Consider the following 144,179-nt stretch of genomic DNA (forward strand, 5'->3'; position numbering starts at 1 on the left):
GTATGTCCTGCCATTCCCTTCTGGCCTGAAGGGTTTCTATTGATAGATCAGCTATTATCCTTATGGGAATCCCTTTGTGTGTTATTTGTTGTTTCTCCCTTGCTGCTTTTAATATTTGTTCTTTGTGTTTGATCTTTGTTAATTTGATTAATATGTGTCTTGGGGTGTTTCGCCTTGAGTTTATCCTGTTTGCGATTCTCTGGGTTTCGTGGACTTGTGTTACTGTTTCCTTCCCCATTTTAGGGAAGTTTTCAGCTATTATCTCCTCAAGTATTTTCTCATGGCCTTTCTTTTTGTCTTCTTCTTCTGGGACTCCTATGATTCGAATGTTGGGGTGTTTCACATTGTCCCAGAGGTCCCTGAGGTTGTCCTCATTTCTTTTGATTCTTTTTTGTTTTTTCCTCTCTGCTTCATTTATTTCCACCATTTTATCTTCTACCTCACTTGTCCTATCTTCTGTCTCAGTTATTCTACTGTTGGTTCCCTCCAGAGTGTTTTTGATTTCATTTATTGCATTATTCATTTTTAATTGACTCTTTTTTATTTCTTCTAGGTCTTTATTAAACATTTCTTGCATCTTCTTAATCTTTGTCTCCAGGCTATTTATCTGTAACTCCATTTTGTTTTCATGATTTTGGATATTTTTATTATCATTATTCTAAATTCTTTTTCAGGTAGATTCCCTATCTCCTCCTCTTTTGTTTGACTTGGTGGGCATTTTTCATGTTCCTTTAGCTGTTGGGTATTTCTCTGCCTTTTCATCTTGTTTAGATTGCTGTGTCTGGAGTGGGCTTTCTGTATTCTGGAGGTCTGCGGTTCCTTTTTATTGTGGAGGATTTACCCAGTGGGTGGGGTTAGACGATTGGCTTGTCAAGGTTTCCTGGTTAGGGAAGCTTGTGTCGGTGTTCTGGTGCATGGAACTGGATTTCTTCTCTCTGGAGTGCAATGGAGTGCCCAGTAATGAGTTTTGAGATGGGTCTATGTGTTAGGTGTGACTTTGGGCAGGCTGTATGTTGATGCTAAGGGCTATGTTCCTGCGTTGCTGGAGAATTTGTGTGGTATGTCTTGCTCTGGAACTTACTGGCTCTTGGGTGGTGGTTGGTTTCAGTGTAGGTATGGAGGCTTTTGGATGGTCTCTTATTACTTAATGTTCCGTGTAGTCAGGAGTTTTCTGGTGTTCTCAGGTTTCCGGCTTAAGTCTCCTGCCTCTGGATTTCAGCCTTATTCTTCCAGTAGCCTCAAGACTTCTCCAACTCTACAGCACTGATAATAAAACTTCTAGGTTAATGGTGAAAAGATTCTCCACCGTGAGGGACACCCAGAGAGGTTCACAGAGTTACATGGAAAAGAGGAGAGGGAGGAGGGAGATATAGATGAGCAGGAGGAGAAAAAGGGGGACTCAAGAGGAGAGAGACAGATCTACACAGTTCTCTGTTCCCAAAATGTTCTCCGTAGCCCAGACACCCACAAAGATTCACAGAATTGGATTGGGAAGAGAAGAGAGGGGGAGGAAATAGAGGTGATCTGAGGGAGAAAACGGAGAGTCAAAAGTGGGAGAGAGTAATCAACACACTCCTGAGTAAAAATGGGACCTGAATATTGGCTTCTTAAATGTCCAAAATTTATATCACATATTGAAAAACAAAGATTAAAAATTTAGAGTAGAGGTTAGACTCTTAAAAATACAATATTAAAACAAAAACAAAAAATTTTAGAAATATATATGAAGCTTGGTTTAAAAATAGGGCTTCTCTCTTTTTTTTTTTTGCAAGGTTATAGTGAAATGAAAATGAAAATTAAGGAGTAGTAGAGGAGTAATAGAGGACTTTAAAGGAAAATAAGAGAAAAAGAAAAAAAAACAAGAAAAAAAATTTTTTCCTAATTAAAAAAATCATAAAAATATATGAAAATTAAAGTTAAGGAGTAATGGGGGTGTAATAGGGAATTTTAAAAGAAGATAAATGAGAAAAAATGAAAAAGAAAAGAAAAAAAATTTTTTTAATTAAAAAAAAAAAGGTAAAAATATATCTAGGAATTTCTCTGGAGCTGATGCGGTCAGTGTGGGTTCAGTTCAGTTTCAGATAACTCCTCGTTCCAGCTTTCACTTCTCGATATCTATAGGCCCCTTCCGGTGTAGTCGGTGTTACCTACAGGGATTTTAATCTGTTGCACTGATCCCTTCTGAAGCGGTTCCCTTTGTTTATTTAGCTTCTGTTTGCCAGTCTCTTCAGTGCCTAATTTCCGCCCTGACACAGGCGGGCGGAGGTGGTCTCTTGTTTAGGTTCACTAGTTCAGTCGTGCTGTGGCGAGGGAGGGGCGCTGCTTTCCCCATCTACAGCTGCTCAGGCTCCCGGCTGCTCTATATGGAGCGGGCCCTGTGTTGCGTGCGGTTCCAGTTTTCAGGTACTCCACAACAGCGTAGACTCGGTTGCGCCTGCGTTTTGTGCCTTCCGCAGCCCGAGCATCTCAGGCAGCCAGGAGCTTGATGGGCACACTCTCCCCAGGTGCGGCGCGCCTTCTCCCCTCCGCGGCCCCAGCCTCAGTTTCCGCCAGCGCCTGTCAGGTGCATGCGCCTTGAGTTTAGCCGTGACCCTCCCAGCGGATGTCGGCCATCCAGAATCTCAGGAAGTCTTTGGTTAGAAACTGGAGGCCTGTTTGCAGTGTGGTAGGGAATACCGTCTTTGGGGCCGAGTTTGCCCCTTTCCCCTCCCCCCTGCCTCCTGCCTCCGGCGGGGATGGGCCGTCCGCAGCTGGCTAGCTCTTCTCTGGACTTGCTCAGACCCTTTGTTCTGCGAACGGCCGGCAGTGTGTTCGGGCTGGTTAATTTTCTCTCTCTCTCCTGCTATCCAACAGTTTAAGTTGGAATCTCACAAAATCTCCCTCCGATTGCCCTCAGGGCACTCAGGCCTGGTTCTTACCCTAAGCAATGCCTCCCGCTCCTCTCCGTTCCGCCCCCACTTGCTGGTGGCTGATGTGGTCGTCTGGGGTACTTTTTTGCTGGGAGTTGCTTTTAGGCACGTAATCTGTGGGTTTTATTTATTTTTCCTCCCAGTTAGGTTGCCCTCCGAGATTTGAAAACTTCCCCCAGACCCGCCAGTGCGAGGGTTTCCTGGTGTTTGGAAACTTCCTCTATTACGACTCCCTTCCTGGAACGGGTCTCCGTCCCAGCTCTTTTGTCTCTCTTTTTATCTTTTATATTTTGTCCTACCTCCTTTCGAAGACAATGGGCTGCTTTTTTGGGTGCCTGATGTCCTCAGCTAGCAATCAGAAGTTGTTTTGTGAAGTTTGCTCTGTGGTCAATTGTTCTTTTGGTGAATTTGTAGGGGAGAAAGTGGTCTCCCCGTCCTATTTATCTGCCATTTGGGCTCCTCCCCCAGAACAACTTTATACTAGCAGAGATTTTCAAACTTTAACATGTGAAAGATGACCTGGGGCTCTGATGTAAATGCAACTCTTATTTAGTAGACCGGGGCAACTTCCAGATGTTCAAGCTGGTTTTAGAAAAGGCAGAGGAACCAGAGATCAAATTGCCAACATCCGTTGGATCATCAAAAATGCAAGAGAGTTCCAGAAAAACATCTACTTCTGCTTTATTGACTATGCCAAAGCCTTTGACTATGTGGATCACAACAAACGGTGGAAAATTTTTAAGGAGATGGGAATATCAGAACACCTGACCTGCCTCTTGAGATATCTGTATGTGGTCAAGAAGCAACAGTTAGAACTGGACATGGAACAACAGACTGGTTCCAAATCGGGAAAGGAGTACATCAAGGCTGTATATCGTCACCCTGCTCATTTAAATTATATGGAGAGTATATCATGAGAAATTCTGGACTGGATGAAGCACAGGCTGGAGTCAAGATTGCTGGGAGAGATATCAGTAATCTCAGATATGCAGATGACTCCACAGTAATGGCAGAAAGTGAAGAAGAACTAAAGAGCCTCTTGATGGAAGTGAAAGAGGAGAGTGAAAAAGTTGGCTTAAAGCTCAACATTCAGAAAACTAACATCATGGTATCTGGTCCCATCACTTCATGGCAAATAGATGGGGAAACAATGGAAATAGTGACTGAGTTTATTTTTTGGGGCTCCAAAAATCACTGTAGATGGTGACTGCAGCCATGAAATTAAAAGATGCTTACTCCTTTGAAGAAAAGTTATAACCAACATAGATAGCATATTAAAAAGCAGAGACATTACTTTGCCAACCAATGTCCATCTAGTCAAGGCTATGGTTTTTCCAGTAGTCATGTAGGGATGTGAGAGTTGGACTATAAAGAAAGCTGAGGGCCGAAGAATTGATGCTTTTGAACTGTGGTGTTGGAGAAGACTCTTGAGAGTCCCTTGGACTGCAAGGAGATCCAACCCATGAATCCTAAAGGAAATCAGTCCTGAATATTCATTGGAAGGACTGATGTTGAAGCCTTAGCTCCAATACTTTGTCCATCTGATGTGAAGACTGTCGAAAAGACCCTGATGCTGGGAAAGATTGAAAGCAGGGGGAGAAGGGGACAACAGAGGATGAGATGGTTGGATGGCATCACCAACTCAATGGACATGAGTTTGAGTAACTCTGGGAGTTGGTGATGGACAGGGAGGCCTGGTGTGCTCTAGTCCATGGGGTCACAAAGAGTTGGACAGGACTAGCGACTTAACTGAACTGGGGTGGTGTCGGAAATGGACATGCTGAGATTCTGCATACCTAATCAGCTTTCAAGTGATACTGATGCCATTGGTCTGCAGCACACTTTTGTGTAACAAGTCTTGAAGTTCATGTACTTCCTGAGCTATTTTGATCTTTCACACTGATCTTTTGAGCTAAAAGTTATTAATCCATTTTACTTATTTTAAAAAATCAGATTTATTGTAGTATGTTTCCACAGAGTAAAATTAAACCATTTTAGTACATAGTGCTGTGCATTTTAACAAGCTCATACAGTTGTGTAAACACCACTGTAATCAAAACATAGAACAGTTCCATCACTCCCCCCAGCTCCTCAACACCTGACAACCACTGATCTGCTTTCTGTCACTATAGTTTTCCCTTTTCTAGGATGTCATGTAATGTATGGCTGCATGCATCAGTTCCTTTTTATTGCTGAGTAGTATTCCATTGTATGAATGCAACATAGGTTGCTTATCTAACATTCACCCACTTAAGAACATTTTGCTTATTTATGGGTTTTGGTAATTATGAAGAAAACAGCTATGAATATTCTTGTTCAAGTTTTGTGCAAACATAAGTTTGTCAGTTAAATATTTTAAATTATTTATTTTAATTGGAGGACAATTACTCCAGTACATTGTGATGACCTCTGGTATACCTGAACATGAGTCAGCCATAGGCATCCACGTGTTCCCTCCCTCCTGAACCCCACTCCCTCGTCCCTCCCCACCCCATCCCTCCAGGTTGCCACAGAGCACTGGCTTTGTGTTCCCTGCATCACACATCAAATGCCCGCTGGCTATCTGCTTTACACATAGCAATGTATATGTTTCAATGCTGTTCTCTCCAATCATCCCGCCCTCTCCTTCTCCCACTGTGTCCAAAAGTCTGTTCTTTATGTCTGTGTCTCCTTTGCTGTCCTGCATGTAGGATGATTGGTTCTATCTTTTGAGATTCCATATATATGCATTAATGTATGGTATTTGTTTTTCTCTGTCAGTCAAAATGTTGACAAGTAATTCCTCTATTTACGAAAAAAAGAAAAAAAGAAAGAAAAAGAAGAAGGAAAAGAAAAAAAAATTAGAGTCTGAGATGACCATTTCAAGGAGCTTCTCTTTAAGTACACAGTGTTCATAGTAGGGATTAAAAGAGATTTTACAAGGATGGATAGAAAATTTGATGATGTTTGAGGACTTTTCCAAAGGGAGAGGATAATTCTTAACAAAACTGGAACTTGGGAGGAGAAAAAAAAAAAAGCAAATAAATGGGTTTCAAGATGATTGTAACTAAACAGGCAGCCCTCAGTTTACAAACTCTAGATTTGCATATGTCTTAAATATACAAAATAGTATGAGGGGAAGTAAATTCAAGGCCTGAGTTTCTGGGTTTTGTTTAGTAATTAGTCTGGACTAATTAGCTGGAACTAGTCTTTGTTTAATAATTCAAAAGATGTGGGCAGATCCTTATTTACAAGTACAGATCTGTATCTCCTCAGATAATAGGAACCCAGTGATAGTTTTTATAAGCAGCTGTGGATGAACAGAGCATTACTGCAATTAATATTTCACCTGATTGGTACTTGAGAGTATTAGGATCTTTCACACAGTATACAACCCTGTTAAGAGGCAGATACTCATACTCTCGTTTTACTGATGAGAGGCCACCCAGGGAGGTTATGCCACATCTCCGAGTTTACACAGCTGAAAGATTAGGACCCTGCCTGGTATTTTCTCTGCTAAGTCCACTGTTCCTTCGCTTATCCCATGTTATGCAGTAAGAGTTCTGAATTTCCTGGGCAGTAATCCCAAGCCTTGTAGCAACATCCGTCTTGAGGAGGAGCGGCCTGAAGTTTTTCTGATATGTGCTAAGATTCTAAAACTCCTCGGGCAGATCACACTAAGCTGTAGACTGAAGTAGCCCCATCCACCTGGATGGACGCTGACTTTTTCTGCGAAACGGTCTCCTCCACCCCCACACGCCCACTTTTATTGAGCTACAATTATACAACACTGTATTCATTTTAGGTGTTCCTTTTCAGTTTTTCAATTGCTTTCAGATTTAACTCCTCTGCATTTTAAAGCTTAATTCCCATCCCAGGTGTGCACCCAGCCAACTCTCTCATTTCTGTGAATGGAAAACAGATTCAGAGACTGGATCTGTGGAGTTGCAGGAAAAAAAAAAAAAGAGATGTGTGCGAAACAAAGCCGGAGAAGGTCCAATTTCCCTGCTGAGAGAACTATTTCTGAGCAGTTCACCAGGGCTACAAGCCGAAAGGGAGGGCAGGCTTGAAGTGAAGGAACCTGAGCGACAGCCTGCCGCCCCACCCCGCACCCCGACACACACCCCCCCCCTGCCCCGCCCCTTGTTAACACGCTGACGCAGAATCCCACAGTCTCTGGGGCTCCCCTCTCGCCCCGCGCCTCCGACAGCTCCACTCAGAAGGAGCAGCGCTCACGCCCAGGTCCCAGTGCCCCTCCGGGCCCCACCCCGCAGCCTTTGCACTTCCTGCCCGTCCCGGGCTGCGCCTGGCCCGTCCCCCGCGCTTCTCCAGGAGGCCGGCGCCGGCGAGCTCCTCCCAGAGCAGCAGCGAGAGCGGCCACTCCCTGTGCGCCGCGGCGGCTCGAAGGGGCTCGGCTCGTCGGACTGCAAGTGGCAGTCCCTCAGCCGCCAGGCCTCGGCCCCCCTGAGCTCCCTCGGCTGAACGGGCCAGCGCCTCCGGTATCATGCTGCGCTGGCTGCGGCGCTTCGTGCTGCCCACGGCGGCCTGCCAGGACGCGGAGCCGCCGACGCGCTACGAGACCCTCTTTCAGAAACTGGACCGTAACGGGGACGGCGTGGTGGACATCAGCGAGCTGCAGGAGGGACTCAAAAGCTTGGGCATCCCCCTGGGCCAGGACGCCGAGGAGGTGGGTCGCTGCGGGGCGCGGCCCGAGGGCCGGGAGGGCTGCGGGGACTCTGGGCGCCCCAGGACTAGGGCGGCGGCCCGCGGCTCTGCAGGAAGAGGCCGGACTAGAGGCGGCCAGGTACTCTAGAACGGATGCTCGTCGAGATCTGAAAGGCTACTAGTGTTTTTGCAGAAAAATGAGTGCGGCGGATGCTCTAGCTCGCTCTTAACAGTTCAAAATCGTGTACCCAGTACTTTTGGTACCCCCACCCCCTTTTTGTAGCTCTCAGCCTCTGTAAACATTTAATGAATTTTTTTTGGTGGTTTTTTTTTTTTTTTTAAGCTCTCAAACTTCAGTGGTCCCAAATTGTGTAAAAAGGCTCACATTTTGTATCTTTCTTCGAAGCTGCTTTCTTAAATCAGATAGTTTGCTGTTTTAGAACTGTTTGAAAACCCATCGTATTTACACCCCCCCCCCCCAAAACTTCCCGTTGAGGAGAGGCAACATTCCATTGTTTAAGACATTCTTAATACCCAAAGTCCACAAGTTGACCTAAAGGGTTGGCCCGTCGTCTGAGCAATTTCGGCTTCTCTGAGTCATAATTGTGTCCCCAGAGCAGCTCCTATCAGCAGGGCGGAGATACTTGGAACCGCTCCAGCCCCTCTGAAACATAAGAGGACACCGGCATTCTCTATTGCGAGAGGGAAAGTGAATACGTTCTGAGAGCGAACAACCGTTTTATAGTAGTTGTATTTTAAGCTACTCATTCCATGCCTGTAGTAGTTACAGGCCTCTTCAAGTGGCTATTTCTTCTTGAGTCAGATTTACTAACTACAACTTTTAGGAAACTGCCCATTTTGTCAAGGTTCATAGTACTTATATTTACTTACAGTTTTAAAAAAGTTCTGACTGTATCTGTAGTTGTTTTTTTCTTCCCCCACCTTCAATCTCACCAAATCTTTTTTTCTTGCCAGTCCTTCTCCCTGTCCCCGCCCCCGCCCCAACCCCCGTCTATACTATTCATACACTGAAAGAACCAACTTTGGTATTTTTTGCTGATTGTCTCTGTTTTTAAATTTTCTTCCACTAGCTTTTGTTTCTTCCTTTCTGCTTTCTTTAGGTTTACTCATTTGCCCCTTTTCTGATTTCTTGAGTTGAATGTTTGATTCATTAACTGACTCTTTGCGACCCCATGGACTGTAGCCCCCTAGGCTCCTCTGTCCATGGAATTCTCCAAGCAAGAATACAAGAGTGGGTTGCTATTCCCTTCTCCAGGGAATCTTCCTGACCCAGGGATTGAACCTGGGTCTCCTGCATTGCAGGCAGATTCTTTACCATCTGAGCCACCAGCAAAGCCCATTTTGAGCTACAATATCCCTTTGATCACTTCTTTCGTCTCATCCCGTAAGTTTGTATTTTTGTTGTAACTTAGCTCCCAGTTTCTAACATCCAATATGATTTCATTCCTGACCCATGAATTATTTAAATGTGTGCTTTAAATTTCAAAATATATGCTTTCTTTGTTGGTTCTTTGAAAGTATGAATAAAATACATAAACCTCTGGCAAGACTGATTAAGAAAAAGAGAGAACTCAGGAATAAAAAATGTCTTCAGTTTTCTAAAATTTATATAAGAATATATTATAAAATAAGTTGTATAAAACTATGTGTATGCAAACATATAGAACAGGATGGCATGTATTTGTCACATACCTAAAATATGTATCTTATACATAAATGGCAACCCACTCCAGTATTCTTGCCTGGAAAATCCCGTGGACAGAGGAGCCTGTGTGGGCTATACTCCACAGGGTAGCAAAGAGTCGGACACAACTGAGCGACTTCACTTCAAAATATATTTTACACATATACACATATACATACTATAACTGTCTGTGTTCATGCCAGATATTAACTATTCTCAGTATTCTTTTTTGATTCTTCAATAAAAGTTTAATAATGATTGCTTTTGGATGGTCAGAGTTAAATTACCTTTTTACTTTCTTCTTCATAATTTTTGTATTATTTCAGCTTTTAAAAATGATCATACATTATTATTTTTATGATTAGGAAGAAATAGAGGATTTTTTAAAAAAATTAAATATCATCTCTCTGGGATGAGCTTTTCCAGACCACAAGTTCATTACTGGTCTCTCCAAAAGGTATTTTTATTTATTGACTGTGTCCTCCTCTAATACCAAACATCCTGAAGATGAGGATCGTGTCTCATGATCTAAGCATAGTGATAGAAAGAGATTTAAGGCTTGTGATTTGAAATACCCTAAACAAGGCAGTGGCCCACTTGAAATGATTAAAAGTTGGTTATTAAAAATTAACCAGTTAAAAAAATTAACCAATTAAAAATTCAACTGCAAAGCAGTTGTTAATGGTCTTATTTCCAGCATATGTAGGACAGAAAACCAAAAGTTCTCCTGTTGTAAGATGCCCAGAAATGCTGTATAGGATAAGATAAATATATAAAAGTATTTTTTAGAGCAGTTTTTCGTTTTCAACAAAATTGAGAGGAAGGTACAGAGATTTCCCATACACCCTCTGCCCCTGGACATCACATACATAAGCCTTCCCCACTGACAACACCTTTTAACAGAATGGTACTTTTTTTTTTTTTTTTTTTTACCAAGGATGAACCTACATTGACACATCATTATCACTTTAAGTTCATAGCTTACTTTAGGGTTCACTCTTGGTATTGTATATTCTATGGGTTTGGACAAATGTATAATGACATGTATTCATTATTATAATATCATATAGAGTGCTATTACTGCCCTAAAAGTCCTCTGTGCTCTGCCTATTCATTCCCACCCCAGCCACTGATCTTTTGTTTCCATAGTTTTGCCAGATAAACATCTTTTAACACACATAGATGAACTTGTAAGAAAAGTCTAGCCAACCTATCTGGGTTTAAATTGCGATTGTGCTACTTACTTGATAACTTTGAGGCAAATTTTAAAATCTCTTCTAGCCTCAGTTTCCATATCTTTGACAGAGGTGATATCAGTACTTATTTCATAGAGTTATTGTGAAGTATAAATGAATTAAAATATGTTAAATACTTAGAATAATACCTGGTACCTAATAAACAATCAACTAATTATAGGCTTTAAATTATCTAATACTGTTATTATAGTCACTATTAAAAAGAAGTGTCAGAATCTCTATAATTGTAGCTTTGCCAACTTTATAATTTTGTTAGTTTTCCCCTTTTATATTTTAAAACTAGACTATATAGTGGACTGTACTACTGGTGAATTCAGATTTAGCATTGTTATATCTTCTTGGTGAATTGCTTCTTTTATCTTTATGATTTCTTGCCTATCCTTGTAGCCTGGTTCCCCCTATATTTGGCAAATGCTTGAATCATTGCACTGACCAGGCTGTTTCCCACAAACAGGTTGTTTCCCAGGTCACTGCAGGAAAATCTTCAGTATTTGGGCTCCCACCTTGTACAGGGCATCATCCTTGCCCCACATTCCACTCAGGGCTCTTTGCCTTCTGGGTGGTGAATGAGCCAGTTCCCAAGCCCCATGTTCCCACCTCTTGTCTTGGGCTAACCGTGATGCCAACTGCAACTGCGTCACTTCTGGTCTTCCCTGGAGCGGAAACCAAGATGGGATTGGGTGTGCAGAAGAAGGGTAAGGGAGAGGAGACGGGGTGAGCTGAGGGGAGTCTGCAGACCATGATGCAAGTTTAATCCCTGTTAGAAGAGTGCAAGAAAGGAGGAGGTTTAGGAGGAACTTCAGACCCAAGAATGGTTCTTACAAAGTCTCAGCTAGGCTAAGGAGAATGGCTGAGGAAAGGTAATCTGTTAGGAGAGCCCTGTGCTGGCTGCCCCTTCTGTGCTAGTCATCGGGTGGAACAGCCCAGGGGGCCTTGGCGTGACTCAGTGGGTCCAGAGGTCCACAGGTGTGGCAGGTAGGCTGGCAGTCATCTTTGCTTCTATAGCAGGTTCCCTTGTAGGCATTCTGACATGGTGTCCACAGGCCACTCCTTGGCCCCCACGGAGCTGCTTCTTAGCCTAGGTTTGGGGAGCGCACCTCACTGTTCTTGGCCTCTCTTCCTCGGGGAGGATAGTGGGACAAGATACAGTCCCCATTGCTTCACTTGGTCACAGCTGCCACTCCTGATTTCTCTTCCTGACTGTCTCTTTTAAACACCACTCTCACTCAGCTGGAAACTGCAGATCTTTGTAACTTTGCTGGTGGTATGACTCGAACTTTCCTTCCTGTGGGGCCTGAGCTTCTCAGGCCACTGTGGTTGCCTGTGCCCATTCACAGTCCTAAGTGGGCCAGGGAGTATTCAGTGGCATTCCTGGTGTCCACGTGGGTCATCTGAATTCCATAAATATTCCTCTCTGTCTCTGTGGTGTAGAAGCAGCCCTGCCTCCTGCTGATCAAGGCCAAGTTACACCTATTTCAGAGGCTGACTTCTTTTCATGTCTGTTATCCCTGAACACAAGATCCAAACGTCCAGATGGAAGTTATAGCTTGTAATTCAATGGGATCCTTATTGTGTTCCCTGACAAGAGTATAGCTATCCTGTTTGGGGACCAGAAGCTAACCCAGCAGAGCCCAGAGCTGTGGGGACAGGAAGCAAAAAGTCCCCAGCGAGTCACTGGGAGTGAAAGAAAGTGGAACTGCTGCTGCTTCCCCCTCTTAGTTCCTGGACTCAGGTATTCTTCCTTTAGGGGGCACAGAGCCACGTGGTAGGTCTCCGATTCAGTGTACATACTGCATCTCGTAAGGTGGCAGCCCAGTTTTGCCAAATAATTGTCTCCTAGGGGTTGACTTGACTCTGCTTTCAGTAGGCCATTCCAGCATTCTGTGAAGTTGGCTGCTTCCAGATGGTGTGGATCCCATGGTCTTGGGCCCACTTCTACACCTCTTGCACTGTGAAGGGATCCCCTGGTCAGTTGCTGTGTTAGGTAGCGATTTCATGCTTGTGGATTAGGCATTTCACCAACACCCAGACAGTGGTGCCATCTGAACTGCTGTGGGCAGGAAGGGGAAACCCCTACCTTCCTTCTTCCAGGAAGACACATTGTCCCTTCCATGACAGGTGGCACCCAATATAACTGACTTTCCACTGAGTGACCCATCGGTCTTCTTGAGGAATAGTGTCATATCTGGGCCAGGCAAGCATCAGATCATGAAATGAGGCATTGAGGACCTGCTGGATGGTTTGGATTTTTATCATATGAGTGATGGGGACACTTGGGAGGTTTTAAGCAAGAGGAGACACAAGCAGATTTATGATTTAGGAAGAGCATGCTGGTGGCAGTGTGGAAAGCAGATGGAGGAAGAGAGGGTGTGGAGGCAAACAAGCCTGGGTCACAGCAGCCAATCAAATACTTAGGATTACATGGTCAGTCTTTATGGAGGAGAATTTCAGAGGCATACATCAAGGGTCTGTATAATGTTACAGCCTGGGGAGATAATTCATTTGAGGATCTAGAAATGAGAACTATGGGGTGACTCTTCAAGGGAAACGTTTCAAGATAATTTGCATCTATCGCAAATACTCAATTGAAGTGAAATCTCTATAAATTCCATCTGACTTGATCTCTTCTCCATATTGCCAAGCTTTTGTGATGTAGAAGCATGTAGAAGAGAGCAGATTTCTATTTAAGTTCCTTCAAGCCTAGATGGAAAGATTGTGAAATATAAGAGTGTAGAATGTAGAAAATAGGTATAAGGAATATGATAATTTAGGAATATTTTAAGAAATACAATAATTAATCATTACTATGTGTTCCAAAAGTATCCAGGGAAAGGAAAAGACATCAAGACAAGTCCTGGGACAAAGAATTAACCAGAGGTGAAGTTGGGCTTCCCAAGTGGCACAGTGGTAAAGAACCCATCTGCAATACAGAACACATGAGAGACTCAGGTTTGATCCCTGGTTTTAGGAAGATCTCCTGGAGGAGGAAATGGCAACCCACTCCAGTACTCTTGCCTGGGAAATCCTGTGGATAGAGGAGCTTGGTGGGCTACAGTCCATGGGATCACACCATGGGGTCCCAGAGTCGGACATGACTGAGCATGCTGCAGGCACAGTGCCTGACACATAGGACAGAGGTGAATGCACTACAGTTTCTTCTTCTGAATGACCCTGCTTTTACATGTTTCCAAATTGCCTCATTATGAAATTAGTGTTTTAGAAGAGAGAAAATTCACATTAGGTTCTTCTAGGACTCAGGAATTGTTTGTAGAAGGTAGTATGAGAAACAAAGAAATACAGTAGTTATTATTAATATTCCCATAAGAATCTAGTAATCCTGTCTGCTTTTTCTTTTTTCTTAGAATATCCCTCCTCCCTTTCCCCCTTCCCCTCTCCTCCTCCCTCTCCTCTTCCTCCTCCTGCCCTTCCTCCTCCTCGTTTTTCATCGAAGGCCACATTAGAACATTCTAAAAGGATATTAATATTTGGATATCATCTGAGATACTCTGAGGAAAAAAATTTCAGACCATCAAACAGGAAAAGAAATACTCTGAATTTTAATTTACTGAAATGGAAATCAGAAAAATAAACTGATGAAGAGTCAGCAATTTTAGCTGGAAGTTCTTATTTTGATTCAATTTAGGCTTGGAAGACTTTGTAATAGTATAGGACCAAAAACAAACAAACAAAAAATCTAGATATAGAATGAATAAGGCAATAAAATGAAAAAAGGAAGATCATGACTTTTTTAATACAGATTTTTACAGATTTTTTAATTTTTCCTCAAATCGTGGCACCATTTAGTAGTAATTCTTTTATTCATAGGTGGAGGGAAAACGGGGCAGACTGTGTAGCATATGAAGGTATTCTTGTATCCATGTTCACAGCTAACTGATCTAACAGTTGTGTTCAACTGGCCTCTGAAGTTATGGACAATTTTAAAACTTAAGTTGTCTGCCATGTATTCACAGGCACAAACTCTTACTGTAACTTTCTTGGGAGAGACTTAGAATCATAAGAGGCCTAGGACTCTTACAGCTGAGAGGATTACCAAGAGCTAGAAGGGAAGCAGCTCAAAGAATTTCATGTTTGTTCTGGAGCCACTGCAGAAACCCAGTGAAGATAATGACCTGGCCTAGGGGTGCGGGGGTGATCACAGAAGGAAAGGCCCACACTGGCAGATTTTCATTCAGGCTCCAAGCATCATTACAATGATTCCCAAGTTCATTAACCTTAGAAGAAGTCTTAGAAAGGTGTAACTGAACAACTTAAAAAAAAGAAAAGTTGGACCAACACCGCTAGTCATTACGACTCCACAGTCCATGTCTCAAAATTCCCCTACCCACTTTTCTCTAAAAAGGAGTTCTAGCTTTAGAGACAGACCTGTGCAGAAGTCTTTCAGGAAGCTTCTGGAGAAAAGACTCTTCCTGGAGTGAGGTGGAAACAGGCTTTCTGATTGGATGATCAGGGAGTGAGGCGGGAACTCGGCGACCTGGCCCCCAAGGCCGCGCGCACCGTGTGCCTCTGCTCTGGAGCCGTTGCCTGCACGGTCGCCTTCCTGTTCCGTACCTGGCAGAAGGGCCTTGGCTTTGGTAGCAGAGAGAGAGCTGCTACTTCAGGTCTCTTCCAACTCTGCCTGCGGTGGGCAGAGATCGCCATCTTGCCTTTCACATCCACCTCGAGACGCACAGGGGTCACAGCGTGGATCACTCGAGGCACTTCTCCCGCCAGAGACATCCCAGATGGATGCCTCCTATGAAAAACTGTTTTCTCACCTAGTGAAGACGGGACCCGGGACATCTTTGAGCTTCAGGAAGGCCTCCAGGGTGTAGGGGTCATTCAGGATGGACGGAAGGTGGGCTTCAGAGGGGCTGTGATCAGAGAGATGTTGGGGCTGAGAGTTCTGGAGGAACCTTGGGCAGAGAAGTCTACAGTCAAATTTACAGGTTCCTAAACTTGATCTGCAAGGAGATCCAACCAGTCCATCCTGAAGGAGTTAAGTCCTAGGTGTTCATTGGAAGGACTGATGCTGAAGCTGAAACTCCAATACTTTGGCCATCTCATGCGAAGAGTTGACTCGTTGGAAAAGACCTTGATGCTGGGAGGGATTGGGGGCAGGAGGAGAAGAGGACGACAGAGGATGAGATGGCTGGATGGCATCACCGGCTCGATGGGCATGAGTTTGAGTAAACTCCAGGAGTTTGTGATGGACAGGGAGGCCTGGCGTGCTGCGATTCATGGGGTTGCAATGAGTCAGACACGACTGAGCGACTGAACTGAACTGAACTGAGACTTGATCTGGGTTGCCACTGTAGTTTTCAGGTCAATTACCAACCTTACTGTAGGAAGACTAACAATGTTACTAATAGTCTTCTCTAGCATTTTTCTCAGTTTTCCCCTTGGCTCTAATATGATAATTTAGGAATATAGTGAGGAATACAATAACCAATCATTACTAAGTGTTCCAAAAGTATCCAGGGAAGGAAAAACACATCAAGGCAAGTCCTGAGACAAAATAACTAACTAGAGATGAACTCGGGCTTCTGAATTCAAATTGTTCTCAAGATATTGGATGCAAACTGGTTTTTGGAGTCACCTTGTTCAAGGTACTCACCTGTTATTAGTAGCCTATGAGCATCAATCCCAAGAATGCTCCCTCCCCTCTTTAGAGAACTGGCATAATCACTGTGTGTGTGTTTTGAGAGTTGTGTGGTAGTTGAAACTTCTCTAATATTGGATTTTGAAGGAGGGAAATCAGTCTGAATGGCTTGTAGTCTTGGGGTCTCACCCAAGCTAATATGTCCTTATAATTTGCTTTAATCATCAGACTTTTAAAAATGAGCTTGGGCATTGTTTGCTTTGCAGATCTTTCCCCCAGCAACCTAGGTTAGAGGATCCTTCTCAGTATGTGATGGCTCATGCATTTCTACCAGTGTATTTCCAAGTAATTTCTGTTTGGAAGTTATTATTGAGTATAATTATTGTTTTCCAATTATATTTTCTCTTTGGATGTTTAACTCAGAAGACTGGGAGATCCACAAGAGGTAAAGATTGGCAAATTCATTTGAAAAATAGGCACTTCATGCTCAAAAAATTGTCAGTTGAGTTCTGTTAAGATTTGGTAAAACTCTTCTTCTAATAAGCTGTGTGAACTTTGGAAGTCTATATTTTAGTCACCCATTCAGTCATTGGTCAGTTGTATTTTGAGCATGTTTTATATGCCAGGCACTGTGTCTTGATTTCTTCATTTGTAACATCAGAGGCCTGGACTGGATGTTGTCTATAGACCAAGCCCAGTGCAAAATATTCTCTCTGTAAATTTCACTTGGATTTTTAAGTTGTGTTTTTCTTTTTAAACCTATTCCCCTTCATGCTTTTTTAAAGTTTCTCTTGTACTTAGATTTTCAAGTGTGACTTTTATTTATTTATTAGGAATAAACTAACTTTTCATAAGAAATTCTAGATTATGCCATAAACGAGTTCAGTCTTTGAAACACATTACTTCTTTATCAAAACAAAATTTTTTCCATACTGTTGTTCTTGGTAATAGATGGTGTGAGCCATATAAAAAGGCTTTTTGTGACTGATGAGGGCTTACTTATCAAAACTCCAGCAGACTCTGCAGTATCACATCAGTTCAGTTCAGTTACTCAGTCGTGTCTCACGCTTAGCGACCCTATGGACTACAGCACACCAGGCCTCCCTGTCCATCACTAACTCCGGGAGTTTACTCAAACTCATGTCCATTGAGTCGGTGATGCCATCCAACCATCTCATCCTCTGTTGTCCCCTTCTCCTCTTGCCTTCAGTCTTTCCCAGCATCAGGGTCTTTTCAAATGAGTCAGCTCTTCGCATCAGGTGGCCAAAGTATTGGAGTTTCAGCATCAACATCAGTCCTTCCAATGAACATTTAGGACTGATTTCCTTTAGGATTCACGGGTTGGATCTCCTTGCAGTCCAAGGGACTCTCAAGAGTCTTCTCCAACACCACAGTTCAAAAGCATCAATTCTTCGGCTCTCAGCTTTCTTTATAGTCCAACTCTCACATCCCTACATGACTACTGGAAAAACCATAGCCTTGACTAGATGGACCTTTGTTGGCAAAGTAATGTCTCTGCTTTTTAATGTGCTGTCTAGGTTGGTCATAACTTTTCTTCCAAGGAGTAAGTGTCTTTTAATTTCATGGCTGCAGTCACCATCTGCAGTGATTTTGGAGCCCCCCAAAATAAGGTTTGTCACTGTTTTCACTGTTTCTCCATCTATTTCCCATGAAGTGATGGGACCAGATGCCATGATCTTTGTTTTCTAAATGTTGAGCTTTAAGCCAACTTTTTCACTCTCCTGTTTCACTTCCATCAAGAGGCTCTTTAGTTCTTCTTTGCTTTCTGCCATAAGGGTGGTGTCATCTGCATACCTGAGGTTATGGATATTTCTCCCAACAATCTTGATTCCAGCTTGTGCTTCCTCCAGCCCAGTGTTTCTCATAATGTACTCTGCATATAAGTTAAGTAAGCACGGTGACAATATACAGCCTTGACATACTCCTTTTCCTATTTGGAACCAGTCCTATTTGTTCCATGTCCAGTTCTAACTGTTGCCTCTTTACCTGCATACAGATTTCGCAAGAGGCAGGTCAGGTGGTCTGGTATTCTCATCTCTTTCAGAATTTTCCACAGCCTACTGTGATCCACACAGTGAAAGGCTTTCGGAATTTTCCACAGCTTACCGTGATCCACACAGTGAAAGGCTTTGGCTTAGTCAATAAAGCAGAAATAGATGTTTTTCTGGAACTCTCTTGCTTTTTTGATGATCCAGCGGATGTTGGCAGTTTGATCTCTGGTTTCTCTGTCTTTTCTAAAACCAGCTTTCTGAACATCTGGAAGTTCAGGTTCACATATTGTTGAAGCCTGGCTTGGAGAATTTTGAGCATTATTTTACTAGCGTGTGAGATGAGTGCAAATGTGTGGTAGTTTGAGCATTCTTTGGCATTGCCTTTCTTAGGGATTGGAATGAAAACTGACCTTTTCCAGTCCTGTGGCCACTGCTGAGTTTTCCAAATTTGCTGGCATATTGAGTGCAGCGCTTTCACAGCATCATCTTTTAGGATTTGAAATAGCTCACATGGAATTCCATCACCTCCATTAGCTTTGTTTGTAGTGATGCTTCCTAAGGCCCACTTGACTTCACATTTCAGGATGTCTGGCTCTATGTGAGTGATCACACCATCATGATTCTGGGTCATGAAGATCTTTTTTGTACAGTTCTTCCATGTATTCTTGCCACCTCTTCTTAATGTCTTTAGCTTCTGTTAGGTCCGTACCATTTCTGTCCTTTATTGTCCCTATCTTTGCATGGAATGTTCCCTTGGTATCTCTAATTTTCTTGAAGAGATCTCTAGTTTTTCCCATTCTGTTGTTTTCCTCTATTTCTTTGCACTGATCACTGAGGAAGGCTTTCTTATCTCTCCTTGTTATTCTTTGAAACTCTGCATTCAGATGGGTATATCTTTCCTTTTCTCCTTTGTTTTTGCCTTTCTTTTTTCACAGCTATGTAAGGCCTCCTCAGACAGCCATTTTGCTTTTTTGCATTTCTTTTTCTTGGGGATGGTCTTGCTCTGTCTCCTGTACAATGCCACGAACCTCCATCCATAGTTCATCAGGCACACTGTCAGATCTAGTCCCTTAAATCTATTTCTCACTTCCACTGTGTAACTGTTAGGGATTTGATTTATGTCATACCTGAATGGTCTAATGGTTTTCCCTACTTTCATCAATTTACGCCTGAATTTGGCAATAAGGTGTTCATGATTTGAGCCACAGCCACAGTCAGCTCCTGGTGTTTTTGCTGACTGTATAGAGCTTCTCCATCTTTGGCTGCAATGAATCTATCTATCTGATAGATTTGAAATCTATCTGATTTTGTGTTGACCATCTGGTGATGTGCATGTGTAGAGTCTTCTCTTGTGTTGTTGGCAGAGGGTGTTTGCTATGACCAGTGTGTTCTCTTGGCAGAACTCTATTAGCCTTTGCCCTCCTTCATTCTATACTCCAAGGCCAAATTTGCCTGTTACTCCAGGTGTTTCTTGACTCCTACTTTTGCATTCCAGTCCCCTATAATGAAAAGGACATCTTTTTTGGATCTTAATTCTAGAAGATCTTCTAGGTCTTCATAGAACTGTTCAATGTCAGCTTCTTCAGCATTACTGGTCAGGGCATAGACTTGGATTACTGTGATATTGAATGATTTGCCTTGGAAACGAATAGAGATCATTCTGGCATTTTTGAGATTGCATCCAAGTACTGCCTTTGGACTCTTTTGTTGACTATGATGGTTACTCCATTTCTTCTAAAGGATTCTTGCCCATAGTAGTAGATATAATGGTTATCTGAGTTAAGTTCACCCATTCCAGTCCATTTTAGTTTGCTGATTCCTAAAATGTCAACATTCACTCTTGCCATCTCCTGTTTGACCACTTCCAGTTTGCCTTGATTCATGGACCTAACATTCCAGGTTCCTACGCAATATTGCTCTTTACAGCAATATCGTAACCACATAGAACCTTATATTTCAGGGAAAGTGATGTGGCTTTTCCTCAGTTAAGGTGACATCTCTAGGAAGTTTTGATGTGAGTTTTCTCTCACAAGTCTCCAGCCTCCCTAGTCGAAAGTTTATTTATACAGATTGAGAATTCATTTAATTTTTTACATATAGAAGTGGTACTTATGTGGTGCTAAGGAAGAAAAGATACAACTTTTTATTCTGGTAACTAACAGATTTTTTGAATGATATTTTGTTTTTGTTTTTGTTTTTTTTGCTATGAAAAATGAGAGACTGAACATGCAAATAGTGGTTGGACCATATTTAAAATTGAACTTTGTATTTCATAGTATATGCAAATGTAAAGTCACTATGTTGTAAACTGAAACTAACATAATCCTGTATGTCAACTATATTTCAATTTGAAAAAATCTGAACTTTGACCCATGACCTGCTGAGAAGACGACCCTTTGTTTATGATAAACAGTCCATGAAGCCAACCTGCTATATGTCAGATTTTACTGGAAAACAGGATGCTATCTCTGGTGACAGTCCAAGAAGCTAAACAATAACTTTTGTAACAACCACAAATGGCCAGGAATTGATTAATTACTGACAGTTTCTCCAATTTTTGTCCCTGCTTCCAACTTAGGACCAACCAGAGATAACTGAATATGTCCCCCAACTAATTACACAGGATGACCCGCTTAAGTCCGGACGTTTTCCCAGGCCAGTTGTCTCCAGTCAGGCCACACTGGAAAACTTCTTTTTTCCTACTATAAAGTTTCTCACTCTTCTTCCTGCCTTTAAGTCAAGACACAAGTGACATTCGCTGACTTCCTTGCTATAGTAAGCCCAGAATAAATACTCTTTCCTTTTCTCCTTTGATCAGTCTTTATTTTCACAGAAGAATAGACAAGAAAACTAAGAATTCAGTGTCAGTAGACAGTTGTAACTCTGGGAACCTTTATTTACTGTTCATAAATAATCTGTATTTACTGTGCATGCATCCTTAGTCACTCAGTTTTGTCTGAGTCTTTGCTACCCTTTGGATTGTAGCCTGGCTGTACTGTCCATGGAATTATGCAGGCAAGAATACTGGAGTGGGTTGCCATTTCCCTGCCATTTCCAGGGAATCTTCCTGACCCAGGGATCGAACCTTTGTCTCCTGTGTCTCCTGCATTGCAGGTGGATTCTTTACAGAAAGGTTAATGAAATAGTCAAAGCTACGGTTTTTTCCAGTAGTCATCCACAGTTGTGAGAGTTGGACTATAAAGAAGGCTGAGTGCCAAATAACTGGACATGGAACAACAGACTGGTTCTAAATTGGGAAAGGAGTACATCAAGGCTGTATATTGTCACCCTGCTGATCTAACTTATATTCAAAATATGTCATGAGAAATGCCAGGCTGGATAAAGCTCAAGCTGGAATCAAGATTGCTGGGAGAAATATCAATAACCCCAGCAGGCAGATGACACCACACTTCTGGGAGAAGGCGAAGAAGAACTGAAGAGCCTCTTGATGAAAGTGAAAGAGGAGAGTAAAAAGTTGGCCTGAAACTCAACATTCAGAAAACTAAGATCATGGCATCTGGTCCCATCACTTCATGGCAAATAGACAAGGAAACAATGGGAACAGTGAGAGACTTTATTTTGGGGGTTTCAAAATCACTGCAGATAGTGACTACAGCCATGAAATTAAAAGATGCTCCTTGGAATAAAAGCAGTGATCAACCTAGACAGCGTATTAAAAAGCAGAGACATTACATTGCCAACAAAGGCCTGTCTAGTCAAAGACGGACCAGTAGTCATGTATGGATATGAGAGTTGGACTGTAAAGAAAGCTGAGCTCTGAAGAATTGATGCTTTTGAACTGTGATGTTGGAGAAGACTCTTGAGAATCCCTTGGACTGCAAGGAGATCCAACCCGTGAATCCTAAAGGAAATCAGTCCTGAATATTCATTGGAAGGACTGATGCTGAATCTGAAATTCCAATACTTTGTCCACCTAATGCAAATAACTGGCTCATTTGAAAAGACCCTGATGATGAGAAAGATTGAAGGCAGGAGGAGAAGGGGACGACAGAGGATGAGATGATTGGATGGCATCACCAACTTGATGGACATGAGTTTGAGTAAGCTCTGGGAGTTGTTGATAGACAGGGAGGCTTGGTGTGCTGCAGTCCATGGGGTTGCAAAGAGTCAGACATGACTGAGTGACTGAACTGAACTGAATATTGAAGAACTGATTGTTCTTTCAAATTGTGATGCTGGAGAAGACTGTTGAGCGTCCCTTGGACTACAAGGAGATTAAAACAGTTAACTAAAGGAAATCAACTCTGAATATTCATTGGAAGGACTGATACTGAAGCTCCAATACTTTGGCCACCTGATACGAAGAGCCAACTCTTGGGAAAGACTTTGATGCTGGGAAAGATTGAAGACAGAAGAAGAGAGCAGCAGAGGATGAGATGGTTGGGTAGCATCACTGACTCAATGGACACGAATTTGAGCAAACTCCAGGAGATAATGAAGGGCAAGGAAGCCTGGCATGCTGCAGTATATGGGGTTGCAGAGTCGGACATGACTTAGCGACTGAACAACAACAACAAATGAAATATGGGTAAAAAGAAAAATCAAGCTGTTTAAAGATTGGGTTAGAGATGTCCTTTAATTTGTAATTTCTAAAATGACAGCTCTTCACTGTTACTTTCAATGATCAAAATATAAACTTCATAGTTGAAACTTCAGAACTGAAATGGGGCCCCAGAATGCTGTGACATTTTCTCATGGATTATGCAAATCTCAGTGTCTGCGTTGAGTAATCAGGAAATAATTTCTAGATGAAAATCATCCTCAATCTAATTTTGAAAGTGATTAAAGAGCAGTAATTATTTTTCAGTGACAATAAAATGCATTTGCTTTTAAAATGTTATGATTGGTGGCATTTGAATCAAGACTATTTAGGTTGCAGATAAGAGAATTCTACTGATACTAGTTTAAACCAAAAAGGCCAGAATTCTTTGTAGAGACCCTTTATTAGTTTGAGGAAGCACCACTCAGAGTTTTTGGTTTGCTCAGAATTTTTAGTCATAAAGATGTAGAATCCATAAAAAATTTTTCCACATTTACTAGGGTGATCATGTGACTTTTTTTTCCGTTACTGTGGTAAATTATAAGATTAAAAAAACCATGTTAACCTGACCTGACATTACAGGTATACATTTATCTTTTGTATATATGTGTCCATATATAGTGTTATGTATATACATATTAGGTATGATATAATATATATAGTATTATATGTGAATATATAGTATCCATTTTATGTTGTAATCATATAATTATATACATAGTATATAATTATATTATTTTATCCATGTACATTATATATATATATAATGTGTGTGCATTTATATATTGTTTGTGAAATAATATTTCTCAAAACAAATGATTTTTCTTGATAGAGATAGACAATTTGATATGACAGCTTTTTATAAGGATCATCTTTAGGAAGAGGTTGTGTAATTTTGGAAATTCAAAGGGAAAAAGACATTTTAAACATTTAAATTTAGGTCAAGATTTTGTCTTCTATCTTGGAATTTATAAAATACATTTCTTGATAGGAAAATAGCCAATTTGCTTAAAGTTTTTGTACAAAATATTCAGTATTTTTAACTCATATAAAATATTTCTAATTCTTTTCTTTTTTACAGAAAATTTTCACTACTGGTGATGTCAACAAAGATGGGAAGCTGGATTTTGAAGAATTTATGAAGTACCTTAAAGACCATGAGAAAAAAATGAAATTGGCATTTAAGAGTTTGGACAAAAATAATGATGGTTTGTCTTTCTTTTCTGTTTATCAACAGCTATGAAGAAGCACTTCTTATGCTTCCAAAAGTCTAAAAGAATGTATATTTTAGTCTGTCTTTTTTTGATGATAATTATTACTTGTGCTAATATTTGTTTTTCTTAGTATATGATTTTTTTTTTTTTTTAGTGTATGATTTTTATATAGAACGTTTTTGTGAGGAAAAGTTTTATGTAGCTTTGTGCAATGAATCATAAACTGTGAATAGGCCTTTTGTAAAATATTAATTATGGAACCTTATACTGATTTGGCTTAAAGTTATCAAATAATATTTTATATTATTTATATTTATATATAATAATAAAATATAAATATATTTATATTAATATAAAATAATATATAAAATAATAATTATGTTTTCTTGCTCTTTGAGCAAGAGAGATTTATTTTTATTCATACTAAGCACAAGTGTTTTATATTTTAAACTTGAAACAACTTTCAGATTATCTTATATTTGATAAGTCTTTTGAAAGAATTACCTATGATCAGAGAAGATACTCTCTGATTATGAAAGTTAGAAAAGAAACTAGCAGATAGATAGGTTTAAATATATACCTTCTGATTGCGATTATGGTTTTTCTATTTATTAATAGCTTGGAGTTAGAGTCCCAGTTATGTACAGCAAAAAGCAAGGGCCACAGTAGGAGAAAGGAAGCAGCTATCAAACCCTTATCACCAGAGGCAACCTTTGATAAGAAGAGGGAGTTTATTTTAAAAATGTATAGTGTAGCCTCAGACCCCTCCCCATGCATAAGTGGTCGAGGCCATCCCATTCACAGACTTATTATTCAAGAAACAAGTTAAACAAATAAACAGAAAATATGGTTCATACCAGGATAGGCAAACTTTTTTTTTTTTAATAAAAGGCCAGGTAGGAAATATTTAGTTTAGTGAGCCATGTGATCTCAGTTGCAGGTACTCATCTCTGCTGTCATCCTGCAGAAACAGCCTTAGATAATACGTAAATGAGTGGGCATGGCTGTGTACCAATAAAACTTCATTTGTAAAAGCAGGCAACTGGCCTTATTTGGCCAGAGGGTTATAGTTTGCTGAAAAGTGAAAGTGAAAGTCGCTCAGTTGTGTCTGACTCTTTGCGACCCCATGGACTGTAGCCCACCAGGCTCCTTTGTCCATGGGAGTCTCCAGGCAAGAATAGTGGAGTGCATAGCTGTTCCCTTCTCCAGAGGATCTTCCCAACCCAGGGATTGAACCCAGGTCTCCCACATTGCAGGTGGATTCTTTACCAGCTGAGCCATCAGGGAAGCCCAAAGTGAGTCACTCAGTCATGTCCGATTCTTTGCAACCCCCTGGACTATAGAGTCCATGGAATTCTCCAGGTCAGAATACTGGCATGGGTAGCTGTTCCCTTCTTCAGGGGTCTTTCAAACCCAGGGATTGAACCCAGGGCTCCCACATTGCAGGCAGATTCTTTGCCAGCTGAGCCAAAAGGGAAGCCCAAGAATACTGGAGTGGGTAGTCTATTTCTTCTCCAGCAGATCTTCCCCACCCAGGAATCAAACCAGGGTCTCCTGCATTGCAGGTGGATTCTTTACCAACTGAGGTATCAGTGAAGCCCCGGTTTATACTGAACCTTAACTTTAGTTAGATTCAAGGCAAGTTCTTTAAGCAAACAACTAAATCCTTTGAATGGTTTTGATGATTGTTCAAATCTGTGACTCTCAGCTAGGAAGAGCTAAGTTTGTGGTGGAAAGTAGTACTGTTAGAACATTTATTAGCACCCATGAACTTTACATTGTATGCCCCAAGTCTACCTTAGTCTAATCTTATAGCAAAATTCAATTCTTACAGTCAACTTAGTTTCTTCCCACAAACTTTCATCCCACCCTGAACTCGCTGCATAGAAGGGACTGTCTATATAGTGTTAGGTCAGGCAGTTGCTGGGAGATGGAGCTAACTAAGGATCATCTCCAGGTAAGTAGAGGCTGATCATTCAGTATGTATGGTGTGCACATATCAATAGTTAATTTCAGAAAGTTCTAAATGAGCCAGAAGAAATAAAGGTGAAGTCTTTCTATTTTGTTTTTAATTGAAGTATAGTTGACTTACAATGTGGTATTAAAGGTGAAACTTATGATACATTTGTAGTGGATCAAACAGTTTCCCCTCAACTTATCTTGTTTGTATATTTTAAAACTTTCTCATTATAGGTTCATATTTTTGTTTATTAGACTTTCATAAAGGAAACTGGGACTTCCCTGGTGGCTCAGTGATAAAGAATCTGCCTGCCAATACAGGAGACACGAGTTTGATCCCTGGGTTGGGAAAATTCCCTGGAGAAGGAAGTGGCAACCCACTCCAGTATTCTTGCCTGGGAAATCCCATGGACAGAGGAATCTGGCAGGCTATAGTCCATTGGCTTGCAAAAGAGTTAGACACAACTTAGCGATTAACCAACAACAAAGGAAAGCATGTATAATCTATCCTAATTATTCATGAATTCTGTATTTGAGAATTTGTCTACTTGATAAAATTTAACTCCAGAAGTAACCCCCAAATTGCACTCACAGTACTTTTGCAGTCATTCATGGATTTGCATAGAGAAGCCACAAGCTTCATTTGCTTGGTGAGCACATTTCTAGCTGAGACAGAATAAGGTGATGCTCTGCTTCCCCTTTTGTAGCTTTTGTACTGTAAATAAGTCCTTCTGCAGCCTACTTGGTGCTATGTCTTTTGCAATTTTGTGTGTTTGGTTGATGATTTCACTATTTACAATGGCTTCCAAGAGCAGTGCTGAAATGTTGGTGCGCATTCCTAAATGTGGGAAGACTGTGAAGTGTCTTTGGAGAAAAATATATGTGTCAAAACACTTAACTCAGACAAGAGTTATAGTGCTATTGAATATGAGCTCACTGTTAATGAGTTAACATTAACATATATATATCAGAGAAGGCACTGGCATCCCACTCCAGTACTCTTGCTTGGAAAATCCCATGGATGGGGGAGCCTGGTAGGCTGCAGTCCATGGGGTCGCTAAGAGTCAGACACGACTGAGTGACTTCACTTTCATTTTTCATTTTCATGCATTGGAGAAGGAAATGGCAACCCACTCCAGTGTTCTTGCCTGGAGAATCCCAGGGACGGGGGAGCCTGGTGGGCTGCCGTCTATGGGGTTGCACAGAGTTGGATATGACTGAAGTAACTTAGCAGCAGCAGCAAGGGTGCTTTAAATACAGGGTGTATTTAAACAGAAACACACAGCAAACAAGCTTTTGTATTGATCAGTTGATGAGAAAATTGGTGAGAACACCAGAGGCTTCCAGGAACCTAACCCCTATTTCCCTTAGGAACAATGGTTCTGTTTCCCTCGACTCTGTGTTCACAGTGACCTTATAGAAAGTAAACCAGCGTGAATAATGAAAATCAACTGTATTTCTTTGAGAGGGCAATTACAAAGGTGATTATTCAGAGTGGTGTTTGAAGACTTTCATTGCTGAAAAGTCTGGCTATTTCTGAAAGCCTCTGACTGTTCTTACATTGTCCAGATTCTCATGCTGCTCCTTTCCTCTCCCTAGAAAGTTCTTTCCCAATCCTGTCATCCCTTCAATGTCCTTCTCTTAAATGTAGTCTTTTCCTCTCACCACTAACAGTAGTTTTTGTCTTCCTCTTTTCCTGGAGAACTTTGCTATTAATCCTGGTTTGGCATCAGACCCTCTCTTATTTTATTTTGTTTCATCCTTTTCTATTCAATAGTCTTGGGATCATCATGAGTCTGTGAACTGCTTCAGGGAAATGCAGTCTTAGAATTTATTGCTTGTATTTTCTCTTTCTTCATCTCTGTTTCTTCTCCTTCCCACAGCATGCTCTAATTGCTCTCATCATAATAATTTTCCTTCTCCCATCATCCTGCTATCCCTGCCTTCTTCATTTTTATTGCCAGATCTCTCAAAAGAATAGTCCACACTCTTTGGCTTCATTTAGTCATTTTTCTACTTTCTTTTAACTCAGTGCAGCACATCTTTATGCATAATAAATGCTTCATCATTTAGTAAATGCATACTTTATATTTAAGAGATCCTACCTTAACTGAATTTACTTCAAAATTTGAGTGTCTTGATTTGTACCTCAGCTCTGTTGCTTCTTAGTGTGGTTTCTTTGTAGGGCCATGTAAGCTCAGCCTCTTCTTTCGATGGAATATCATTATTTACCTACAAGGCTGTTATGATTTTTGGATGAAATAATATATGTGTACTTACTTAATATATTTGTTAAAATTTGAGTTGGTGTTGCAGTATGTATTTAAGCAAATCTGTAACTCATCTAAATTCATAATTTTACCTTAATCAGTTCAAGGCTTTTCCTTACAAAGTACGGGATTTGAAAGTTATATTTCTAAGGTCCTTGTCAGTTCTGAGTTTATAATTTTTATTTTTTAAAGGAAAAATTGAGGCTTCTGAAATTGTCCAGTCTCTCCAGATACTAGGTCTAACTATTTCTGAACAACAAGCAGAATTGATTCTTCGAAGGTAAGCTCTTCATCTATTGACAACTGTTTTTTTTTTAATTTTTAATATCCTGTAATAGACATCTGCATTCATAAGCATGGCTTAAAGCAATTCTCTGCACCTTATCATTCCTCACAATATCTTCCCCCACTTTTCTCCCTTTTCATTTTGTGTGTGCTCATGCACCTAAACTGTAGGAATGGGAAAACTCTCTTAAGGCCTCCAGGACTGGGAATGACAGGAAGGTGCTAAATCTCTACAGAAGGAGCCTAAAAGTTTTAGTGCTATCTCTTTTCCTATTTGGTTTTTAATGTGACTGTAGAACTCATTGTTTCAAGATGAGGAGGCAAGCAGATTCATCACTTCTTTATCTTATGCATGACATGACTAGATAAGAGGGAAATCCCAAAGGTCTCCTCATTGACTGACAAAGAAGCACTGATTTAAAAAGAACAAAGAAGTCGAATAAAAAGAAATGGCAGAAAAACCGAACAGACATTTTTCCAAGAAAGATATACAGGTGGCCAACAGGAACATGAAAAAATGCTCAAACGTTGCTAATCATCAAAGAAATGCAAATCAGAACCACAGTGAGGCAGCACCTCACACCTTGAGAATGACCACCATCAAAAAGACCACAAATAAGGAATATTGATGAGGATGTGGAAAAAAGGGAACACTTCTCTTTCGTTGGTGGGAATGTAACTTGATGCAGCCACTGTGGAACATAGTATGCAGGTTCCTCAAAAAACTAAATATAGAACTACCATATGATCCAGTAATTTCACTCCTGGGTATATATCCAAAAAAGAAAAAAAAAATGAAAAAACTATTTCAAAAAGATGCATGCACCCCAGAATTCATAACAGCACTATTTACAATAGTCAAAAAGAAGCAACCTAAGTGTTCATCAACAGATGAATGGATAAAGAAGACATGGTAGATATACATAATGGGATATTACCCAGCCATAAAAAAGGATGAAAATTTTCCATTTGCAGCAACATGGATGGACTTAGAGGGATTATGTTTAGTGAAATAAGTCAGACAAAGATAAATACTGTATATTATCACTTATATGTGGAATCTAAGAAACTAGTGAACAGAAGGGAAGCAGAGTCAGTGAACAAACCAGTGGTTACTAATCAGGGGAGAAAGTGGGGAGGGCAAGACAGGGAGACAAGAGGTACTATGTGTAAAATAAATAGGCTACAAGGATATTTTGTGCAGCACAGGGAATAAAGCCAATATTTTTATAAACACTATAAGTGGAGTATAGTCTATAAAAATTTTGAATCACTATTGTACACCTGGAACTGATATATTATAAATCAGTTGTACCTCAATTTAAAAAAAAAGAAAAAAAGAGAAAATATCCCCCCCACATAAAAAGAAATACCTTTTTCTTTCAGAAAATAGAGATACAGTTTGAATAGTATTGCCCAGGGCAGTCAGATTTAGTGTGTTATTTCACAGGATAGAGTGATAATTTCTGAAGTCTAAGTGTCCTTGAAAGCTTTTTTGTTACAAATACAGTGACCAATTTAAAAAAAAAAGTAACTAAATAGAAAAGGATGGTTACATTTTATTAGTATTCTTGTCAGTGTTTTCAGTCTTCAACATTACCTAAAAAGTTTCTTCCAAATGGCCTTATTGTCTCATTTATCTCCTTTTGTATCTGCACTGGTAGCGGTTTCCTCCCTTTTGTCTTCAGAATTTCTTCTGCAAGCAACTGCTTAATAGGAAGGTGCAAATCTCAGAGCTATGCATTGGCATCACTTTTGTTAACATTCGATCAGAAAGGTTTTCCTGAGGAAATGTAAAGCTAAAACATGAAAAGGAGATAAATAGCGTTTTTAAAATTTTTATTTTTGGCCTCACTGTGTGGTGTGCGGTTTCCCAACCAGGGATCCAACCCATGCCCCTTGCAGTGGAAATATGGAGTCCTAACCATGGGACCACCAGGGAAGGCCCTTCAATAGCATTTTTAAAGTGGAATATGGGGTATGTAATGTTCTGCCCCAAAAGCCACATTTTTTCAGGAAACTGAGAGTATTTCTCTGATTTTTTGGCCAGAAATCCTATTTCTGTATTCCTTTTGATAGCTTTAGGACCAATGCAAATTCCAGCCCAAGCTCCAGAATAAATCACAGGTAATAGAGAGGGTGGATTTTTAAATGATGCTATATAATTGTATATATAAATATTTTATAACAACTTTATTGATAAGTAGTTCACATGCAAAAAATTCACTCTTTTAAAGTGTACAGGTCACTGGTTTTTACTATTTTCAGAGAGTTGTGCAACCATCACCATTATCTAACTTTGGAACATTTTCATCAGCCCCCGGAGTAACTCTGTATCCACTAGCAGTCATTCCTTACTCCTCACCCTGCAAGCTTCCAGCAGCCACTGATCTACTTTGTCTGTTCTGGACATTCATAAAAAAATGGAATCATTCAGCATGTGACATTTGTGTCTGGCTTTTTTCACTTATCATGTTTTCAAGCTTTATCCATGGTGTGGCATGCATCCCTACTTCATTCCTTTTATAGACCAAGTTATATTCCATTTTATGTATATATCGCACTTTATTCATCCTTTCATCAACAGATGGACATTTGGGTTACTTCCACTTCCAATATTTTTTGCTTCCAATATTCAGCCATCATGAATATTGCTGCTATGAATATTTGTGTACACATTTTTATGTGAACTTCTTTATAATTCTCTTGGATATATACCTAGTGAAGAATCGCTGGGTCATATGGTAACTCTATGTTCAACTGGTTAAAGAACTGACAGACTGTTTTCCATAGTAACCGCACCATTTTACAATCCCAGCAGCAGTGTATGGAGGGCCTGAATTTCTCCACATCTTCCCTGACATTATTTTCTTTCTGTCTTTTGATTTTAACCATGGGTGTGTGGTTGTGAAGTGGTATCTCATCATGGTTTTTTTTGTTTCCCCAGTGGCTAATGTATATTATTTTGCACTCTTAAGCTATTACTATTAACATTTATACTTTTTCAGTAAAAAATTTCAAAATATGTTTGGATTAGAGAAGAAGCTTCGTTTTCCATTTTACGAAACTCCTTTGTTACTCGCACAAAACACTTTACTTCCGAAGCTTCTGGTCACCAAATATGTGGGTTTTCCTCCCACAAGAGGCAATTCTCAGTGATGCCAGCTGGATGTCATACAGTGTAATTCAGTTCTAACATTGTCGACCTGGAGGTAGTGTCAGATCCCACACGTTCAGGGCTCAGTTTCACAAGACCGCTCTCCACTTCAGATGCCAGTCACAAGGAGTAGGAGGTGCCTAGGTTACCCACAGATTCTGTCTGACTTGGCTACAGATCAGAGGTTCCCATGACCTTCTCCCCACTGGATTCAGTTACTTGCCAGACAGGTTCACAGAACTTGGGGAAATGTGTACGTGTGTTTATCAGTTTATGAACGGATATTATAAAGGATACAGGTGAACAGCCAATAAAAACATACACACAAGAGGAGGTCTGGGAGGGTCCTGAGCACAGGAGTTGGGATGTGTCACCCTGCTGGTGTGTGGATGTGTTTATTAACCAGAAGGTCCCTGAATCCTATACTGTTTGGATTGTTATGGAGGCTTCTTCATGTAGGCATGAACAGTTATTAACTCCATTTTCAGTCCCTTTCTCCTCTATGGAGAATTGGGGGGTGGGTTGGGAGGGAAGGGGCTGAAAATTCCAAGCTTCTGATCATGGCTTAGTTTTTCTGATGACCATTCCTCATCCAGGTGCCCAGCCAGAGTTGCCTTATTAGAACAAGAGATGCCATACAGCTTTTATCACTTACAAAGTAGAAGGGCTGTAGGAACTCTGAGCCAGGAGCAGGGAACAGAGACCAAATTATACATTTTGTATTATCTCACAATTGTGTTTTCGGTAGTAGAAATCACAGATTTCCCCTTGAAGGCTCAGCCATCAGTGTGACTCATATACCTCCAAATGTCAGTTTCTTTTCTGCCATTTCACTGTCTCTTACTGTTTCCAAGACTGAATTCATGGGAAAGAAATGTGAAAGGTGCTGTTTGAAGCAGCTGTGGCTGAATCATCAGAGTATTAGACAGGAACCATAGCCTATTGAAATATAGCCTCCTGGTTCTCCTTTTTCAGTAGAAAGATATGGTGGGGAGTAACTGAAATAGGTGTCTCTCCCAAATATGTATGCTTCATGTATCTTTATCTTCTGCTCTCAAGTGAAAAAGCCACTTTCCTTTTAGGCTCTCATCTCCATCCATCTTTCCTCTCATATCTTTACCTCTAGTTCCTTCTCTACATCTATCGAGGACATTGGCACTTGTCAAATGGTCATTTTCTCTTTGTCCAAAGTCCTAGGAAACCTCAGTATTCATGCTGGCAGCTCCCCTTACTTTCTAGCATTAATGTTCCTCACTTTCCTCAACACCTGAGCCTTCTATTTCATTTTGCTTCAGTAGCCCACTCTCTCTCCAACTGTATCATAACTTGAAGCTGCTCCTCCTCCAAAGTCTTAAATACCTGTATCCTACCTTATGACCCCTTCTTCCTTTAGAGTCTACACTGTCTTGCTCCTCTGGTACTTGCATTTTGACTTACAGACCTCTGGCCCCTTCATTTCCACCAGTTCATCAATCTTCTCTTGATTCTTTCACCATTCCTACTTGCTTTCTCTCAATCCTGAGAACTACCCTCTCAGTTGTTCTCTTTGCCCCAGCATTTGGACTATGAAGTATTTTCAGAGAAAAATGAAACTGTACAGATCCAGCAATAACCAAGACATTCTTGGAGAACCATGAGGAGCTGGGGACCTGCTCCATCAGATTATTGAAAGTTATTATAAGCTATAATTAAGATATAGTGTGTGGTGTTGCTACACAGATAGACAAGTTGACAAATGGAACTCACCCTCCCGGTGACAGACCCATCCATGTTTGGGATTTGTCACATGAGAGAAGTAACTTTGCAAATCCCTTTGAAAAGAAGAGACTATGCAATAAATGGTACTGGTGCTTCTGGTTATCCATGCAGACAGAAATGCAGTTGGATACCTGCCTTATGCCATGCATAGAAATCACAGACATAGAAGGCAAATTATGGTTACCAAAGGGGAAAGGGTAGGGGGAGGGATAAATTAGGAGTATGGGATTAACAGATACAAACTACTAAACATAGAATAGATAAGCAACAAGGATTTACTGTATAGCACAGGGAACTATATTTAGTATCTTGTAATAACCTGTAACAGAAAATAATCTGAAATATATAAAACTGAGTCAATTTGCTATATACCTGACACTAACACAATATTGTAAATCAACTATATTTCAATTTAAAAAGTGAAACTAAATGTGAAAGTTACACTGTAGTACCTCTAAGGGAAAAAGAAGCAGATGTCTATATCTCAGTATAGGGAAGATTTTATTTTAAAAAATACAGAAGTCAATAACCATAAATTAAAAGATTGATAAATTCAGCTATATTAAAATTAAGAGCATCTGGGAGATCAGACCAGTCAATGCTAAAGGAAATCAACCCTGAATAATCATTGGAAGGACTGATGCTGAAGCTGAAGATGCAATATTTTGGCCACCTGTTGCAAAGAACTGACTTATTTGAAAAGCCCATGATGCTGGGAAAGAGTGAAGTCAAGGGAAAAGGGGGCGGCAGAGGATGAGATGGTTAGATAGCATCACTGACTCAATGGACATTAATTTGAGCAAACTCTGGGAGATAGTGGAGGACAGAGGAGCCTGGTGTGCTGCAGTCCATGGGGTCACAAAGAATTGGAATAATTTAGTGACTGAACAACAGCAATAATTCATGGATACTATAAATAAAGTGAAAAGACAAAGTACTTGCTAATTTATAACTTGAAGGATTAAATCAATTTTATAAAGAACTATACACATTTAAGAAAAGGACACAGCCCATTAGACAAATGGGCAAAAGATATGAACAAGCATTTCACAAGAAGAAAAAAATGAATAGCAGGTAAATAGGATAAGTTGGTCAACTGCATTAGTAATTTGAAGAGAAATGCAGTTTAAACCCACCACGGGACTATCTTAAGAAGTTTGTTGACACTGAGTGTTCTGTGGCTGTAAGCTAGAGTTTGAAATTCATTTATTCACTCAGTTAATAATTTGCTCTGTGCCAGGCACTGTTTTAGACACTTCGGCCATATCAGTCAATAAAATAAAGAAAAACCCTTGCCTTGTAGAAGGACATTTACATGTGGAAGGTTGAGGGGTAGGATCAGACAATAAGCAATTGCATTAAAATAGAAAATAGTACTAAAAATAGAGTAATAAATATAGCAACCCTGAAGAATAATGTTATAAACATCAGTAGTAACTAGGACTCTTAGGCAAATATGAAATGTTAATACCTGTGTGCTAGAACAAATGAAAATTTAAGTGTAATTTCATGTATGCAGATCAAAGTTAAAAGTGGAACCAGAAAACATCAAAAATATCTGAAAATAGCATTTTATTTGTCTGTCATCTTTATGCATCACTTTCGCACAAGTCATAGAATAAATAAAAAATCTGGAGGAGATGCTTAAGCTTTTTTTTAGACATAGTCATTAATTAAACAAATAATTGAGCACTTTATTTTTGCTGACCACTTTATGTACTGGGTCTCACAGTAGTGAACAAAACAGTCAAAATCCTGGGCAGTTTAGAGTCACTTTTAGGGAAGAAATAGGTACAAATGACATTATTGCTAAGAAACTTCTAAAACAAGCAAAAAGTTAGTGAAAAATATTCAAGGCTACAATATATTAACTGGAAATATTGAAGATAGGTACTAGGATTTCTGCTTATTTTTAATTGATTGATGATTGCTTTATATAGATTTTTTTTAATATATATAATCACTGCTGGTTTTCCTAACATAGAGAAAACTGGAGAAGAAAATTGATAGCGTATTTTGAGTATATTCCAAAGTTACACCCAAATGTTAAAATAAAACGTTAAGAACTATCTTCCTGAGCCAGTGTAAGAAAAATAAATCATTAGTTTATTCATTACTACCCACCCCCAATTTAAAAAAATTTTTTTTAAATTTATTTTAATTGGAGGCTAATTACTTTACAATATTGTGGTGGTTTTTGCCATACATTCACATGAATCAGTCATGGACTATCCCCCAATTTTATCTTTGTTAGTTCATTGACTTGGAGTTTGATGCAGCACCAAAAATAGCTTTTAGTGAGATCTATAAACTTGGAGTCCATTTTTATTTAAAATGGTTAAAACTAACAGATCATCAAATGCTTGTTGCCATTTGCCATTTCCAAAAACCTTAGAAGAATATTAAGTTGGAAGAACAATTGTAATTCTGCAACATGGCCAATAATGTTATTTTTATTAAAAATTGTATTTTATTCTTTAATCAGCTTCTTTTTATTTTCAGCATTGATGCCGATGGGACAATGACAGTTGACTGGAATGAATGGCGAGACTACTTCTTATTTAACCCCGTTACAGACATTGAGGAAATCATCCGTTTCTGGAAACATTCTACTGTGAGTCCACTTTATGTATTAGTTTACACTTATTTGGAGCTGTAAGCCATTGGTATAGTTATCATTCAGGAGTACTCTGCAGCACTTGTGGATCAGGGCGCCTAAGTCTCTGTAGCTAGCTCATTGACGTGTAAGAATTCTACATACTCTTGTTAGTTGCGGGGACTTCCCTGGTAGCTCAGACGGTAAATCATCTGCCTACAATGTGGGAGACCTGGGTTCGATCCCTGGGTCGGGAAGATCCCCTGGAGAAGGAAATGGCAACCCACTCCAGTATTCTTGCCTGGAAAATCCCATGGACAGAGGAGCCTGGTAGGCTATAGTCCATGGGTCCAGAGAGTCAGACACAACTGAATATCTTAAAAAAAAACAAACAAACCCAAGACTTCATAAAGATTGCAGATGTAGTTCCTATGTTTACTATTCACAAAACTTGGAAGAGCTACTGCCTTCCAGAAATCTTGTGAAGATAAGCTGCTCAGCTTTTATAGGCATTTAAGGATTCTGACTGGAGACAGAAGCAAGGTCTGATGCTGTAAAGAGCAATATTGCATAGGAACCTGGAATGTTAGGTCCATGAGTCAAGGCAAATTGGAAGTGGTCAAACAGGAGACGGCAAGAGTGAATGTTGACATTCTAGGAATCAGTGAACTAAAATGGACTGGAATGGGTGAATTTAACTCAGATGACCATTATATCTACTACAGTGGGCAGGAACCCCTTAGAAGAAATAGAGTAGCCATCATAGTCAACAAAAGAGTCCGAAATGCAGTACTTGGATGCAATCTCAAAAACGCCAGAATGATCTCTGTTTGTTTCTAAGGCAAACCATTCAATATCAAGGTAATCCAAGCTTATGCCCCAACCAGTAATGCTGAAAAAGCTGAAGTTGAACGGTTCTATGAAGACCTACAAGACCTTTTAGAACTAACACCCAAAAAAGGTGTCCTTTTCATTATAGGGGACTGGAATGCAAAAGTAGGAAGTCAAGAAACACCTGGAGTGACAGGCAAATTTGGCCTTGGAGTACAGAATGAAGCAGGGCAAAGGCTAATAGAATTTTGCCAAGAGAATGCATTGGTCATAGCAAACACCCTCTGCCAACAACACAAGAGAAGACTCTACACATGGACATCACCATATGGTCGACACCGAAGTCAGATTGATTATATTCTTTGCAGCCAAAGATGGAGAAGCTTGATAGAGTCAGCAAAAACAAGACTGGGAGCTGACTGTGGCTCAGATCATGAACTCCTTATTGCCAAATTCAGACCTAAATTGAAGAAAGTAGGCAAAACCACTAGACCATTCAGGTATGACCTAAATCAAATCCCTTATGACTATACAGTGGAAGTGAGAAATAGATTTAAGGGACTAGATCTGATAGACAGAGTGCCTGATGAACTATAGATAGAGTTTCGTGACATTGTACAGGAGACAGGGATCAAGATCATCCCCATGGAAAAGAAATGCAAAAAGGCAAAATGGTTGTCTGATGAGGCCTTACAAATAGCTGTGAGAAGAAGAGAAGCAAAAAGCAAAGGAGAAAAGGAAAGATATTCCCATTTGAATGCAGAGTTCCAAAGAATAGCCAGGAGAGATAAGAAGGCCTTCCTCAGCGATCAATGCAAAGAAATAGAGGAAAACAACAGAATGGGAAAGACTAGAGATCTCTTCAAGAAAATTAGAGATACCAAGGGAACATTTCATGCAAAGATGAGTTCGATAAAGGACAGAAATGGTACGGACCTAACAGAAGCAGAAGATATTAAGAAGAGGTGGCAAGAATACACAGAAGAACTGTACAAAAAAATCTTCATGACCCAGATAATCACAGTGGTGTGATCACTCACCTAGAGCCAGCCATCCTGGAATATGAAGTCAAGTGGGCCTTAGAAAGCATCACTACAAACAAAGCTAGTGGAGGTGATGGAATTCCAGTTGAGCTATTTCAAATCCTGAAAGATGATGCTGTGAAAGTGCTGCACTCAATATGCCAGCAAATTTGGAAAACTCAGCAGTGGCCACAGGACTGGAAAAGGTCAGTTTTCATTTCAATCCCAAAGAAAGGCAATGCCAAAGAATGCTCAAACTACCGCATAATTGCCCTCATCTCACATGCTAGTAAAGTAATGCTCAAAATTCTCCAAGCCAGGCTTCAGCAATACGTGAAGCGTGAACTTCCAGATGTTTAAGCTGGTTTTAGAAAAGACAGAGAAACCAGAGATCAAATTGCCAACATCCGCTGGATCACAGAAAAAGGAAGATAATTCCAGAAAAACATCTATTTCTGCTTTATTGACTATGCCTTTGACTGTGTGGATCACAATAAGCTGTGGAAAATTCTGAAAGAAATGGGAATACCAGACCACCTGACCTGCCTCTTGAGAAACCTATATGCAGGTCAGGAAGCAACAGTTAGAACTGGACATGGAACAACAAACTGGTTCCAAACAGGTAAAGGAGTACATCAAGGCTGTGCATTGTCACTCTGCTTATTTAACTTATATGCAGAGTACATCATGAGAAACGCTGGGCTGGATGAAGCACAAGCTGGAATCAAGATTGCTGGGAGAAATATCAATCACCTCAGATATGCAGATGACACCACCCTTATGGCAGAAATTGAAGAGGAACTAAAAAGCCTTTGATGAAAGTGAAAGAGGAGAGTGAAAAAGTTGGCTTAAAGCTCAACATTCAGAAAACTAAGATCATGGCATTTGGTCCCATCACTTCATGGGAAATAGTTGGGGAAACAGTGGAAATAGTGTCAGACTTTATTTTTTGGGGTTCCAAAATCACTGCAGATGGTGATTGCAGCCATGAAATTAAAAGACGCTTACTCCTTGGAAGGAAAGTTATGACCAACCTAGATAGCATATTAAAAAGCAGAGACATTACTTTGCCAACAAAGGTCTGTCCAGTCAAGGCTATGGTTTTTCCAGTGGTCATGTATGGATGTGAGAGTTGGACTGTGAAGAAAGCTGAGTGCCGAAAAAATTGATGCTTTTGAACTGTGGTGTTGGAGAAGACTCTTGAGAGTCCCTTGGGCTGCAAGGAGATCTAACCAGTCCATCCTATAGGAGATCAGTCCTGGGTGTTCATTGGAAGGACTGATGCTGAAGCTGAAACTCCAATACTTTGGCCACCTGATGCGAAGAGTTGACTCATTGGAAAAGACCCTGATGCTGGGAAAGATTGAGGGCAGGAGGAGAAGGGGACAACAGTGGATGAGATGGCTGGATGGCGTCACCGACTCAATGGACATGAGTTTGAGTAAACTCTCGGAGTTGGTGATGGACAGGGAGGCCTGGTGTGCTGCGATTCATGGGGTCACAAAGAGTCGGACACAACTGAGCGGCTGAACTGAACTGAACTAAACTGAAGGATTCTGCCTTAGGGAAGAGTAAAGGTTACAGGCTGTTACTTTGTATAGATAATATATCACCTAGATAATCTCAGTACCTCATGGTTCATATGGCCAAAAATCCCTTCTGAAACTTGCTTGTTCAGATTTATCTCTGGAATAATGCATCTATCATAATAATCATGGAATGTTAAACAAATGTTTGGCTCATCTGCTCAGCATTGCACACCTATCTCTCTGTATTCCTCAAAACTTTCAAATTTTAATTAAGTTCCATTAATATCCTGCTGAAATATCTTGACATAAATAAAATTCATTTCAGTGTGCAATCTGTTCCTGGAAACAATGGAAACTCTTTGAGAGAATTTTAATTTTTCTAATAGGCTTGACTTCTAAACTTATTCCTGGATTTCAGTACATTTTATATGTACTAAACGAAGCCTAGCATTCAAATTGCCACTAATAACAATGCCTAACCTTACCTAGAAAATTATAAAATTAATGGTGACTAATGCCAGCAGAGGATGAGATGGTTAGATAGCATCACTGACTCAGTGGACATGAGTTTGAGCAAACTCCAGGAGACAGTGAAGGACCGCAGAACCCAGTGTGCTGCAGTCCATGTGGTTGCAGAGTCAGACATGACTTAGCGACTGAACAACAACAACAGAAAATGATGCCTTTTCAACTGTGAGTATAAAATAATACTATATTAGTAGTTCAGTTGCCTTGATAAAATTTATGCTTAGGTGAAATCATATTTACATAATCAAATTATTATTTTATCTTTGGAGATAGTTAATACACGCATGCATGCTAAGTCACTTCCGTCGTGTCTGACTCTGTGTGACCCTATGGACAGTTGAGGCTATAATCATATATTCATTTTTTTGATAGTAAAAATAAGGAAGTAGGGGATTTCTATTGTAGCTTAGCTTCTTAACCCTGACACTCTTACCTATAAAATCTTTTACACTAGAACCATTTAGAGAATAAAGCTGTAAAAATATTATTATAGAATTTTGTTTCTGTCAAGTTATATTTGTAATCCATTGTAATGTTTAGAATAGATTGAAAGGTAGATAATTTTAAACACTACTTCCTTGTTAGCTAAATTTTTAAATGGATTTATAAAAATATTTATATACAGGAAATGAGTTTAGGGGTATTCACATTACAGTTTTAATTTAATTTTCATTTATATATTTAGAGCACATATCATGATATAAAATATAATGTGGATATAATTTTGAGATAAAAGGAGTATCTTTGAAGAACTGACAAAATAATTCTTTCTATAGCTAGTAAGATTCTCTGCATCTGATAAAACACTGTTCTTTCATTCTAACTGAGACCTGGAAAAGTTATTCTGAATCTGTTAAGAAAATTTGTAATTGTTGGTATTGTAAATTTGTAATTACTGTTAATTTTCATTTCTTGTGATCTGATACTGTACTTTATTTAGTGTAAATAGGCTACTTATAATCCTAAATGCTCAAATTGGTTCAGTATAATACTTTCTAAGGATTGAAACTGATCTTTATAAAATGACAGGTAATTCTTCTCTAAAAGAAACAAACCTTCTGGAATGATCTATCTTTAATTGAAGGAGCCTGGGGATTTTTCTTCCATTTTAACAGGGTATTGACATAGGAGATAGTTTAACTATTCCAGATGAATTCACAGAAGATGAAAAAAAGTCGGGACAGTGGTGGAGGCAGCTTTTGGCAGGAGGTGTTGCCGGGGCCGTCTCTCGGACAAGCACGGCCCCTCTGGATCGTCTGAAAGTCATGATGCAGGTGAGCTTTAGGACCTTGTGTCTAAGTGTGTCCAAAATATTCTGAAATAGTGAGAAATGTGGTACTTTGAAAAAAGATAGAAGACATCTCAGTAATGATCATACCTTTAAAAAGGAGTCTCTCAATTTTATTGCTGTTAATCCTAAATTCAGTCCATGTGAGTATTTACATTAAATTGTTGGTACATATGTATGTGCTCAGTCGCTCAGTCGTGTCTGAGTCTTTGTGACCGTATGGACTATAGCCTGCAAGGCTCCTCTGTCCATGGGATTTTCCAGGCAAGAATACTGGAGTGGATTGCCATTTCCTTCTCCAGGAAGGTGTGATGAACATGTGTGTGATGAACTTTTAATCTTGGCATCCTGTGTATTCAAATGTTTAATTAGAAAGGAAAATCTCTAGCCATTGTTGTAGTACTCTCCTTAAACTACTTATATTTTCCTTCTATTTTATGTACTTTCTTAAAAGAGGGTTTTTTTTCTGAAATCTAGACTCTTGGAACAAGGATGTAATTTAAAAAGTTATTCTAAATCTGAGGTTAGCAGAAAGGACCTGGTTTTATAGATTGACTTTGCTGTTTACTAGCAGTGTAACCTTGGCTAGTCAGAGTGGAAAGAAAGAGGAAAAGGAAAGGATTAGTATTTATTTGGTGCTCATCATGGTAACCCATTTAATCTTCTAATAATGCAGCCAGGGAGATTTTATCCTCATATTATCTGGCTCAGAGAGTGGAATAGCTTTTCCTTCACAACGAATTAGACAAGGAATGGAGTGTTTTTGACTGTATTTCTCATACTGCGTGAAATGCCTGAAGCTTCATTTTCTTTCATTCTAGATTGGGAGTAAGACTATCTAACAAGAGTGGTAAAAACATTAAACAATGGAAATTAGGGGAGAACGCCTGGTAGGCTGGGACACCCCCCTAGAATATAGTAGTTGCTTTAAGAAGGTTTTTAAAAGTTGTGTTATTATTCCTGTGGTCAGTACTTTTGTATTTGTCCTTAGATTTCTGTACGGAATGATTTCTGACAATATTTTCAACTAGAATTCATCTAGAATGTATCTACATCTCAAAATATATTTAGGGGGAATGATACTGCTTTAAAGAAAAAGTAGAGAGAATGGGCATGTATTTTTGTTTTTAGGAACGGTAGTAAATTGAGAAATTTTGAATAAGCATTCATCTTTCCTTTGTCATATTTTACTGTGCAGTTTATTTAAAATAAAGTGGGTATATTTCAACTTTATTTCCTGCAAGCGCAGGAAGTTTCTCAAAGTACCTTCAGATTCAGCAATTCACAGAACTCACTGGAAGCTTTTATACTTATGGTTTATTACAACTAAAGATACAGATTAAAATCAGCCAAGGAGCAAAGAGCATAGGGCTGAGTCCATGGAAGAATCAAACGCAGAATTTCTGTTGTTTTTCTCCCCGAAGAGTCACAATGTGTTATTTCTTGGCATCAGCCTGTGACAGCATGCATAGAGTTGCACACCAGTCACGGAAGCTCACCTGAGTCTTTGGTGTTGACGGTTTTTATTGTGATTACATCACATACTGCCCTCATGGCTAACTTTTAATTGTCAGCCCCTCTGATCTTTTTTTTTTTTTAATGTAGTAGTGACTCATTTTGTGTAAGCTGAAACAATCAGAAGAATAGCTGACTTTTGACAGAGAAGGAGAAATGTATGACTTCGCTTAAATGTGGAATCTAAAAAGAAATGATACAATGAACTTGCTTACAAAACAGGAAGAGATTCACAGGCTTAGAGAACAAACTTAAGGTTGCCAGAGGGAAGGGATAGTTAGGGAGCTTGGGGTGAACTGTGTATATATATATATATATATATATATGTTTTATATATATAACATATAACATATATATGACATATATATGTTATATATATAACATATATAACACACTGCTATATTTAAAATGGATAGCCAATGAGGACCTGCTGCTCCTGGTAGCACATGGAATTCTGCTCAATGTTATGTAGAAGCCTGGATGGGAGGGGAATTTGGAGGAGAATGGATACATGTGAATGTATGGCTGAGTACTTTTGCTATTCACCTGAAACTATCACAACATTGTTAATTGACTATATCCCAATGCAAAATAAAAACAAAAAAGAATAGCTGACTTTTTTATTTGGGGTTTATTATATGTAATCAGTTTTAGATAGAGGCGAGCATAAGGTCTAGTTTATTTAAACAACTATGAGATTGGTAGTATGAGTCAGGTAATTTATCGATACTCACTGGGTCAGGAGTTCACACATGATACCTCAAGATAAGCCATAGAATGTACAGGTTTTGTTTTTGGTGTCAGGCTGTATATACCCTAGTCTCTACGGTTCTGATAAACATAATATCCAAATTGTTTTCAGTCCCATTTATATTTCATGTCTGTATTATTTCTCAGGGAGGAGGAATAATATATTGCCTTCACTATATTTTTCTAATTTTTCTTACATTGAACTTGCTCATATGCCAAAGGGTGTTTCATAGCCTAATAAGTATTAAGTTGGTTCATTTTGTCTTATGGGTGCTGTTCATGATTTTAATTTTGATTATGTCTTCTCTGCTTTCCCACAATGAGGATATCAATTTTTCTTTGAGTCAGGCTTCTACAATGGTGGTAATAGTTCTTCCCATTATATATTTTCTCAACCTTCTATATTAAAAAAATATCTTTTTGTAGTAATAAATAGTATTGAAGGAAAGAAAGTGGTTGTATTGCTGCTTTAGAAATTGCAATGATAACATCTCACCAGTATTTCATATCATTTTGCTTTATTTTTAGGTCCATGGATCAAAATCAGCGAAAATGAACATATATGGTGGCTTTCGACAAATGGTGAAAGAAGGAGGTATCCGCTCACTTTGGAGAGGAAATGGTACAAATGTCATTAAAATTGCTCCTGAGACAGCTGTTAAGTTCTGGGCATATGAACAGGTAATAGTTATCACCTATGGAATTTGTTAACAAGGAGGAGTCAAACTGATTCAATAACAATTAAAATACCATGCATTTTAGATTATTATTTTAATACCTGATAATTTTCCACATATACTCCATGAAGAATTTCTGTTACAGGAGATTAGATTAATTTAGAGATTCTGCATGACTAAATTCTGGGATTCTGAATTTCATATTACTTATATCAGAAAGGTTTTTGTGTTTTCTAAGTAGCTCTTAAAGAAAATGCAAGATTTTAACTTACTCATTTTTGAATTCAAAATAGAAGTTGCACATGAACATAAGTTTTTCTGAAAGTGTCCCCGTCCAGAATCTGAAAGGAAAACTTTTAAGTTCAGGTCCTTTGTGTAATCTGACATTGCTATAAAACTGAGTTGGATTTAGAATGAAAGCTCCATCAGGCAGGGGCTTGGCTGCTTCTCCGTGTACTCGAGCACATGGACAGAGCCTGGCATGTGATGTTTTCAGTAAGTATTGAATGCGTGAGTGAATGAGTAAATGAATGAATGCGATTTACTTCTGAATTAACCTTTCTGTTGACTTAGGCTGTTTAGGATGTTTGGATGTTAGGATTCTACATCAACATAATTTGATGTTAAGAGGAAATACACTAGTGGATTTTAGAATTGGCTTCTCTTTATGGTCAGTAGCAGAGTTGTCTAGTTAAGCATGCACAAAATTATTCTTTCCATGATTTCTTTTGTCATTGTTAACCATAGATAATAAGAACCTTGAAATTTAACTCCACCTTATATGTTGTATTATTTCAAATAAATTTTTGATTATTTTTGAGAGTGTTTAGTTTTTTTTTTTAGTGTTTAGTTCTTGAGCAACAGAATACTCTTGAGAAGGTGTCTTTTCTTTTCTTGGCTTAAAAAATAGAGAAGCAAAAAAAAAAAAGAAAAAAAAAATCTAGCCTCTATGACTTAAATTATAGCCTGTCATTGGGAAGGATATTTTCCCTCTATGAAATCATGAGTTAGGGCTTGCATTTTAGATACCTGTAGGTTATTCTGACCGCATACTGGATTTTATGATAGGAAAGCCAGAGCCTAAAACAAATATTGAAGTATATTAATAAAACCATTATTCCATAGGAAGGAAGTCAGTATTTTTGGAAGTTTGTATTATTGTAAGCAGATATGTGTATTACGCTTTATGTTACTTGGCTAATTCTTACCTTGGACGCCACCAACAGGCATCCTCTGCTTCCATCCAGCCAGGCTCCTTTCTGGGTGCTCTTTACAGTATTCTAATTTCCGCATGATAACTTTTCTTAGAGATTAGGAGACAGCTCTCTGCACAAAGTGGTGCAGTGTCCTTGTGGTCTCTGGGGCCTGTTTTACCTGTTTATTTTCTCTCCCTGGTGTAGGTCTGTTTATCCCCCAGGGCTCTGTTAAGCCCAACTTCCTATTAGAAGCCATTCCCTAAGCATCCCAACCAAAACTGATGCCTCACCTGCCTGACTTCCTTAGAATACTATATTATGGAATATGCAGTTTTCCACTGGGTAATAGAAAACCCATTCTTTTCCCTAGTGAATTGTAAACTACTTTGGGATAACTATTATGCCATACGTATTCTCAGATTTCCCAGAGTACCTAGCTAACTCCCTTCTGGATTCAAATAGGTTTTGTTTCATTGAAAAACTAACAGTTTAGAAAATGAAGAAAAGGATAGTGCCAGCCTGGGTATGTAGATCTCTTAAACACATCAACACAGGATAAAGCGGTGGTCCATTTGGGTTCTCACTGGCGTAACAGTGCAGTTTTATCAGGGTCAGGGAGGCAGTGTGGTGTCGTGTTCTCTTGGTTTCAGCTGCCATCTGTATTCTAACTGCCTTCCCTTCTAGCATTTCTCTATTCATCCTGGTACCCACACATCCACCTGTGCACTGCACATCTGTGCATCTCCACTTAGATATCCCAGGGGTACTTCACAGTCATCCCTCCACCACCCCCTCTAGTCAGACAGACAGACACACGCAGACACATGCGCACACATCCCATTCCTCTTTCTCTAGGTCTTATGGTGGTAAACATGCTTCAGCACTTTACTGGAGAGTTTTTTCCCTCCAGGAAACCTTCCCTTTGTTTTCCTCTGTTAGCACTTTCATCAGAATTCAGTATTGAATTCAGGACTGTAAGCTTCCTTAGGCAGTATTTATTTTCAGTGTGTGTTCCCAGTGCCAGAAAATCCCTGTTGAATGAGTGAAATCAAAGAACTGCCAGAGCTGGGTTTGGAGCCCAAGGTTGCCCTCAGTCTTAAGTTCATTAAGATGAAGGGAAAGATGGGTATTTTGAACAGAAGTGGCTGCCGGTGGGCAGAAATGTAGGCACAGGAGAGCATCATTCACTAAGGAAGCTGAAGTTTCACTGGGCTCAAGTGTCATGGAGTGTATGTCCAGGAAGATGATGATGATGAAAATAGGCTAGACAGAGAGGCAGGAGCCAGATGTAATGGGAGTCTGGATGTTATCCTGAATGTGGGGAGGACACTATTGAAGTGTCCTGTGTAGGCAAGTGGAATGAGTGTATTTGCATTTAAGATCAACCTGGAAAGTAGAGAGGTGTTGGAAGAGAGTGAGGCTCAACTGCAGGCAGGAAGACTATTTAAGGAAATAATTCAGGGATTCAGGTAGGAAATGATCAGTATCAAAGGCAGTGGCTGCAGTGATTGGAGAAAAACTGATGTGAACTGAAAAATATTTGGGGAAATAGAAACAACAGAACTCACTGAGTGGATGTGGAGGTGAAAAAGAAGTATTAAGAATGATTTCTGATTTCTTACTTGAACAACCAAATACACAGAACAGACAAAAAGAAGAATCAATTTTGAGATCAAATGACAGGTTGCATTTTGCACAGGCTGGGTTTGAGCTCTTTCTGTAACATGTAGAGGGAGTAGTCCATAGGACCTTTGATCTCTGATAGGTTGTTATTGAGGTGAAGGCTTTGGCATGGGTCACTCAAGAAGACTTATAGAATGTGAAGAGTTCTGGGGATATGCCCAGGGAGAAGTAGAAGGAGAAACCTGCAAAGGAGACTGAGGAGGCAGCCAAGGGGAGAGAAAGGAATTCATAGAAAGTGATGGCCTAGAAGTCAGAGGAAGAAGAGACTTTCCTGAAGGGTAGTCAATATGATAAAAAGCTTATCTTTTAGGATTTATCACCTCAGGGATAGGAAAGCTTGGTATACATGTTTCAGGGAAGTAATGAGGTGAGAAACCAATTGAGATGAGCTAAAGGGGACAGGAGGCGAAAAAACTGGACAGTAGACACCTTTGTTAGGAATTTACCTTCAATGAAAGGAAGAGAGAAGATAAGGGAGAGAGTGACAGAATGGAAGGATGTTGGGTTTTGGTATTTTGTTTTCATGGCATGCCTGTGGCTGAAGGAAGCATGTCAGTACAAAGAAGGAAGTTAAAAAATATAAGTGAGAGAGTTAGACAAGTGTTGCAGGTATTCAGGGAAAGTATGTGTGTGGGGTAGGGAGTGGAAGGGCGGGGGAAGAGATGTTATCCAGACTGTGGCAGGGTTCGCCTTTGACTGCATGGAGAACTCTTCTCATGTCCGCTTAGGAAGAAGTGAATGTGGGTGATTCTGTGGGAAGTGGATAGAAATACCAAGATATCTTTGCTTGATGGCCTCTTTGTTCTTCCTTGAGTTCCCAAGAAAGGACTTTTTTTTTTAAGAATGAGGGAGGAAGTGGTACTGGAAACTGGAGGAGAATGGAATGGAGAAGGTTGAAATAGATATTCTGACAAATGGAGAAAGAGTTGACATGGGTGGGGTGGATGGAAAGAAAAACAAAATGGCAGAAAGAAAGGAAAGAATTTGAAATCCTGAAAAGGTTTTCAATCGCTTTGAGAGCCCATAAACCTCCTTTGAAAAAAGTCAAATTCTGTGGCCTTGAGCAAGCCTCTTAAAGCCTCTGTGACCTGACACCACATCCCTGGGGTAGAAACTAAGCTTGGTGACATAGGGTTAAGCCCTTGTCACTTTGCCTAACCTTGTATCTCTGTCCTCAACCCTTTCCTTTGTGCATGGTATGTTTTGGGGTGCAAAAGCCCCAAACCCGTACTCTTAAAATATTTATTCTCTACCAGTCACTAAGTATTTACTGAGTTCTTTTGATGGGTGCTTTGGGTTGGGGTACAGTATATAAAAGATAATGTCTTCAAGGTTCCTATTCATATGCAGGATGGTTTTTGATAAATTGTATTTAATGATTGTGATGATCTAACATATAGGAAAATTAATAGGGCCTACGCAGAAGAGGAGTTTTGGTTATTAACATTATGATGTAGTTCAAGAAATAGAGCCCATGGAAACATTGACTTTTGGGGGAGGCAGATATCTGCCATTTGGGGAACTTTTTGAAATTGTATTTAATTTTTATCATGAGCAGAGAAGCACAACTTTACTAGGACACAGTATTCCTGTAATTTTGCACTAACTTCCTATGATCTTAAGGAATTGAACTCTGGCTGGCTCAGGAAAGCCAGGTAGGGGTGGCGGTAGGGGTCCCTGTGGGGATGCCTGGGGCATTGAGGGGAGGAGCCTCAGGGCGTGCAGAAGTGGAGCCTCGCTGACCTGTCCCTTCTCCATGTGTCTGCTGCTTTGTCACTTTGTCTGTTTCCCCCGCTGGTATCAGTGCCTAATCACACGTGTAGACCCGTGTCACAGTTCTAGGAGAAAGAATCTGATTTGCTTGGCTTCTAATCACAGTCTAATTTGGGCAGAGGTTTTTTCTCCGAGCTGTATAAAGATGATAATGATAATAATAACAACAACGTTTATTGAACATTTGCCCAGCACTGTGCTGTGTTATATGTATTACCTAATAATTCTTTCCACAACCCGGTTTGGTATAGGTCTTGTTATCACAGATGAGGCACCTGCAGTTTGGGTATGTTTGTGAACTTACTCAGAGCCATATAGTTCTAGGGTTCCAGTTCAGGCCTGCCTGCCTTTGGAGCCCATGATATTAACATCCTGCCCCATCGGTATTTTGGCTGCACTTGTGCCAGACTTCCACCTGTGGCCAGATCAGCCTTGTCACTTGTTTTAGTTTTGGCGGGCCGAAGGGTCTGGGGTTGATTTGTTAGTGTAATCATATGTATTATCTATAAAAACTGTTTTTCTAAGTTGTTTTATTGTGTGTTCGTTACTGATTTGTTTTATTTGTATTGGTGAAAACCATGGGGACAGTATCTGAAAGCTGTGAGCACTTTATTAACCTGTGCAGCTGGAGAAGAATGCTGTGATTCTGTTTCAGCAAAAGAGCTACAGGGTCACTTCTGTGGACAATCTGTGTTTTGTGGCATTCTAACTTGAAAATCACTCTCCAGTAAATGAGTCTATTAGCATTCAAGCCTTGCTTTTCTGTTAGATACTGTTAATGCAGTGTGTGCATTTTGAGAAACATTGTGTTGTCAATTAATTGATTTCTAGGAGCTGATTTGTGTTTTGGTATTGTCTTAGCTTGGGCTGCCATAACAGAGCACCATATGCTGGGTGGTTTAAAAAATGGAAGTTTATTTCTCATGGTTCTAGATCTGGGGAGTTCTGTCATCAAGGTGCTGATCAGTTTGGTTTCTGGTGAGGGCTGTCATTTTGGCTTGCAGATGGCCACCCTTTCACTGTCTGTTCACATGGCCTTTCCTTGGTGGATTCGTGTTGGGCGAGGCGGGAGATAGAGAGAAAGGGAGAGGCAGAGAGAAGTGAAGGGGAGGGAGGGAGGACGAGATTGAACATGTATGTGAGAGTAAGGGAAAGAGAACTCTGATGTCACTTGTAAGAACACTAACCCTGTCGTGAGGGCCCTATCTCATGATCAGACCGTAATTTCTCCCAAAGGCCCCATCTCCAGATACCATGCATTGGAGGTTAATGCAGTTTCAAAATATGAATCTCTTGGGGGTGGGAGGGAGAAGTGGGGGGAAGAACACAGTTCATTCTATAGCAAATATTAATGCGCATTTAAAACTTCATTTACACAGTACAAGAAGTTGCTTACTGAGGAAGGACAAAAAATAGGAACCTTTGAGAGATTTGTATCTGGTTCCATGGCTGGAGCAACTGCACAGACTTTTATTTATCCTATGGAGGTAAGTACTATTGTGAAGTCTGTTGTATTAATAGTGTTTGTATTTTTATCTATTGCTGCATAATAGGTTATCCCAAAATTAACAGTTTAAAACATATTTATCATCTCACAGTTTCTGTGGGTCAGGAATCTGGCCTCTGGTTCAGGATTTCTCACAACCTGCAGTCAGGGTGTCAGCCAGGGCTGCAGTCCCTGCAGGTATCAATGGGGGATGGACCTCCTTTTAAGTTTATTCATGTGTGTATTGCCAGGGCTCCATAGCTGTTGGTTGAAGATATCAGTTCCTTATTGCATGGGCCTCACCTCTCCATAGGATGCTTGTGTATCCTCATAACATGGTAGCTGTATTTTTTTCCAAATCAGTTATCAAAGAGAACACCCAAGATGGAAATTGCACTCTTTGGTCACATCTGCTCTACTCTGTAGGTTGCACAGACTGCCCCTGGTAGACTGTGGAAGGGGATACACATGGCATAAATACCAGGAGGCTGGGAGAGTTGGGGTTTATCTTGGAGGCTGGCTGCAATAGTGTTAATAAGAATTAGAACACCCAATTCACTCTAAAGAGTTTCTGTACCATAGATTCCATGGGTTCTAATGGAACCTTAGAATTAGATTAGGTGATGGTAATCCTAGCTGGGCATCCTTCCATTAGAGCGTAGATTAGCAAACCATGGATCTGTGAACTATTTGGTACAGCCTTTTTTTTTGGTTTTTGCATTTTTGCCTTTCTAAGATGGTTTAAAAGACAAAACAACAAAATACAAAACCAAAGAATTTGCAACAGAGACCTGGTATTTTAGTCTTGCAAAAACTAAAATATTCTTTATAGAAGAAGTTCACCAACTCCTCCTTTAGGGTAAAGATAATATCGTAGATGTGGCTATCTTTACTGATACTACAAAGGTTTTTTTCATAATGGAAAAGACCTAAGAAATACCTTTAATTTCCATCTTTATGGTATGTATGTTAATATAGCTTTCCTTTCAAGCATCTTAATATTATTGTTCATATTACTCCCCACACCCCTCAAAAAATATCCTAATTAAAATCTAAGCTTCCTCTTACATCCTCCATCTCAGTTAATAGCATCACCTTCCCTCTATCCTGCTGGCCACATCCTGAGTTCCATGCTAGAAACTCTTGAGTCATCCTTTACATTGCCATTTCCCCCACCCTCCATATCTAATTTGTCACAGTTTTGTTAAGATATCAGTAGATTATCTTCTGTTTCCTCTGCCACTGCCCTAATTCAGATTCTCTTTACAATTAAAGCATTTTCTTGACTCTGGTCTTAGACCCTCAAGAGAGATACTGTATAAGAGTTTCTTACATCAATAAATACATCAACAAATTGGACAGTCATTTGAGTGACAATATATGCTAGGTATTTGTTCTTTGTAAAATTGCTTATTTCAAATTCTATGATGATAGCATTAGTGTGAATAATATTTGTTATATTCTTTCATAACCAGGTTCTGAAAACCAGGCTGGCTGTAGGCAGAACTGGACAATACTCTGGAATGTTTGATTGTGCCAAGAAGATTTTGAAATTTGAAGGCATGGGAGCTTTTTACAAAGGTTATGTTCCCAATTTATTAGGCATCATACCTTATGCAGGTATCGATCTTGCTGTATATGAGGTGAGTTTGTAGCAATCTTTTGAATCCAACAATATAGTTGAGTAGTTCTCATTGTTAGAATTTGACTTTATATAGAGAAGTACATGTCTGCCAGGAAACAGTTTGTAAATGAAAGTAGATTCAAGGGTGTATTCTTTGATCTTTCTGAGACCCTATATGCCTGTGATCTTTTGTATTAGATTTCCCTGTTAATTATTTTTACTAATGAAGATAATAGACTCACATTCAGATATAGTTGTTTAATTCTCTAATACCATATACAAAAATAAAATAAAAATAGATTAAAGTGCTAAGGGTGGATACCATAAAACTCCTAGAGGAAAACATCAGTAGAACAACTCTTCAACATAAATCACAGAAATATTTTTTTGGACCCATCTCCTAGAGTAAGGGAAATAAAAACAAAAATAAACAAATGGAACCTAATTAAACTTAAAAAGCTTTTGCACAACAAAGGAAGCCATAAACAACATGAAAAGACTACCTTTAGACTAGGATAGAATATTTGCAAACAGTGCTACCAGTGAGGAGTTAATTTTCAAAATTCACAAACAGCTTAATATCAAGAAACAGCCCAATCAAAAAATGAGCAAAAGGCCTAAACAAACATTTCTCCCAAGAAGACATATAGATGGCCAACAGGCACATGAAAATATGCTCAATATCACTAATTATTGGGGAAATGTAGATCAAAGCTACAGTGAAGTATCACCTCACAGCAGTCAGTTGGCCATCATTAAAAAAGTCTAAAAATAATAAATGCCAGACACAGTGTGGAAAAAAGGGAATCCTTGTACACTGTTGGTAGGAATGTTAGTTGGCACAACCACTATGGAAAGCAGTATGAAAGTTCCTTAAAAAAAACTAAAAATAGGGCTACCATATGCTTCTGCAGTTCCATTCCTGGGTGTGTATCCAGAGAAAACTTTAATTTGAAAAGATACATGCACCTCAGCGTTCATATCAGCACTATTTAGCCAAGACATGGAAGCTACCTAAGGTCCATCAACAGATGAATGGATAAAGAATATGTATTTATACACAATGGAAACTCAGCCATAAAAAATGAAATAGTGTCATTTCCAGCAACATGGATGGACCTTGTTTTGTTTAGTTGCTCAGTAGTGTCTGACTCTTTGCGACCCAGTGGACTGTAGCCTGCCAGGCTCCTCTACTCATGAGGCAAGAATACTGGAATGGGTTGCCACTACCTTCTCCAGGGGATCTTCCCAGTCCAGGGATCAAACCCGTGTCTCCTGCATTGGCAGGTGGATTCTTTACCACTGAGTTACTGTATAGCACAGGAAACTGTATTCAATGTCTTGTAATAACCTATAATGGAAAATAATTTGAAGAAAAAGACTGTATAACTGAATCACTTTGCTGTATACCTGAAGCTAACACAACGTTGTAAATTAGTTATACTTTAAAAAATTTATTACAGATGTAGTTGTTCAGCTTGGAAGATGATACTAGGGATTTTGAAGAGAGAGATAATAAGCAAAAATGGCATATTTTCTTTGGTTTGTAAAAATTTCATATTGATAAAGCCAAGAGACTGATGTGGGTAGCACAGATTTATTCTTTGTACTTGCCAGCCTGAAGAAACCTAGGAGGAATGAAATAAGCACAAATCATTTATTTGGGATCAAAGAATTGCAATTCAGTGCACCCAGATTTGGGTAGCAATCTCAACAGTGTCTGCTAGGGAGTAAAAGGGGTTTTTAATGGCAAAGAAGGGAGGTTTGCATTACAAAGAATTTTAGAGGGAGCTGAAAGCAGAATTTAGTTGGCTAAACATGGTTGATGGCTAAGGCTATCACTGGAGGGAGGTAAGAATTCATTACTGTGACAAGTTGTCAGTGTTCTTGCAGAGTCCTTGGACTATCTGTGGTGTGGCCCAGTTCTTAAGTTCATGGTTCCACTTGGTGAGACGTACATAAGGCCTAACTCTTGAATGGCCTTTTGGCTTCATTTTAAAACCCCTTGACATAAATGACTCCATTTTATTCCACATATCGTCCTTTTGATCAAGATTATTCTCTAAAAGCATTGCCAAACAACTTAGAGGTTTGCTTTGTCTCATATCACTGGGATTGACCTGTGCCATAAAGTCCTGTTCCTTGTTGGGGAGAACTTTTATTCTCCAATGCTTACTTCAAAGAGTCAGTGTCATAGGGTTAGACAACATTTGAGCAACAGGGAGATATTCAGGAAATGACTCTTGGGCAGATTTGGTGACTCATAAGGAAGTTGTCCTTGTGGCCTGATCACCAAGTTATTTCCTTTGGTTTCATCTGAATTTAAAAAGTTGTTTTTTTTTTTTTTTTAAATTAGAGGATAATTGCTTTACCGTGTTGTCATCTGAATTTAATTTTGGATGCCCAGGTGCCCTAATGATGGTTAGGACAAATGGAAGCTGGATTGATTCCAACAGTCTTTTGACCCAATTTTTATTCTTAATCTGGCTTCTCCCCAGATTAAGAATCCTTTTGTTTCTAAAGCATACCAAAGCCAAGAACTACCCTCAGGCCAAAGTGACTATCTGTATAGGTATTCACAGTTTCAGTTTCTGCTAGGGTGCAATCTCCAGTTAAAGCAGGGATTTCTGTCTGCTGGGCTGAAGTAGTGTTCAGCAGTGACACTGCTTCGTTACTTCAAAGGAGCAAATGACTGCATACCCCGCACCATTTTCTTTGTCATTTTTGAATCTAGAACCATCAGTAACAAGGATTTCTTGTAAGTCACTGCTAAGGGTTAATAACTGACCAGTTAGGATCAGACAGAGTAGTTTTGCCACCATGTTAAGGGAGAAGAGTTGCAAGGTTGAGGTTGTTGTAGCAGGAAAGGGTTATGTCACAAGTTAGTAATGACATTTCATATGGGGTAAGACAGCTTGCAGAAAGGTATTGAGTGCAGTGAGATTTGAGCAAACCTCCTGTTGCATGGGGGAACATAGATGATAAGTGGAGAGACTGTAACCATTTCCTCGGTTATGTTGTAAGGGCTGCTGCTTCTGAAATAGCTGTTATGCTTGGAGACAGACCTCTGGCCACAGATCCGATTGTTGAGTGTCATAGCCAAGGGATTGGTGTTGACCTATGTGCCTTTGAGTAAGCAATCCTAATGCATTTCTCTGCTCTTGTACATGAGGTAGAAAAAAGGAAGCTGATAATTAGAATGTCCTAAAGCAGGAGACACTCTTGCCTGGAAAATCCCATGGACGGAGGAGCCTGGTAGGCTGCAGTCCATGGAGTCGCTAAGAGTCGGACACGACTGAGCGACTTCCCTTTCACTTTCCACTTTCATGCATTGGAGAAGGAAATGGCAACCGACTCCAGTGTTCTTGCCTGGAGAATCCCAGGGATGGGGGAGCCTGGTGGGCTGCCATCTATGGGGTCACACAGAGTCGGACACGACTGAAGCGACTTAGCAGCAGCAGCAAAGCAGGAGACAAGAAAGTCTACTTCTCAGGCTCTGGAGCTATAAAGATGTTTTCTTCCTACTCTAAAGGATCTTGTCTTTGAGCTTTGAGCAATGAATAAAGAGGCTGGGCAACTAAAAGTGTTTGGTCAGCTCAAGTGTCTACAGTGTTTGGTCAGCTCAAGATGTTTTATTTATTTACTTTAGGCTGTTGGACTTTATTTTTTAAAATTAATTTATTTATTTTAATTGTAGGCTAGTTACTTTACAATATTGTGATGCTTTTTGCCATACACTGATATGAATCAGTCAGGGTGTACATGTGTTCCCCATCCTGAACCCCACCTCCCACCTCCCTCCCCATCCCATCCATCAGGATCATCCCAGTGCACCAGCCCTGAGCACCCTGTCTCATGCATCAAACCTGGACTGGCAGTCTGTTTCACATATGATAATATACATGTTTCAATGCTATTCTCTCAAATCATACCACACTTGCCTTCTCCCACAGAGTCCAAAAGACTGTTCTTTACATCTGTGTCTCTTTTGCTGTCTCGCATATAGGGTCATCGTTACCATCTTTCTAAATTCCATATATATGCATTAGTATACTGTATTGGTGTTTTTCTTTCTGACTTACTTCACTCTGTATAACAGGTTCCAGTTTCATCCACCTCATCAGAACTGATTCAAATGCATTCTTTTTAATAGCTGAGTAATATTCCATTGTGATATGCACCACAGCTTTCTTGTCCATTCATCTGCTAATGGACATCTAGGTTGCTTCCATGTCCTGGCTATTGTAAACAGTGCTGTGATGAACATTGGGGTACATGTGTCTCTTTCAATTCTGGTTTCCTCAGTGTGTTTGCCCAGCAGTGGGATTGCTGGGTCATATGGCAGTTCTATTTCCAGTTTTTTAAGGAATCTCCACACTGTTTTCCATAGTGGCTGTACTAGTTTGCATTCCCACCAACAGTGTAAGAGGGTTCCCTTTTCTCCGCACCCTCTCCAGCATTTATTGTTTGTAGACTTTTGGATAGCAGCCCTTCTGACCGGTATGAGATGGTACCTCATTGTGGTTTTGATTTGCATTATTCTGATAATGAGTGATGTTGAGCATCTTTTCATGTGTTTGTTAGCCATCTGTATGTCTTCTTTGGAGAAATGTCTGTTTAGTTCTTTGGCCCATTTTTTGATTGGGTCATTTATTTTTCTGGAATTGAGCTGCAGGATCTGCTTGTATATTTTTGAGATTAATTCTTTGTCAGTTGCTTCATTTGCTATTATTTTCTCCCATTCTGAAGGCTGTCTTTTCACCTTGCTTATACTTTCCTTCATTGTGTAAAAGGTTTTAAGTTTAATTAGGTCACATTTGTTTATTTTTGCTTTTATTTCCATTGCTCTGGGAGGTGGGTCATAGAGGATCCTGCTGTGGTTTATATCAGAGAGTGTTTTGTCTATGTTTTCCTCTAGAAGTTTTATAGTTTCTGGTCTTACATTTAGATCTTTAATCCATTTTGAGTTTATTTTTGTGTTTGGTGTTAGAAAGTGTTCTAGTTTCATTCTTTTACAAGTGGTTGACCAGTTTTCCCAGCACTACTTGTTAAAGAGATTGTCTTTTCTCCATTGTATATTCTTGCCTCTTTTGTCAAAGATAAGGTGTCCATAGGTACGTGGATTTATCTCTGGGCTTTCTATTTTGTTCCATTGACCTATATTTCTGTCTTTGTGTCAGTACCATACTGTTTTGATGACTGTAGCTTTGTAGTATAGCCTGAAGTCAAGCAGGTTGATTCCTCCAGTTCCATTCTTCTTTCTCAAGATTGCTTTGCTGTTCGAGGTTTTTTGTATTTCCATACAAATTGTGAAATTATTTGTTCCAGTTCTCTGAAAAATACTGTTGGTAGCTTAATAGGGATTGCATTGAATCTATAGATTGCTTTGGGTAGTATACTCATTTTCACTATATTGATTCTTCCAATTCATGAACATGGTATATTCTTCCATCTATTTGTGTCCTCTTTGATTTCTTTCATCAATGTTTTATAGTTTTCTATATATAAGTCTTTTGTTTCTTTCAGTAGATTTATTCCTGAGTGTTTTATTCTTTTTGTTGCAGTGGTGAATGGGATTATTTCCTTAATTTCTCTTTCTGTTTTCTCATTGTTAGTGTATAGGAATGCAAGGGATTTCTGTGTGTTAATTTTATATCCTGCAACTTTACTATATTCATTGATTAGCTCTAGTAATTTTCTGGTGGAGTCTTTAGGGTTTTCTATGTAGAGGATTATATCATCTGCAAACAGTGAGAGTTTTACTTCTTCTTTTCCAATCTGGATTCCTTTTATTTCTTTTTCTGCTCTGATTGCTGTGGCTAAAACTTCCAAAACTATGCTGAATAGTAGTGGTGAGAGTGGGCACCCTTGTCTTGTTCCTGATTTTAGGGGAAATGCTTTCAATTTTTCACCATTGAGGGTAATGTTTGCTGTGGATTTATCATATATGGCTTTTATTATGTTGACATATGTTCCTTCTATGCCTGCTTTCTGGAGGGTTTTTATCATAAATGGATGTTGAATTTTGTCAAAGGCTTTCTCTGCATCTATTGAGATAATCATATGGTTTTTATCTTTCATTTTGTTAATGTGGTGTATCACATTGATTGATTTGCAGATATTGAAGAATCCTTGCATCCCTGGGATAAAGCCCACTTGGTCATGATGTATGATCTTTTTAATATGTTGTTGGATTCTGTTTGCTAGAATTTTGTTAAGGATTTTTGCATCTGTTTTCATCAGTGATATTGACCTGTAGTTTTCTCTTTTTGCAGCATCTTTGTCTGGTTTTGGTATTAGGGTGATGGTGGCCTCATAGAATGAGTTTGGAAGTTTACCTTTCTCTGCAATTTTCTGGAAGAGTTTGAGTAAGATAGGTGTTAGCTCTTCTCTAACTTTTTGGCAACAGGTTATACTTCTTCTCAAGGTCTATAGGCCCTTTCCAATGTAGTCAGTGCTAACTACAGAGTTTTAATCTGTTGTACCAGTCACTTCCAAAGCGGTGCCCTCTTCTTTGTTTATTTTGGCTTCCTCTGTTTGCAAGTCTCTGCAGTGTCTAATTTCTGCCCTGACACAAGGGGTGAAGGTGGTCACTTATTTAGGCTCACTTGCTCAGTCGTGCTGTGGGGAGGGAGGAACACTGCAAACATCACTGGCGAGTGTGGGGAGTGCTCGCAGTGTCTGGGCCACACTAGGTTTGCCCCTGCTCATGGTGTGTGTGCTTTCCCAGTCTACACTGCTCAGGCTCCAAGTTGCTCTGCAGGGCAACTGTCTAAAGTGGGCCCTGGGTTGCATGCACTTCCCAGGTCTAAGCTGCTCAGGTTCAGGTTCTCGGGTACTCCACAAAGGCACAGACTTGGTTGGGCCTGAGTTTTGTGCCCTTCCCAGGTCCAACCAGCTCAGGCAACCAGGTGCTTAGTGAGCACACTCTCCCCAGGTGGGGGGTACGTCTTTTCACCTCTCTGGTCCCAGCCACTTGGTTTCTTGGGTGTGCAGCGGGAGCATCATCTCAGGTGTGCCATGTGTCTCCTCTGGGGAGCTGATCTCTGGCTGCGGCCCTCCTGGCGGATGTCAACCATTCAGGATCCCAGGAAGATTTGGTTAGCAACTGGGAGCCTGCTTGCAGTTTAGTAGAGGATGCCATCCCTGGGGCTGAGATTGCCCCTCACCTTCTGGCTCTGGGTGTCGCCTGCCTGCCTCTCTGCCTCCAGAAGGGGATGGGCTGGTCCACACCTGGCTAGCTCTCCTCTGGTATTCGCTCAATCCTTTGTCCTGTGAGCCGGCCTGGCAGTGCCTTAGTTTAGAGCTTTTTGCGGGAAAGTTCTCTCTCTCTCTTTTTTTTCTCTCCCTCTGGCTATCCCATAGTTCGGGTTGTTATCTCAGGTTAGCTCCCTCAGATAGTCCTCAGGGCACTCAGGCCTGGTCCTTACCCTAAGCAATGCAGCCTGCGTCTCCCTGTTCAGCCCCCACTTGCTGCTGGCAGATGAGAGCCTCTGAGCTACTTCTCTGCTGGGAGTTGCGGTTAGGCACGTAATCTGTGGGTTGTTGTTTTTTTTCCCTCCCAGTTATGTTGCCCTCTGAGATTCCAAAACTCCCCACAGACCTGCCAGTGAGAGGGTTTCCTGATGTTTGGAAACTTCTCCTCCTTCACAACTCCCTCCCCGGGTCAGGTCTCTGTCCCTAGCTCTTTTGTCTCTCTTTTTATCTTTTATGGACTGCCCTGGTGGCTCAGACAGTAAAGCGTCTTTCTACAATGCAGGAGACCTGGGCTCAATCCCTGGGTCAGGAAGATTCCCTGCAGAAGGAATTGGCAACCCACTCCAGTACTCTTGCCTAGAAAATCCCATGGATGGAGGAGCCTGGTGTCCGTGGGGTTGCAAAGAGTCGGACATGACTGAGCGACTTCACTTTCACTTTATCTTTATATTTCGTCCTACCTCCTTTCGAAGAGAATGGGCTGCCTTTCTGGATGCCTGGTGTCCTCTGCCAGCATTCAGAAGTTTTTTTGTGGAATTTGCTCAGTGTTCAAATGATTTTTCAGTGAATTTTTGGAGGAGAACGTGGTCTCCCCATCCTATTCCTCCGCGATCTTAAGACTGCCCCCTCCAGATGTTCTAAAGTTGTCTTTTGGTCTGTGGCTGTGGGAAATTTAAGACACTTTGAATCCTAGTAGGGTCTAAAAGATGTCCTTAATGTGATCAGGTGTCCTAGGTATATGACCTGTGTTTGAACAAGTTGTAATTTCTCTTTGGAGACCTTCATGACCTTCAGTTGCTAACAGCTTGAGAAGATGATGCTGACTTGCTCACTTGCTTCCTTGGAAGAGAAGAACATATTGCAAAGGGTGGGCACTTATGGAAAAATGACAGATGCTAAATCTGCTTTTAGGATCTGTAAAAAGTAGGGCTTTCAGTCTAGACTTCTTACATGTCCAGGTGAATTGTCCTTCCCACATGAAAGCACATAACATTTGACTTTCGCACTCCACAGAGATGCTGAAAAAGGTGCTATAGAGATCAATTATGGTGAAAAACTACTCTGTAGGAATTGCCATTAAAAGAGCATGAAGGTCAAGGGCAACTGGATAGCAATTAATGACAGTGTTATGAATAGCTTTCAAATCTTGGGCAAATCTCCATTCTCCTCCTTGGGGTTTCTCAATAGGGAGAATGGGTATATTACAGAGACCAGTGTAGGGGACTATGAGGTCTTGTGTCTTATATTCTTGTATGATTTGTTGAATTCTTGCTAAGGCTTCAGGATTTAAAGGACATTGCTTGATGTTAGGAACAGGCTTACCTGGTCTATTTGAATTTGAATTGGGGGACTCAGATGAATCTGCCCAATGTGGGTTGTGGATTTTGCCAAGTCTCTCAAGGACTTCTTTGAGTTTCAAGTTTCTGTTACCTTCCGAGCTTGTCTTAAGGACAAAAACTACTGACAAAGTTGAGGAACTTGGAATGCCATCCATTGTTGAGGGGTTGAATTAATTTCAAGGATAATTTCCCATTTTGAGAAAAAGGGATACAAATATCTCTTCAAGTCCCTGATTTCAGTTCGTTTGGGTGTATACCTATCAGTAGAATTGCTGGGTCATATATAGTAATTCCATGTTAAACTTTTTGTCAGTTCAGTCACTCAGTCGTGTCTGACTCTTTGGGATGCCATGGACTGCAACACACCAGGCTTCCCTGTCCATCAGCAACTCCTGGAACTTGCTTAAATTCATTTTCATGGAGTCGGTGATGCCATCCAACAATCTCATTCTTTGCTGTCCCCTTCTCCTTCAATCTTTCCCAGAATAAGGGTCTTTTCCAATGAGTCAGTTCTTCGCATCAGGTGGCCAAAGTATTGGAGTTTCAGCTTCAACATCAGTCCTTCCAATGAATATTCAGGACTGATTTCCTTTAGGATGGACTGGTTGGACCTCCTTGCAGTCCAAGGGACTCTCAAGAGTTCAAAATACCACAGTTCAAAAGCATCAGTTCTTTCATGCTCAGCTTTCTTAGTGGTCCAACCCTCACACCCATACATGACTACTGGAAAAACCATAGCTTTGACTAGACGGACCTTTGTCAGCAAAGTAACGTCTCTCCTTTTCAATATGCTGTCTAGGTTGGTCAAAGCTTTTCTTCCAAGGAGCAAGCATCTTTTAATTTCATGGCTGCAGTCACCATCTTCAGTGATTTTGGAGCCCAAGAAAATAAAGTCTGTCACTGTTTCCATTGTTTCCCCATCTATTTCCCATGAAGTGATGGGACCAGATACTATGATCTTAGTTTTTTGAATGTTGAGTTTTAAGCCAACTTTTTCACTCTCCTCTTTCACCTTCATCAAGAGGCTCTTTAGTTCCTCTTTGTTCAGCCATAAGGGTGGTGTCATCTGCATATCTGAGGTTATTGATATTTCTCCCAGCAATCTTGATTCCAGCTTGTGCTTCATCCAGCCCAGCAGTTCACATGATGGACTCTGCATATAAATTAAATAAACAGGTTGACAATATACAGCCTTGATGTATATTGGAATATACATTGGAATATACTGGTTCCCAATTTGGAACCAGTCTGTTTTTCCATGTCCAGTTCTAACTGTTGCTTCTTGACCTGCATATTGATTTCTCAAGAGGCAGTTAAGGTAGTCTGATATTCCCATCTCTTGAAGAATTTTCCACAGTTTGTTGTGATTCACACAGTCAAAGTCGTTACTGTAGTCAATGAAACAGAAATAGATGTTTTTCTGGAATTATCTTCCTTTTTCTATGATCCAATGGATGTTGGCAGTTTGATCCCTTGTTCCTCTGCCTTTTCTAAATCCAGCTTATACATTGGGATATTTTTGGTTCATGTACTGTTGAAGCCTAGCTTGGAGAATTTTGAGCATTACTTTGCTAGCATGTGAGATGAGTGCAATTGTGCAGTAGTTTGAGCATTCTTTGGCATTGCCTATCTTTGGGATTGGAATGAAAACTGACCTTTTCCAGTCCTGTAGCCACTGCTGAGTTTTCCAAATTTGCTGGCATATTGAGTGCAGCACTTTCACAGCATCATATTTTAGGATTTGAAGTAGCTCAACTGGAATTTCATCACTTCCACTAGCTTTGTTCGTAGCAATGCTTCCTAAGGCCCACTTGACTTCATATTCCATGATGTCTGGCTCTAGGTCAGTGATCACACCATCGTGGTTATCTGTGTCATGGAGATCTTTTTTTGTGTAGTTCTTCTCTGTATTCTTGCCACCTCTTCTTAATATCTTCTGCTTCTGTTAGGTCCATACCGTTTCTGTCCTTTTTTGAGCCCATCTTTGCATGAAATGTTCCCTTGGTATCTTTAATTTTCTTGAAGAGATCTCTAGTCTTCCCATTTTATTTTTTTCCTCTATCTTTGCATTGATCACTTAGGGAGGCTATATTATCTCCTCTTGCTATTCATTGGAACTCTGCCTTCAGATGTATGCATCTTTCCTTTTCTCCTTTGCCTTTCAACTTCTCTTCTTTTCTCAGCTATTTGTAAGACCTCCTCAGACAACCATTTTACCTTTTTGCATTTCTTTTTCTTGGGGATGACTTTGATCACGGCCTCCTGCACAGTGTTACAAACCTCCATCTGAACCTCCATCTGTAGTTCTTCAGGCACTCAGATCTAATCTTCAGTCTATCAGATCTAATTTAAGCTTTTTGGGGAACAAACTATTTTGCAAAGAAACGGCACCCTTTTTCATTCCCACTAACTGTATACTTTTCTGCATCCTCACTAATATTTGTTAGTTTCTGGTTTTTTGATAGTATCCGTCCCAACAGTTGTGAAACAATATCTGATTGTGCTTTTGACCTGCATTTCTCTAATGATGAGTGTTGTTGAGGATCTTTTAATATGCTTGTTGTCCATTTTTTAATTTTTTTGAGAAATGTCTATTCAAGTCTTTAGCCCAGTTTTTAATTAGGTTTTTAAAATTGTTGTTGTTTAGTTGTAGAAGTTCTTTATGTATTTTGGATATTAACTACTTATCAGATATATGGTTTGCAAATATATTCTCCTATTCCATAGGTTGCCTTTTTTTCTCTCTTGTTTCCTTTGCTGTGCAGAAGTTTTTAAGTTGATGAAATCCATTTGTCTATTTTTGCTTTTGTTGCCTGTGCTTTTGGTATCATCATATCCAAGAAATTGTTGCCAAATTCAATGTCCTAAAGCTTCTATTACCCCGAGTTTTCTCCTAGGAATTCTATACTATTAGGTCTTATGTTTAGACCTTTAACTTATTTTTGAGTTAGTTTTTTGTGTATGTTGTAAGATAAGGGTCCAACTTTATTTTTCTGCTTGTGGATATCCTGTTTTCCCATTTGAGAAGAGACTGTCCTTTGCCCAATGTGGAGAAGTTATTTCTGGGCTCTCTATTTTGTTCTATTGATCTATGTAGCTGTCTTTATGCCAGCATGGCACTATTTTGATTACTGTTGCTTTGTAGTATATATTGAAATCAGGAAGTGTGAGGCCTCCAACTTTGTTCTTTTTCAAGGTTATTTTGTCTAGCTGGGGTCCCTTGAGATTCCATTTGAGTTTTAGAATTTTTCCTTTTTATTTCTTCAAACAGTATGATTGAAATTTGAATAGTGATTGCATTGAATATGTAGATTGCTTTGGGTAGTGTGCTAGTTTGTTTGGACTGCCATAACAAAATACTAGATACCAAGAATTCTGAGGTGGTCCCGTGATTGGGACTCTGCGCTCTCACTGCCCAGGGCCCCAGATTCAATCCCTGATTGGGGAACTAAGATCTCACAAGCTGTACGGGATGGCCAAAAAAAAAAAAAAAAAAAAACAGAAAAACCAAAAACCAGAACACAAAAAACCCCCAGAGACTGGGTGGGTTAAACAACAGAAATTACTTTTTCACAGTTCTGGAGGCTAGAAATCCAAAATCAAGGTTCTGGCTGATTTGGTTCGTAGGGAGGCTGTCTTACTGGCTTGCAGACTGCTGTCTTCTTGCTATGTTCCCAGAGGGAGAGAGAGTGAATGAGTGAATTCTATGGTGTTTTCTTCTTATAGAGACACTAGTCCTATTGAATCAGGACCCTGTTATGACCCTGATGTTGCCAGAGAATCTTCATAAGGTGACAGAATTTTGAGGGGTACAGAGCTAATGAAGGAGAGACAGACAGAAATATAAATAAGTAAAAAATTTAAAACATATAGTGAGACCTGAGAGATAGGGAATGATAATGGCCCTTAGCATGAGAAGAAAATGGATTATGGAATAAACAGAAAGGACTTGGAAGATCATATATATTTTATAGAACTTTAATTGTTTCAAGAGTGTGCTTTCCTCTCTTTTTTCCTCCTGTTCTAGTCTTCACAGTGTAAACAGTTGATTAGTTTCTAGTCAATCACTTCTCTTATTTCTGCAGTTCAGACATGGTTGTCTTTAGCCTTCATGACTCTATTTATTATCATATATTACAGTACTAAGTGAATATTAAATAAATATTTAAATGTAATTTTTGCTTCCAAATATATAAAGCTATTTGTGTTATATAATTGTAAGGTCCAAGAATGCAATTAAATTTTTCTTTAAAATATTTAAAGTAATTATGATTTCTCCCATATATTTTGATACTTAAGATATTTTTATTTAAAAAGTAAATTAGCATATATATTTTATATAGTTTCTCTCAATTATGGCCTGCTCATGGAAATACAGGGATCCAGGATAATAAGGAAGAAGCATGGCCTGGGGATCAGTACACTTGATTCTGTACCCTTGTTTAAAAAAACTCCACTGAGTCATTTCTAAAATCAGAAGACTAGCTCCACCTTTTGTAGAGCTTCTGTAGAAGAACTGGATGAAATAACACACGTGTAAAGTAAAAAGTCAGATGCACCTCACAGTATTATGTTATTTTCACTGATACTATAGGAAATATTGTTTAGATCCTGCCTTGGTGTGCGATTGATCCTCACCTTTACTTAGAAGGAAGGGAGCACCCAGTGCAAGTTGTCGGTGTTTTGAATCCCTGGTGTGACTTCCCTGCTTCTCTACAGAGCTGTTGCCTCTGCAATGGCTGCTGCTCCTGGGAACGGGTTGCCCAGCGTTGCAGAAGTGTAGCCTGTTGATCCTATCAGGATGAGAGTTGCCGTGCGAATGTCCCTGTTGAGTGCAAGCACTTGTGAGTAGCTGTTTATTATTTTTCCTTTCTGTTTCTCTGGCAGCTCCTAAAGTCTCATTGGCTAGATAATTTTGCCAAAGACTCTGTGAACCCTGGAGTCGTGGTGTTGCTGGGCTGTGGTGCCTTATCCAGCACCTGTGGCCAGCTGGCCAGCTACCCCTTGGCTTTGGTGAGAACACGCATGCAGGCTCAAGGTGAGTTTTGAATGAAAGCGGGACACTGATAAAAAGTATGGTATCAATAACGTACTTCTGGAACTGTCAAGTTCCACTGAGACAGCAGAGTGTGGTTTTAAGATAATATTTCTTAACCATTTTTTTACATTATTGTCTCCCTAAGGAAGCTTTTTAGAAATTCTTTTCTAAATCAGTTCTTCTTCATGAAATCTTAATAGCACAGATACACTATGCATATACTGTATATGTATCTGTGGTTTCTGCACAAATAGAGTAAGATTTTCTTGCTTATGTTGAGAATGCATGTTTTAAGAGTACAGTTGGCTGTCCCCATTTGTGGGCTCTGCATCTGAGGACTCAACCTACCGTGGATTGAAAATACTCAGGGAAAAGACTCCCAAACATCCAAAAAGTAAAATGGGAATGTGCCATGCAGTCCACTCTTTACATTGTATTTACAAATCATCTGCATTGGAAGTGTTGGTTATTTAATGATTGACTGCTTGGTTGGGGGAGGTGTGGTTGGTACTTGGAAGAGAGGTTGGGGATAGAGGTGCAGATGTTCAGGGTGTACTGTTTAAAGAAATGACAGTGGATGAGATAGGCCAGGGATAAAACAGAAAAGAGAGGCACAGAATGCATGCTATTTAATATAGCAGTGCAGTGCATTCATGCATGTGTGCTCAGTCGTGTCTGATTCTTTGTGACACCATGGACTGTAGCCCTCCAGACTCCTCTGTCCATGGGATTCTCTAGGCAAGAATACTGGAGTGGGTTGCCATTTCCTTCTCCGGGGGAATCTTCCCAACCCAGGGTCAAACCTGCATCTCTTGCATCTCCTGCATTAGCAGGCGGATTCTAGTCAGCAAATCGTGAACAAAGAGAACAATTAGTGGGATGACAAGAGATCCAGGAGGCATGGTGTAATCAAAGTCAAGGAGACAGTGCCACAGTGGGGAGGAATCACAGTTCAAAAGTTTTAGGTCCCATAATAATAAAAACTCTAGCCACCGTTTACTGAGAATTTGATAAATGCAAGCTGATTTACATAGTTGTTGCTGATTCTTAAAACACTGCACAATTTTCATTCCATTTACAGAGGAGAAAGGCCATCAGCTGTCAGATCTCCCACTTGCGGGCTAAGTGTGTTGAGACAAGTTTCTCTATCTTTCTAAGATTCCTTACTTACTAGATGGGTATAATAACTCTTACCTTGGAGGATTGGTATATAAAGTAATTAGCCCAACATCTAACACAAAGCGATAGTACCATTGTTATTCTTACCAGAGCACTCACTCTTAGGTGCTATCCAGGGAGAATTATATAAAGGGGCACTTTTTGAGGACCCTTGGAATAAATTTTATCTGTTTATTGTGTTCTAGAGTATTGTTCTGAATCATAATTGTATATAGTCATAATAAAATGTGTGAATATTAAATTAGCCTGATTTATTCTTTTTTTTTTTTTTTAATTTTCTAGCCATGATAGAAGGAAGCCCACAGCTGAACATGGTTGGGCTCTTTCGACGAATAATTTCTAAAGAAGGACTGCCAGGACTTTACAGAGGCATCACCCCAAACTTTATGAAGGTGCTCCCTGCTGTAGGCATCAGTTATGTGGTTTATGAAAATATGAAACAAACTTTAGGAGTAACTCAGAAATGACATGTTGAATTTTTTGCTTTAGCATGATTACTGAAACTTTCAACTGTCTCCAGAGTGACATTTTCTCCTAGAATTGAAACAAATCTATGACAGAAAGAAGCTTTATTATTTTTTTTTTTTTCACAAAAAGGAAGAGCATATCAATGATAATTTCAGACATTTGGACTCAATTTTATATATTCAGAAATGTCTAAAAAAAAATCATAGTTTTGATAAGCTCATACAATTTTGAGAAGGCCACAAAATTATAGTTTATCTTTTCTTATTAGTTCTTTCTACAATCTCTGCCCAGAATCCTAAATCTGAAGAAATGTACTTTCTTGAACTAAATTTGCTTTGTGTGCTAGAATTATAAATCTTTAGTCTTTATTTTGGTTGATTCAAGTTTATGCCAGTTCCTTTATACTTAAATATCATTTTCTTAAAAACAAAATGATCAGAAAACTTGGAAACTTAAATTGTTCATATATTTCGAATTTCTTAAAATTTCCTTGTAGGATCGTTAATGGAGAATCATTGCATGAAAACATACCTTACAGCAGCCAAATAGGTATAGAGTTTATATTCTTTCTTTAAGCAGAATAAGAATGAATGTTAAATGGCAGAATTTCAAGGCATGTGAATACCCTAGTCCACTCATATAATTTTTGTGTAAGGAGGAGTGATAAAATAATATTTATTTCAGTGACCACTTCTCCATTTTGCTTGTACTATTGTTTGGTTTTCAGGACGACACACTGCTTATTAGCATATCACTGGGAAATTGTTGACGCAAGGCAACTTATTTGAGAGATTCTGTTTATTATCATTGTTTTGAAAAGCATCAGGAAACAAAACCCCTTTACTTATATCAGCCTCTAAAGAGCATCTCTCTTCTCTTTGTCCTTTGTCTCCTACTTGAATCAAACTCCTGTTTTCACCAGGAAGGCTTCTGGAGGCCATTCCCGGTTATCTGAAATTTCTTAATTACATGAAGTAGGTTGATCATGGGTGAATGGCATTCTTATTACCCCCTCACCGTTTATATGACGCTGCAATTCCCAACTTGGGCAGTGTGAACCTAGGAGAATAGTATGTATTAAAAATAGTGTATATTAATTCTGCATATTTGGTGCCTATAATGAAATGGAAGGCCCAGTTTACAAACAAGTACATTCATATTTTCTCTTGCCCCCAGTTTTAGGAACATGTTTTGATTTAGAAAACTTAAAATGAAGCGAGAGCATGATTTTATTTTACTGAAGCCATTTTTATAAACAACTGTCTTTTCTGATTTGTATGATTAGGACTTAGACAACTATTTAGTAGTTGAAATTATTCTTATCACTTTTCAGTGTAATTCTTAAACTCAAGTTTGATTTCTAGTAATTTCTGTCATAAGTTGCCAACATTTTAGTGAAAATCTGGTGACATAATTAGGTATTTACTTTATTTGAACCTACCTCTCATGTTTTCTTAACCAAAGAGAAATGTTGAACTTGTGTTTGTGAAATGTATCCTAACATATAGTTTTCATTATATTTGTTATGCCTGATAAATATCTCAATGTTTTTATAATACATATGATAAGTGTGAAACTCTGTCTTCAGGGTGTTTGTACTTTTGAGTAATGCATAAATGACAAGGTACTAGATTAGCTCTTTTTTTCACTCATAAAATTATGGGATAAGTAAAATTTCAGGCTACTGAAAACATTCATTGTTCATTATGAATTTAAATTGTTTTCTATTTAACATTTGTAAGGTATGAATGTGATTTATCTGTGTATCTTGTATCTTTTGAAAAAATCTTGAATTTTTTGAAAAGAGCCCAGAGTCAAGAATAGTTTATTTCTGGCATTACTGCATATTTGCTTTACATTTATAATTAAAAATACATATATGTTTGTTTTTGAGATGTTTCCTCATTTTAAAAAAAATAGTGTAACTGAGGAAAAAAAAAAAAAAGACTGTTATACAGTTGATATCACTGGCAGCAGTTTGAATAATGTTTATAGTATTATTGGGTAAGACTCTTTATAGTCTTTCCAAATATTTTGGCCTTTTCTGAACACCCGCAACAATTGTTAAATCTGTCATACATTTTGGTATAAGATGATGTTTTTTGTGATGTCCAAATTCCACATTTACCAATAAGGGTGATACCCCTGGGGATCACAGGCTTCCCTGGTGGCTCAGATGGTAAAAGAATCTGTCTGCAATGCAGGAGACCTGGGTTTGATCGCTAGGTTGGAATGTTCCCTAGAGAAGGGATGGCTCCCCACTCCAGTATTCTTGCCTGGAGAATTCCATGGACAGAGGAGCCTGGTGGGCTGCAGTCCATGGGGTCACAAAGAGTCTGGTATGACTAAACAACTAATACTTACCTACCTGGGGGTCACAGTGCCAAGGAGAATCTGAAGTCACAGTCTTCTTGGTACATTTGATGGAGTATCAGTTTGTCTTGAAGTTGTGGGAAACAAAAGCGAAGTATGTTTGTGTGTGTGTTAGTCGCTTGGTTGTGTCTTACTCTTTGCAACCCCATGGAGTGTAGCCAACCAGGCTCCTCTGTCCATGGAGTTCTCCAGGCAAAAATACTGGAGTGGGTAGCCATTCCCTTCTCCAGGGGATCTTCCCGACCCAGGGAACGATCCCAGGTCTCCTGCATTGCAGGCAGATTCTATACTGTCTGAACCACTAGGGAAGCCCCCAAGTAAGTTTACTGATAAGTATTTAAAGCAATTATATATTTCAGATTACAAATTTTTCTTAAAAAGATAAAGATAAGACTGCAAAGAAATTCTGTGTTCCAACTTGAATGCTCCCCAGCCTCCAGGAAAAACACATTAGCCCTCTTTGACTCTCAGGGACCCTTTATCAGAAAAATGCCACCAGTTTGTTTCCTACCTGTTTGTCTTGTATCCCCATCCAGAGAGTAAGTTACACATGAACAGACATTGTATTTTGACTATTTTGTCCTTTGAGCTTTACATCAGGTCCCTTGTGTAAAATCATGGTATGGTTTCCCTATCCCCAAATAAGAATTTCCCTGGTTCTTTTGTTCTCATGGAATTTCTCTGTTTTGGGAAGAGCACCAAGGAATAATTAGGTGTAGAGGGGAGCGACTGACAACCCCCCTTCACCTCCTTTGCCACATGCCCCACCTGGGGGACGCACAGAGCAGGCTGAACTTGTTAGACCATTCTCTGGGATGGCACACCCTGACCAGTGCCCTCTGCCCTCCTGCTTCCCTGCAGGACAGAGCTGTGCCAAGGTCCACGCTGCCGAGGCCTGGACCTGCTGCTGCCCTCTGACCACAGTTGAAGACACCTCTTCACAACCTTCTGTGTATGAATTTTTGTTTTTGGCTTTTTTTTTTTTTTTTTGCTTGCTTTGTTTGTTCGCCTGCTAATTTGCCTGTTCTCTGGTTGTCACTGGGCTCCACAGCCCTATATTCAGATGCACGGCCACAGCCACTGCGGCACTGTTTGCTGTGAAAGCAGAAACGCTCCAGGCCTGGGCCACTTGGCATTTATTCCATCAACATTCACTTGCTCTTTGATGCTTTTGGGGAGTGTTTGTTAACTGCCTACTGTATGTCAGACACTTTTTAGGACTGAGGTCACAGCACTAACAGGACTTTATACCTTTCCTAATGGAGATTATCTAGTGGAGACAGACAACAAAGTAAGTAAAATACATAATATGTCAGATGGTGGTAAGTGCAGAAGGCAGGGCTGAGGCTGAGGTGGTGATTTTAGGTAGAGAATAGCTTGCTGAGAATGTGCTGTTTGAGTAAAGGGCTGAAGGGGGCACCGGAATGGGCCACGCTGATGTCTGTCCAGGAAGGGCATCCCAGGCAGAGCGGACACAGGAAAAGGCCCAGGGTGGAGGAGAACACCCAGGAGGCTGGAGTAACTGGAGTGAGGGGAGCAGAAGGGAGGGTAGCAAGTGATGGAGCCACAGAGGGCTGGGGGAGGCCAGTCGGCCGAGCATTGCCACTACTGCAAGGGCCGCAGTTCCGTGGTGATGCTTCGTAACCAAGTTTCAGATGTTCTCCTCTAGGGGTGGGAGTCTCATTATTGGAAACATTATTGGAAGACACCTGCACTCTTGTAACCATCATGTCCATCACACACAGAATGGTTTTCCCTGCAATTGCTGTCCTAGCCTAGAGACCCCTTCCCCAGGTGGTGGGTCTGTTGGCTACTCTCTGCATTACCCTCTCCAGGGAGGATTTTGATTTTTTAAAAAGAGAAATTAGAGACCTTAAAATGTTTCTAGATGGTTTTCTAAGAGTTAGAGAACTTGAATCTTAGCACTTAGCAAACACACAAGACTATATTGTTGTGCTCACTCCCTTCTCTGACCACCTTGTATCTGCCCAGGATTTGCTTATAATTTGTACAAGCTGTACAATATTGCAAATAACCCTTTTATTTTTTGTGAGTTGATATTGTCCTGCTTTGAATTACTTTCTGGAAGTCAAGATAATAGTAACCAAAGACATGACTGGTATTTTGTTACTCTTAAAAAGAGGGCCAGGGATTCTAAAGCATTCTAAAGTACTCTTTCAAATGGAAACATCGCAAATCCTTGGTGTTTGCTAATCAAGTGTGTTTTTGAAGAGTTTACACTCATCTGTTTACACACCGTTCCACACAATGCAGTCACGACCATGGGTTCAGGATGAATTGGCTTCAATTCCAACACTTGTGATCAGTGTCAGCCGCAAATATGCATCACTCAGCCTCCATAGGGAGTCCCTACGTGAATCTTGGTGTGGCAAAAACTGGCATTGAAAAAAACCCGTGGCATTTCTGAAGTTTATATAAATTAGCTTAAATACAGCTAGAAGCTCTGTACTACCCAGTGTTGTACCAGTGACCTGGGATCTTGGCCCCTCTAGTTGGCCCCACCAGTTGCTGCTAAGGGGCCCTTTGTTGCAGCCTGCATGGTCCCTTGGATCCAGAGGCTGTGCTGGTCTTGGCGTGGTAGTAGTTGGTAAGACATGGGACATCTGAGCTTGGGGTCTGGCCTTTGCATTCTGCAAGGCTGAGGAGTTGAATGTGATTCTCTTATTACCTTGGAATCCACCAACCTTTGTCTCCTTCCCAGTCCCTGGGTTTGCCGCTCTGTCTCTTTGCTCTTAAAGGCACCTATCTGCTCTTCCCCTGGGACTCCTGGCATCTTATCAGCAGGTAACTTGCAAAAGACAGAAGAGCCTCTGATTGAAAGTGACTTCTGTTTTCCACTTTTAAAAATCACTGAGGGGAGGTGATACTAAAGCCTGACTTCCTTGTCTGAAATGGGATGAAAGGGAACATACAGGGGGAAATGAATATATATTAATCTCTCAGTTATTTTACCATAGGCTCTCTTACCGCCTCCTACCCCTTGTACTCTGTCTCAGGAATGAGTGTCATTGTGCCACAGAGTGGCGGGCTCTGCTCACTTGAAACAACACATCCTTTGCCTACTGAGTCTCTAAATCCCCAGAATGTTACCCGTAAGTGGCAATGCAACTTCATGGCCAGGTGGTTCAGTAAACCGTGTCCTAAATGAAAAGTCAATAGTATAATTCAGAGTTGATACTTTTCAAGGGCTTAGGAGGTGATGGAAAGTAGAGGGTAAAATTAATTGTAATGTGGAAGAGGATGATAAGATCCTTCAGAGTTAGAACTGTTTCTAAATCTGTTTTATTTCTGGATGATTTAGGGAATATGAGTGTAAACCTTCAGAAGACGTGGGTGATAAAGTGCTAGTGTAGACTTACCGGTAATAATAATGACTCAGGGGCTCGAGGCTCTTACAGTAGAAGGCTCTGCAAGAAAACAAGGTGAGGAGAAGTTTTAAAGTCCATCCACCTGTGATTTGTTCCTCCTCTGATTTTGCTCTCTCCCTCTTTACTCTTTATAAAGATGTCCCTCCTGGACAAATAAGAGAAAATCATCCATAAGATAATAAAATGATATCAAGGCAAGGAGAAAGTAAACAACTGAAGAGTTTTGCTGTAGTTTGAAAGTTCTGCTCTTTTGTGTATTTGTCTTCCTTGACTAGTAAAAATGTACAGCTATTGTTTTAGGGAATTCTGACCAGATTATGGGAAATGCTCCTATCTCTGCCAGGCATTAATAATTCCCTGATTGTTCTTACAAAGCAACCAGCGCAAAGATTGACAACATCATGAGACATACATCGATTCAGCAAAATTCTATTTTTTTAATGGTACAATTAACTAATAATCAGATGGTGACTGCTGGTGAGATATTTCCCTCCCCCTCTCAGAACACCCAGCAGTGGAGTTCCTCTTGGTCAAGAGGGGCAGGAAGAAAGACCTGGAGAGGTTGGTTCAGTACAGATCTGTGGACATGCCCTTAAGGTGAGAAGTGAACCGGCAGCCTTATTTTCACTGTGATAATTGCTCATTGTTGTTGTTCAGTTGCTAAGTAGTGTCTGACTGGGACCCCATGGACTGCAGCACGCCAGGCTTCCCTGTCCTTCACCATCTCCTAGAGTTTGCTCAAACTCATGTCCATTGAATCAGTGATGCCATCCAACCATCTTATCCTTTGCCACTGCCTTCTCTTTTTGCCTTCAGTCTTTCCCAGAATCAGGGTCATTTCCAATGAGTCAGTTCTTCGCATCAGGTGTCCAAAGTATTGGAGCTTCAGTTTCAGCAGCAGTCCTTTCAATAAATATTCTGGGTTGATTTCCTTTAGAATTGACTGGTTTGATTTCCTTGCAGTCCAAGGGACACTAAAGAGTCTTCTCCAGCACTATAATTCCAAAGCATCAATTCTTTGATGTTCAGCCTTTTATGTGGACCAACTCTCACATTCATATATGACTACCAGATAAACCATATCTTTGACTATATGCATCTTTGTCAGCAAGGTGGTATCTCTGCTTTTTAATATGCTGTCTAGGTTTGTCATAGCTTTCCTTCCAAGGAGCAAGCATCTTTTAATTTCATGGCTGCAGTCACCGTCCACAGTGACTTTGGAGCCCAAGAAAATAAAATCTATCACTACTTCCACTTTTCCCCTTCTATTTGCCAAGAAATGATGGCACCAGATGCCATGATCTTAGTTTTTTGAATGTTGAGTTTCAAGCCAGCTTTTTCACTCTCTTCTTTCACCTTCATCAAGAGGCTGTTTAGTTCCTTTTCACTTTGCCATTAGAGTGGTGTCATCTGCATATCTGAGCTTATTGATATTTCTCCCAGCAATTTTGATTCCAGTTTGGAATTCATCGAGCCTGGCATAGAAAGTCCTTCATTACGTATATACTTTGAAAATATTTTCTCTCAATCTGGTGCTTGTCTCTCTCTTCTGTCAGTTATGTCTTTGAAGAGCAGTTTTTAGTTTTGATGTAGTCCAATTTGTCAGTTGTTCTTTTTGAATCATAGTATTATATCTGAGAAAAATTTCTTAGGTTTTAAGATTTTCTTAAAATTTTAAAAACACTGTCTCCTAGGAATTTTGTAATTTAAAGGCTTTGAATTTAGGTCTATGATCAGCTTGGAGTTAATTTTTGTGTATAATGCAAGGTGTGGATCGAAGTTCAAGCTTTTGCATATGAATATTCAATTGCTCCGGTACCATTTGTTGAAACGACTGTTGTTTATCTACTGAGTCATCTTTGTACCTTTGTTGAGAGTTGGTTATCCATATATATGTGGATCAGTTGCCGGACCCTATTCTGTTTTGTTCATCTGCTTGCGTGTTTTAATTCCACACTGTCTTCGTTACTGTGGCTTCATAAGTCTTGAAATCAAGTACTGTAAATTATCTAACTTCGTTCTTCTTTTTCAAAGTTGTTTTGGATACTCTAGGTCCTTGGCATTTCCATATGAATTTTGGAATCAGCTTGTCAATGTGTACAATAAAACCTGTTGGAAATTTGACTGGCATTACATTAAATCTGTAGATTAATCTGGGGAGAAGTGACATCTTTCTGACCCATGAAGAAGGTATCTGTTTCCATTTATAAACTTTTAAAAATTTTCTTGATAATATTTTGTAGTTTCATAGCAATATGTGTGAATCTAACAAAAGCCATAATTTTGAGTAAAAAACGCAAGTTGCATAAGAATTTATAGTATATTGCCTTTCATATATGTTTAAAAAACTCAGCGCAGTGAGTTACCAGTATAGTATTTAAGGTAATATATAGTTTAAAATTATAGTTTTAAGAAAAGCAACATTCAGCTTAGTAGTTGTTGGTGGGTGGAAGGGCGTTATGATTTAGGGGACATTGTGGATACTTCAGCAATACTATTACATCTTAGGCCACGTAATGGAGACACATCATATTTTATATATACAGATATATTTTATATAGAATATTTCATTGGGATATTGAATCAAAACTGTAAAATTTCTGTATTATTTCTAATCTACTTAAAGAAGACCAAAGAAGCTTGAGAACCTAACCAGCCTAACAATTGAGCAAAGGGGTTGCGAAAGAAACAGAATGTGTTACGTACATATCACATGTGCATGTGCGTATAAAGCTTGGAAAGGCACAGATAAGGATCTCTATTGAAACAGTGTTATTCTAGGGTAGGGAGTATCATGGGTGGGCTTTGCATGAGGCTTTCACTATTTAATGTAGACCCGCTTATTGTTTGAATTTGTACAGCTAGTATGTTTGACTTCTATAACCTTTGAAACCATAAAATAACAAAATGAGGTTGTGTTCTGTATGGCACTTTGTCATCTTAATTGTCCTGATCCTGGGCCTGTCTGCCTTCAGATTTCTTCCTTGCCCTTCCCTTCCCTTGCTCTATGTTCCCGGGTATGACTCCTTACTCCCAGATCTGCTGTTCCCAGGCCTAGCTGGCCAGTGGGGGCACTGGCAGGAGACGGGAGGGCAGAGGAAGGGGGAAGCCAGGGTATTTCTTCTTCTCCCTCCTTTAGAAGCCCCTTTGGCAGCTGCTGCCCAGCACGATACATACCTACAAACACACGCACGCATCCTGACCTGCCATTGCAAAGTTCAGGACACCAAGGAAAATGAGAAAAGATCCGAATAGGTTCCAAAATGGAGAAGGAAACACCTCCATCTGCAAAGGAACAGAACCAAAATGCATCAGACTTAGCAGCTGTATCCCTAGAAAGTAGGAAAGTGATAATTGAGAATCTAAAGCAATACAACTGTTTACTAAGCTGAAGATTAGAACAATAAATTTCCAAAGTGAAAGGAAGTTTAACTTCCCACACATTGTTTCTTAGGATATAATCAAGTAAGGGAGTAAATATACCAGGAGAAAAAGGAGAACAGGATATAGGCAACAGTGGATCCAACCAAGGGAAGCAGTGTCAGGGAGTCTGAGGCTGGGCAACAGACACAGAGTGAAGGACTCCAGATTGGAGCATCACCATGAAGGGCACTGCAGAGAAACTCTGTGTGGGAGAAAGGGGGGCTCAGCAGAACCCCTGGTCCCTGATGAGTCAAAGAGGCTAAGGAAAAACATCATTAGGAAATAGAGGCAAAAATGCACTGAAAGGCAGAAACTTCAGGACAAATGAGGAAGACTGAATAAAAAGGAACTTAGAGTGAATATTAGGCATGCAGTGAAAAATACTGTGCAATCACATAATTGCACTTTTAAAACTAAACTGAATTCCCAGGACTTAGTACAGCTGTAGGACAATGTGACTGAGAAAGCAAATACAATCAGAAGTTGAGAGGTAGGAGACTGCAGGATGGAGTGGTGTCTGAAAATCTTCATCTTAGAGAGCAATGGTCCACAACCTTTTTGGCCCCAGGGACTGGTTTCATGGAAGACAACAGATCCCAAGGAAAAGACACACAATTAGTAATTGCTGTAGAAATTAGGTGGGATTTGTTAAATTTTTAAAACACTCAGTACTTTACCTAAAGGCACTACTTTATGTGCTTGTATGGGGAACTGCTGTGTAGTTGTCATTTACAGGAAGGAACATTTTGTGTCTTGGGTTTGAATATAGCATCTTGTTGGGATTCTCCTGATAGTACACCATGTGTCCAATGGAACCTATGACCCAGGACTCTGTAGAAGCAGTTCGTGTGTGTGTTAGTTGCTCAGTCGTGTGTGACTTTGCGACCCCATGGACTGTAGCCCGCCAGGCTCCTCTGTTCATGGAATTTTCCAGGCAAAAATACTGGAATGGGTAGCCATTCCCTTCTCCAGGGGATCTTCCCTACCCAAGGATAGAACCCGGGTCTCCTGCATTGCAGGCAGATTCTTTGCCACCTGAGACCCCAGGGAAGACGTTCGTGATGCCCCAAAAGTCGCGGCACCAAACTATTACAGTATTATACCATCCCATGGTATAAGAGTAAGTGTAATGGCCTCAATTCTCCACCGGGTGGCAGACTTCTCCCAGCTCTGCAGACCTGCAGGTACCTGGAACCTCTTAGCTTTCTCTCCCTTTGCCTGCAACTGGAAAATCACTGAGCTGCTTCAGGCCAGATTTGAATTTCCTGCACAAACCATCATTGCCTTGTTTAAAGGAGGGGAGGTAGGTTCGGTTTGTTACCATTCCAGGAGAGAAGGTGACAAAGAAGTTCATTTATGTGTAGCTCTGAAGAGAAAGGCTTGTTTACTTTTTCTTAGGCAATTTTTCAAAAGTAGAAAAATGCCATGTTTTGCAAGTCAAATTAGAAGTGATTGAAAAAAAAAAAACAGCGTTACTGCTCATACACAGTTATATTTAAATGTTCCAATATGAAAATTGTGACCTTAGAAGATATTTTGGAACATTTGTTTTCATAGTGTGATGAATATTTTTTCATTTGCTTAAAATATTTCAAGAAGTGTATTCATAATTCAAGTTTGAAGTACAAGGGGGTTAACATAAGTATAAAAATAAAGTAAAACAAACAAGTAAAATGCACCACAGATTTGAGTTTTGCCCCATTCTCCTTTGGGTGGTTTTGTTTGTTTTTAAACAAGAAGCTGCTTTCCTTAATTGCCCTTTGGTTGATGTATTTTAAAAGAAATACAGTTTAGGTTTCAGATTAAGACAAGCTTGCTCTGATAAATCTCTGGAATAATTAGCATCATGGGAAGCATTTAATATTACCATTAGACAATTCAATCTGTATTACTGGATTAATCTAAAGTATCCTTCAATTCTAGTAAGCAGGGTTTTTTTAATGCTAAAAATTTGTATTTCAATGTTATGCAACTACATAAATATAAACATTTGTTCAATATACAGTTCTGACATCCATAGGAAATTTCTTAGGGGAAATATGACTGCAGACACTTTATTGCACAGACCCTAACAAACATAAATTTTGACCAGAGAAAAACAGAGATTACGATGGTGAGCAGAAATACTCAGCTCTGATGCGATGATGGGCCCCTCTCACAGCGTCCACCAGCTGCTCACCTGTTTCCTATATCCCACTGATAACAGGAACTGAGATGTACTGGTCCCACCTCCTTTGCCTCTTCCAGCCTCCTTCCTCTCACCCACCACTTTTTGAGCTGTTTTTCCCTATGATTTTTAAAATTCTCAGTTATCTCTTTCCCCTTGTTTGTTAATTTACTAAAAAACTGCAAGCTGGTCACTCCACAACCTGATGGCTTTGGAGGAAAATGCTCGAGAACTGAAAAAGAAAATCAAGGTAATAAAACTGGCCTTGTTAAATTGTTAGTCTTTCACCCTGCCTGAAATTTGAGATGAGTTTTTCAGCTCATTTCCCTCTAAATTTGGAAAAATGTTGGTGCTTGAAAAGAAAACACAGAAAGAATCTGGAGCTGAGACCTGGTGATATTCTGGTCAATTTTTTGCCGAGGGTTAAATTTTCTCTTCAAATGATCAGGGTTTAGAACTAATAAAACAGATTCTTACAAAAAATGAGAAAGAAAAGATTGTAAATGATTGCCACAAGGCTTGTTCAAGAAGAATAGAACATACTGATAAAGATTCCCAGTTTTAAGTATTATTATTATTTATTTTAATTTGGGGAATATTGTTTTTAGTATGTGACACTGATTCTGACGTCTACTTGACATTTAAGTAATAAAATAGTACAATTAAATTAAATTAAATAGTGCTTGATTAGTACTAATGGTTTTCACCAGATCTCTCTCGCTCGCTCTCTCTTTAAGCCTTAAAACTTGGCTGCACATTAGAATCATTTGGGTAAGAGGGCCAGGGAGTGGTATTTAAAAATCTTGGGCCATAACCCCCCAGACCAATTAAATGAGAATCCCTGGAGGTGAAACACAGGCCCAAGGATTTCTTAAAGCCTCACCTCTTCCCCATTCTCGATGATTCCAGAGTGCAGTTAAGTTTGAGAACCAGTGCAAACTGGTTTCCTTCTGATCACTGCATATAAAGGACATTATTAATGGTTGAGAGGAGAGACCTATAGATAAAGAGTAATGTTCTCCAGCCTCCTACCCAGAGGAGAACCGGACGGAGAGCTGACAGGATTTGTTGACAGATTAGATAGGGGTTTAAAAGAAATTGTTGAGTACAAGATGACTAAGTTTTTGAACCAAGAAAGATAGGACAGTGAATTTGCCTTTTATTGAGATGGGAAGAGTATGTCAACACTAAAAAAGGTGGACTGAGTGGGAAGGTGGAGAATTGGATTTGGAGCATTTGAAATTTGAGATTCCTATGGGATACCCAAGGTAAAATTCAAGAAAGCGTATCTGGAATACAAGGGACGTAGACACAGACTTTTGGGAGTCATCAGCATCCAGGTGGTATTTAAAGCCAGGAGATCAGATAGTTACAGAAATGAGTAGAGATAAGGAGGAGAAGACAAGGGCTGAAGACTGAAGCCTCCCTCTAGTAAGAGTTCAGAGAGATGAGGAGGAAGCAGTCCAGGTGAGGAGAAGGAGCAGCAGTGGAACCGGAGGAAAATCTGAAACGTGGGTGGCATTGGATGCCAGGTAAGGTGAGGACTGAGGAGGGATGGAGAGCTTTCCCTCCGTGAAGGTTGCTTGGGCAGGGAGAGGAAGGAGATAAGAAAACCCTGTCCTCCCACACTTGATTTTCTCCGGTACTGACATCTCTGATGTAAGCACCAAGACAGCAGATAGCTTGGTTAATTGAGTAGGTGCTGTGAAAGCCCAGACCAGAAAGGAAGTGCAGATACTGGAGAGGGAGCTGTTGACGTCAGGGTCGCGGAGTCAGAGCAGAGTTAGGGGAAGGGAGGGGATGGAGGCACAGAGGAGTGTGTGGGCTGGCAGTCCGGAGGGCCTGGGGAACTCGGAGAACAAAGTTGGTGGGAATGGTTGGTATATAAACTGAGAGGAGAGAGGGTGGGTCACACAGAGATTTTGAGTTATACATCTGACAGAGAACCAGCTTGGGGAGCTGACAATTTCTCGTGTCCCAGCTACCTAAAGTCTTTAATGAATGAGAGCACGTGACCAGGAAATAGAGAAAAGTGTTGACTGCCAAGGGAGTGAGTGGTCAGATGGCAGAGCCTTTGGTGGGATGGGATTTAACAAGAGATGCCTATGTGGGGAATGGTCTAGAAGTTGAAGTGGACAGTGAGGAGCACACACATCCCACATTTCACTTTGTGGAGGGCAAGGGGTGTGTCCTCATGGGAGTAGGAGAGGGGAGGAAGGGAGAAACTGAGGGTGATGTTAGACCTTGATGAGGCTAAAGATTACGGGAAGCTGATGAAAGCGAGGATTTTAAAAGTGTGGAGAGAGGACTGTGCTCAGAAATGACAGCTGTCAGTCTCCGTGCCCAGTTGTGGGGGAAGTGCTCCTTGAAGCTTCTGCTTCCAGGGGTCCTCCTCTGTGGCCTGAGGCAGGGGACCGCGTGGTGGCGATCACGGAGAGAGGCAGCTCGTCCAAGCAAAATCATCGATTCACGATGCTAGGAAAGTATGGGACCATGGTACAAACCCCCAAATGCAGGAGTTATGATGGCATGAGAAATAACAGGAGGCACAGGTGGGTGGGGGAGCAGTGAGCATCCTGGAGGCAGAGCAGTGACCTGCTTTTTCATGCGGTGACTTTTTAATCCAATCCCAATGAGGTCTAGTGTGTGTGGCCATGGTTCATTTGCAAGGAATAAGATGAGCGGAAGACAGGGTTTTCAAAGAGGGATATGCAGTAATTACTGCACAATGACAAAATTAGAAAGAATGAGAGGAAATTAAATATTGTAAACTATAGAGGCTTTGCCTTTTAAATCAAGAATAGCCAATTAAGCGGTTTTGTTATGTAATATCTCATTCATTTGTTGTCGAATTACCTCTGGCTGTAGATACTGTTTCCATGAAGTTAATTTTTATTCCATTATGAATAAATAAATCCAGTGAAAGGAAATCTGTCCTCATTGCTATCTATAGGAGGAGGGGCTTGAGTCAAAAGTCTTTCATGGTTTCATATTTTTGGTTTCAATTTAATAAAGAAGAAGAGCCTGAGGGATAAGAAAAGAGGTCAGGTTTTGCCGTTTCCTCTTGAAGTACATAAATAGAACAAAAGGAAGCAGTGAGATGAAGACAATGGTAAAGAACATGAAATCAACCCAGGACGTATTAAATGTTGACGGGAAGCCCAAGGATTTGTGGTACCACTGAAAATAGAGTAATTAATTCAGCACGTTTTTATTGATGTCTGCGCTAGTAACAGTCTACCAGGGACTATGCTAGGCATTAGACATGTGTGAAAATAAATAATGGGTAGCTTTTGTTCTTAGAGCTCACAGTCTATTGAAAAGGCCGACATGAAAAAACAATTTCAATTTAAAGTGATAAGTGCTGTAACGAGTTTGTACAAAGTACAGTGGGAACAACAGATGGGGTGTTGACAAGGCATCTTAGGGGAGATGACGTTTTTGCTCAGTCTTTGAAAGATGAAGAGAATTTTGCCACACAGAGAAGATAAGTAGGGGTGTTTCAGAGAGAGAGGGGGGGAGAGGTAGTGTAAAGACATGTAAGCATGAAATGGTGTGTTTGGGAAATTGTGAGTTGTTCTATGTGACTGGAGTGTTTGCTGGAGATAATAGCTAGACAGATAGATTAAAACCAACCAGCTATGTGTCATTCTGAGGAGCTGTGTTTAAAAAGAGAGCCACTGGAGGAATTCCATCAGAAGGGAGTAACAGGACCTACCAAACCTTTACAGATGGTTGATGGGTGGGAGGGGAGTGAATTGGTGGCAGGTACAGACAAGGCTTCTTTAGTGGCTCAGTGGTAACGAATCTGCCTGCCAATGCAGAAGATGTGGGTTCATTCCCTGGGTTGGGAAGATCCCCGGGAGAAGGAAAGGGCAACCCATTCTAGTATTCTTACTTGGAGAATTCCATAGACAGAAGAGCCTGGTGGTCTACAGTCCATAGGGTCGCAAAGAGTTGGACACTGAGCAACTGTCTCATTCACAAACTGAAGGCAGAGAGACCACACTCTCGTCTTTCGTGTCTGCGTCCCCAGGGTCAAGAACTTTATTTGCCAAATGGTTGGTGCTCGACAGATGTTGAATGAAGAATACATGAAGGGAGACAAGGCAGGACTACGGAGTTGGGGTGGTGGAGGCAGGATGTCAAGAAAAGCTGTATATGAGGGTGGTTGTGTCTCCCTTCCGTCCCTTGTCAGATCCTCTCACCCATGCCCCACCGCCCTGCCTACTCGTAAAAGCAGAGGGCCCGTGAGGAGACTGAGGAAGAAGGAAGCACCGAAGAGCTGGCATCACAGAACCTGGGATGAGAGAGTGTCACCAGGGAAGACATGGCCAGCACCATCACGTGCGGCAGGAAGCCCAGCACAGACGCGTCCTTGGGCATTGCCAGGACTGAGGTCCCGAGTGCCTGGAAAGAGGAGTTCCCAGGAGCGGCAGCAGCAGGCTCCAGGCGGCCCTGGAGGAGTGACTGGGGGGAAGGAAGAGGAGAACCTGAGGGTGGACATTTGCTCAGAAAGCTGGTCTGTGAAGGGAGGAGGGGGGAGGGAGGAGCTTGAGGGGGAGGCAGGATTAGAGGGATGCTGTTTTGTTTTGAAAGGGTGGTAAGTTTATGAACTTGAGAAAACCCAGCAGAGAGCAGAGCTTCAAGCCAGTGGGTAGAGACAGAATGAGGCAGATGGGTTTGGCTAACTAGGGATAGTGAAACATTTTCAGTTTTAAAATTGAAACATGCATTTTAAAAGAATGAAAAATGTCAGTAAGGGCAATAGACTGGGGTGGAGGAGAGAATGCTGGATGTATGATAGAAGTCCCAGGCTCTAGTCCTTTCTTTGTGACGACCCAACTGTGTGAGCTTCACTAACCTGTCCACCTGCTCTGAGCCTTCATTTCACTTTTAAAAAGAGTGACGCTATGTGGAATGGTCTCTTTCAGCCATGAACTCTACAATTCAAAAGTGTTTTATGCTTGGTTATATATATATATGTAAAATAAGGCTTTTCCCCACATAAAATTTGACTCAAGTCTAATTTAGGTATTTTGAAATTTTCACTTTATATTATCTTTAGAAATAAATGAGATTGTGTGTAAGAAGGAATTTTGGAGACATAGGGAGGCCTGGCGAGCTGCAGTCCGTGAGGTTGTGAAGAGTCAGACATGACTTAAAGACTGAATAACAATGAAGTAAAACAGCTAAATTTCTGTTCATTAATAGTCATAGTATTCCTGACCCAGGGACCTCACATGTTTTCCCTTTTTTGTATATATTACCCCAGAGTATGATAAAATCTTAGCAGAAGGGGAGCTAAAATTAAATTAGCTCCTTATCTAAAAATTTAGATGCCCTGATACAAACCTCTCAAGAATAATAAACTAATAATTTCCCTGTGGATGGTGAAATTATGGTTTGCATAATTATTTCCTCATGATTTAATTGAAAATATTAAAGATTAGGCACATGCATACCAGGGACTCTAATACAGGATAACACATTTCCCTGTGGCTCTGCAACCCTTGCAGCCAATAAGGTTTAAATGAAAGCAGAAATACTCATGAAAGACATTTCTGCATTTAGATGTGAGTTGGGCCATTTGAGGGTATATTTAAGCACTTGGTCATGAGCCATGAGGAGGAGCAAACTTCCAGGGTTCTGTGGAGAACAGAGGCCAGCAGCTGTCCTGTCCAGCGTCAGGCTACAGGGTCTGGTAATTCACCCAAGCATTCACGCCTCAGACCTGGCAGCACAGCAATCGACTGGCCTGTTCTTACACCGAGCTTGTAAACAGACCTGCTGCATGGCTCTCTCCACCACCACTTGAACCCTGTGTTTTAGAGGTATGACCAGTCACTGGCTAGAAACCCGAGGCCATCCTCAGCTTCTTCCTTTTTCTCTTCCCCTGTGTCTAATGAATTTTGCCACCTGCGTAGCCTCTCTTCTGGGTCCCTTTGTTCTTACTGTGTTCGTTGCTCTAACTTCAGCTATATCTCCCTCCTTTTTCTCCTACTTCCCAGCTTCACTCCCTTCATATCCGCCCTCCACCTGGCTGCCAGGTCTTAAAGATGGCATTCAAGACTTCCCTGTTGTTTGGGCCTCTGATGCCTCTAGAGTCTTCTCTCTCACCCCTGTGACGACTACCATGTCTGGATGCTGGCAAACATTGGTGGTGCCTTTTTCGTCTCTTTGCATGTGACTTCCACTTGGCCATACTGCCCTTATCCTGACTTTTTCTGCCTTTTATTCATATTTCTATTCATGTTTTCTATCATCTTCCCTTTGAAAGCTCTCTCTGTTCCAGTCTCTCCAATGAACTATAGAAGGCATGGCCAGTTTCTCTTGTTGCACAGATTAGAGGTTCTACATGGTATCCACAGGCTCAGTGTCACTTGTCTCCACAACTAGATTCTGAGCTTCTTAGTGGCAGGAGACTAGGTCATACTTATCTAGCACATAATAGGTGCTTAATACATGCAGGTGAAATGTTGCCAGCTATATAACTCTTTCATTTTTATTTTCACAAACATGGTTCTAGTAAAATAGCTTTTCTTTGGCTTACACACATATCCTAATAATAATAATAGTAATAATAATTGCTTCCAGTTTTTGAATGCTTTTCAAACGACAGGCATCATTCTAAGAATTTTATACACTTTCTCTCCTTTATTCTTCACAACAGTCATGTGAAGGATGCATTACTGTGCGTATTTTGTGCCTGAAGAAACTTAGCCTCAGAGATGAAGCAACTTGACTAAGGTCTGGCAGCCGACTTTGGAACGTGCCTGCAGATGTGAGTCTCCTGAGAGCAAGGCATATGCTCTCGGTTACCTTGCATCTGCCTCTTACCAATAGTAATTACCATTTGTTGAATGGGCTTGAGAAACATGATCTTTGTCAATTGTAATTTTTTTTTTGTCAATTGTTTTTAAAAAAAATATTTTTAAAAATGCATGATATGTTAATACCTTCTCTTACTTAAAAGAAAAACATTGCAGAAAGAGTTCTTTGATCACTGATCCCAAACCCATCCCCCAGCGGGGAGGAAACTACTGTGAGCTTTGTGTGTAGTCTTCCAGATCTTTCTCTGTGTTTTTACACACACTGCACATACCCACATTGTACAGTTGACTCTTGAACAATCTGAGTTTGAACTGTGCAAGTCTACTCATATGTGAATTATTTTTTCACTAAATATGTAGCAAAGAATCTGTAAATATGTACATAAATCTCTGGATGTTTAACCATGGGTGTGAGGTCCTGCAGGGGGATTCGGCACCTTTAACCCCTATGTTGGTCAAGGGTCAACCATATTAATGGGGTAAAAGCAAGCTACTTCAGCAAAGAGGATTTCAAATATAGCTGATTAAAGAAAACCAGACGTGTATATTCTCTCACATAATAGTTGCAAGGTGAACAGTTCAGGTAGCAAGGTGGCTTTGTCCACACAGCCAATAGCAGACCTTCTGTTTTTTCTGTCTTCATGGTTGAAGTTAGGTCAGAGATAGCTCCAAATCCCATTGTCAGGAAGATGCCTAGAGGAGCTTACACCTGTGTTCTCAGGAACAGACCTACAAATGCACACCTTCACTTCCAATGATGCTCCATTGGTGGATTATGACCATTTCAAATCTAAAAAAAAATTTTGTCAAATAACTTTCTGTTCTGGGGAGCTGTACCTAATTACATGGTTGCCAGCTGCATATGAGAGTCTTGTTTCCTAAATTCTATTACCACTTGATACTATTAGATTTTTAAAAAATTTTACCAATCAAAAGAATGAGGAATCTTTTTCTTATTGATTTGTAAGTCTCTCTCCATATTAGACTCTAATCTTTTATTGGGGATATATATATATACCAAACAGCTTTTCTCTTTCTCCAACTTGCCTGTTGACATTGTTTATGGTTGGGTTTTTCAACCTTGGCAGTACTGACAGATTGGGCTGGATAAGCCTCTGTTGTGAAGTCTGTCTTGTACATTGTAGATTGGTTAGCAGCAGCCCTGGCCTCAATGCATTTAGATGCCAGTATTATCCCACCTCACTTCCCAAGTTTGGGTAGGTGAAAATGTATTGCCGAATGTCCCCCTACACAATTAATTATTAGTACATTTAAGTTGAAAGTGCTTTTTATTATGGTTTTGCTTTTTTGCATCTTAAGTAAGCCTTTGCTACTCCCAAATAGCATAGCTATGCTCTCTTATTTTCCTCTAGTGTTTTTATAGTTTATTATTCTTTGAAGAATAGTTAAGGCTTTAATGCCCTGGAAATTGTGTAAAGTGGGATATGGAGGTCTGTAGCAGAGCCAGCTTCTGTGCCATTCCAGGTCTCCCTGGCTCGGCCTGGAACTGGCCACCTGCCCCATTTTCCTGGCCAGAGTGACCCTGGTGATGGCTCTCTTTGCTCTTACGGTCATAACGCCATGGCCACTGAGGCCGTAGACGAAGGTGTTCTTACTTGGCTCTGACTGAGGAAAGTCCATCATACCTGCACCCTGATTAGATGGGACCCGGGAGGGGGTTTGGACTTCTTCAGGGGCTGCCTGGCAGGACATACAACCAGGAAGTGTGAGGGAGTCAAAGCTCCAGCAGGTGGATTTCTACCAAGACAGAAAAGAGAGGAAGGAGAAAGTCAGCCTTTAGATTGCTTGCCCATCCTCCTCCAAGGAGTTCTAAGACACAGTGGTTTCATACTGCCTTTTTGGAGACATCCTGCAAGACCAAGCAGTGAGCTGTATTGGTTGCAAAGCTGTGGCTCTTCACCTCCCTGTATTTGTTCTCTCTCCTTCCTGAAATATAGAGTTAATGTGTAGGCATTTCCCAGGCCTATCTGAAGTTAGAATTCCACTAGCATTTACCTCATATCCGTAGCCAATTTTCCTACTAAAAGTAGCAGGGCTGGGACTTCCCTGGAGGTCCGCTGGTTAATACTTTGCCTTCCTATGCAAGTGATGAAGGTTTGATCCCTGTTTGGGGAGCTAAGATCCCATATGCGTTGTGGCCAAAAAACCAACACATAAACCAGAAGCAAAACTGTAACAAATTCAGTAAAGACTTAAAAATAAATAATCCATGTCAAAAAAAATCTTAAAGAAATAGCAGGACTACGACTGGGGTGAATTAACTAAGGGACTTGCCTGGGGTGTAGATTTGGAGAGGGCACCAAAAGAAATAATAAAATCAGTAATAAAGAGTAATATCATTTAAATGCAATGTTTTTATTTTGTCTTTTTCACTTCAACTATTTTTAATTAATTTATTTATTTTTAATTCATTGGTGATTGGTTTACAGTATTGGTTTTATTTCTGTCTTACATCAACATGAATTAATCATAGGTGTACATGTGTCCCCCTCCCTCCTGAATCTCCCTCCCACCTACCACCTAATCCCATCCCTCTAGGTTTTTACAGAGCCCCAGTTTGAGTTCCCAGAGTCACACTGCAAATTCCCATTGCCTATCTGTTTACATATGTTATTGTATATGCATCCTTGCTACCCTCCCCATTTATCTCACCCTCTCCCTATAAAACCACAATGAATAAAATATTGAAGTTTTAAAATGAAGTCAGAATCTGATCTTACATTTGCTCAATTTATATACTTCCCCTAATCCTGGGAGAATTTTGTAATGAGTAATATGTTTTTCTTTGTGACCGCATGGACTGCAAGATGCCAGGCTTCCCTGTCCTTCACTATCTAACAGTGTTTGCTCAAACTCATGTCCACTGAGTTGGTGATGCCATCCAACCATCTCATCTTCTGTCACTCCCTTCTCCTCCTGCCTTCAATCTTTCTCAGCATCAATGTCTTTTTCAATGAGTCAGTTCTTTCACCATGCAGCCAAAGAATTAGAGCTTCAACTTCACATCAGTCCTTCCAATGAATATTCAGGGTTGATTTCCTTTAGGATTGATGGGTTTGATCTTCTTGAAGTCCAAAGGACTCTCAAGAGTCTTCTTCAGCACCACAGTTTGAAAGCATCAATTCTTTGGTGCTCAGCTTTCTTTATGGTCCAACTCTTGGATCTGCATGTGACTACTGGAAAAGTAGCTTTAATTATGCAGACCTATGTTGGCAAAGTAATGTTTCTACTTTTTAATATGCTGTCTAGGTTTGTCATAGCTTTTCTTCCAAGGAGCAAGCGTCTTTTTAGTTTCATGGCTGCAGTCACCATCTTCAGTGATTTTGGAGCCCAAGAAAATAAAGTCTGTCACTGTTTCCATTGTTTCCCCATCTATTTGCTATGAAGTGATGGGACCAGAGGCCATGATCTTAGTTTTCTGAATGTTGAGTTTTAAGCCAGCTTTTTCACTCTCCTCTTTCAATTTCATCAAGAGGCTCTGTAGTTCTTCTTCACTTCCTGCCATTAGGGTGGTGTCATCTGCATATCTGAGGTTATTGATATTTCTCCTGGCAGTCTTGATTCTAGCTTGTGCTTTATCCAGCCTGGCATTTCACATGATGTACTCTACATATAAGTTAAATAAGCATGGTGACAATATACAGCCTTGATGTACTCCTTTCCCAATTTGGAACCAGTCCATTGTTCCACATGCAGTTCTAACTGTTGCTTCTTGACCTGCATACAGGTTTCTTAGGAGGTGGGTAAGGTGGTCTGGTATTCCTGTCTCTAAGAATTTTCTACGGTTTGTTGTGATCCACACAGTCAAAGGCTTTAGTGTAGTCAATGAAGCAGAAGTAGATGTTTTTCTGAAAGTCTCTTACTTTTTGTATGATCCAATGGATGTTGGCAATTTCATCTCTGGTTCCTCCGCCTTTTCTAAATCCAGCATATACATCTGGAAGTTCTCTGTTCACATACTGCTGAAGTCTAGCTTGAAGGGTTTAAGCATAATCTTGCTAGCATGTGAAATGAGTACAGTTGTGTTATAGTTTGAACATTCTTTGGCATTGCCCTTCTTTGGGGTTGGAAAAAAAACTGACCTTTTCCAACTCTGTGGCCGCTGCTGAATTCTCCAAATCTGCCTTCATATTGAGTGCAGCACTTTCACAGCATTTAGGATTTGAAATAGCACAACTGGAATTCCATCACTTCCACTAACTTTGTCCATAGCAGATGCTTCCTAAGGCCCACTTGACTTCACACTCCTACATGTCTGGCTCTAGGTGAGTGATCACACCATTATGGTTAACTGGGTCATCAAGACCTTTTTTGAACAGTTTTTCTGTGTATTCTTGCCACCTCTTCTTAATATCTTCTGCTTATGTTAGGTCCATACCGTTTCTATCCTTTACTGTGCCCATCTTTGTATGAAATGTTCCCTTGGTGTCTCTAATTTTCTTGAAGAGATCTCTAGTCTTTTCCCATTCTATTGTCTTCCTCTATCTTTGCATTGATCACTTAGGGGGCCTATCTTATCTCTCCTTGCTATTTTTTGGAACTCTGCATTCAAATGTGTGTATCTGTCCTTTTCTCCTTTGCCTTTAGCTTCTCTTCTTTTCTCAGCTATTTGTAAGGCCTCCTCAGGCAACCATTTTTCCTTCTTGCATTTCTTTTTCTTTGGGCTGGTTTTTGGTCACTGCCTGCTATATAGTGTTATGAACCTCCATCTGTAATTCTTCAAGCATTCTGAAGAACTATTTGTTGAACTATTCTTGAATCTATTTGTCACCTCCACTGTATCACCATAAGAGATTTGATTTAGGTCATACCTGAATGACCTAGTGGTTTTCCCTACTTTCTTCATTATATGCCTGAATTTTGCAGACTTAAAAAATAATGATCTGAGCCACAGTCAGCTCCCAGTCTTGTTTTTGCTGATTGTATAGAGCTTTCCCATCTTTGGCTGCAAAGAATATAATCAATCTGATTTCAGCATTGACCATCTGGTGATGTCCATGTGTAGAGTTGCCTCTTGTGTTGCTGGAAGAGGGTGTTTGCTATGACCAGTGAGTTCTCTTGGTAAAACTCTGTCAGCCTTTGTCCTGCTTCATTTTTTACTCCAAGGCCAAACTTGCCTGTTACTCCAGGTATCTCTTGACTTCCTCCTTTTGCATTCCAGTCCCCTATGATGAAAAGGATATTTTTTTTTGATGTTACTTCTAGAAGGTCTTGTAGCTCTTCATAGAACCATTCAACTTCAGCTTCTTTGGCATTAGTTTTGGGGGCATAGACTTGGATTACTGTCATGTTGAATGGTTTGCCTTGGAAAGAAACCAAGATCATTCTATCATTTTTTGGATTGCATCCAAGTACTGCATTTTGGATTCTTTGGTTGAGTATGAGGGCTACTCCATTTCTTCTAAGGGATTCTTGCCCACAGTGGTAGATATAATGGTCATCTGAATTAAATTCACCCATTCCTATCCATTTTAGTTCACTGATTCCTAAAATTTTCATGTTTACTCTTACTATATCTCCTGTGTGATCACATCCAACTTACCTTGATTCATGGACCTAACATTCCAGGTTCCTATGCAATATTGTTCTTTATAGCATCAGACTTTACTTTTACCAGCAGACCCATGAGTAATATAATAATAAGAAATTACTGTATTACATGACAAGAAATCCATAGGAAGAAAAGGGTAGGCTCCAGGCATGTTATAGTCATCCACTCAGTTATGTCATTGAGGCCCCAGATTCCTTTCTCCTTCTATTGTGCTACCATCACTGTCAGTTTCAGCCCAAGGCTAGTGTTCCAAGGGATTGTAATTTGCAGCAACATCCCAGAAATTACATTCAGAGAGGACACACCTGCCTGTATAATTCTACTAAGTTGTTTTTTGGACAAAAAAAGGAGAGCCTTTGTGTAAATTAACTCAATGACATGTTTTCTTCCTGTATCTGGCTTAGCTTCCTTGAGGGAGCTTGAGTTTGGGGTCAGGAATAATGATGGGAAAAGTAGAGACTTAATTTTGTGATTTTGGGCGGACACTCCAGAGAGAACAGATCTGGGTGGCCTCTGGGAAGCTGAAAGTGCAAGAATACTGGGAACTTTGGGCAGGAGACGAGGTGCCAGAAGGAAGGAGGGAAATGAGAAGGAGGCTGAGGACTGACTGCTATAGAGTATGTAGGACCTGCCTACTCCCTCTTTGCCCTTCACGACCTCGGATAAGGGTCTCGGGTCTAGACAAACTTGACCTTCAGACTGTGGCCACTGTTTCACTTGATCCAGTGAGTGGCTCCATTGACATTTACTTGGGAACCTGGGGACGCTTCCCAAGCTGCTAGACAGGGGCCTGGAAGCTCTTTCTCTGTGTGTGTATGTGCGCCTTTCTGTCTCTGATGGCACTGTGAACGTTATCAGCCTGGTTCACAGCATGAAAACCTCATTTTTCTTGTTTTCTGACAGCGGCGGCAGCTCAGGCCAGGTGTGGAGGGCCCTCTCTTGCTCACCTGTTACTCTGAGCTGGGCTGGCCCTTTTTAGGCTAAGCATCATGACCCCAGCCTGGGGTTCACCACATTGTTGGCTAACTGATTGCTGATCTGATGGAGGTGGGTCTTTCCAGGATGAAATCATGTACCTGGCCTTGTACTTAATCCATGGCTCAGCTCATTCCTCCCCACGTGTGGGGAATGGGAGGAACCAACCTATATGATTGACTTCAGAAGGAACTGAACATGTTGGACCCAGCCAGCCTCCCTCCACTTTCACTCTTTTGGAGATGCTCATCCATAGAATAGGCTTATTTTGATCTGAATTCTGCCATACACCATGTGGCCTGATCCATTCAGGAAGGCCTCTGATTGTTCAGCTGGGGGTGAGGAGTGGGTAAGTCTCTGGCAAGTCACTTGTAAGTCTCTTCATGCTGGAGGCCTTAGAAAGTCCATGTAGTTACACATCCACATGCTATGCTCCTGTCCAATTACATCAGACATAAGGCTGTCTGATGACTTCCCCCTCACCTCAATGGCTCTGAACTATTGACCACCAAAATCCTAACCCTAAAATGAAATTTATTCCAAAAGAGAGAGGTACATAAAGCATCTTCTTCCACAGGAAACTTTAAATTTGCTCATTCATTCAACAGATACTTAATAAGTGCATACTAGGTGCACAGTGTGGTGCTTGGCGCTGGGTATGTTGTGGTGACCAAATCCAGCATCACAGGGGTACTAACCAGTGTGTGTGTGTTGGGTGTGGTAAGGGGGACTAAGGTAAGTAAAGAGAGAAATCCCTAAATTAGTTTATGACAAATGTTAAGGAATTTTACTATGAAGGAAAAGTGCTATAAGAATCACTAGCTGTCAGCCAGATCAGTCTGCCCACACATAGCCTCAAAGACACCCTCCCACACCCCATTTCCCACCAGGCAGAGGGCAACAGACACAGCGAGCCCTGGAAATACCCTTCTGTGTCCCCAGGGTAGATACACAAGTTATAGTAGTTCAAGGTTACAGAAGTATCTTTAATTAGAGATGTTAAATTGCCAAATTAAGAGAAGAGGGAACACCCACCAAAAAGAAAAGAGCATTGCATCAAGGAAATAATTGCTTAATCACCCCATGCTGTCCTACACTTTTAAGAATAGGAACATGAATGTTTTTTGGTTCAGAGCAGGCTTCAGTCTCCTCTTAGAAGTCAGGAGCAGTTCTTAAGCTGTTCTTTGAAGCGTGTGGGTGTGGAGCGAGGCCTTAAAGATGCAGGGAGACCTCCTGTTGAAAAATATCTTTCCAGTGTTCCCACAAATGAGAAATTTTTCCTGATTTACAAATAACTGATTCTGAAGGTTAAATATGTTAATAACTTTTTGTATAAATTAAGATAATCTGCATTGGGATACTAGCAATTTTATTTGAGAAATTGAGGCAGTAATAAAGAGTATTGTTTACTGAGAACTGAACTGACTGATTTCCAGAAATTATCTGGTAAGAAGTATTTGAGGTGTGATTATTCCAATAGGTTTTGAGAAGGTAAGTGGCTTGCTGAAGGTTGTACCTCTGTCAATCAGCATAGTTGTGATTGGAACCTAGAAGATTAAAAAAAATTTTTTTACTTGGGTATGCCAAGTCTTAGTTGTGGCATGTGGGGTCTAGTTCCCTGACCAGGGAATAAACTCAGATCCCCTGCACTGGGAGCGCAGAGTCTTAGCCGCTGAACCACCAGAGAAGTCCTAGAATCCAGGACAATCTGACTCAGAGTCAATGCTTTAGTCTCTGGAGCATTTCTGGGAAAGAAGGGAGACAGTATCTCTGCGATATGAGAGGGAGATGAAACAATAATGATAGTATTAAGCCAGGCGTGTGTGTGTGTGTGCATGTGTGTGTCTGTGTGTTTGTTAGTCACTCAGTCGTGTCCGACTCTTTGCGACCCCATGGATTGTAGCCCGCCAGGCTCCTCTGTCCATAGGATTTTCCAGGCAAGAATACTTGAATGAGTAGCCATTCCCTTCTCCAAGGGATTTTCCTGACTCAGGGATCAAACCCAGGTCTCCTGCATTGCAGGCAGATTCTTTACTCTTTGAGCCACCGAGTAAGCCCATTAAGTCAGGTAGCTGCAGTTTACTGGGTACATACTCTTCTCAAACCACCTAATATATGTAGTAACCTTTATCCTCTCAACAACCCAAAAAGGGGGCAGGGTAGTGTGTGATCCTCACTTTACAGATGAGAAAAGGGAGAGGGAAGAAGTTTGCATGACATGCTCAAAGTTATGCATCTTTTAGACCCAGAAGGCAGCTTGGGTTGCCAGATAAAATGGTACCACTGCATTCCATCCCTAGGGCTGAAAACTGCTGGTGCTTTTGAGAGGACATGCTGTTAGAGGCAGGAAGTAGCCTCAGGTTCATGATTCTGGGCATAAAGTACCTTGGGAAGCAATTGAGACCCAAGAACTAGAATTCTGTTAAGTTTATTTTCCTACTCTGAATGTGTTATATTTATATATGGAATTAGCTCAAAATCACATTTAGAGTTTAATCCATACCTCTTCCATGGGGAACTTTGGGTGTATTGCAGGAATTCAGTTCATACTGGTAGTTCTTAATCCTGGAGGGAAGAGAGGGGAGAAGTAGCAGGAGGAAGAGATTCTGATAGAGTCAGGTGGTCTCTCTGGCTGCCTGAGAATGGGCTAGTCTGGATACATGTTAGCTTTGCTTCATCTTCCCCAAGCCCCTAAGAGGTATGGAGGGGACCATCAGTCTCTTTTTAAAAATGTAGTAATCTTCTGGGGAGAAATAATCTGTGTTGTGGAAGCTTTTCACGGGGACTAAACCCAGAAACACAGAGTCAGGGTGGACTCAGGAGTTTGCTCCCACAGGCTGGAGCAGATGAGCTCCTATCACTGTTGCTGTTGAGTGTGTGTTAGTCACGCAGTCCTATCCAACTCTTTGTGACCCCGTGGACTGTAGCCCTCCAGGCTCCTCTGTCCATGGGATTCTCCAGCAAGAATACTGGAGTGGGTTGCCTTGCTGCTGAAAGCTAAGCCCGATTTACATTGCTCCAACTACCACCTCAATCCGTTCTTCGTGAACTCCCCAGAAAGCCCCAGGTGCTTGTCATACTACTCAAGTCCCAGGAAATGGTTTGGGTTTCCCAACTTCCCTTGGTGTGTAGATGCAAACTAAATGTGATGCCAGGCCACATGCACAGATTTAGAAGGTTAATTAACTGTTTCAGGAAGTAGAATTAGGCATGCTAATAAGACCTTAAGTGAAACACAAGTTAGGCTGTCTGATGAAAAAGGGCTTTGCTGACAGCTTCATTAAACTTATATGAGGAAGTGAGTCAAGCATTTCAGCAGAGGAAATCCAGTAGACAGTGGGCAGGAAACTATAGGAACACCAGCAAGGCTTAGAGATATGTGAAAACAAAGCATAGTTCATAGGATTAGAATAATTGACTTTGGGATGGATGTATGCCATTACATAGAGTTAATGAAGCTTTGTTTATTCACTCATTTATTTTTTTTATTTTTTTATTATTCACTCATTTAAAATAATTTGTGGAGCTATTTTTTCACCCCAGGTCCTGTACTAGATAAGGAAAAGGGTATGAAGAAAGATTTAGAGCCAACTAAATCTCAGTTCTTACATAGTTTAATGGGTTAACATTATCAGGAGTTTTTATGAGAACTCTATAGGCTGGTGGACAATTTAAGCAAATATGCTTGTTTTTTTGAATTCTGAAACATGTAGTCAAAGTGCATAAACACAAATACACCTTTTAATGAAAAATAAGAAATATCTGCAGAGCTATGGCCCAGATTAAGGAACAGAACATTACTAAAACCTCAGAAGCCTCCAATATCTTGGGAGAAACACCTTCCCAATTCAGTTCACTTCTCAACCCCACCCAAACATACATACTCAAAAATTTGTGTTAAGTGTTCTCTTCCTAGTTCTTTTCCTTTTGTATGTTTCTCTGAACAATATTTTGGAAATCTGTGAAATGTATAAGTGATTCTAAAGGTCATTTTGATAAGAATTATCTTCAGTATGATATTAAATCTTTCTCACTAGGAATAGGGCATGTCTCTCCATTTCTTTAGATCTTTCACACTCTTGCAATAAAGTTTTACATTTTTTCTATAAAAAGATGTATATCTTTTATTAAGTTTTTCCCCTAGCTAAATGTACTTTTTTAAAAAGTATATTAAAATGTATCAATAAAAAATTATGATTTCTGACTGGTTGTTGAGGGTGCAAAACAATGTGATTGACATTTTCATGGGGATTTTGTCTGGTTTGTAGCTGTTTTTGAATTTATATGTGGACAGTCATATGATATGCAAATATTGGCCTATTTATTGCTTTCAAATCCTTTAAAAAATATTTTTCTTACCTTACCTGTAGTCTAAGATCTCTCAGTTCAATTCAGTTCAGTCGCTCAGTCGTGTCTGACTTTTTGCAACCCCACGAATCGCAGCACGCCAGGTCTCCCTGTCCATCACCAACTCCCTGAGTTCACGCAAACTCATATCCATCGAGTCGGTGATGCCATCCAGCCATCTCATCCTCTGTTGTCCCCTTCTCCTCCTGCCCTCAATCTTTCCCAGCACCAGGGTCTTTTCAAATGAGTCAACTCTTCACATGAGGTGGCCAAAGTATTGGAGTTTCAGCTTCAGCATCAGTCCTTCCAATGAACACCCAGGACTGATCTCCTTTAGGATGGACTGGTTGGATCTCCTTGCAGTCCAAGGGACTCTCAAGAGTCTTCTGCAACACCACAGTTCAAAAGCATCAATTCTTCAGCACTCAGCTTTCTTCACAGCCCAACTCTCACATCCATACATGACCACTAGAAAAACCATAGCCTTGACTAGATGGACCTTTGTTGGCAAAGTAATGTCTCTGCTTTTTAATATGCTATCTAGGTTTGTCATAACTTTCCTTCCAAGGAGTAAGTGTCTCTTAATTTCATGGCTGCAATCACCATCTGCAGTGATTTTGGAGCCCCCCAAAATAAAGTCTGACACTGTTTCTACGGTTTCCCCATCTATTTGCCATGAAGTGATGGGACCAGATGCCACGATCTTAGGTTTCTGAATGTTGAGCTTTAAGCCAACTTTTTCACTCTCCTCTTTCACTTTAATCAAGAGGCTTTTTAGTTCCTCTTCACTTCCTGCCATAAGGGTGGTGTCATCTGCATATTTGAGGTTATTGATATTTCTCCCATCAATCTTGATTCCAGCCTGTGCTCCTTCCAGCCCAGAGTTTCTCATGATGTACTCTGCATATAAGTTAAATAAGCAGGGTGACAATATACAGCCTTGATGTCCTCCTTTTCCTATTTGGAACCAGTCTGTTGTTCCATGTCCAGTTCTAACTGTTGCTTCCTGACCTGCATATAGGTTTGTCAAGAGGTGGGTCAGGTGGTCTGGTATTCCCATCTCTTTCAGAATTTTCCACTGTTTACTGTGATCCACACAGTCGAAGGCTTTGGCCTAGTCAATAAAGCAGAAATAGATGTTTTTCTGGAAGTCTTTTGCTTTTTCAATGATCCAGCGGATGTTGGCAATTTCATCTCTGGTTCCTCTGCCTTTTCTAAAACCAGCTTGAACATCTGGAAGTTCACGCTTCACGTATTGCTGAAGCCTGGCTTGGAGAATGTTGAGTATTACTTTGCTAGCATGTGAAATGAGTGCAATTGTGCGGTAGTTTGAGCATTCTTTGGGATTGCCTTTCTTTGGGATTGGAATGAAAACTGACCTTTTCCAGTCCTGTGGCCACTGCTGAGTTTTCCAAATTTATAGTACAATGTTAAATAAAAGTTATGGTACATAGGCATATGTGTTGGGCCAGCCAGTGACTGAGAGTGAAATGCTGAAAGCAGTACATTTAAAAATTTTTTCTTTATTTATATATTTGTTTTCATTAACATATAATTGACTTACAATATTGCATTAGTTTCAGGTGTACAGCACAGTGATTTGATGTCCTTTTACATTACAAAATGGTCACCATAATAAGTTTAGTCACCATCTATCACTATACAGAGTTATTATAATACTATTAACCATATTCCCTGTGTTGTGCATTGTATCCCCATGACTTGTTTATTCTATAACTGGAAGTTTATACATCTTAATCCACCTGTTTTGTCCATCCCCATACTATCCCTGCTCTGGCGACCACATCTCTTCTTTGTATCTATGAGTCTGTTCCTGTTTTGTTATGTTTATTAGCTTTTAGAGTTCACACGTAAGTGAAATCTTACAGTATTTGTTCTTTCTTTAAAATAAAAAAAAAATTTTTTGAGCATACCACATGGCACAGGGAATCTTAGTTTCCTGAGCAGGGATTGAACCCATGCCCCAAGCACTGGAAGTGTGGCATCTGAACCACTGGCCCACCAGGGAAGTCCCAGTATTTGTTCTGAAACCACTGCTCTAAGTATGGTTGGCTATTGGTTATTTTTAGATACCTTTCAATAAGTTAGAGACTGTTTCTAGTTTCTTAAGGTTTTCAAAAATAATAAATGGATATTGAATTTTATTAAATTCTTGTATCTGAAAGTGAAAAGTATTAGCTGCTTAGTCGTGTCTGACTCTTTGTGACCCCATGGACTGTAGCCTGCCAGGCTCTTCTGTTGATGGGATTCTCCAGGAAAGAATACTGGAGTGGGTAGCCATGGCCTCCTCCAGGGGATCTTCCTGAACCAGGGGTCGAACCCAGATCTCTGGCATTGCAGGCAAATTCTTGACCACTTGAGCTAGTTGGGAAGCCCCTTCTTAAATCTACTGAAATAATATTTAGGTTAATCATATTTAATTTTAGGTCAAACTTTCATTCCTGAGAAAAAATTAACTTGATTATGTTACATTATCATTTTATAAATTTTGGGATTCGGGGTTACAATATTTTCCCTAGGATATTCTTTTGTTCTTAAGTAGAGCCTAACTTGGTGATCAGCTTCCTTTCTTGTACTGTCTTTGTCTGGGTTAGGTATGGAATTATGGTAGCCTGAAAATATGAATTGTGGAGGGGGGAATAATTTTTTTTATGTGCTTTGGAAGAATTAATGTAAGATTACAATTATTTTTTATAAGAATGTTTGATGGAATTTGACTGAATTTCTCTGAATCTAGTTTTCTTTGTGTCTGTGTTAATCGCTCATGTTCTACTCTGAGAAGCAGTGAACTACAAACTAGAAAGTTTTCTTTGTAGAAACCTTTTAAAATATTGATTAAATTTATTTGATGATTGTAAGAATATTCAGATTTTCTATTTCTTCAGTTATTGTTGGTAAGGACTTTCCCCCTAGGGATTGATTTGTTCCATATGGTTTTCAAATTTACAAAAAGCTGTTTATCACATTCTCTTTTTGGAATCTGTGTTTAAAAAAATAGCCCCAAATCCCAGGTAAGCACATTATCTTTACCCTGAGCCATTGTTCCAATGAGAGGATTTATTGGTTATTACACTGCTGATTCAACCTCTACTGACAACCTCTACTATCATTTTGAAAGTAGTGATGACTAATTCAGATGTCCCTACCTTGACTAGGTATTTGCCCCAAAGCTGAGTTTTAACTGGCCTTTATTGTACCAAAACTTCCTGAATGTTGTCTTATCCCAAGATTGAGAGACACTGTACAAATCCCTCAGTTTGTGGACTCTGTTCTTTCTTGCCCTTTTCTGCAAACCTGCCAAATTTCTGTGAACACCTATCTTCCCCCTGGCAACTTGTTGAATGCAGCCAATTGTAACTAAAACATATGACTAACATTTTGCTTTCTGAACTCTTCCCCTAGGGTTATAAATTCACTAGATACATCTTCCAGATTACTTCAGTGACAGTTCTACCAAAAGCTTCCCATTGTATGCAACTGATTGCCATTCTAGTTTCTAACTAATTTCCCTGTTAGTTCAGTTCAGTCGCTCTTTTTGCGACCCCATGGACTGCAGCACGCCAGGCCTCCCTGTCCATCACCAACTCCTGGAGTCCACTCAAACTCATGTCCATCAAGTCGGTGATGCCATTCAACCATCTCATCCTCTGTTGTCCCCTTCTCCTCCTGCCTTCAATCTTTCCCAGCATCAGGGTCTTTTTGAATGAGTCAGCTCTTCGCATCAGGTGGCCAAAGTATTGGAGCTTCAGCTTCAACATCATTCCTTCCAATGAACACCCAGGACTGATCTCCTTTAGGATGGACTGGTTGGATCTTCTTGCAGTCCAAGGGACTCTCAAGAGTCTTCTCCAACACCACAGTTCAAAAGCATCAATTCTTCGGTGCTCAGCTTTCTTTATAGTCCAGCTCTCACATCCATACATGACCACTGGAAAAGGACACTACTCAGGAAAGGACATTACTAAGCCAACGTCCCCTATTGAGGGATTTTTGTTATTAGCAGAGTCCTCCTAAGTGGTAGAATACCAATTTCTGTGTCTTCCAAGGTAAGCCTGGGTTGTGCTGTAGTACCAAATGACTTCAAAATGTCGGGCGGCTTCACACAGCTTTGAGAGGTCAGTGTTAGATGGGCAGAGGCTTTCCGCCTCACAGTCACTCCTTGGCAGGCACTGCCAGGACGACAGCGCTCAGGGGAGGGGTGGCTGCCCTGGTCACTTGCATCTTTGCTTGTGGCCCTTTTCTTTGCCCCTCCTCTGTTTTGCTCTGCACATAGGGAGCTGACACCTAAGGCCCTGTTTCATGGGTTCCCGTGTCAGCTGGCTTCCTCATGGCTTTGTCGGTGAGAGACACTAGAGGGCAATTCCTGGGTATCTGAGATTCTGGAAGGCAGAGACTACTGTCCTCTTCCACCCCCGCAATGTGTCATTTTTGCACCAAGATTTGTAGCCCATCAGAGTTCCTCATAGTTACGCTCATGCTCGGGTCTGCTTCCCAGTTTTCCACTTGGGTGGGAAATCTTTGGTGGTGAGCATTTGCCAGCATCTTTAGCTTGTCCAATTTAGTTTCAGGGTGAGTTTTGGAGAGAATCAATAATTTCATGATGCTGCCATCATTCTTTTTCAGGAATTCCCCCTGGGGCCACTTTAAATTTGAGTTTTTGGATCACAGAGTTGATGTGAACTTACACTGTGAACCCATGAGAGAGAGAGCCCTCTGGTTATGAGATCTTAGGCGGATTATTTTTTTCCTCTTCCAGCCAGCATACAGGTAGAGGTAGATTGCTCCTTCCAGCAGAGAGAGGTTTGGTTTCATTACTTTTTTCCTGGGGGTGTGGACCTTTGCCATCTCAGCTTGGTACAGAGGTCTTTATTTGATACCCTACCTTGGGTAGTATCTGGGGTTTTCCTTTCCACCATACATCCTGCATATTTATTGAATGTGTCTCCAGAATTAGCACAAACCCTCCAGGCAGAGTTTCATACTTGCTTACCACTCAGAGTTCCTGCTCTCATTTCATTTCTGGATTCTATAGACTCTTGTGAATGCGACTCAGAAGCATTCAAAGTATTTTAAGAAACATTTTATCCTGCATTTTAGTTAATTCAATTGTGAGATTGTTCAGAGTATCTAATCTGTCCATAATACCAGAAAAGGAAGCCTACTTCTAGTCTTTACTTTTTATTCCTTCTGTAGCACCAGAAAGAGGTTGCTGGGACAATGGTCCCCATTTTGAAGTACTCGAAAAAGGCGTGAAAAATAGATGAGTGGGTTAGTATCGATTACTAGTTAAGTAACAAGGTAAATGGATGCATTACATATTAGTCATTTGTCTGGAGTTTCTCAGGTCCTCCTATCTGCTAGAAGGTTGGGAGAAATGTTTAATCATCTCAAATTAAAAAGAGAAACACATGCTTGCTACAACAGATCAAAAGATTCTTGGGTGGAGGAGGCTTGCTACATTTAGCAAATAATATACTACTTTTAAAAATATAAGTATGTTTCAGGCAATACTTGAGATATCCTTAGGCCAAAAAAATTGTGATCTGAAATTAAAATTTGACTGGGTGTCCTTTATTTTATCTAGTAACCCTGCTTGCGTTTCTCCTAGTCACCTCTTGCTTATACATTCTGCTCACAAATTCTTTCTATTCCTGTTTCACCTTTCATGAATATTCCCTTTTCTTTGCTCCTGGTTAACCTGAAGGGAACAGTTCTCTGATTTCTTTGAAACATATTGTAGCTGTTTTACTCATGATTTGTAGAGGTTGATGTCAGGTTTGTGTGATATTGCAGCAGAGCTCAGCAAGCACTTTGAAATAGATATTAGGTATACTTGTTTTTCAAGATCCACAGCTATGCCCACAACCTTGAATTTATACACAGCCATCTGTTCTCTGGGCTTTTGTTACTTTACCAGCCTTCTCTGTCTATGATGAAAGGAAAATCACAATGGAGTTGGTATTGCTAAGAGAGCTCTCTAAAATGGAGCAGGGAGGCCATTAAGGAAACATCACTTTTGCTCATCTCAGCCTGGATGGAATTGAACCTTTGACCTGATGAAGTCATCTGGAACATTTGCCAGAAACTCAGGAAACTTATCAGATCCTTACCCTAAAATTACTTGTGACAGTCTATCTACTTACCGGACCCCTACCCTAAAACAACTTGTGATTCCTCAAGGACAAATATTGATGTTTATTTTTATTTTAAATTGAAGTATAGTTATTTACAATATTGTATTAGTTTCAGGTATATAACAAAGTGATTAAGTTTTATATATATATACTTTAAAATAATATAACAATATATTAATATTAATATATTTCAGATCATTTTCCATTATAAATTATTACAAGATATTGAATATAATTCCTTGTGCTACACAGTAAATCCTTGCTGTTTATTATGTAGAGTGGTTTGGGTCTATTGATCTCATATTCCTGATTTATCTTCCCTCTTTTCCCTTTGGTAACCATAAGTTTGTTTTCTACGTCTGTGAGTCTATATCTGTTTTGTAGGTCAATTCACTTGTACTATTTTTTAGATTACACATATAAGTGATATCATATTTGTCTTTCTCTGACTTATTTCACTTAGTACAATATTCTCTAGGTCCATCCATGTTGCTGCAAATGGCAATATTTGGTTATTTTTCATGGCTGAGTAATATTCCACTGTGTCTGTGTGTACCACATCTTCTTAAGCCAGTTATCTGTTGTTGGGCATGTGGGTTGTTTTCATGTCTTGGATATTATAAGTAATGCTGTTACAAACTTTGGGGTGCATGTGTGTTTTCAAATCTGAGTTTCTGTCTTTTATGGATACATGCCCAGAAGTGAAATTGCTGGATCAAATGATTGCTCTATTTTTAGTGTTTTTAGGAACTTACATACTGTTTTCCATAGTGGCTGCACCAATTTAAATTCCCACCAGTAATGTAGCAGAGTTCCTTTTTCTCCACACCCTCTCCAGCATTTATTATTATTATTTTGGGTACACCATGTGGTGTGAGGGATCTTAGTTCCCAGACCGGGGATCAAATTCATGACCCCTGAAGTAGAAGCATGGAATCCTAACCCCTGGACTACCCAGGAATTCTCTGCAGCATTTGTTATTTGTAGACTTTTTGGTGATAGTCATTCTGACCCATGTGAAATGATACCTCATTGTGGCTTTGATTTACATTTCTCTATTATTAGTGATGTGGAGCATTTTTTCATGTGCTTATTAGCCAGTTGTATATCTTCTTTGGGAAAAAAATGTCTATTTAGTTCTTTGGCCCGTTTTTTGATTGAGTTGTTTATTTTTCTGATACTGAGTTATATGTGCTGTTTGTATGTTTTTGGAAACTAATCCCTTGGTGGTTGCATCATTCACAGATATTTCCTACCATTTGGTTGTCTTTTTGTTTTGTTGATGGTTTTCTTTGTCATTCAAAAGCCTTTAAGTTTGACTAGATTCCATTTGTTTATATTTGCTTTTATTTCTTTTGCCTTGGGAGACTGAGATCTAAGAAAATGTTGCTATGATTTATATCTGAGACTGTTTTGCCGATGTTCCCTTCTAGGAGTTTTATGGTATAGTGTCATATTTATATTTTTAAGCCATTTTGAGTATGATGTGAGGGAGTGTTCTAATTTCATTGTTTTACATATAGCTGTCCAGCTTTTCCAGTACCACTTGTTGAAAAACTGTCTTCTCTCCATTGCATATTCTTGCCTTCTTTGCTATAGATTAATTGAGCATATGTGTGTGAGTTTATTTCTGGGCTCTGTTATATTGACTTATACATCTGTTTTTTTTGTCTGCGTGTGTGTTTTTTTTTTTTTTTTTTGCCAATACCACACTTTGGATTACTGTAGCTTAATGGTATTGTCTAAAGTATGGAGATGTTACTTCTTCAGCTTTGTCCTTTTCCCTTAGTATTGCTTTGGAAATTCTGGGTTTTTTTTTTTTTTTTTGGTTGTTATTCCATATAAATTTTAGTATTATTCTAGTTATGTGAAAAAGGTCATGGGTATTTTGATAAGAATATCATTAAATCTGTAGATTGCATTGGGTGGTATAGCCATTTTAGCAATATTAATTCTTCCAATCCAAGAGCATGGGATATCTTTCTGCTTCTTTGACTCGTCTTCAGTTTCTTTTATCAGTGTTTTACAGTTTTCAGCTTATAGGTCTTTCTTCTCCTTAGTTAAATTTATTCCTAGGTGTTTTATTTTTTTGGCACAATTTTGAACATGCTTTTTAAAAATTTTCTCTTTCTGATATTTCATCATTAGTATATAGAAATACAGCAGGTTTCTTTATATTAATTTTGTGTCCTGCTACCTTGCTGAATTAATTTATTCTAATAGTTTTTGTGTGGGGAGTTTAGGGTTCTCTAGATAGAATATTATGTCATCTATGAATCTTGTCAGTTTTATCTCTTCCCTTCCAATTTTGATACCATATTTTTCTTTTTCTTGTTTGATTGCTGTTGCTAGGATTTCCAATACTACGTTGAATGGAAGTGGTGAGAGAGTGCATCCATGTCATGTTCCAGATTTTCATGGAAAGGCTTTCAGCTTTTCACCATTGAGTATTACACCTTAGCTGTGCATTGATCATAAATACCTTTTATTATGTTGACACATGTTCCCTCAATGCCCAGTTTGGTGGGAGATTTTATCACGAATGGATGTTGAATTTTGTCAAATGCTTTATCTGAGTCTATTGAGTTGATCGGTTGATGGTTTTGTCTTTCCTTTTGTGAATGTGGTATTTCACTTTGATTTGTGTACATTGAACCATCCTTGCAACCATGGAATGAATATTTTCTCACTCAAGTCAGAGTTAATCACAAGTCTCACTGGGCACCTTAACATCCTCATGGCTTTTTGTCTTTATAATCCTCGGTCTTTCTCTTCCTCAGAACACTCTTTTGGGGGCAACCCAAATCTATGTCTCTGGAATTACAGTTTGTAAAAGTCCAAATAAACTCTCTTCCTATTTGCAGCTTGTATTATTTGTTTGGTTGATACCATCTTCATTTAGCTCCTCCCTCAGTTTCTACGTTGTTCTCAGACTCCACTCCCTACTCCCCCTTCCACACAAACTTCTTATTACATAGGGCAATTTGATCCTCTTTTCTTCCCTTTTGCCCATCCTGCACTCATAAGGAATATCTTTCTACAGCCAGAGGCCAATAAGGATGCTATAAATATAACATATTTTTCTCTTATAAGGATTCTGCCACTAGTTTTTAAAACCAACATCTTTTCTCCTCCTTCTCCCCACCCTGCATGGGCTTTAGTGCTTATAGATGTGAGCATAAAAGAAAAGGCAAGAAAGAATCATCTGTAATTAAAGTACTGAGACTAAGCTGTCTTGAAAGGAATTAGGAACACCAAGTGTTGTGAAATTTAGTCTCACTGATAGCAAAATTATTCAAATGCATTTATAGCATTGGTGGATCCAACAAATGTTTTTATGCCTGCTTGCTAAGTCACTTCAGTTGTGTCCAACTCTTTGTGACCCCATGGACTGTAGTCCACAAGACTCCACTGTCCAGAGGATTCTCCAGGCAAGAATACTGGAGTGTGTCACCATGCCCTCCTCCAAGGAATCTTCCTGACCCAGGGATCAAACCTACATTTACTTATATCTCCTGCATTGGCAGGCAGGTTCTTTAACACTATTGCTACCTAGGAAGCCCAAGAATGCTGGAATGGGTAGTCATTTCCTTCTCCGGGGGATATTTCCAACACAGGGATGGAACCCGTGTTTCCTGTGACTGTTGCACTGGCAGGAGGATTCTTTACCTCTGAGCTACGGGGTTTCCCATAATGTATTTATATTTTTCTTTTAATTGATATCAAAATAGTGATTATAAATACAATATATAACATCAAATTTATAGTTGCAAATTTATGAAGACTTATAGTTAAAATATCTGGTTTTCATAATACTGTATGGTTAAAATATTTTATGTTAGCAATTTTTTTTAGTTATGGCATCACAAAAAAATTTTTTTACAGCACCCTATATACTCTAGTACTTATTATTACCAGTAAGTTTTATTTGGTTTTTAAGATGATCAAGATGACAAATTTAAGCTTATTAATTTCCTTCATAAATAGTGCTGAGTAATAGTAGCAAATTGGTGCCTTTACATGAAAGTGATTGTTGTTGCATGCTTCTGATGTTATGGTGAGTGCCTTGCTGAGAGCAAATAGAGCTGCTCCAAGTACATATGGCCCTTATCTCAGTCACTTTAGTATGACCATCATTCACTGTAGCTTCGAGTTCTGAGAATATCACTTCTTCAACCAGCAGATTTCATGCTCACCTTAATGCTTCTAGGATCAATCTGCACTTCTATATGAATCTACATTCATAATTGACAAACGCCAGTGTCTTACAATGTAGGTAAGAAGTTTTCAAAGTTCTTGGCAAGAAAAATTAGAGATTACATTTGACAATGATCCTGGATGAGGACCTGTGATTTGTTGCATTTTTATACTCAATTCTTCATCACTTCTTGCTTCTACACTGTTGCCGTAGCCTTATTGTGGCTGAAAGTTGTTTCCCCACTCCTAACTTTGGGCTCAACTTGGTTCTTTTAATGGCTTGTGCACAGAGGTGGTAGTATACTCATTCCAAACCGAGGCAGGGAATTTCCATAGCACCTCTTATACCCTTGTCATTGCCATGAGAAGAACATGCCTGGACTAGCCCACTGTTCCAAGGAGGGTAAGGGACCTGGGGAGTAGAACTTTCCCAATCATGCCTAATCTAGATTAGTCAACATGAAGATGCATTAACAATAATAAATGAGTGTTGCTTTAAATCTCTGAATTTGAGGGAGAATTTTGTTTTGTTTCCTTACCATTTTTATGGCAATAGATGATAGATCAGGAGATTCCTAAATTTTTAAAAGTAAAATGTTACAAAGATTGAATGAAGTATGACAGTTTTCAACTTTCCTGTTAATTCTGATTGATGTTACTAGTTGCCTGATGCGTTGTTCTGAAAAGACATTTGAAATTGAGTCTAGATTTAGCACAAAAGTGATGGGATTGATTATTAATGTCTGCCACAGGAGTTGGGAGGGGAAAGTGGAAGAATGTATGCTATACATCTTCCCTCCTTACTCAGACTCACCTCAAGTGTGACTGGCTATTAATGGCTGGTGGGGTAAATGGATCAACAGCAGCTTTCTGAAGTAGATTATAACTTGTCATTGAACCCCACTCAACTCATTCTGTTTGTATTTTGTGTGTTGTTAGTCACTCAGTCGTGTTTGACTCTCTGCAACCTCACGGACCATAGCCCTCCAGGCTCCTCTTTCCATGGGGTTCTCCAGGCAAAAATACTGGGCTGGGTTGCCATTCCCTTCTACAGGGTATCTTTCCAACCCATGGATCAAACCTGGGTCTCCTGCATTGCAGACAGACTCTTTACCATCTGAGCCACCAGGGAAGTATTGTATCTATGTGTATGGAGGATGCTGTGTTTGTTTGGCCTTCTCCATGGCCACTGTAATGTTCTCCTAGTATGCATTCCTGTGCAGTGGAGGCTAGAAAGCTCAAAATCACATTTTTAAGACTCCCTTAAGGTTATGGCTGCAATTTAGATTTTGCCAAACAGATGTACTTGTGCAACTCAGAACTGAGTTAAGTGGGAAGAGGGTCAAGGACTGAAACGTCATTGGGCTGAGCAGGATTGTGAAAGACTAGCAGTTTCTTTAGTCAGCACAGAAATGATTTTCCTTCCTCAATTTCTTCCTGCCTTTCTTCCTGTCCTTCATCTTTGGTTCTGAATGACTCCATTCCACATGGCCTCTGTCCTTATTCCAGTGGCAAGAGGTAGGTGTGTCCTCCTAGCACCTCCTTAGACAGTGACTGGCTTTGTTCCTTCCCAACCCTCCTTACATTATTGATGACAGCATTCCTTTGAAACAGTAAAGTATTTGATTTTTATTTTCCCTGGAAAAAAAATAAGGAGTAGCTTAGGTTACATGAGTCATGTAGATGCATTTCTGAAGCCACACAATTGAGCATGGTGTTGGAACTGGGCTGCTCTTCAGGGTGGAGTGGGAGGAGGATTGGGTTTCTTGCCTAAGAAAACTCTAGCAGTCTGATCCTGGGACTTAATGACCTTATGTAGGTTGAGGGAAAAAAATCCAATCATCATTGCCCAGTTATATTTACCATTTAATTAATGGGTAAAATTTCTTACCCTTTAAAAATCAATAATAAAATGAAATATTGGAGGTAGAACATATCAGATTTCAGGCATGAGGAAATCATCAATAGCCGCAGTATAATGGCATGTTGAGTTGAAAGTGACTTCAGAAGTAGTTTAATCTAATACCCTGCTCAATGGAGAAATGTCTTTTTACACCATCCGTAAGAGGGCTAATCTCTTCTAAAACATGCCAGCAAAAGGGTAATCACTACCTCATCAGAAAATTCCAACTCACCTCAACATTTCTCAAAGTGTGTTTTATTTTGGGAACTGATAATTTGCAGGAAAAAGTTCTGAGGTCAAATACATTAGGGAAACATTTTATAAAATTGTCCCTTCTTGGAGAGATCATGTAAAGTAGCGCAATAAGAGCTCTGCAAAAACATTAATGGGGAATATTTTCTATTTTGTTTAACTCAGAATTTTCCAAATACTCGACCATGAAACTACTCTGCCCCTTGCCCTTCACTAAGGTCATGTTTGGGAAAATCTGTAATAATCATAAAGCTCTTTCTAATGAGACAAGTTTTTTTGTCCTTGTATCTTCTCTCACACTTATACCAATTTGTCTGAATCACAACCTAGAAGCACAGAAACAAATGAATAATCTTATTCCCACATAAAAACTTGATGTACAGTGGTTCTCTCAGGACTTCGAGTGGGTGAGGGGTGGCAGGTATGCATGGAAAGAGAAAGCATCATGAGGAATGGAAAAAGAAGCCAGTCTGTCAATTTTTCTGTCTGGCTTGTGACACATATTCTACCCAAATTTCTTCCTCACTTTACCCGATAGGGTGACCTTTCTAATCTGACCATGTTCTACCTTTTTAAACTTTAGTGCTTCCCATCTTGGTATAGGCTTCCCTGCTGGCTCATCAGTAAAGAATCTGCTTGCAATGCAGGAGATGCGGGTTCAATCCCTGGGTTGGGAAGATCCCCTGGAGAAGGGAATGGCAACCCACTCCAGTATTCTTGCTTGGAGAATCCATGGACAGAGGAGCCTGGCAGGTTATAGTCCATGGAACTGCAAAGATTCAGACATGACTGAGCAACTAACACTTAACTTTGACTTTCACTTCTTCATCTTGGTATGGATAAATTTCTTTTTTAAGAAAGTTATTAACTTTTAATTGGAGGATAATTGCTTTACAATATTGCATTGGTTTCTGCCATATATCAGCATGAATCAGCCATACACATGTCCCCTCCGTCTGGAACCTCCCTCTTACCCCATCTCACCCCTCTAGGGTCACAGAGCACCACTGTGCTTTCTGAGCTATTACAACAGTTTCCCATTATCTATCTATTTTACACATAGTAATGTGTATGTTTCCATGCTACTCTCTCAATTTGTCTCACCTTCTCCTTCCCCTGCTGTGTCCATAAGTCTGTTCTCTTTGTCTGAGTTTCTGTTCCTGTCCTGCAAATAGGTTCATCATTACCATTTTTCTAGATTCCAAGTATACAAGTTAATATATAGTATTTGTTTTTCTCTTTCTGACTTACTTCACTCTGTATAATAGGCTGTAGGTTCATCCACCTCAACTAGAACTGGCTCAAATTCATTTCTATTTATGGCTGAGAAATTGAAATGGATAAAGTATCCATGCCCCAAGCCAACATCACCATATCTGTAGAGTTTTCAAGTTTTGCCTGAATTCTCCCCAGCCTAGATCCCCAGTAGAGTTAACCACTACTTGGTACTACCCTTGAATGCTGTGCATAATTTTTATTTCTTGGTCTTATTACTTCACGCTGTAAATATTTGTTTGTATGTTTTTCTCTTATTAGATATGGATTTCTGAAGAGAGGGATTGTATTAGTTTTCCTAGCGCTGCAGCAAGAAAGTACTACAAACTGGGTGGTTTGAAAACAAAAGAAATTGATTGACTTGTAGTTCTGGAGGCTAGCTGTCTGAAATCAAGGTGCTAGCAGAGCTGTGCTCAGTCATGCCGACTCTTTGTGACCCCATGGGCTGTAGCCCACCAGGCTTCTCTGTCCATGGGATTTTTCATGCAAGAATATTTGAGTGAGTTGCCATTTCCTTCCGCAGGGGACCTTCCCAACTCAGGGGTCGAACCCAGGTCTCCTGCACTGAAGGCAGATTCTTTACCACAGAGCTATCTGGGAAGTACTATGTGGCCAGGTGCCAGCCTATATTTTGAGTCTTTATTACTAAGGAAGAGAGTTCAAAGAACATATGTTGGAGGGAAACTAGCAATCTCCAATATAAGTCCTTCTCTCCCATTGGGATTTTGATGGAATTATATTAAACTTATAGATGAAGCTGGGGGTAAATTCAATTATTATGATATCACAATTCGTTAAGCAGAATCATGGCCTGAATCTCCATCTATTTGGGTCTTCATTTATATTTTTTCAGTTCAGTTCACTTCAGTCGCTCAGTCATGTCGGACTCTTTGCAACCCCATGGACTGCAGCACACCAGGCCTCCCTGTCCATCACCAACTCCGGGAGTTTACTCAAACTCATGTCCATTCTGTTGGTGATGCCATCCAACCATCTCATCTTCTGTTGTCCCCTTCTCCTCCTGTCTTCAATCTTTCCCAGCATCAGGGTCTTTTCAAATGAGTCAGTTCTTCGCACCAGGTAGACAACGTATTGGAGTTTCAGATTCAGCATCAGTCCTTCCAATGAACACCAGGACTGATCTCCTTTAGGATGGACTGGTTGGATCTTCTTGCAGTCCAAGGGACTCTCAAGAGTCGTCTCCAACACCACAGTTCAAAAGCATCAATTCTTTTGCGCTCAGCTTTCTTTATAGTCCAACTCTCACATCCATACATGACCACTGGAAAAACCATAGCTTTGACTAGATGGACCTTTGCTGGCAAAATAAATCTCTGCTTTTTAATATGCTGTCTAGGTTTGTCATAACTTTCCTTCCAAAGAGTAAGCATCTTTTAATTTCATGGCTACAGTCACCATCTGCAGTGATTTTGGAGCCCAGAAAAATAAAGTCTGCCACTGTTCCACTGTTTCCCCATCTATTTCCCATGAAGTGATGGGACTAGATTCCATGATCTTAGTTTTCGGAAAGTTGAGCTTTAAGCCAACTTTTTCACTCTCCTCTTTCACTTTCATCCAGAGGCTCTTTAATTCTTCTTCACTTTCTGCCATAAGGGTGGTATCATCTGCATATCTGAGGTTATTGATGTTTCTCCCAGCAATCTTGATTCCAGCTTGTGCTTCCTCCAGCCCAGCGTTTCTCATGATGTGCTCTGCATATAAGTTAAATAAGCAGGGTGACAATATACAGCCTTGACGTACTCCTTTTCCTAGTTGGAACCAGTCTGTTGTTCCATGTCCAGTTCTAACTGTTGCTTCCTGACCTGCATATAGATTTCTCCCGAGGCAGGTCAGGTGGTCTGGTATTCCCGTCTCTTTCAGAATTTTCCACAGTTTATTGTGATCCACATAGTCAAAGTCTTTGGCATAGTCAATAAAGCAGAAGTAGATGTTTTTCTGGAACTCTCTTGCTTTTTTGATGATCCAGTGGATGTTGGCCATTTGATCTCTGGTTCCTCTGCCTTTTCTAAAACTAGCTTGAACATCTGGAAGTTCATGGTTCACATATTGCTGAAGCCTGGCTTGGAGAATTTTGAGCATCATTTTACTAGCATGTGAGATGAGTGCAATTGTGCGGTAGTTTGAGCATTCTTTGGGATTGCCTTTCTTTGGGACTGGAATGAAAACTGACCTTTTCCAGTCCTGTGGCCACTGCTGAGTTTTCCAAATTTGCTGGCATATTGAGTGCAGCACCCTCACAGCATCATCTTTCAGGATTTGAAATAGCTCAACTGGAATTTCATCACCTCCACTAGCTTTGTTTGTAGTGATGCTTCCTAAGGCCCACTTGACTTCACATTCTAGGATGTCTGGCTCTAGGTGAGTGATCACACCATCATGATTATCTGGGTCGTGAAAATCTTTTTTGTACAGTTCTTCTTAATATCTTCTTAATACCTCTTCTTAATATCTTCTGCTTCTGTTAGGTCCATACCATTTCTGTCCTTTATCGAGCCCATCTTTGCATGAAATGTTCCCTTGGTACCTCTAATTTTCTTGAAGAGATCTCTAGTCTTTCCCATTCTGTTGTTTTCCTCTATTTCTTTGCACTGATTGCTGAGGAAGGCTTTCTTTTCTCTCCTTGCTATTCTTTGAAACTCTGCATTCAAATGGGTGTATCTTTCCTTTTCATCTTTCCTTTTCACTTCTCTTCTTTTCACAGCTATTTGTGAGGCCTCCTCAGACAGCCATTTTGCTTTTTTGCATTTCTTTTCCATGGGGATGGTCTTGATCCCTGCCTCCTGTACAATGTCACGAACGTCTGTCCATAGTTCATCAGGCTCTCTGTCTATCAGATCTAAAGAGAAAAAATACAAAATGAAAATAATGACCAAAAAAAGAAACCAACGCAACAGGGGCATATCATTGAAACTATAGCTTTGAAGAGAGAGTACTCTCCCTAGAAGTAGCATAGACTTGGACATCAGATGGATTTGGCTTCAATCCCAACTCTGCTGGGGCTTCCCTGGTGGCTGAGATGGTAAAGAATCTGCCTGCAATGGTAAAAAATCTGCAATCTGCCTGTGACCAGGGTTTGATCCCCGGGTCAGGAAGATCCTCTGGAGAAGGAAATGACAACCCTCTCCAGTATTCTTGACTGGGAAATTCCATGGACAAAGGAGCCTGGCAGGCTACAGTCTATGGGGTTGCAAAGAGTCGGACGTGACTTTCACTTTTTTTTTCACCCAGCTCTGCTACCTAGTAGTTAGGGGAGTTTAGACAATATCTCTACTTCTCAGGTCCCTCACTCAAAGAATGGGAATGATAAATACATACTCCACAGGGTTGTAAGGATGATGTTCAAGAATTTTGATAAACAATGTCCTCAACAAAACTCCCACTCACCCTTTAAATAGCATTTCAAATGCTGCTTCATTTAAGAAGTCTTCCCTGACTTCCCAAGGGTAAGTATAGGTACTTCCTTCCTACTATGCTTCCTTCATAATTCACATATACTTCCAGAAACCAGTCATTAATTGTATTGTAATTGCACATTTGTCTGTCTTCTAATGTGGCTTCTTGAGGCCAGTGAGTGTCTTTTTCTTGGGTATCTCTGATATCTAGTGCTATACCCCACATTTAGAACATGCTTTAAAATATTTTCTAATAAATGAATGAAGCACTTATTAAAATTTCTGGCACTTAATAGGTGTGTAGTAAAGATTAATTTCAAACTTCTTTCCATTTTCCCTTTTTACATTGTGGGTATATCATTTAAGGGGTATGAGGAAAGATGAAGAGCATATTCAGATAGAGAGGTGGGCTGGGTAGACTTATACATAAACATAAAAACATTTTGGTTTCCCCATCCTTCTGACTGCCTCTCTGGGTCGCAGCTCATCTGCGTGATGAAAGGAAGCGGGGCTTTTCCCTCACTATCTTGGAAAACAGATTTGATTTCACTGGATCTTGCACTCTCTTCCTACAGGAACACTCATTTATTTCTCTAAGGGTAAATATTTGTGGCAGGCACTGAACACAATAAAATACAGTTCATTTATCTATTGATTTATTTTGTCTTAGAGTCCTGATTTTGAGGTACTTCTTGAATATGATATACAAACAGATGCAAAGGGCCCCAGAGTCTTGGGGGGAGAGTATGTGGGTCTATTTGGCAAGGGAATTAGGATTCATGCTGGCTTTCACACTAGACTTCCAAGAGCAGCATCTAGCTGATAACTTGCTCTCTGAAGACCCTGACCTTGCACTGATGTAAAACAGTTCCTTGCAGTCCTATTTGTTGACCCAATCTCTGGGCCTTGCTATTTGCTAAAGTGAGAAATGGTGTAAGTTGCTTCTCATAAGGTCAGTGCCCTGGGTTCCTAATATTATAAACAGATGTAAATATGAAAAATATTACAAACTTTTTCTAGGGCAAGTCTTCTGGCCAGTTTATCATCTCTGGAGGATTCCTGTATATCTAAGTACACTGATATCCAAAATGGTTCATTCATTCTCAGTTGATTTAGTCTACTAGGGTTGAATGAATATTTCTCATTTCTAGAAGACTCTTATCGTGAAAGGCGTAAGTACTTCCTATGTACTCTTTGACCATCAGGTTTGGCATGGTCCAATGAGGAATGTGTACATCTTTGGGAGTAAGAGTGAAGGACAAGGAAGCCTGGTGTGCTGCAGTTCATGGGGTCACAAAGAGCCGGACGTGAGTTAGCTACTGAATAACAACACCGCAGCACAAGAATAGAGGGTTTAGTTGTGCTGAAAAGCAGTGGAGGGGTTTGGAATGGTGCTAGGCTAGGAGACATGAGACCACAGTTACAGGTTTGCCCCTTCATTTAATAATCAATTGTACTGAGTCACATTTTAAAAACCCATTTCCTTTAAGAATCATTTTTTCTCACTCAGATGTACATCCTATTTCCTGGCACATTTGAAGCTAGTATCCAAAATTTAGAGGACGGGGTGGTGGGACTCACTAAGATATTAGCATATAATCATTTGCCAAATCTAACATTTTTATGGAGAAAGTAATATTTCTAAAGATTTGGTATGTCTAAATTCTTTGATAAAAGATTTCTGAATAAAACTTGTTCTGAAATATCAGTGACTCAGAATTCTTATGATTAGAAATATATAAAGACGACAAATTTTGGTTTTAAATATCATATGTCTCTAAGAAAAACAATTCTTTCTTTCTCTGTATCTTATTTTTTAGTTTTTGTCCTTATACTTGCATATTTTTAGATTGTTGTATTAACAGTACACATACTGCTTTGTATTCTGCTTTTGTTTCAGTGATAGATAAAATAATGGGCAATCAAAACAGAGTTATTTTGAATATAATCGTAACTAAAAATGTCATTTACAAAATCACACAAGTAGGAGGAAAAGGAAAGAAAAGAGTGTCTTATTTGTAGACCCAGTATTAACAAAGCCACATCAGAACAATATTTTAAAATTTATCCTTCTTGCTCTTTCTGAATTTCCACTGCTTGAAAGAAGCTTACACATCTGTTTATGGAGCCACTGGGACTCAAGTAGCTGCTTGAGAACCCAGCAAGCTCAGGTGCCTCACTGTCTGTCTCTGTCCTTTGAGACTGCTGTAACAACGTACCACATACTGGGTAGTTTTTAAACAACAGAAATTTATTTTTCACAGATCAGGAGTCTGTGAATTCCAAGATCAAGGTGCTGGCAGATTCAGTGTTTGTTCATAGACGGTTGTCTTTTCACTGGGTCCTGATGTAACAGAAGGGACAAGGGAGCTTTCTGGGGTCTCTTTTGTAAGAGGGCTAATCCCATTCCTGAGGGCACCACCCTCATAACCCAATTATTTCCCAAAGGCCTCACCCACAAATACCATCACTTTTGGGATTAGGTTTCAACACAGAAATTTGGGGAGGTCACCAACATTCAGTCTATAGTGTCCCCAAAGCCATTTTCTTCTGTTGCTCTGGGTATACCTGCTCAACTGAAGTTGACCAGCAAGTCCTGGGGAGATACTTCCCTGCTTCTGTGATGCAGTCTCCCACGGCCATCTGCCTCACTTTGTCCGTATTTTGTTGTGCTGAGGTTATTTGTTTGTTCTCGATGAGGCAATAGTTCATCTAATTTACATAAAGTGGAAAGAGTTGCTTCCTTGACTTGGCATTGTCCATTCTTAGCAGAGTCCTAAATCGGGTGCCTTCCCTCTTTGTGTTCTACTACCTTCCAATAAGGGCTTCCCTGGAAGCTCAGATGGTAGAGAATCTGCCTGCAATGCAGGGAACCTGGGTTCAATCCCTGAGTCGGGAAGATCCTCTGGAGAAGGGAATGGCAACCCATTCCAGTATTCTTGCCTGGAGGATTCCATGGACAGAGGAGCCTAGTGGGCTACAGTCCATGGAGTCGCAAAGAGTTGGACATGACAGATCGGCTAACACAACTACCTTCCAGTAATATCCAGCTTGACACTGGTCACAGACATTAGGGGATGGTTGTCATTCCACATCAGAGAAGCACTCCATAAACACATTCCTGACTCTCAGCTGTGCTTGTACCTTGGCAGCAGGAAAGTTAATTTATGATCATCCTATTGAGTTTCAATCTTAGACTAGTTGGTAAAAACCTTGAGCTTCTTCTCCTTTCAATTACCTGGACAAAGCACAGCTCTGAACCCTCAGAGATAGAGTTAAGGTGTAAAATAAGACTTGAGGGCGGGTGTGTCAGCAAATGCTGGCTCATGAACTCAGATTTAGAACTTTGCTGAGGCTTTGAATGCAGGTGCATAAATCTTCCCCCACAATGCTCCCAGAAGGGCTGGGGCAGCAGGTTTCCTCTGGGAGCTGCTGTCCCTGGGCTGCCCCTTTTGTCTGTCTTTCCGCAGCAGTGTCACAGTCACGACTTGATTGCTCCCACTCAGACCCCTGAACTTGAAGGTTTTTCATTCTCTATCACTGATGACCCTGGGCTGACAGCAGTGGCAGAGCTATTTTCATCACCACTGCAATTCTATGATTTCCTACATTTTTTTTTAAACTGAGGACCCAGCAGGACTAGTATTTGTCATGGTGTAACTATAAGCTCATATCTCCCAGATGGAGAGCAGTTCCGTTCGTGAACCGCCAAGGTCTTGCCAATAAAATTAGGTCATATAAATAAACTTTCATACATTTTATGTCATTAATCATTTTATTATCAGTTTCTAGAAAATAGCAGTAGCCCCAAGATCCCTTGGGCCATGCTTTTAAAATTGGATCCTTATGAGATAAAGAATACTGTTTTTTATTTATCCTGGTAAGTCCTATGCATTTGATAATACTCACTTCTTAAAACAGTTCTTGAAAACAGCTGGCTTCCTAGCATTTGGTCTTGAGCAACCTCAATTTATGGCTTTGGTACACAAGTCTATTTCAGTACATCTATTCAGAGTGCAGTAATTCAAATACCTTTAAATTTTTTCTTGTTTTTTGCAATCACCCAACAGGGCCATGTGGACTACAGGACTTAGAAACAATTAGGTGACCATATATTCTGGTTAGGATAAAATTAATACTATAGATATACTAGAGGCTTCCCTGGTGGCTCAGTGGTAAAGAATCTGCCTGCCAAGCAGAAGACACAAGAGAAAACGGGTTCAATCCCTGGGTCAGGAAGATCTCCTGGAGGAGGAAATAGCAACCCACTCCAGTATTCTTGCCTGGAAATTCCCACAGACAGAGGAGCCTCGTGGGCTAGAATCAATGCCATAGAATTGCAAAGAGTCAAACATGGCTGAGTGACTGAGCGCGCACACACATTCTGGTTGGTCTAAGGTAAACCCAATTTTATGCCTATTATTTTGGTGTAAATATTAATAGGGTCTCCTTTCATGCTCAAATTCTCCTGATCTGGACAATGAAGTACATGTTCGCCCCTGAGATAATGTCATTAACTACTGGCTGTATCCAGATGTTAACTGAAGGCAGAGCACTCTATCATGTTATTTTCAGAGTCAAGTTTCTTATATCTGTCTTATGCTCTTTCCCTCAACACTGATGCTGTTACACTCAGGAAGGAAGTCACCTTATTCCTTGGTTGTATCCTCCTTCTCAGTGTCTTCCTCCATTCTCTGCGGATTGAAGAGTCTTTAAATCAAAAGGTTTCAAGAATTAAACTAAGTGTCCCAGTTGTGACACTCTCCTTCAGGAGAGGAAACTGTTTCTATTTTCTGGTATAATCTCCACTCAAGATAAGGATGAGAAAAATATCCAGAAGCTCCCCAGTCTCTCACCTTTAGTACTGGCAAGTCCTTCAGATGGGCTGGGTTGTCCTCTATTGGTGAATCACCCCTTACACACCCATGACCAACCCAGGCATGCATTTGCTGCTGTAACCATCTCCTGGTTATGCCCACCCCTCTGCAGGAGATCCACCCTCACCTACCAGGAAGAAGAAGAAAGCATTTGGCCTTGGGCATGGAATCCCCATTCATAGGATGCTTGAAATGGGAGGGGCTTAGGTGATCATCAGGATGATTTTTAAATTATGGTCATTTGTCCCAGTTAAGACCTTCAGAGTGTCAGATCCCTTCTGTTTTTTCAATAGTGCTAAACCCTTCCTTATTTCTCTTGATCCTCTTATAAGGAAACATTTGAGAGCTGTCTGTAATATTCCTTTAACTTCATTTTCAGTGGAGTCCACCCATCACCTCTGAGAGTCCATACTTTCTTCTGTACACTAAAAGTGCATCCAATTGTTCCAAACATCAAACAGTTCTTCTTTCAGATAGAGTAATTAATATGTAGGGCAAAAGTAAATGGGACAGAGATGCATCATCATTCTGGACAGTGCCCTCCTAGTCCCCTACCCCCACCCTGGTCATTCTCATATTGATAACTCAAAAGATGACCTCCAGATCCCATTAGCCAAACTAGCAAAAGTCCAGCTTTCCCCAGCCTCATTCTTCCCTCGTATTTCTGGAATTACTGTGGTGGTTAGTGGCACTGACCCGCTACTGTTCAATATCTGCATAGAGTGTATGTATGCTTCCTCCCTACCCAGAGCTCTGCATCCGTGGTTTCAACCAACTGGGGATCCTGGAGTGCTAGAGTGTGGGTGCTGGTCACTCAGTTGTTCTGACTCTTTGTGACCCCATAGACTGTAGCTCTGGACTGTGGCCCACCAAACTCTTCTGTCCATGGGATTTTCCAGGCAAGAATACTGGAGTGGGTTGCATTTCCTTCTCCAGGGGATCTTCCCAACCCAGGGACTGAATCCAGGTCTCATGCATTGCGGCCGGATTCTCTACCATCTGAGCTATCAGAGAAGCCAGCACTGTAGCAGTTACTATTTATCTGTATGTAAGTGGCTCCCTGTGGTTTGTGTACATGCTCAGTGATGTCTGACTCTTTGTGGCCTTATGGACTATAGCCTGCCAGGCCTCTCTGTCCGTGGGATTCTCCAGGCAAGACTACTGGAGCAGGTTGCCACTTCCTTCTCCAGAGGATCTTCCTGACCTAGGAATTGAACCTGTGTCTCCTGCATTGGCAGGCAGATTCTTTACCACAGAGACACCTGGGAAGACCCCCTGTAATTCAAACCAGTGTTATTCAAGGGTCACCTGCACCTGCAGGTAGTTTAGGAACTCAGACACCTCCTTGAGGCTTCCACTGGCTATAGGAATTAGCCTCCAACTGAGAATAGCTTGCTCTGAAGTTGGCAGAGCCTGGATGTTGGTGCTGCCTACTCACCCAGAGATCCAAATTTCACTCTCATGGGGACAGCTCCTTCTATGATAGACTCAATTTAACGAGATCTGGCTGGTGGTAGAGAGAAGCATTTAAGCAAGGTTGTTTGTGCCCACGGAATTTTGTTTCTGTAGTGAAGTGGCTCTGGCCACTACCAGTGGGGCAAACTGGGTGGCCACGACCAGCTTTGTGGAGGCCCTGGCAGCCCTGCAGGAATCTGGTCAGCTGAGCTCCCACATCTGCAGACCCCACTGCCCCTCTCCGTTATCCACCAGCATGAGGGAAAATGACAACAGTGGAACCTCCTGGGAGAAGGACTCATCTTCTTTCTGCCTTGTCTTTTCGGTCCCACAGAAATCCACCCTGGGCCCCAAGGGTTAAGGCCCTTCTAACACAAGTCTTCTCCAGGGTAGCTCAGCTGGGGAGGAGTTCTGAGTCAGAGGCTGCTATCCCGAGCCTTAGCCTTAATGCCAAGACTAATCCACTGCTCTGGATTCCTTCCACCTACACGGTTAGTTCCTTTTAGGATTTTCACTACCCTTTCTTACGTTCAAACTCAGACTGTCTCACTCTCAGTCCATCAGACAGTTTACAAATACTTTGATTTTTCTTTTACAATCAATTTACAAATCTTTCAAAAAGAAGGATTTAGGGGTCTTTCAGAAGTCTTTAACTCTCTTTCTTAATTTATAGCTACATAAAGATTGTGGTCACTCATTAATTCTCAAGCTTTAACACAAATGAACATACTGAGCAAGACATAATGCAAATCTGTCATTTTCCTGAGTCTGGGCCAGGTCTTGCCCAGCCAAAGTATCTTGTAAAATATGATCACACTGAATATTCCTTTTTTTTTTTTTTTTTTATAGCTTTCATGTTTCTACTTCATGAACATTCTTCCATGAAAATAAATGTTTTTCTGCAGCATCATTTTCATGGCTGCATAACATATTTTGCTAATCCTTTAATATGAGACGTTATTTCAACTTTCTCACTATCATGGACAATGATAAGATGTATGCCCTGTTATAAACATCTCTGTGCACATCACTGATTGTTTCCTTAGGATGATCTCCAAGAAGTAGAATTTGCTGGGGAAAAGGACACTCCAGTTACACCAACATCAGTAGCTTCAGGGGCTTTGCAAAGGGCTGTCAGTACTCACCTAAAACATTTCAAGAGACATTCTCTGGTGGTTTTTCTTTTAAATGGTCTGTAAGTGAAAGCAATCAAGGCTTAGAATTGTTCACACACACATACATGTGGCTACTACTGAATCTCTGAATAACAAGCTAGGATTGTACAGTTTAGTTAAATGCTTTCTCTCAAAATATCTCTTATTGAATATATTTTTAATATTTGCTTTTCAGCAAAAGATAATGACAGCTGTAATACCAATAACTTGCCAGGAAGGGCTTTCTCTAATTCTCTGAGTGTTTGTGTGTCAAAGGAAGAGCCTTTATATCCTTTCAAAAGCACAACAAATATGATGGGGTGAGGGTGGGGACAAAACAGCATCTGAAAGGCCTTCCTGTTGGGGAGATGTCTGTGAGAGGCCAGGAAGTATTTATTGGTGGGGGTGGGGCTGGTTTTCTCCCCCTCCTGCCCACAGATTGGACGTAGCCTTAAGAATCCTCTGTCTTAATGAAGAGTGATGTTTGTCATTGTGGGTTTCAGAGTGTCTCCTGGGACCCTCTTCTAGCCTTCTTATAATTTCTGTAGTATTTTGGCTCTAGAATTGTGACATTTTGTCTTTTTCCCTGAAGGCCCAGGAAGAATGAGGAAACCATCTGTGCTTGTCCTCAATACTGTGTTTAAGAGATAAAGAAGCAATTACTTCTCTCCTCAGGCAAGCTCTTTTTCTGTCCAGCCTCTGCCTTGATCTCTCTTTAGTAAACAGTAAAAAGCAATGTAGCAATTCCACAGCCAGGAAAAGCCTGTGGCTGGCTGCTGCCCCCAGCTACTTCAGACTGCATTACTAAACATACAGCATATGGAATGAATAAAACACCCATCCCTGAGTGCTCTGCAAGTCTTCATCCTGCAAACATTTCCATGCAATATGCACTGGTCACTGGGCCAAATGCTGAGATTCACGGCTAAAATGACAGTCCCACATGTAAGGAACTCAGGAGAGGGAGACAGATGTGGCAACAAACAATTGTCATATGAAGATATAATTATTTTAATGAATGTTTGTTCAAAGGGCAAGAGGTGGTTAAGGAGGTGGAACATCTGGACAAATAGCCCATGAGGTCTTAGAGTGCAAATAGATGGAGGATAAACTGGCGCGTGGAGGAGGGAATTCCAGGCAAGGCAACATCGTGTGCAAAGTCATGAAACTATACTGGTTAGAAGGTTGGGTCAGAACATCAAGTATTCTAGTTTTGCTATGAATATATGAGGAATGAATGTGCAGGAAATGCAGTTAGAGAAACAGGCAGGGGTAGGTGATGGGTGTGTCTTATATGTCTCATGTGAGAGAAATTGTCCCCCAATACTTGTTTTCTCTTCTCTTCAATTAGCTATAGGCATATTTTGCTGGACAGATAGCTGCTAGGATTAAAGGCTATATTTCTTAAGCTCCCTTGAAGCTAGGTGTGACCAGGTAACTAATTCTGTAAACTGTGTCACCTGCTCCAGGAAGTCTTCTCTTAGGCCCTTAAAGACTGGAGCGTGAGCACATTGCTTTTTGTTTGTTTAGTCTGTGTTCCTTTCTCCATCTAAATTCTGAAAAGCAAATTATGTCACCCATATAGAACAAGGTAAGTTGGTCCCTGGTTTTCTGATACCTGACTAACACACTAAGAAAGTGAGTTTAGATTTTGTGCTATTGCTGATGGAGAGGCAGTGGAGAATTTCTGAAGGTGAGGTAGCAACATAGTTGGAATTGCATGTGAGAACCATCTCCTAAAGACCCAGGGAATGATGGATTGAATGGGACAGATGGTTTTATACTGAATCAGCTTAGTTAAACTGGAATTTGGCTTTCCAGAATTTCCTCCTCTGTCTGGTTCTCAGTTAGGATTGGCTTCAAGAGAAAGATTTGAAAGGGGAAAGTGAAGCAGCATCCATGTTTACATAGAAAGTTGATTTGGGGTCGGGTGCTGCTATAGTTCAAACACGCAGTCTCAAATCTGCTGGTTCACCTTCTTTGCATGAGGTAGGAACTGGGATGGCAACTATTTCACCTACTGACGATCTCTTTCAGCTCCTCCAACTTCTGGGCCAACCATGGTTTAGGTTCTAAATAAAAAGTGAGGGCTTTCAGGTGGTGGGAGACTGACAAACACCCCAGTTTCCCTCTTAAGTTCCAACTTACCCCTGTGGGTTCCCATTTGTCCTTGCTCTCCCACTTCCTATCCATTTTTCATTCCCAACTTCCTGCCCTGCTGACTTCAAGCCAGCACTAAATGAAGGAGCATCGACTGTATATAAACTCTGTCATCAGTTCCCTAAACTGCATATGGTCAAATTCCTGTCTCTTGTTACTCTGAGCGGTTCTACTTTTCTGGTTGAATCCCGACTGATGTTATATATAAAGATGGTGAGGGCAGGGCTATAACTTTCTTATTTCCTACTCTGTGTGTCTCCAGAGTCTAAAACAGTGCCTGGAAGATAATAGATGTTCAGTAGCTATTTTTGGATGAAACACTGAAAAGGATGAATATGAGAGAGCTTGGGGAAGCAGAATTAACAGGGCTTGGTGATTACTTGGACAAGGAATTGAGACAGAAGGGTGAAATCCTCAGCATCCCCATGTTTTTGACTTTTGGCAACTAGGTGAAGATGATGCCATATGCTAAGTTAGGGGACCTGGGAGATGGATAAAGAGGGGTGTGTTTTCCAAAAGCACGCTTCCTAGGATAGTACTGCATTGAATGAATCACCAGGTAGCTCTTAGGGACTAAGGCTTGTGTTCTTAGAGAGTACTTGAAGTTGTGGGATTGGAGACTGAATCAGACAGATTATACAGCTCCTTTCAGCCTTAGAATCCTGATACAGTAGGGAAAAGATAATAAATTCTGCTCTGAATACTCTGAATTTGAAAAGACTGTGGGATGTTGCTTTTGTAGGTATGTAGTAAACTGAAACTCAATTCATACATCAGAAAAGGGATCTAGGTTTGGGAGTTGTTGGTGTCAAAGCAGTGAAGCAATGGACGTGATTAAAACAGCTTAAAGGTGATTAAGAGACCAAACTGAAGCCTTAGGGATGGGTGACGACAACAGTCTGACAGGAGAAGAGCCTGCAAAGGACCATTAAGATAGTCATCAGTGAAATAATAGGTAAGCCAGAGACTGCTCAAGAGGCTGAGGAAGGAAATGGTTTTAAAAGAGTAGCATCACATATTGAGAAGCATCCTAAGCACCAAATACTGCAAGTGGATGATTTAGAAGTATTCCTAGAAAGAGAAGGAAATGGCAACCCACTCCAATATTCTTGCCTGGAGAATTCCATGGACAGGGGAGCCTGGTGGGCTACAGTCTATGGGGTCGCAAAGAGTCATAGACTACTGAGTGACTGTCACTCACTCACTCACTCACAGGACAGAGTAGCTTCTGTGATGCACTGGGATGAGAAACCAAGGTGAAGTGAGTTGTGGAGTAGATGGGTGTTGATGGGTAAAAACTCTGTTCTTCTGAAGCTTGATTGTGGAAAAAAAAAAAGAGAGACTGGGATAGGAGTAAAAAGAGAATATGAAAACTAGATAGAGAATGGTTAGAATAGGACAGTGGGCTTTTAGAATTTCAGAGGGAGAGCTGTTGTGAATGACAACAAAGTCTGAGTGTGGATTTGGGAGTGGGTGGCTAAGGGTGAGCAGGATGAAGTCACCAGAGCTGAAATCAAGGACGTGGAGACCAAGACGTAGAAACACAGTCAATGTGGGCATTGATGCCCTAGCAGATGATGACAAGATTGGAGAAAAATGATGACCCCCAAGTTTATGATGGACTTGAGAGAATTGACAAGAGATGGCCATATAGCAGGGATGAAGACGAGAAGAGGTTGTTATTCTTGGTGGGTGTGGGTCTCAAAGAAAATGAGGTGATTTGTTCATTCAGTATTCAATATTGAGGGCCTATAACTGTGACCTGGGAGCATGGGTGGAGCATAACTTGGGGAACCCCCCTGCTGCTGAATGGTCAGTGGGATGGGGGAGATCAAACACGTTCAGATAGGAAGGAGACAGATTTCCTAAGCAATTTTTTAACCCTGGCTCTACATTGGAACTCCCAGGAGAGCTTTTAAAAAGTACCATGCTGAGTTTGTATGCCAGCCCAATGCTATCAGAATCTCTGACAGCATCATCAGTAGGGTAGCAACGGCAGCAATTTTTAAAGGACCCCCAGGGATTTCCATTGTGCAGTCAGGCGAATCACTGGTGAGCAGGGATTCCTCGAGAATAAAGAGGTTCAGTGCTGAAGCTGACAGGGGCCTCTGGAAGATGGAGGTGGGTGTGGGGGATAGATGCCGAATGGCATCTGCATTTGGGACTCATTAGGCAGGATGTATAATGGGCCCCCCAGATCTGGAGAGCTCAGATTGTCTGCAGCTGAAACCCTTGGCTGGGGGACAGGAAGCAAAGCGGGGACCAGGTGCAGAGCATCTTATCTCTGCCTGCAGCTGGGTGCTGGTGCCGGAGGGAGGACAGGAAGAGAGGCGGGCCCCAGCCATATTTCCCACCGGGAGTTTGCTTCTAGTAAGTTCTGTCATCAATCCTCACTACTACATTTGAAAAGCACCATGAGAAATTGGGGCCTGTCTTGAAAGGGCAAACAGGAAGGAGACAGTTCTGGAAGTCATGTCACATTAGGAATGAAGGAAGAAACTGGGAACTGGGAGAAGGAGAAAGCTTTGAGTGGCTCTGACAACTGTCATCAAGGAGTTGAAAGGCTGTCCTGTAGAAGAGTGATTAGACACTGTGCTTCGCTTCAGAAGGCTCACCAAAGAGTAGGAATTCAAAGAAAGAAGATTGCATCTCCGTTTAAAGGATGACATTTCTCACAACTAGTTTCCACCCACTTGAAAGGGTCACCATGTGAAGTGGAGCTTTCTTCTAGACTTTACCAAGAGGTTAGGCAGCCAGATCTTGAAATGGTTTAAGAACATTATAGCACTACTTTGAGCAGGAGACTTGATATCATGATCTTTATGATCTCTTCCTAATCCTAGATTCTAGAAAATTCTTTGATGTGAACATTAAAAACAAAACAAAAGACAGACAAAGACAAAAAACCTGAAAAAATTCTTGGTGTATATTGGCCATTGTCTTGGGGAAAACAAAGTGTTTTCTTTTTCTTTTAATCTAGCATTGCACTTGGCAAATACAGGTAATTATTAAACTATTCAAGCTGGCAGGTCCTTTTTTGAAATTAAAAAGCAAATGCTTCCTTCATTGTATATATGTATAGCTTAACACATTAATAACAATATTTATAGGCCCTGGCATTTTCAGAACAATTGCTTAGTTAATCCTCACAGTGTTTCTATATAAGTAGGTCAGTACTTTTACAGGAGAAACTTGAAAAAGAGAGAAATCTATGTGACTTGAGGAAGGTCATAGCTTAAGTCAGCACTGTAGCCAAAAATAACCAATTGCCATAATTTGACAGGTATACAGCTGAGTTATACCAGCTGAATACATAATACAGAGCATATAAATAAATATAGTTCCTGTTCAAATGGATTTCCACATAAACCAAGGCAGATGACAATTAATACAGAAAGAAGATGGCTTATGTTTTTTAGGATGGGGCGGTAGATATAACCTTGTTTTTCTTTGCTGGAATCTTTTAAGACCTTGTGAAGAAACTACATTGTAACCCTTTACAAATGGCTTTACTGTAAACACGTTTAAAATTTTGGAGAAATTAAAAAAAAAAATTAAGGGATAACTGGTCGAAACTGGAATATAAACAACCACCCAGGGGTGGCTTTAGGAGGATGTTGTTGTTATTGTTTAGTTGCCAAGTCATGTCCAACTCTTTGTGACCCTGTGGACCGTAGCCCACCAGGCTCCTCTGTCTATGGGATTTCTCAGGCAAGCATACTGGAGTGGGTTGCCATTTCCTTCTCCAGGGGATCTTCCCAACCCAGGGATCGAACCCACATTTCCTGCCTTGGCAGGCAGATTCTTTACCACTGAGGCACCAGGGAAGCCCTTAGGAGGATATAGCAGAGCTAATTACTAGATAATTTTGTGGAATTAGATGCAAAAATTCTCACAGCTGCACAGAACTGCAAATCATGGGGGATGGTAGCTGGAAGAGTAGGAACTTCACCTCTAAGAATGCAAAGCTTCCCTTTTGGGGAGTGGAAGGAGATGGCAATTAGTGATACCTGCAGATGTTAAGGAATGCATAATTGTTTTGTTATGCAAACTGTTGTCATTATTTTGGTCTGTCCTGGCCAAGTGGCGCTAGTGGTAAAGAACTTGCCTGCCAATGCAGGAGACATAAGAGATGTGGAGAGAACTTGCCTGCCAATGCAGGAGACATAAGAGACGTGGATTCAATGCCTAGGTCAGGAAGATCCTCTGGAGGAGGGCACAGCAACCCACTCCAGTATTCTTGTCTGGAGAATCCCATGGACAGAGGAGCCTGGAGGGTACAGTCCATAGCGTTGAGAAAAGTGAGACACAACTGAAGCAACTTAGCATTTAACCTCAATGTTTAAAGAAAGTAAATAGAGAATATAAAACAAACTGCTAATTCTCAGTGAGAAGATATGGGCAGGTGTAAGAACACCCTGTTATGGATTAGGAGAGGTAAAGAAATGAAGGACCCCTTTCTAGAAAAATGATAATGTCTCTGATGCTTCTGAAAACACAGTATGAAATGATAAGTCTCCGGGAAGTTTGGGTTACACAGGCTCTGACTTCTGACTGCAGAGAGAGTAGAAAGTTTCTTCTTCAAAGAAAAAATAAAAGCGTTGATTCAGTGGTCATTGTTTAAGAATTGATGTTTATAGTTTAAGAAGAGAAGCTATCTGCTTATTCTTAAATTTCGAGTCTTATTTTAAATTGTGTGTCACACTGTTTACAAATGGGCTTACACATTTCATTACAACTCCACAAAAAGAGTGTGTGTCCTGAATTGTGAACTGAAAGCTATAGTACCAGATATCCTCACCGGAGAGGATCCTGGCTGGGGGGACCAAGTGATGATGGCCCGAGGGTACAAAGTCATCAAAGTATAGAAATTAGTGTGTCTCTAAGTAGCAAGTACTAACTAAGAAGCCATCCTCAGGCACAAGCACCTTCACGTTTACCTCTATCTCAGGCCTTTGGGTATAGATCACTTTTCACGTAAGTGATGAAATTTCAAAGACAAAACATGTTTAGCTGTGAAATCAGATAAAAGGGATCATATCCCTGTTGTTATCTAGGATGACTATAATGGGGACAAAGAATTTAAGTCGAGGTGAGGGGCAAACGATGGGTGGCAAATAAATGAAGGCCCTATAACTGTGGTCTTCATCCGAACCACTGAAAAGTCTTGTTAAAAAACACATACATTCCCAGACACTATCTAAGAAGATGTGCAGATGTCAAAGAAACATGAGAAAAGATGCTCAACAATATCATTCACTGTTAGGGAATTGCAATTTCTAACAACAAGGAGATATCACTACAACAGAACTTTAAAACTAAAAAAACAAAAACACCTCATGATGCCAAATGCTGATGGGGATGTGAAGCAACAGGAATCCTCATTCATTGCTGATGGAAATGCAAAATGTACAGTCACTTTGGAAAGCAGTTTGGCAGTTTCTTACAAGGCTAAATATGGTCTTAGCATATGATCTAGCAATCACACTCCTAGGTATTTACACAATTGAGCCAAAAATTTGTATGCATATAAAATCTGCACAAAGATGTTTACAGCAACTTTAATTATAATTCCCCAAAACTGAAAGCAGCCAAAATGTCTTTTAATAGGTGACTGGATGAACAAGCTGTGATATAACCTTACAATGGAGTATTATTCAGCAATACAAAGAAGTGTGCCATCAAGCTATGAGAAGACATGGAGAAACCTTAAATGTATATTGCTAAGTGAAAGAAGCCTATATGAAAAGGTTACATATTACATGATTTCAATTATTTGATATTCTAGAAAAGGCAGACCTATCTAGACAGTATATAAGATCAATGGTGTCAAGGGCTTGGGGAGTGGGAGGAAAGGATGAATAGGTGGAGCACAGGGGATGTTTAGGGTGATGAAACTATTCTGTCTGATACAGTAATGATTTATGCATGATATTATGCATTTGTCAAAGCCTGTAACAGCTTTACAACACGAAAAGTGAACCTTAATATATGCAAATAGAAAGACCCTTTAGGAGGTCAGGAGATCCCAGGAAAGACTGCAGACTTTGATGAGAGAATCTAACTGTATCACAAGCCTGTGAAGTGCTCTCATTGAAGGAATGACGGAAAAGATCCTGATTTAGGTTACTTTGGAAATGGATGGAGTCTGTAAGACCAAAGGCAAAATGGCATGCATATGTGTACTCTAGTCAAAGAAGTTGTTTCTCATGGAGGCTAAGTGTTAACAATTCTGACACTGCTGTACACGCATGTTGGAATCAGTTAAGTAAATGAGTGGTGTGTGGTGGGTTCCAAGTTTCTTCCTGTTGAGAGTGGGAGATTTCAGAAAAGGGAGAGAATGACCCATATGGTAATGGATTAGAATTGGAAACTCTTGTAAAAACTCATGTTAACATTGATACAAGTGGTTAATATAGAAATATTTATAGATATGTACACACACACACACAGAGGGATATATTAAATGTGTACAGAAGCCAACAAAAAAAGCTCCCAAATGCCAAAGCTTGAACATTTTATCAACAGTATAAAGTGCCTTTACATTATAATCCAAAGTATAAAATAGATTAAAATGAATATTGACAGGTCCATACTGATATAAATAATTGAATAAATTGGGGAGAGACAAATTTCCCACCCAGACAAACTCCAAATAAACTATGAAGCCTTCATTGTGAAGGGGGGGGCATTAACCCCCACTCCTTCCTTACAGGCTGCCCAAAGTGACTTCCTTCCAAAGAGTGATGCATGGAAAGGGGAAAAAAGGTAACTGTTCACTAGAGAAGCCTGACACGCTATCTCAGCAGATGATAAAGGTCAGCAGCAGTCATAAATTATGTTGGTTGTATGTCCCCTTGATACGCTATAATGAAAATGGAACTTCACCTCTGTGATTCTCCTCCCCAGACTCATAACCCACTTTTAGTCACAAGAAAAAATATCAGACAAATTCCAGTAGAGGGCCTTCCTACCAAATACGTGACCAGGATGACTCAAAACTGTCAAGGGCATCAAGAACAAGTCTAAGAAATTGTCACAGCTAAGAGATACCTAAAGACCCATGACAACCACATGCATAATGTGGTATCCTGGAACAGAAGAAGGGAATTAGGTACAAACTAAGGAAATCTGAATAAACTACTGATATTAGTTAATAATAAGGTGTCAGCATTGATTCTTTAATTGTAACACAGGTGCCAAACTAGTGTAAGATGTTATTAGGGGAAGTTATGTATATGGGAAACACATGTATATGTAACTCTCTGTATTATCACCTTAATTTGTTGTAAATCTAAGACTGTTCTAAAAAAAATAAAGTCTATTAATAAATCAATTAAAAAATACACACTCCTAGCTTCTACAACCCAGGTAATTCTGATACACATTGATGTATGAAACCTACTTATATCAAAAATGCTTCAAAGCCAAGAGAAGCCTTAAATTCTAGATCTCTTAATGGTCAGTATATTTTTTTGTAATTGTATGTGCGTATTAGTTCCTTAGTTGTGTCCAACTCTTTGTGACCCCAGGGACTGCGGCGTGTCAGGCTCCTCTGTCCATGAGATTCTCCAGACAAGGATACTGGAGTGCATTGCTATTTCCTTCTCCAGGGGATCTTCCCGACTAAGGGATAGAACATAGGTCTCCTTCATTGCAGGCAGATTCGTTATCATCTGAGCCACCAGGGAAGACTTTATTTTTGTTTAATTGAAGGATAATTGCTCTACAATATTGTGTTGGTTTCTGCCAAACATTGAGTCAGTATTTTTTTTTAATATACTAAAATGCAAACATGAGATCTTAGCGAATTTTGCAATGTGGTTTTTCTGACATCTGTCCACTTGGCTGGATAGGTCAGGTATAGCAAGAAGCTCTCTAATGCTAGGTTGAGAAGCAGGTTCCTTGTCATGGTTACCATGATGCATTTTTGTCCATTTGGAATATACTTAAGAATTATTGGCCAAATATATTTCTTCATAATGTAGTTGTCAAGGTGTTTATCAGGGTTGGATGCAATTAAGTATTGATATTCTTAGGTAAGTGCCATTACATCAATGATAAAATCATTTTGGATTTTAGGACCAACTGCGAATGGCTTTAGAGAACTGTCTGATTATAGTTGAGTATGAGTTATGGTTTGTGTGTGTGTGTGTGTGTGTGTGTGTGCCGGGGGGCGGGGGTGGGCAGGAACATACACTCAGCAAGCGGACAACAGCTGTTTGGTTACAGGATGAAGCAGGCCAATTGGGAATTATAGAATTATTATTTATTTGCCCAGATCTTACTCAGAACTTCCTGGTTTCTGCAAGATTGGCCTGTGATGTGAATGAAGAGGAATGGACAAGTTTCTACCCCATAGAGACAAGGCTCTTTTGACATGGTCTCTCCAGTTGGACTGAGCCACACATGGTTTTGAGTATGCTTTTGATTTCACCATGAAAGGCTGAATAAGGCTGTCCATTGCATCTGCAGCATATCAGGGGGTGGGTACAACAGAAGCTGGATAGAAGAAAACATGTGCACACCTGGATACCAGCAGTGATCATCTCCAGCCTGCAACTAACTAAAAACTGGGTGATCTGGAGCTAATTAATGACCCTGAATCCCAGACCCCAGTGGGAAGCAAGTAATGACAATGCCTGGTTGTGGAACTCAAGCATCAGTAATTTTTTGAAGAATCCAAGTGATTCTAATGTGCACCCAGGCACAAAAACCACCGACTAGTAACTGATTTGCAGGTTCCCTTCCGGATCTGAAGTACAAATTGAACCTGAATTTTGACAAATGACTGACCACCAGCTGTCCCAGCTCCTTCCCCTAGTTATTTTATTTCTTTTCTTAATTATTTCTCTAATTAGGATCATTAGCTGCTGCATCATAAGACATCTGCAGCCTAAAATCCAGAATCTGGAATGATACATTCAGCCTGAGGCTGGCATGTCCCACCTCCCAGGACTAGCTGGAACTATGTGTTAGCCCCTCAGTGCTCTTTCCTTATCATTTTAATGAACTTCTTGTTATTTAAAAATTGGTGCTGGCAGTGTGCCCTCTCTAGGCCCATTTGCTAACAGCTGGTTATCACCCTAATTAGCATGTATTGACTTTCTTTTCAGTGCTATAATTTAGGGTGCAGAAGTTGCCAAGTTGAGGTCACTTTTGTTTGTGGGATCTGAATCTTACTAAACCGACCTTGACAGCTAAAACCTGAAACCTAATAGAGGATATTTTTACCACATTAAGTGACAGTTTATTAAGGGTTTCCCTTGTGGCTCAGCTGGTAAATAATCCGCCTGCAATGTGGGAGACCTGGGTTCGATCCCTGGGTTGGGAAGATCCTCTAGAGAAGGGAAAGGCTCCAGTCTTCTAGCCTAGAGAATTTCATGGATTGTTTAGTCTGTGGGGTCACAAAGAGTCAGACATAACTGAGCGACTTTCACTCACTCATTCACTCCCAGGTGGCTCAGTGTTAAAGAATCTGCCTGCCAATTTGGGAGACCTAGGTTCAATCCCCTGGGTTGGGAAGATCCACTGGAGAGGAAAATGGCAACCCACTCCAGTATTCTTACCTGAGAAAGCCCAAGGACAGAGGAGCCTGGTGAGCCACATGGGGTTGAAAAGAGTCAGACATGACTTAGTGACTAGAATAACAACATATCATATAAAAGAATATTTTTCTATTACTAATATTATCCATTGTAATTCAGTTCAGTTCAGCTCAGTCGCTCAGTCGTGTCTGACTCTTTGTGACCCCGTGAATCACAGCACGCCAGGCCTCCCTGTCCATCACCAACTCCCAGAGTCTACCCAAACCCATGTCCATTGAGTCGGTGATGCCATCCAGCCATCTCATCCTCTGCTGTCCCCTCCTCCTCCTGCTCCCAATCCTTCCCTGTATTAGGGTCTTTTCCAATAAGTCGACTCTTCGCATGAGGTGGCCAAAGTATTGGAGTTTCAGCTTCAACATCAGTCCTTCCAATGAACAACCAGGACTGATCTCCTTTAGAATGGACTGGTTGGATTTTCTTGCTACCCAAGGGACTCTCAAGAGTCTTCTCTAACACCACAGTTCAAGAGAATCAATTCTTTGGCTCTCAGCTTTCTTCACCGTCCAACTCACATCCATACATGACTACTGGAAAAACCATAGCCTTGAGTAGATGGACCTTTGTCGGCAAAGTAATGTCTCTGCTTTTAAATACGCTATCTAGGTTGGTCGTAACTTTCCTTCCAAGGAATAAGCGTCTTTTCATTTCATGGCTGCAATCACCATCTGCAGTGATTTTGGAGCCCCAAAAAACAAAGTCTGACACTGTTTCCACTGTTTCCCCATCTGTTTCCCATGAAGTAATGGGACTAGATGCCATGATCTTTGTTTTCTGAAATGTTGAGCTTTAAGCCAACTTTTTCACTCTCCTCCTTCACTTTCATCAAGAGGCTTTTTAGTTCCTCTTCACTTTCTGCCATAAGGGTGGTGTCGTCTGCATATGTGAGGTTACTGATATTTCTCCCGGCAGTCTTGATTCCAGCTTGTACTTCTAGCCCAACATTTCTCATGATGCACTCTGTTTGGAAGGTAAGTACTTGCTCATTGGTGACATCAGAGATCTTTATATTTCACAGAAAAATGATGAACCTATAATTCTCCTAAGTGTCCATAATTCTATGCCCTGGATGTTATGAAATAAAAATAATATAAATATTTGAAATACTTCCGATGGAAATATGTTATCATGCATGACGGGCTGGCTGCTCTATAGGCAGCTGCCATCCCAGGACTTCCTGTTTCCATTATCTTGGAAAATTCTTTGCCTCTCTTCTGTCCTGAATTTTCTATTTTTAGGATCTTACTTTCTCCTCTTTTCTTTTTTTTTATTTGATCTTTCATTTTTGTGGGGCATATCCTCCAAAAGCTTCTGGAAAGATATATGTGCCAGATATATGTCTATCAGCTTTTAGTACCATTCTCTCCCTGTAGGATACAGGCCAGAAGCCTGAGAACTACATTTCCCAGAATTCTTTGCCAACAGTTCTTGTTTAGTGTAGCCTAGTGAAAGGTGCCCATATAACATTTGGAAGGAGAAAGTGAGAAAAGGTTTTTCTTCTTCCATCAGAAGTGGCAGCAGATTAACATGAGCTTCTGCAAGTGGCTTTCTCGCATTCACTATTAGATCTAGCAGTTTCAGCTTCATTGGCAGATTTATGTGATTTCCTGATTGATGGGTAGCTCCAACTCACCCCTTTAGACCTTTCAACAGTGTGAGATCACTATATTAGATCATTTCCTGCTTAGACTACCTATAATAGATTTTTTTTTCTTGACTGAACACTTAACAAGAGTGGCTCCAAGAAAGAGACCTTCAAAAATAGGAATTTAAGCTTTGTTATTGGAGCTGCTATCTTTGAAACAGTGATGGCCTACTTAGTAGTGATATCAATTAATGATCAAATGTTATATAAATTATCACCTGTATTGAATAGAATGAAGTGTCTAATAGTAAAAGTGCAGTCTTGGAAGACCAAGTAACTGCTGCAATATGTGTATGTCATTGGAGTGGGAACCACAGATATTTCTGAGGGCACTGGAGAGATTACTGAAAGAAATAATCTCAGGGTTTAAAAATGTCTGCTTAAGACATCCTCAGAAAACCAGAATATTTCTATGACTGCCCCAGTCATAGAAATCTTATCTTAGAATTACAGGACCAAAGTAACCAAAAACCAGACCAAAAGTTCACTCTTTTACACACTGAATAATTGTAAAACAAGTGAATTCACTACTTTACAAAGTCTACTATGTGAAAGTTAAAACATAATAGGAAAGAGTGTGTTATGGACTGCATTGTGTCACTCCAAAATTCATGAACCCCTAACTAATAATGTGTCTGTACTTGGAGGCAGGGACTTTAAAGAGAGTTAAGGTTAAACAAAGTCATAAGAGCGGGGCCCTAATCCAATATGACTGATATTCTTATAAGAGGAAGAGATATCAGGAAAGAGTGAGTGCAGAGTAAAGGCAATGTGAAGACAGAGAGAGAAGGCAGCCATCTTCAGGGTGAGGAGAGGGACCACAGGAGGAACCAGACCTGCCAATACCTTGGTCTCGGACTTCCAGCCTTCAGAACCATGGGAAATGAATTTCTGTTAAGTCGCCCCATTGGTGGTATTGTGTTATGACAGCCCCAACAAGCTAATACATCCTCTTAGAGAATACTGCCTTTATCAAAACTTGAGGAAAGACTTTGGCCACAGGAGCATCAGCTTTCTTGGAAAGTTCTTTACTGGCTGTCCTTAAAGGCTGGGGCTGAGAGCTGAAGATGTTATTGTTGTTCAGTCATGAAGTTGTATCTGACTCTTTGCAACCCCATATACTAAAGCACACCAGGCCTCTTTGTCCTGTACTATTTCCTGGAGTTTGCTCAAATTTGTGTCCATTAAGTCAGTGATGCTATCTAACCATCTCATCCTCTGCTGCCCTCTTCCTTTTGCTTTCAATCTTTCCCAGCATCAGGGTCTTTTCCAATGAGTTAGCTTTTTGCATCAGGTGGCAAAGTATTGGAGGTTCAGTTTCAGCATCAGTCTTTCCAGCTGAAGATACTGGCATAGAAATAGGCTCTTTGATTTAAATGTGAATGATGGATCTCAGAGTGATGGTCCAAGTAGATACTGCCAAGCCAAGATAAGCTGAATAGTGATAATTAGAATGGTTTAATTACAGACATTTCTGAATATGGCCAAGTGATCATGGTGTCCCTAAGACTAAAATAGATGGGCAGCTTTACTTTTACGTGACAATGTTTTACTTTATATATAAAATATAAAAGTTCTAGGTCTGTAATTGGAGGTTTAACATTTATCACCGTGAGGAATTAATGCTATTTACTCTCTTTCTCAGACCTGAACTGGTTCTCAAATATTGAACCCCATGAATAGAAGGAAAGGCCTATCTCCTGGAGGAAGAATCCTGTGACATAGCTACAATCATCCATTGTAAGTCATCTACAGAAACATCCCGACATTTCTGTGATTTCTGTCTACTGCCTCTGAGATGACACTGTTTCCTAGGGTTCTTTGGAATGGAAGAACCATGAAAAATGCCATGATGTTCTTACCGGTTAGCCTGGCGATCCACGTAGATCAAATGATGTAGTACATTTTATTACTATTTGCCAAATACTCCATTTTCTCTCCCTGAAGTCCTTCAAGATGGCAGAATTATAACATGAAAAACTCCAGAGTGGCATGTAGATTTGCTCTGACTATGACACGCAGGCAGGAATGACATATGTCACTCTGAGCAAAAGCTTTAAGACACAGACACAATTTTTTTTTTAATGTTTTGCATGTTTCTTTTCCCTGTCTCATAAAGTAGGCAGTGCTCCAGAGAGCAGCTACTAGCCTGAGTCCTGGAGTGAAATACTGTGGGATATAGTCATACCTAATCAATGATGATATGGAAAATAAGTAATTATGCTTTGTTTTTCTAAGACACCCATATTTGTGGTTATTTGCTGTTGTTGCATAACCTAGACCATTTTGACTGATGTAGCTGTTAAATGGAATTTACCCAAGTCTTCATCGCGGTGGGCTCCCTGGATCCACAGAGTCTTGTGGTTATTTCCCTAGGACCTAGATGAATATTTGGAATAGATGTGTTAAGAAACTAGCAAAATATTCACTCTGATGTGTAGTTTAGTATAGTAGAAACGACAAATTTGTGAACCGAAAGTAATATTGAATCCCTAGAGGAACTGTAGGGATTAATGCTACTATCAAAGACTTGAAAGATGCATGGATGGTGATGCCTGCAGGCGTACCTCAGAGATATGAAAGACTCCAAAATGACGTGGTCACTTCCTGTCACATCCAATCACCAACCACATTTCCCTTATTTGTCAGAATAAGGTCTGTAACATCGGTTCTTTTTGTGGCTTCCTGTGGCTTCCAAGAGATGAAATTACCAGCAGGGCAAGGAAAGATTGAATCTGATACTTGATTTTCAGCAGAAGGGAATTTTTAGAAGCTGTTGATGTCATTGGTACAATTGAACTCTACCCTGAATTTTTTATCTCTTTTAGAAAAAGAGTGACTTTCATCTAGCTTTGTGCTCTATGGAGCATGCCCACAACCATTTAATTTGTGCTCTTTCTATTTTTATCTCTAACTACTTTCTAATTTGCATGTATTATCAGAATCCTGGATTCCAAGACAGCACTTTACTGATTTACTCTGGACTGTTGCCATTTCTCTGCCTCCTTTCTTGTGTATTTGCTTTTTATTAATAAGATAAGCCCTTCCAATATTGGGCTATGAGTTCCATTTTTATAAGCCTCAGATTGTGTTTATTACACTCCATGAAAATTCCCTGTTCACCAAGCCTGTTCCCTATTTACTGTGCTCTAAAGTATAGCATTTTTTGTTAAAATATTATAAATCAGTAGATTCGAAGTTACATAGTCAAATTACCTGGGGTAAGAAGTGCTAGATGCTATATCAAACAAACCACCATATCTCAGTGGCTTGATAGAATAAAAGGTTAATTCTTGCCCAGTGAAGTCCATAGCAGATATTTCTACTTAGTGGACGGGCTACCATACTGTTGTTTGGAAACCTAGTCACCTCAGTCTTGTGGAATATTCTTAGAATCCTGTCCATTTAGCCTGTAGATAAGGAAAGAGAAAGTAGCAAAGAATCCCACAGACAGTTTTTCTGAGTCAGATTTGCAAGTGGAGTAGATTACTTTTGCTCTCATTGCATTGGCCAGAACTCAGCCACACGGCTATACCTAACTGCAAATAAGTCTGGGAAATGCAGACTGGCTGTTAAGTCCAGGAGTAAAGAAAAACAGAATTGGTAAAAAGCCAGCCAGTCTCTGCTATTCCTCTGACCATGGGATTCTCCAGGCAAGAATACTGGAGTGGGTTGCCATTTCCTTCTCCAATTGTGTATATAGTGATATAAATATAAGATTTGTTGAGAGTTCTGCATTTTGCTTTAATTTTTGGAGTTCAGTCGCTCAGTCGTGTCCGGCTCTTTGTGAACCCATGGACTGCAGCACACCAGGCTTCCCTGTCCATCACCAACTCCTGGAGTTTACTCAAACTCATGTCCATTGAGTCAGTGGTGCCGTCCAACTATCTCATCCTCTATTGTCCCCTTCTCCTCTTGCCTTCAATCTTTCCCAGCATCAGGGTCATTCCATTGAGTAAGTTCCTCACATCAGGTGGCCAAAGTATTGGAGCTTCAGCTTCAGAATCAGTCCTTCCAATGAATATTCAGGACTGATTTCTTTTAGGATTGACTGATTTGATCTCCTTGCTGTCCAAGGGACTCTCAAGAGTCTTCTCCAACACCACAGTTCAAAAGAATCAATTCTTCAGCACTCATCTTTCTTAGTGGTCCAGCTTTCACATCCATACATAGCTAATGGAAAAACCATAGCTTTGATTAGATGGGCCTTTGTCAGCAAAGTAATGTCTCTGCTTTTTAATATGCTATCTAGGTTGGTCATCACTTTTCTTCGAAGGAGCAAGCGTCTTTAATTTCATGGCTGTAGTCACCATCTGTAGTGATTTTGGAGCCCAAAAAAATAAAGTCTGTCATTGTTTCCATTGTTTCCCCATCTATTTGCCATGATGTGATGAGACTGGATGCCATTATCCTAGTTTTATGAATGCTGAGTTGTAAGCCAGCTTTTTCACTCTCCTATTTCACTTTCATCAAGAGACTCTTTAGTTCTTCGCTTTCTGCCATAAGGGCAGTGTCTTCTGCATATCTGAGGTCATTGATATTTCTCCCGGCAATCTTGATTCCAGCCCGGCATTTTGCATGATGTACTCTGCATTTAAGTTAAATAAACAGTGTGTCAATATACAGCCTTGACATATTCCTTTCCCAATTTGAAGTCAGTCTGTTGTTCCATGTCTGGTTCTAACTGCTGCTTCTTGACCTGCATATAGATTTCTCCCGAGGCAGGTCAGGTGGTCTGGTATTCCCATCTCTTTAAGAATTATCCACAGTTTGGTGTGATCCATACAGTCAAAGGCTTTTGTGTAGTCAATGAAGCAGAAGTAGATGTTTTTCTGGAACTCTCTCACTTTTTCTATGATCCAATGGATGTTGGCAATTTGATGTCTGGTTCCTCTGCCTTGTCTAAATCCAGCTTGTACATCTGGAAGTTCTCGGTTCATGTACTGTTGAAGCCTAGCTTGGAGAATTTTGAGCATTACTTTCCTGGTGTGTAAGATGAGTGCAATAGTGTGGTAGTTTGAACATTCTTTGGCATTGCTTTTCTTGGGAATTGGAATGAAAACTGACCTTTTCCAGCCCTGTGGCCGCTACTGAGTTTTCCAAATTTGCTGGCATATTGAGTGCAGATCTTTTAACAGCATCATCTTTTAGGATTTGAAGTAGCTCTGCTGGAATTCCATCACCTCCACTAGGTTTGTTCGTAGTGATGCTTCCTGAGGCCCACTTGACTTCACATTCCAGGATGTCTGGCTCTAGGTCAGTGGTCACACCATCGTGGTTATCTGGGTCATTAAGATCTTTTTTGTATAGTTCTTCTGTGTGTTCTTACTACCTCTTCTTAATATATTCTGTTTCTGTTAGGTCCATACAATTTCTGTCCTTTATTTAGCCTATCTTTGCATGAAATGTTCCCTTGGTATCTAATTTTCTTGAAGCAATCTCTAGTCTTTCCCATTCTATTGTTTTCCTCTATTTCTTTGCATTGATTGCTGAAGAAGGCTTTCTTATCTCTCCTTGCTATTCTTTGGAACTCTGCATTCAGATGGGTATATCTTTCTTTTCTCCTTTGCCTTTAGCTTCTCTTCTTTCCTCAGCTATTTGTAAGGTCTCCTCAGACAACCATTTTGCCTTTTTGCATTTCTTTTTCTTGGGAATGGTCTTGATCACTGCCTCCTGTCATGTCTGAATTATGATGACAATGTCATAATGGCTTCATTGCTTGTAGTTTATAGTTCTTCCAGTATACCATAAAGGGCCTCAGTAGATGTATCTTCTTCGAATACTGTTTTTATTGTGTCCTTTTCCTATCTTTCTTTAATGACAAGCTCTTCATAATATCTCTATAATTTGGCTCCAGGGCTTCCCTGATGGCTCAGTGGGTAAAGAATCCACTTGCATTGCTGGAGACACAGGAGACATAGGTTCAATCCCTGGGTCAGAAGGATTCACTTGATGAGGAAATGGCCACCCACTCCAGTATTCTTGCCTCAAAAATCCCATGGGTAGAGGAACCTGGCAGGCTACAAATCCAAGGTTCATGAAGAATTGGACATTACTGAGTGACTAAGCATGCATACATGCAATTTGGAAAAGGTCAATTTTTATTCCAATCCTAAAGAAAGGCAGTGCCAAAGAATGCTCAAACTACCCCACAATTGCACTCATCTCACATGCTAGCAAAGTAATGCTCACAATTCTCCAAGCCAGGCTTCAACCATACGTGAAACATGAACTTCCAGATGTTCAAGCTGGATTGAGAAAATGTAGAGGAACTAGTGATCAAATTGCCAATATCCATTGGATCGTCTAGAAAGCAAGAGAGTTCCAGAAGAATATCTACTTCTGCTTCATTGAGTGTGCTAAAGACTTTTACTGTGTGGATCACAACAAACTGTGGAAAATTCTGAAAGAGATGGGAATACCAGACCACCTGACCTGCCTCCTGAGAAATCTGTATGCAGGTCAAGAAGCAACAGTTAGAATTGGACATGGATCAACAGACTGGTTCCAAACAGGGAAAGGAGTATGTCAAGGCTGTATATTGTCACCCTGCTTATTTAACTTAAATGTAGAGTACATCATGAGAAACCCTGGCATGGATAAAGCACAAGCTGGAATCAAGATTGTTGGGAGAAATATCAACAACCTCAGATATGCAGAAGACAGTACCCTTATGGCAGAAAGTGAAGAAGAACTAAAGAGCCTCTTGATGAAAGTGAAAGAAGAGAGTGAAAAAGTTGGCTTAAAACTCAATATTCATAAAACTAAGATCATGGCATCTGGTACCATCACTTCATGGCAAGTAGATGGGGAAACAGTGGAAAAAGTGACAAACTTTATTTTTGGGGGGTTCCAAAATCACTGCAGATGGTGACTGCAGCCATGAAATTAAAAGACACTTGCTCCTTGGTAGAAAAGTGATGACCAACCTAGACAGCATATTAAAAGGCAGAGACATTACTTTGCCAACAATGGTCCATCTAGTCAAAGCTATGATTTTTTCCAGTAGTCATGTATGGATATGACAGTTGGACCACTAAGAAAGCTGAGAGCTGAAGAATTGATGCTTTTGAACTGTGGTGTTGGAGAACACTCTTGAGAGTCCCTTGGGCAGCAAGGAGATCCAACCAGTCCATTCTAAAGGAAATCAGTCCTGAATATTCACTGGAAGGACTGATGTTGAAGCTGAAAGTCCAATACTTTGGCCACCTGATGCAAAGAACTGACTCATTTGAAAAGACCCTGATGCTGGGAAAGATTGAAGGCAGGAGGAGAAGGGGATGACAGAGGATGAGATGATTGGATGGCATCATCGACTTAATGGACATGGGTTTGAGTAAACTCTGGGAGTCATTGATGGACAGGGAGGCCTGCTGTGCTGTAGTCCATGGGGTTGCAATGATTCAGACACAACTTAGTGACTGAACTAAACTGAACTGAAGCATGCATACGTGCAATTTGGCTCCATTTTACTTAGCCAATATTTTCTCCCATTAACTCTGCTCATAGTTGTAAGTGTAGGGATTGAGTGGTTGTATTTGGCCTGGGATCCAAACACCTAAATCCTGTGATGTTGTACTTCTCTTCCTTAACCCCACTGTACAATCCACAGAACAAGACCAGGGAAATGATACTCTTCACTGTTATGAGCATCAGTTAGAGTTTTCACTCCATAAAAATGATCCCCAAACTTAGTGACTTAAAGCAACACACACTTATTCCTTGGGATTCTGTGGGTTGCTGGTCAGTTCTTCTGGTCAAGCCTGGCTCAGCTGGAGTGGATGTTCTGGAATGGCCTTGCTCTTGTATCAGGGTTTCAGCCAGGGTGCCGGGGAATAGCTAAGTTGTAACATTGTCTGTGTTCCTCCAGAGTCTGACTTGGGCGGTTCGAGTGATGGCAAAGGGGTTCCAAACAAGAGGTGGCGAGCTCCAGTGCACACATTCTTTTCATGCCTCTGTTGGCATCATCTTAACAATCAGATAGAGGAAAAGTAAAGGAAAGTTTCCTCTTGACTGACAGAAAATTGAGGCGGAAAAAGAATCCTGGAAATTTCCTTTGAGCAGGGGATTTTAACATGGTGGGGGAGTAGAAAGTGGAGGTGCCTTCTTGTTGGCATTCAATATCACAAACAGTAAAGGTACTTATAGGAAATTAATGGACTTGAAAACAGTGCCAAAAAGGAAAATCTTGTATTGGAGGACAGTGCTAACAGTCTTCTCTCTCACCCGCTTCAAAGTTTACTTCTGCCTGAGTCTGCAATGCACTGTCTTGTTTAGAATGCCATGTTGGCTTCTGGTTAGAACTTGTAGGTCCCTTCTTCAGATGCCTCTATTTGCCTACCTAATATGCATTAGCCTCTTCTTCATTACTAGCAGGATGCTAGTTCTATTTGGGACGTTATTTTACATTTTGTCAGCTTTTTTTAGAGCTAGGTTTTCCTTGATGGCTCAGACGGTAAAGTTTCCTCCTGCACTGTGGGAGACCTGGGTTTGATCCTTTGGTTGGAAAGATCCCCAGAAGAAGGGAGTTGGTACCCACTTTAGTATTCTGGCCTGGAGAATTCCATGAACAGAGAAGCCTGGCAGAAATGGTTAGGTGACACAGTTCTGGCTTATCTGCTGAAGATTTCCAGTAAATTTTTGCTTTCTTGATATAGGTATCACCTTTCCCCTCTTTGTTGCTTTCTTCTTCCTATTGAGGATGAAGATGTTAGGCTGGAGATGGAGCAGCCATCTTGTGGCTATAAGGCAACCACAATGCTGAAAGTCACAGGTTAAGGATGGAGAAGTCAAAAATTAAAATGATCTCAAAGACTTGACATCATGGATTTGCTATAATCGGTCTTGCTTGCCCACTTTCAGACTGTGTTGTGAAAACAGTAAGTGGCTATATTTGCTTGCATCATTGTAATAGCTTTCTTTTATATGCAGACAGACAATCCCAACTAACATAGCCTTTAGATCCTTTCAAATAATATCTCATCTCCCCCATGAAGCCCTCTCTATTTAATAAATATTAATCTCTCTTCTTGACCACTGCAGCACTCCCATTTATAATATGTTTTAATTAGTTTCTGTTGCTGCTATAACAAATTACTATGGATTTAGTGGTTTAAAATATCAGAAATCTGTTATCTGCAGTTCTGGAAGAAATCTAAAATGAGATGGCAAGTCTGTATTCTTTATAGAGATTCTAGGGAAGAATCCATTTTTTTTGCCTTTTCTAGTTTCTAGATGCTGCTACATTCTTTGGCTTGTCTCCCCCACATCATTCCAACATCTGCTTCTTCTTTTTTTTTTTTTAACATTTTCTTTTCATGTGGACCAGTTTTAAAAGTCTTTTTTCTTAAAATTTGTTATGATATCACTTCTGTTTTATGCTTTATTTTTTTTAGCCCCCAAGCATGTGTGGGATCTTAGCTACCCGCCCAGGGATAGAACCCGCATCCCCTGTATTGGAAGATGAAGTCTTAACCACTGGACCACCAGGGAAGTCCCCAACATCTGCTTCTTTTGTCACATCTCTGCCTCTCTTTCTGTTCTCTCATAAGGACCTTCGTGATTACAGCTAGCCCACCAGAATAATCTGGAATAATTTCTTCATCTCAAGATCTTTAATGTAATCACACCCACAGAGTTTCTTTTGTCATAGAAGGTAAAACATTCCCAAGGGTTTGGAGA

The 144,179-nt window shown here is 40.3% G+C and overlaps 1 protein-coding gene across 1 annotated transcript; it reads left to right on the forward strand.

Moving 5' to 3' along the window:
- The first annotated feature begins 7,170 nt into the window (after window positions 1-7,170).
- Window positions 7,171-69,221, forward strand: LOC122436608 (calcium-binding mitochondrial carrier protein SCaMC-1). The gene is made up of 10 exons (XM_043460477.1): window positions 7,171-7,575; window positions 23,768-23,894; window positions 28,322-28,409; window positions 35,832-35,943; window positions 40,951-41,109; window positions 43,917-44,069; window positions 50,097-50,204; window positions 51,679-51,846; window positions 65,531-65,681; window positions 67,143-69,221. The coding sequence occupies exons 1-10, from the start codon at window positions 7,393-7,395 to the stop codon at window positions 67,325-67,327; spliced, it is 1,434 nt and encodes a 477-aa protein (XP_043316412.1). The 5' UTR covers window positions 7,171-7,392; the 3' UTR covers window positions 67,328-69,221.
- Window positions 69,222-144,179: the final 74,958 nt, after the last annotated feature.

The sequence above is a fragment of the Cervus canadensis genome, chromosome 2 (assembly GCF_019320065.1).
Source record: "Cervus canadensis isolate Bull #8, Minnesota chromosome 2, ASM1932006v1, whole genome shotgun sequence".
Lineage (NCBI taxonomy): Eukaryota > Metazoa > Chordata > Mammalia > Artiodactyla > Cervidae > Cervus > Cervus canadensis.

Bases quoted from the DNA above. Each gene is read 5' to 3' on its own strand.
- LOC122436608 (XM_043460477.1), top strand. From the start codon at position 7,393: ATGCTGCGCTGGCTGCGGCGCTTCGTGCTGCCCACGGCGGCCTGCCAG. The intron at 23,895-28,321 runs GTTTGTCTTTCT...TATTTTTTAAAG, and splicing joins TTTGGACAAAAATAATGATG to GAAAAATTGAGGCTTCTGAA. The intron at 65,682-67,142 runs GTGAGTTTTGAA...TTAATTTTCTAG, and splicing joins AACACGCATGCAGGCTCAAG to CCATGATAGAAGGAAGCCCA.